The 144,179-nt window shown below is 37.0% G+C and overlaps 8 protein-coding genes and 2 pseudogenes across 12 annotated transcripts; 5 read left to right on the top strand and 5 right to left on the bottom strand.

Annotated features, from left to right (window-relative positions):
* Positions 1-9,698: 9,698 nt before the first annotated feature.
* LOC306882185 (gamma-aminobutyric acid receptor subunit beta-1-like) lies at positions 9,699-32,962 on the top strand (the record flags this gene model as incomplete). The annotated part of the gene is made up of 9 exons (XM_079436658.1): positions 9,699-9,802; positions 10,144-10,235; positions 10,368-10,435; positions 21,493-21,713; positions 24,575-24,657; positions 29,907-30,041; positions 30,850-31,002; positions 31,144-31,394; positions 32,615-32,962. 9 exons carry the CDS (start codon positions 9,699-9,701, stop codon positions 32,960-32,962), a joined length of 1,455 nt encoding a protein of 484 aa, XP_079292784.1.
* Positions 32,963-33,544: 582 nt separating this feature from the next.
* LOC306882591 (COMM domain-containing protein 8-like) lies at positions 33,545-39,143 on the bottom strand. Its single transcript, XM_079437310.1, has 5 exons — positions 38,869-39,143; positions 37,557-37,712; positions 37,287-37,439; positions 37,012-37,167; positions 33,545-36,294 (listed from the first exon to the last, which is right to left on the bottom strand). The coding sequence occupies exons 1-5, from the start codon at positions 38,962-38,964 to the stop codon at positions 36,274-36,276; spliced, it is 582 nt and encodes a 193-aa protein (XP_079293436.1). The 5' UTR covers positions 38,965-39,143; the 3' UTR covers positions 33,545-36,273.
* A 320-nt stretch (positions 39,144-39,463) lies between these two features.
* Positions 39,464-65,972, top strand: LOC306882123 (phospholipid-transporting ATPase VD-like). 2 transcript variants are annotated; one of them, XM_079436603.1, is made up of 23 exons: positions 39,464-39,643; positions 41,753-42,116; positions 42,227-42,421; positions 48,675-48,879; positions 49,432-49,517; positions 49,736-49,842; positions 49,938-50,069; positions 50,175-50,287; positions 50,738-50,990; positions 51,971-52,188; positions 52,360-52,536; positions 53,525-54,158; positions 56,436-56,533; positions 56,657-56,783; positions 56,876-57,060; positions 59,105-59,372; positions 59,463-59,539; positions 59,773-59,898; positions 59,996-60,196; positions 60,302-60,382; positions 60,486-60,590; positions 61,921-62,108; positions 64,650-65,972. In XM_079436603.1, exons 2-23 carry the CDS (start codon positions 41,827-41,829, stop codon positions 64,876-64,878), a joined length of 4,095 nt encoding a protein of 1,364 aa, XP_079292729.1. In that variant the 5' UTR covers positions 39,464-39,643; positions 41,753-41,826; the 3' UTR covers positions 64,879-65,972. The 2 variants fall into 2 exon arrangements, with proteins under 2 accessions (XP_079292729.1, XP_079292730.1); XM_079436604.1 differs by lacking the exons at positions 60,486-60,590; positions 61,921-62,108; positions 64,650-65,972 and having other exon boundaries at positions 60,280-60,313.
* A 9,469-nt stretch (positions 65,973-75,441) lies between these two features.
* Positions 75,442-82,101, top strand: LOC306882859 (dual adapter for phosphotyrosine and 3-phosphotyrosine and 3-phosphoinositide-like). Its single transcript, XM_079437826.1, has 9 exons — positions 75,442-75,647; positions 77,400-77,522; positions 78,760-78,893; positions 78,984-79,114; positions 79,200-79,247; positions 79,390-79,452; positions 79,537-79,622; positions 80,614-80,701; positions 80,909-82,101. Exons 1-9 carry the CDS (start codon positions 75,589-75,591, stop codon positions 80,930-80,932), a joined length of 756 nt encoding a protein of 251 aa, XP_079293952.1. The 5' UTR covers positions 75,442-75,588; the 3' UTR covers positions 80,933-82,101.
* LOC306882860 (ragulator complex protein LAMTOR3) lies at positions 82,095-83,393 on the bottom strand. The gene is made up of 7 exons (XM_079437827.1): positions 83,301-83,393; positions 83,087-83,132; positions 82,970-83,004; positions 82,827-82,885; positions 82,607-82,740; positions 82,444-82,507; positions 82,095-82,351 (listed from the first exon to the last, which is right to left on the bottom strand). The coding sequence occupies exons 2-7, from the start codon at positions 83,099-83,101 to the stop codon at positions 82,278-82,280; spliced, it is 381 nt and encodes a 126-aa protein (XP_079293953.1). The 5' UTR covers positions 83,102-83,132; positions 83,301-83,393; the 3' UTR covers positions 82,095-82,277.
* A 2,267-nt stretch (positions 83,394-85,660) lies between these two features.
* On the top strand, positions 85,661-88,352 carry LOC306882168 (visual pigment-like receptor peropsin; the record flags this gene model as incomplete). The annotated part of the gene is made up of 7 exons (XM_079436644.1): positions 85,661-85,781; positions 86,150-86,340; positions 86,754-86,853; positions 86,977-87,130; positions 87,303-87,465; positions 87,971-88,149; positions 88,247-88,352. 7 exons carry the CDS (start codon positions 85,661-85,663, stop codon positions 88,350-88,352), a joined length of 1,014 nt encoding a protein of 337 aa, XP_079292770.1.
* Positions 88,353-89,093: 741 nt separating this feature from the next.
* LOC306882393 (glutamyl aminopeptidase-like) lies at positions 89,094-103,544 on the bottom strand. The gene is made up of 21 exons (XM_079436987.1): positions 103,302-103,544; positions 102,487-103,157; positions 100,102-100,243; positions 99,754-99,885; positions 99,510-99,630; positions 99,190-99,344; positions 98,153-98,266; positions 97,897-98,031; positions 97,739-97,804; positions 97,573-97,638; positions 95,390-95,550; positions 93,390-93,469; positions 93,144-93,280; positions 91,668-91,723; positions 91,340-91,490; positions 91,068-91,141; positions 90,636-90,740; positions 90,378-90,551; positions 89,584-89,724; positions 89,420-89,501; positions 89,094-89,315 (listed from the first exon to the last, which is right to left on the bottom strand). The coding sequence occupies exons 2-21, from the start codon at positions 103,149-103,151 to the stop codon at positions 89,130-89,132; spliced, it is 2,943 nt and encodes a 980-aa protein (XP_079293113.1). The 5' UTR covers positions 103,152-103,157; positions 103,302-103,544; the 3' UTR covers positions 89,094-89,129.
* A 2,121-nt stretch (positions 103,545-105,665) lies between these two features.
* On the bottom strand, positions 105,666-109,107 carry LOC306882167 (leucine-rich repeat, immunoglobulin-like domain and transmembrane domain-containing protein 3; annotated as a pseudogene). Its single transcript has 4 exons — positions 109,103-109,107; positions 108,545-108,999; positions 107,172-107,477; positions 105,666-106,078 (listed from the first exon to the last, which is right to left on the bottom strand). The product of its transcript is annotated as a leucine-rich repeat, immunoglobulin-like domain and transmembrane domain-containing protein 3 (transcript).
* Positions 109,108-110,909: 1,802 nt separating this feature from the next.
* Positions 110,910-124,630, top strand: LOC306882039 (methionine aminopeptidase 1-like). 2 transcript variants are annotated; one of them, XR_013785207.1, is made up of 12 exons: positions 110,910-111,235; positions 113,236-113,287; positions 113,438-113,547; positions 113,666-113,726; positions 118,906-118,997; positions 119,331-119,414; positions 119,965-120,103; positions 120,879-121,010; positions 121,206-121,349; positions 122,022-122,087; positions 122,244-122,407; positions 123,585-124,630. XR_013785207.1 is itself a non-coding variant. In XM_079436471.1 (11 exons), the coding sequence occupies exons 1-11, from the start codon at positions 111,122-111,124 to the stop codon at positions 123,749-123,751; spliced, it is 1,161 nt and encodes a 386-aa protein (XP_079292597.1). In that variant the 5' UTR covers positions 110,910-111,121; the 3' UTR covers positions 123,752-124,630. The 2 variants fall into 2 exon arrangements, 1 of the variants encoding a protein (XP_079292597.1); XM_079436471.1 differs by lacking the exon at positions 122,244-122,407.
* An 11,687-nt stretch (positions 124,631-136,317) lies between these two features.
* On the bottom strand, positions 136,318-142,361 carry LOC306882166 (alcohol dehydrogenase 1-like; annotated as a pseudogene). Its single transcript, XR_013785906.1, has 9 exons — positions 142,327-142,361; positions 141,420-141,521; positions 141,194-141,335; positions 140,900-140,987; positions 140,207-140,410; positions 136,916-137,011; positions 136,667-136,799; positions 136,428-136,566; positions 136,318-136,348 (listed from the first exon to the last, which is right to left on the bottom strand). The product of XR_013785906.1 is annotated as an alcohol dehydrogenase 1-like (transcript).
* Positions 142,362-144,179: the final 1,818 nt, after the last annotated feature.

The raw sequence follows: 144,179 nt of genomic DNA, 5'->3' as shown, positions 1-144,179 counted from the left end.
CTTACTCACAGAAAGGGAAAGGTGAGCAAAGGGGTAGTTGGTTGTTTGGTCAGATAAACCTGAAGAGAGTGAAATGCCGCGACACACATTAATATGGCAAGCACAGTGTGAACTCTTACACGCACACTTTAAACATTTGTTCCCCTGCTCATTGTCCCAAGAGAGCTATGTAGTGGATAAGAGGCACAGATGGCCACTGTCAGGACTGCTGATAAAGTGAAACGTCAAGAAGTGTTTCTCATCAAACACACACACACACACACACACACACAAACACAACATTTTCTGATGCTATGGAGTTCACACTAGATTATCAACGCCAGTGTACAGTTACTGTACATTGGGCAATAGGGCATATAAATATATAGCTATATCTAGACCTTATTAGAGAAAGAGATAAAGCCTAAAAAGAGCAAATGTTGGGGTAAATTGTGAAAGCATTTCCATATTGCACCCCCCAGGCTAAAGAAGGAAATCCATATGCACATACACAGATAAAGACAAGAAATGTGCACACACATACTAAACATGCATATATCAACACATCAAACATAATCAACATACAGCATATTCATAATATTTTTTGGTAAAGTCACTCAAGTGAAAGACTAGATTCACATCACATCAGATTATAAAAACAGGCCAGAGGGCTACGTGATTCATACTAGACTCACAATACTTAGTACTATGTCAAGACATGAATCATTTACTAGATTAATTTCTTACATTTTCCATCATTCTTGCTTTTTTTTTTTTTTTTTGTTACATATTTCAGTTCGACTCTTAGATTTGTTTTATTCATACATATAAATATTAAATTCATACAAGTAATGGTTTTTTATTATAGACCTTTAATCAGGATAGACAATTATTTGAATGCACTGTACTTATCCCTCACAGCCTCATTTTCAGTCCTGTCAAAAATGAAATATGCCGTTACCCTAAGGTCTATTGACAAATGGAGAAAGAAAATTGATTGGCAAAAGGATAAAGAATTTGGTTAATGTTTTATGTTTATTTATTTAAATGAATACTATTGAAAAGTTGTGAAATTAATACATTATTTTATTGCTATATTGAACTAACCCTTTAATTTTTAATTTAATAAACAATTAAATAAAACTACTTAAATACATCTATTCATTTATTATTTGAAAAGCCATTTATTTTACTTACTAAAAAATTGATAATTGATTGCATCATTTTATTTTCAAATGGCACTCCTATAATCTTTCATATTAGTCAGCTGACTGTGTGAGAGAAATGGATGTATCTGAACCCCGCTGATGGATGAGTGGAGTCAAGGATTCTTCTATAGATAGAAGTGGTGCCCATTTGTGGTGAGCCATTTTGAAGCCATCAGCCTAAATAAATGATGGCTTGATGACAGAGGAGTGTGGAGCTGATAAAGATTTCAGCTGAAAATCCACAGTTCTTTTGAAAGTGGGAGAGTGAGAGAGAAGATAACTAGCATGCATTCACATGCATCTTCATCAAGACAGTTTAATCAACAGTTTCCTCAGGATGTAATTTTATACACGTCTCTCTAAATCTGATTCTAAAGCGGATATGAAGGGCTCATCTTGCATTACTCTACTTTTAGCAAACAAACAACTTTAATCATTACTTCTGTTTATTGCCGTCTCAAACGGATTTTGAATTCCACAGTGGCAAAGCACTGCAAAGTCCAATAATCTAGTGCATCTGACTCCTAACAGGAGAGGACTGTAGAGCGTCAGAGCTGAAATTTGGAAGGGAGCTCTGAATTTCAATGGTCTCTGATTCACCATGAAGATCTGAGAGTGAGAAGTACACTGATTCTTCAGTACTGAAACAAAATTGACTAAAAAATATCTAGGATGAACCTCTCCAACCTTTTCAGAATTTTTAACATGTGTTTAAGTGCAGTTTTCTGGAGTTTTTACACAATGCGTGTTTTCCCTTGCCTGTCGCTCAGTATAGTTAAAAAAATAGTTGGTTGAGTGAACAATTCAATGACTCACTCATAAAGACACTGGCTATGTCTGAAATCACTCAATGAGTAGATACTTCTTTTGAATAATTACTTTATGACTGTTAAAGTACATTCTATATAGGGTGAATGAGTGTAGTATGAATATAATTCGGACATACATTGATCATTGCATCACTTTATTGGCATTCAGAGCTCCTCTCCCTTGGCCTCATGGGATCGTAAAGTGTCTATCAGATGTGCTCCAGAATTTCCATAAGATTTGGGAATCTCAGATTTATGCGTGTAATGAGGCAAAATGTTCATCTGCTCCACCACTGGAATGTGCATGCTTACACGGCACACTTATAAAAACAGGCTCTCTCTCAGATGCAAGTGGGTTGTACATGTAAGTGGTTTGTCTTGTGTGTTCTTGTAGAGGTGTGGCTCCAGCGTTTTGGCCTGACACAGTCCCAGATGCTCTCATGTCTTATTCATGTACCATTTGGTCTTGAATGATGCTTGACTTAAGTGTCTTACAGCAGCCTCAACTTTGCCTGTGTGTGCCTGTGTATGACATCACTTTTTAATCTCACAGGGTGATTTTTCTACCCAAAATGCGGAAACCATGAGTAGTTAGAACAACTTTGTCTGAACATCTTGCATTTTGTGCCTCAGGGTCATCAGCTGAAGTACTTCTTTTCAGAAGCTTTCTTGAACTCCATCCCATCTGCCCTCAAGCTCTCCAGTTTCGCCTCGCCATATTTCTACTTGTGCTTTTATCTTTGTAAAAGGACACAAAACCAAAAACACTCAAATGACTGAAAATACAGTATACACACAGTCAGGAACATTGGGTTACAGAATTGGGTGGATGCTGGGAGTGCAGTGGCTCATAGGTCAGTAAATCTACTGCACTTATGGCATTTGGAATTGTTTAGTGTTCCTCTTTTTCTCTTTGTTCCTCTCGCCACCCCTCTTTCCATCACTCAGATTGAAATAGAAGTAGTGAAGACCTTTTCCATCCACCCTTAAAGTACACAGTGCTATTCAACACGGACACCCTAACAGCACAAATTGACAACAGAGATTTATCTAAGCATCACTGGAACCTTTTCTCTAGCACACACTCATGCACACACACATGCTTGTTCGCAGTGGTGAAAAAATGTGTGAATTACATCATGTCTGATGATCAAAATGGCCTGTGCAAAACACACATAAAAGAGACATAAAAGTGTGAGTGTCAGTGAGGATACGTTTCATTTGTCAGTTCATTAATATTGAGTAAAGCTAATGTCACTCTCCTTCAAGCTTAAACTATAAGATTAACTAAACAAGACATTTCTAAAGCTTCCAGAAGCCAGAAAGCTTCCTTTCAAGATGTACGCAATGATTTTGCCTTCATAAAGAAGTTTTACACAGAGAATTAGGGGTATTTTTCCAAAAATGTTTAAAATGTTGTTTACATGACATGAATCCAGTTAAAACACTCATAAAAGTGGTCCATACGACACACAAGCAATATGTCTTCTAAAGCTAGTAATGGGGAAAATGAAGCTTTTCGAAACTCTGAATCATTTGAATCAATTGCTTCGCAACAAGATACTGTTTCAAAGGGCTTGACGCACCACATGCTGTTCAGAACAGTGCAAATGCAACAAAAACTCAAACCAATCACATGTCAATAATTATCAGGTTACAACGGTTAGCGGCTCACTGGAGAGAAAATTAGCAATAATTTGTGTAAGAGCAATTTGTTTCTTCCACAAATGTATGATTTGAGTCCACTTTTATGATTCTTATAATGCATGCGTCTTTCAAGCTTGAATGTGCATGGTCTTCATTGTAAAGTGCATGGTCTTCACATTTTCTCCTATTGTGTTCAAAGAAAGGAGACTCAAATGTGTTTGAAATGACACAGTGGTGAGTAAATGATGGCAAAATTGACTCACAACATATTAATGGCTTTAAGGAGTAATGTACTTTAATTTACAAGTGACACAAGAGTAAAAAACTAAACACGTAATGCATTATTATTATTATTTTGGCTTAGATATGCAGTTTCGTTGCCCTTTGTATGATGTGTCCTTTATGTTTTATTTTTTTTGGATGTAACCCAACAAGGCAATATGGCAGCCGTCCCATCTGACTAACAACCTGTGGGATCCAGGTCTATATTGCAATAGTCGTCAGTTCATTCTGACCAAGACAGTTGAATAATTATGCTGGTGTATTTAGAGCGGTGAGAACAAGGTAGTGTGTTGCATGAATGATTTCATATTATGTGGCAAGTAATTCATCTTGACTAAGAGTCTCATTTACTTACAATTCACTATTAAGAATGATAAAGCATGCACTCTGATCCTCTATTTGTAGATGGAGATGTTTGACTGAGGGTAAAAAACAGTTTCTATTAAAAACAGGCACAACTATCAATCTGAAGCTTTGGGGAAAGATTGCAAGCACTCATTTGCCATCCCAAATAATGGTTGATTTCCATTTGTTCCAGTCAGGGCACAATTTAATCATATCACATCTATTATTCAAAACATTTTTTGATGTTGGATAACAGCAGCAGTATTAGTGGCATCATACAGATTCATGATTTATGCATGTGCATGCATGTATCTTTATGCGTGTAATAATGGTTTGAAATAGGGTCAGACAACCCCTAAACAGACCACTGGCACTGTCGCCATAGCAACAGCCAGTTCTGCCATCCCCCTGAACTGTTGCCAACAATCTGATGTCTTTCATAAGACACACAAACACGACACATGTCCTTTAAACTCAACAGGGGAGGTCTAGAATGATGGACAGCACATCCTAACCTCGGTCCAGGCCCTACAAAGTCGGTCACAGGGGGGTCTGTGTAGTCATCTATTCAAGCAACACAGGCTTCTGAGGCTAAACATGTACTGAACAGCCAGAGGCCTAATGCCCATACCCCACCCACTGGGTCTTTATACAGAGTGAATGCCTGAAGAGCTTGGTGCTCCGTATGAGAACAGACCTATAACACAAAAACAAGTCTATTTGACAACTGCGTTGCATTTTAAAGGAACATTCTTGACCATTTTTTCTGTTTGTTACAGTTAAAATGACAGCTCTGTCCACATTTACTTACCCTGATTGCACTGCAAACCCACATGGCTTGCTTTAACAAAATATATTTTGAAATAAAAACTTCATTTTTGTCCTTAAGTAAATGATGACAGAACTATTCCCTATATAGCCCAAGTAAGATAAAACTAGTAAAAATGATCGTGTTTAGAGATTTACCAGCGTTAAAATTAGCCCTGTCTTGTAATCTTCTAAATTTCTCGTCTGTGGCATGTTTAGCTAAAGCATTAAGCACAGCTGAGTACACAATTATTTTATAATCTTTCTAAGCTCAACATTCTGCTTATGCATATGAGTACACTACATGGCCAAAAGTGTGTGGACACCCACTTACGGGTTTGACTATTTCAGCTATGCTATACCACTATGCTCTCAAACTCTATTTTAAGTAGACAAACAATGTTTTAACACTTTTCAGTCTTTGTCAGGTAGATCGAAAGGGTCGAAGCTTTGTTTCTCTATTATTAAAGTTTATGTAATTCCGGAGATGTCATCTGGTACAGAAATGGATACTCGGAGACCAGCAATATTGACTTTTTCTCTGTTGTTCAGTCGGTGTACAAGTAGATTGTGACGGTTGGTGGTATTTGTCCCACCTCTCCTTCACTGTGGTACTGTTGCAAACGTGTGTCGAAGACTGACACGGAAGAGAAGTTTTCTTTGTTCTTTTCTGACGCTCTTCCTGGTTGATTTGTTTTTTTTAAGCACCCGATCTGACGTTTTGTGCTCACATATCTTGTTTTGTTTCAGCTATTCCCATTATTATTGACAGGTACATAGAATAAAGCATACAGCCATACAATCCCCTTTGACAAAAGTCAATAGAATGTGGCATACCAGAGTTTGACGTTCAAGGTACACTGTCCTTGGATGCCAAAGAAAGATAGCCTGCACAAAGCCCACACCTGAACCTTACTGAACACCTCATTCAAATGTCAAAATCAAACACCACCAAATTCAAATGTTGACTGATGCTCGTGTCTGTATGGGAGCAAATGCACACAGCCATGTAACAATATCTTCCAAGGAGAGTGGAAACTGTTAAGAAAACAAAGGGAGGTCCAACTATAGTTGGCTATGTATTGTAAGAGTAAAATAATGAAAAAAAGAAGAAAAAGAAGAGGTAAACAAATGTAAATATATAGGCCTATTAAATATAAACAGAAAATGCTAATACAGAAATCTTAAAATATCTCTAATTCTGTAAATTCGTTTATTTGAACAAACCAGCCATGGTGCTATGGTTACAACAGTGAGCATAAATATTTTGCTTCTAGATATTAAGTATTTTTGATTTTGCAACTCATTGTCCACAGTGTTTTTTTTAATACTATCTCCTCCTCTTAGTCTTCGCATCAGTCTCAATCATTTTTTTGTGTGTGTGTTTTTAAATTGTGCAACAGTTTCCAAGTCATTATTTAGTTAGTAGCGCCCCCTAGTGAAACCACTGCTGCATTACAATAATGCAAGCTGGGGCTCCTAGGCAAGTATAGGTCTCTGCAGCAAAGTAATGGGAGTTACCAGATCGGAGCGTTTTTAGACCATGTGTCCTGATTGGCTGACGTCATAGTGATGGTAGGTTTAGGGGTGGGGTTAGGTAAGGGGGATCATTTTGTTTGTATGATTGAGAAACTCCCAGCAGTTTGAAAACACCCACAAATTCAGAAACGCCCTCTTTTACTCTGCAGAGACCTCAATCTCCTCCTAGGGCTCAAGCCTTCAGCATTACCGCTATCATCCGGATCATATCGGAAGTACTTTGCTCCTGCAAAATACCTCTCTCTCCTTGTTGTGTATTGATTGTATAATGCATATAAAAACAAATTTGTCAGGTTATTAGATTATATGATTTGTTATATGCACAAATTGTCAGACCTGCTTGGTTTATCATCCATTTTTGATTAAAAACCTGCCAATGAAAGTGCCATGAAAACTTACACTGACCTTGGTGTGAACCTTTATCTTTGTTATAGTGTGAATCCTCCAGTGATACCTGCAACACAACAGCCTACTGAAAGCCAATGAGGAGAAATAGCAGGTAAATGATGAGGATGGTATTTTTCACTCACTCGCTCACAGGGTGCCGTTATATTTGCAGTCTGTGGTTTTCACAGTATGAGAGCCACTTCTCAGTAAGGTGTGATGGACGCACACTGTGAAGAGTAGGAGGTGAATGTGACTCAGTATACTATTGATTCTTTGCTCTTGTTTGGGTTGATGTGATGTCTATGTGTGTGCATTCAGATGGTGTGGCTGCTCATTCATCATTTATTTATTTTTGGTGTGTCTAAGTACACCACAACTAATTTAGATTGAATTTGAGTCACTCTTTTCACACATCACACATGCTGACTATATATTTTTCTCTAATTGCTAGCTTTTTGTGAGGTATCAGATGTATTGGATTGTCCTGCACAGTAAGTGCCAGCGGTACAAAAAGCTGGGTGGCAACGTTTCTGGTTTGTCTGAATCAAAATATTGCTGAAATTATTAATTGGCAGTTGGAGTTGGAGTTGAGGCCCGTTGAACACCAAGAAAGATAACTATAAAAATAACTATAACGATAACTTTTATTGGCATCCAAACCAATGCACAGTAATATTCTGTTTATTATAAGCACTCTGTAGTTTTGTCCTCTGCCACTTTAAATGCTTAAGTACTTTAAAACAGAATGGATTCTGATTGACTGTCAATGGTTTTATCGTTCATCAGCTGGAAAAAAAAAATAGTTCTGAAAGCACTTCCAACAATGTTATTCCTCTGTGTCATTACCGTTATAGTTGAGGTGTTGACTCTGCTATTCTTTTACATTTAAAATAATTAATGAGATCCAAATAAATTACAAACGGAACATGCATGGATGAACAGTTCACAATCGGATGCATTTAGAAAACAAATTGGGTGAATTTCTATTTCATGCCACTCAGGTTACTCTGTGACAGCGGTTCTCAGCCAGATTAGCTTCGAGACCAAGATCTTGCCACGAGCCTACAAAGCACCAACATTTTTTAAAATCTGTATGGCTTTGAAATCTTGGGCATTTCTGAACATTTTATTGCAGCTTGATCAAACTGAGCTCCTGTTCTGTACTGCTTCGCTTCAGTGACCTCTTACACAGATCCTTCTATGTTCCAAGACCTAATTCCCATCCGGCCTGAACTTTATGCACTTGAGGATTTAAAGATCCCAAAAACCTACTTTCCTATATGCCTCTTCATCATGGTATCTCATCAGCTCAGCTCAAAACGGTCTTTTCTAAAGGCACTTTACAAAGTCTATTCACTAGTTTACACCATGGCTGAGCATCCAGGCATACTGCTTAATGTCCAGTGGGGATGAAAATACAGCAGCCTGCCATCGTGTCTCAAACTCTTTGCTCCACTAAACAATAAATCTTCTTCCCAAAGGCCCAGACGTGCAGTTTAGTTCCTGTCAGGCAAAGGAGATGATCTGACAGCAGTGTAGTTATTTATATTGTAATTTAGCAGACACTTTCGACTTGCAAGTTTAAGTTTTAGGGGAAAGAAGCATGAAGGTCCACCCCTAAAACTGAGGGTTAATTTTAGGGGTGGACTTTCATGCTTTTTTGTCAATTGTTGTCAATGTGACCTACAATTGACAGCGTGTTAAAAGTTTTCATGATATCTTGTTTTTCTGATTCTTTGTTCTTGTTGTTCTGTTCAAAGATGTGAATGAAAATGACAGAATCTTAATGAGAGACTATAAAACCTAATTTGCCACAGTGTTACACTGCATTAAACACTTCAACTGAAACCTAAAGGATGCTAAAACAGTACACCATTTCACATTATATTTTAAAGAAGGTGTTTGAAACCAGCATTACTACCATTGCTAAAGAAAACACGTTTGTGTGTAAATGGACTTTTGGTGTCATATTTTAATAGATAACAGATGAAAATACTCTAATAGCTAATTAGTTATTTTGGCTGCATTTTGAACAGAATATCGCAATAGCTATACTTCAAACGCACAGTTGGCATTTCTTTCCTTACATCAGCGGTCACGCGCCCTGTCCATTGCTGCACATTAATTATTCCCACGGTCTCCAGATATTAATGCGTTTTTTCGCGGTGCCCGCTGTTTTAATGCGTTTTCCGAGTTTCTAACAAATAATTCACAATGTCTCGGGTGCGTGATGCACCGCAAATTGAAAGATGCCGCGAAAGAGCTTTTGAGTCAGGTGCACACACCTCCTCCAGCAAACACTACGCACTCAGCTCTGTCTGCCTCAGACTGAATCGTTTTATGCGCACGGAAGGGATAGGCGCATAATCTCAACGCGACAGCACGTTCAGCTTCTCGGAATTAACAAGGAAGACACGCGAAGGACTGCCATCCATGAGCTGTCGTGTCAAGTGACCCGCTGGCGATGGGATCTGACCGGCATACTGATCCGCTCCGCCAGCAGAGTCAGCAGCACCGGAGAGCGCGACAGACGCAAGAACGCCTCGCGCGCCACTTTGGTTTTCGTTAGAGTTGCTCTCTTTTTTTGCATTTGTAGTATTTTGATGTTGGTCTCGTCGTCGCGCATGCGTTGCTGTGTAGCTGAATTTTCTGGAGCGCTTCTTCAGACTAAGTTTGGATTGCTGCTTCTCAGTCGATGATGAGAGGGATGCTGATCGCTCGGGATCACTGGCGCGCGGGGATCTTGTGTCTCCTTGTGCTCCTGGCTTTGACGGTGGGTCGTAGTCCGACAGCGCACAGGTAAGACATAACCTGCTTGTGTGTTATCAGTCTGCCTGCATTCTCTGCGGAGCCATGTTAAACCAGCCTAAGATGGTTTGCTGGGCTTAGCTGGTCTCCCAGCCTATTGGCTGGTTTCAGAGAGGTTTGGGTACTTTTCAGACGGTCAGGCTGAAAGCCAGATGAGCATGAGCATAGCTAGGCTGAGGAACTAGCTAGACCAGCTTGGCCAGGCTAGTAGACTAGCTAAGACCAGGTTGGCCAGCCTAGAAGACAGTTTAAACCGTCACTGTTCTTGCTATTCTTCAAGTCCTGGTTTCTTTGAGTCACAGTTTCTCAAGTATCACACTACTCTTCCACAGTGTAAACGAACCAAGCAACATGTCATATGTCAAAGTCACTGTGGATAAACTACTCAAAGGCTACGACATCCGTCTCAGGCCTGACTTCGGAGGTAAAGGCATTATATTGATTTAAAACACTTTTCCGTTCTCACTGATGGATGTGACCATTTTGATGGATCATTGACAGGATTGACTGTCATCAGGCCATGTTGGAGAGATTGTGGTGTCTGTTTGCTTTGCAGGTCCTCCGGTTGATGTTGGTATGAGTATTGACATCGCCAGTATCGACATGGTGTCGGAAGTGAACATGGTGAGTCTACAGGCTACTCTGATTGTTTAATAGATGGTGGGCTATTAAGGAAGGGGACATCTCTGTCAACACAACCTATTAAGGCAGCAGTGATGAATAAAGTGGGAGAATATACTAGAGTCTGCTGTTCAGGAAAGAGCTACAGGCTACTCTTTTCTCTCCTGCTCACATACACAAGCACAGCTGACTGTGAGATTAGAGAGACATTGTGTTCATTTTGCATTATGATTGTTTTGGCATTGGAATTGAACTGACATAAGCCTTTACTCTGACTCAGCATAGAAGGACAAAATAAGCAATTTTGTAAGGAACATGCACACAAGACCCCATATATGCACATCCACAGGTTGGAGTAGGTTGATGCTAAAACACAACAGTGATTTTAATGCCACTCTGAAATAGAAGTAAAGATGATTTTGATGAAGATGATCATGATGGTCAATGGTTTGTAGGATGTGTTAGCTTAAATTTATTGGCCCATGTCCAATGAGTATGCTGTATACTGTATAGAGCAGCATTTCTCAACCTTTTTGACTTCTTTGCATTCCCCCCATTGTCCAACACAATATTCAAAGGACACAATATTTAAAGAATCTTCTAAGAGCAAAGCAAATTACTGTACGATCACAAACAAGCAGAGCCGATGAAAATCAAGTGTGGGTAATCTACTATCAACACAGGTGCAAAATGGGTTAAGACATTTTTTAGGGGTGTTAAATAATGGTGCAAATATGAGTAAACTGACTACTGTAAATCTTGCGGCATTCATTTAACCTTGCTGGATTCATTTAAATACTCTCCTCCCATAAATTTTGTATCTGAAAGAGAAACTTGTACAAATGCATATGCAATAAGGTTAGCGTTTTCATTGCTAATGTTTCATTGCATGTCTTTAGATTTTAACAGCAAAAGATGGTTTGCGCTGGCACAATCTGTTAGTTAATATGTCCCAAGGAGTGTTGATAAAAAATAATTAACCACAAGACTCCATAAGAGCAAAGATTCTACTTTGGTGTGCTCTTCAATTAAAAAAAAAAAATATTGAGGGCAAAAATAAATAATTTTTTTCAATGTACATATTGATTTCTTTGTGAATTAATTTTTAATATAGTGTGATTAATTAATTCCTGTGACCTCTTTGGGAGTTCTGAAGGCCCCTAATGGGCCCCAGTCCCCTGTTTGAGAACAACTGCAGAGGAAAAGTGAGCTCTCTTTTTTCTGCCATACGATTGCCCTGAACTGGAGATTAATGCAGATAATTTTTTTTTCAAAATGATAAGAGAGTAGTAAGAATAAAACGTGTTCTGAAATAAACTTCAGTTGTATCCACTCTGATGGCACTCTGGGGGTTTTCTAGGATACATCAGGTCTAAGGTTGAGGTTGGCACTTTTGTTATGACAAGGTGTCATTTTGGCCACACTGGAAAAAGCTTTTTTTGTGAATTTTGAATAGTGGGCTTGAACAAAAGCCATTTCTGTAGTGGTTTGTCATACATTAATTATTTTAGCAAGTGGGAGGCCTTTCGGGGAGGATACATGATGGCGGGAGTTAGTGAGGCGCAGCAGAAAGATACTTAGCATTTGCAGCAGCTGCTTCAGGACTCACTGTGTCTAGAAAGTCTGTTTCTATAGAAATATACATTTAAATAAAATCTAAAATGGTTAGATTAAATGTAAAGTATATAGAAATACTACCTGGAGCAGTTTATGTCAGTTGTGGCCAAGTCAGGGCACAAGAAACCGTCCCAAACGTTATTGTGGAGTTTGAAATGAATGATGAGTTATGAATTATTATGTAGAGTTGATTACATTCACTGTTGAAAGGGTGTATCTTAAAGTGTTCTTATGCTCTGTTTTGAAGTTCTTTATCTCATCAGTTTCTCGTGATTGCTTTTCATACCGGTCAAGGGTGAATTTCACAAGAATGAATTTAGATGTTTTTGAATGTAATGTGAACAAAAGTCAGGTTTAGTGAGGCAGTTGTTGTCATTTTTGTGGAGTATCTGCAGAGACTAACATTAAAAAGGTGTAGCTTTCAACAATTTGATGTGATTTTAGGGAGACAGGCTGAAAAAAAGTGATTCAAAATAAGATTCAGCATCTTAATGGTTATATTATTTAAACATAAATACATCTACAAAACAATTTTAAAGGTTCAGTCAGGTAGAAATAGAAATTTCAGGTTAACACTTTTCCAGTGTACCAGATTAATTTTTCATTTACCATTTCACTTACTGATTAATGGTTGAAATTACATATATTTTCAGCTATTGGATAATTGGGCCTACCTCATTTTAAAATCTAGATTACCTTTCGTGTTCTGCTCACTTAAACTGTAGAAACACTACTAGTTCAGTAATACTATTTCTTTCTGAATATTATAATTCGATGCCCTTATTTATTTTTAATTGTAAGAGAATATGCATAGAAATTTAATAATAACAGTGATTTATTGGTTATCATCCTTTAAATGAAAATAGATATCAGTTAATTGCTGTCGGACAGAATTTTAATATCAGTGCATCCCTAGTGCTTTTAGAAAATCAGATATTGAACACTATTTGCCTCACTGCGAACTCTCTCATCCCATTTTCTCCTGTTTGTTTGAAGACACACATACACTTCGACATGATTTTCATAACACTTTCGACAATATCGACAGATGTTTTCTTTTTCTTTGCTTTTTATAGCGCAGAAAATCACAGGTTCAGAGAGCACTGCACTCCTTATCACAACAACAGAAAGGTGATTTGGCGGAGAAGTGAGAAAAAGCCAATTTAGAAACTGCGTTAAACTAAAAGATTATCTACTGCAGCTCCCATAAGAATATTGCAGAAGGTCAGCTGTTCTCAGTGCTGTCATAGCTTCATAGCCAGGTCTTGTACGCTCTTGCATTGATTATTAATGTACACTGCTGGTTACTTCGGTTTCCCTCGCTCACCACGTCGTGACTGCAGTGTGAGGATGCATGTTAGGTTTGCAGTAAAAGATGCTCGATGTGAGAAGTGGACTCTTGGCTGCAGTGTGATGCTGGTGTTTTTATTAACAGCTGGTGTGGACTTCAGCAAAATAGACTTCACTTTTACTTTCTCTGTTCACATTCTAGGACTTATTGTAAATGATTAATCAGTGAATTATATTCAAAGAAAAAATGATTATTACAACAAATATAATAGGTTCATCTTTCCTTTTCTGACGTCACTTAGACCATGCAAGCTAATGCTCAGCTAAGAAAAATATGTTCTTCTAAGAACATTTTGCTAACATTCTCATTAAGTTATGAAAATTTTATTTCTGAATGTTTTAAAAATGTTTGTTTTTTTCTTGGTTAATTGAATGTTATAGAAAACATCAGGATTAGTTCACTTCCAGAATAAAATTTGTCTGATCATTTACTCACCCCCATGTCACACAAGATGTTTCTTTCTGTCTTCACTCGTTTTTGAGGAAAACAATTCAGGATTTTTCTCCATTTAGTGGACTTTAATGGTCGCTAATGGGTTAAAGGTCCAAAATGCAGTTTCAGTGCAGCTTCAAAGGGCTCTACACGATCCCAGCCGAGGAATAAGGGTCTTATCTAGCGAAATGATTGGTCATTTTCTAAAAAGAATAAAAATGTATACTTTTTAACAAATGCTGGTCTTGCTCTAGCTCTGCTATGCACATCTGCAACTTGTAGGGTGAAAAACTCCATCTCATTTTCTCTTCCATCTTGGACATCATTGTTTTGCCTTTTTTTTGTTAAGGACGCTTGGCTTCCTTTGCATATTCGCTTTGTAAACACTGTGTCGGTACTTCTGTTACGCATGATCTTTCCAACATGACTACGTAATGCGTGAAGTCGAGCAAGACAAGCATTTGTGGTTAAAAAGTATGTAAATTTGTATTTTTTAAAGAAAATGACTAGATTGTTTCACTAGATAAGACCTTTTTTCCTCGGCTGGGATCACGTAGAGCCCTTTGAAGCTGCGACTGAAGAAAGAAAGACATGAGCATCTTGGATGATATGGAGGTGAGTAAATTATCAGGAAATTTTTATTCAGGAAGTGAACTAATCCTTTAAGGGAATGTGAAAGTTTGTTGACATTATGAGAAATGTAATGTTTCATTTAGATGTTCAAAAGTTTGAGGTTGATGAGATTTTTTTAAAGAAATGATACTTTTATTTAGCAAGGATGCATTGAATCAACTGAAAGGGACAGTAAAGACTTTTACATAGTTACAAAAGATTTCTGATTTAAATAAATGATGTTCTTTTATTAAATTGCATCAAGATGGCGCCGAGTATGGCTGCTGTGGTGTGGAACGCTCCCGTACTTTTGTTGTTTTTGTTTGTTTGTTCTGTGTTTAGTCATTTTCCTACTGTCAGTTTTACCAGAGACGAACTACTGGACATAAGGCAACACACACCGGACAATTTTTTTCCGGTTTTTGATTATTCAGACGCTTTGTTGGATGTTTTGGTCGGAGGGGCAGCGGTCCTAGTCAAACGCGCGCTCAGACGGAAAAGAGGGAAGCGCGCCGGCGCGCTGGTTAAACTCCGCGAACGCGGCTTCCGAACTGCGCTCCCAAGCATTCATCTAGCGAATCTCCGATCCCTTCCTAACAAAATGGATGAACTACTTCTCCTCACCCACACAAATAAGGACTTTACAAACTCTGCTGCATTGTGCTTCACTGAAACCTGGCTGAGTGAAAACATCCCGGATAACATGCTTCATTTGCCTGGATATCAGCTGTTCAGATCAGACCGCATCACGGAGCTAACGGGGAAAACGAGAGGTGGTGGACTATGTTTCTACATAAATGAAGGTTGGTGTTCAGATGTAACAACTCTGAAGAAGATGTGTTCTCCTAATTTGGAGGCCTTCTTCATAAACTGTAAGCCGTTCTATTCACCCCGAGAGTTTTCATCCTTCATTCTCGTGAATGTGTACGTGCCTCCTGACGCGTGCGTGAGCGCCGCGATGCAACAGCTGGCTGAACAAATATCTGAAACAGAGCAAAGGTACCCGGACTCTTTTTTAATCATTCTTGGAGATTTTAATAAAGCAAATCTCTCCCGCGAACTGCCAAAATACAGACAGCACGTTACATGTCCCACCAGAGACATAAATATATTGGATCATTGTTACACAATAATTAAAGATGCATATCACTCTGTCCCACGGGCAGCTCTGGGGCTCTCTGATCACTGTTTGGTTCATCTCATACCGACCTATAGGCAAAAACTCAAATCTTCGAAGCCTGTATTAAGAACCGTTAAGAGATGGACAAATGAAGCAGAGCAAGATTTAAAAGCTTGTTTTGACCTCACTGATTGGACTGTTTTTGAAGCCGCTGCCACCGATCTGGATGAACTCACAGAGACTGTAACATCATATATCAGTTTCTGTGAGGATATATGCATCCCCACCAGGACATTCTTATCATTCAATAATGATAAACCGTGGTTTACTGGGAAACTCAAACAGCTTCGTCAGGCCAAAGAGGACGCTTACAGAAGTGGGGATAAAATCTTGTATAACCAGGCCAGGAACAGACTAACAAAGGAGATCAGAGTGGCTAAAAAGAACTACTCTGAGAAGTTGAAAAAAGAACTTTCAGCCAACGATCCGGCGTCGGTATGGACTGGTCTGAGGAACATCACCATGTACAAGACACCACCCCCACAGTCTGTGGAGAATCAACAACTGGCTGACGATCTCAATGTGTTTTACTGCCGATTTGAAAAGGCCAGATTGACACCCAGCACCCGCTCTGATCTGCACTTCACACATTCACCTTCCCCCCCTGCAACCCCCCTTACTCCCTCCCCCACCATTCTACCTGCGTTTAAAGTCTGTGTAGAGGATGTGAACCGGGTCTTCAGAAAACAGAAATCTAGGAAAGCTTCAGGACCAGACGGTATTTCACCTGCCTGTCTAAAAGTCTGTGCTGACCAACTGGCCCCCATCTTTACACAAATCTTCAACAGATCTCTGGAGCTGTGTGAAGTTCCCCGCTGCTTCAAACGCTCCACCATCATTCCCGTCCCCAAAAAGCCCAAAATCACTGGACTTAATGACTACAGACCTGTCGCACTCACGTCTGTGGTCATGAAGTCACTTGAGAGACTGGTCCTGGCCTACCTGAAGGACATCACTAGACCCTTGCTGGATCCTCTTCAGTTTGCCTATAGAGCAAACAGGTCTGTGGATGACGCTGTCAATATGGGACTGCATTACATCCTGCAACACCTCGACAAACCTGGGAATTATGCAAGGATCTTATTTGTGGACTTCAGCTCGGCCTTCAATACCATCATACCTGACCTTCTCTCAGACAAACTGAGACAGCTCTCTGTGCCCTCCTCCATCTGTCAGTGGATCACCAGCTTCCTGACAGACAGGCAGCAGCTAGTGAGGCTGGGCAAACTCACATCCAGGACTCTCACCATCAGCACTGGCGCCCCTCAGGGTTGCGTTCTCTCCCCACTGCTCTTCTCCCTCTACACGAATGACTGCACATCAAAGGACCCCTCTGTCAAGCTCCTGAAGTTTGCGGACGACACTACAGTCATCGGCCTCATCAAGGATGGTGACGAGTCTGCTTACAGACAGGAAGTTGAGCAGCTGGCTGTCTGGTGCAGTCTTAACAACCTGGAGCTGAACACGCTCAAAACTGTGGAGATGATAGTGGACTTCAGGAGAAACCCCCCTGCTCTCCCCCCACTCACCATCATGAACAGCACTGTGACTTCAGTAGAGTCATTCAGATTCCTGGGCACCACCATCTCCCAGGACCTGAAGTGGGACAATCACATTGACTCTATTGCGAAAAAGGCCCAGCAGAGGCTGTATTTCCTCCGCCAGCTAAGGAAGTTCAACCTGCCTCAGGAGCTGCTGAAACAGTTCTACTCTGCAATCATCGAGTCTGTCCTATGTTCTTCTATAACTGTTTGGTTTGGTTCAGCTACCAAAACAGACATCAGAAGACTACAACGGACAGTTAGGACTGCTGAGAGAATTATCGGTGCCCCTCTGCCCAGCCTCCAAGAACTTTACACCTCCAGAGTGAGGAAAAGGGCTAAGAAAGTCACTCTGGACCCCTCACACCCAGCTCACTCTCTCTTTGTACTGTTGCCCTCTGGCCGGCGCTACAGATCACTGAGCACCAGAACAGCCAGACACAAGAACAGTTTTTTCCCCCAGGCCGTATCCCACCTGAACAACACATAACACACCCCGGTACTGTACATCTGTAAATAACCCATCAAACCTTCATCTGCACATAGGACACATGCACATTCACAGTTCTGTCTATGGTCATGTCTCTTTTCTGTATATTTTTATTTTTATTACTATTGTTATTCTTAATTATTGTATATTCTCTTCATTAGTGTTCTTTATCACCTTAATTATATGTTGTCTGCACTATGTTTGTACTTTCTGTACTGGAAGCTTATAACACCAAGACAAATTCCTTGTGTGTGCAAACACACTTGGCAATAAAGCTCTTTCTGATTCTGATTCTGATTCTGATTCTGATTCTTTTAAACTTTCTATTTATCTAAGAAGACTGATAAAAAATAACAACTTCCACAATAAAAAATATTAAGCAGCACAACTGTTTTCAACACTGATAATAAGAAATGTTTCTTCAGCAGCAAATCAGCATATTAGAATGATTTCTGAAGGATCGTGTGACACTGAAAACTGGAGTAATGACTGATAAAAATTCAGCTTTGCATCACAGGAATAAATAAAATTTACATCATTATTAAAATGTGTTAAAATAGAAACATTTTAAATTGTAATAATATTTAAAGGTAATACTGTTTGTTCTGTATTTGTGATCAAATAAAGGCAGTTTGGTGAACATAGGAGACTCCTTTCAAAAACATAAAAAAATCTTACCCACCCAATCTTTTGAATGGTAGTGTATGTCATAAGTATTATTCAGTGATGTGAAAAGAAGAAAGTATGATAGATACTATTATTCCTAACGTCAAATGTGGGCAAATCTGCATGTATCATCTTGTCCCTCCTGAAGGATCCCAAAGTTCTTGTCACTTTATTATATTTAACAAGATCTCAGTCATCTTAGTAGCATTTCCAAATTTCAGTTTAAGGTTCATGGATTCATGCAGTACATCGTCTCAGAATGAAAATGTTTTCAGGACACCCCCCACCCCCAAAGGCATGTCATGAAGTGATTGCATAGGCAGTTTTAAATCTGCAAACTGTGCTGGATGATGTGCGTGTGCTATGTGAGAAGAATCTTAACAGAGACTTTGCAGTACAGAGGGATGAGGAGCAGTAGTGCTGGGACCGGACCTACCTGCACCCCTTTAGGGCAACTGAATCTGAAGTGCTTTTAGTACATCACACATATGGAGAATACTAATTCATCAAAATTATTTTCGTTTTTAATTGTCACTGCTGTTCCTTTTATGTGTTTAATGAAAGATGTTGCGTATTCCCAGGGTTAATATTGATAGGATCAAATTTTACTGCATTGCAGTAAACAACGCCTTGTGCTAAACTGTTACTACCCTAAAACACAAGAACATATATCTAGATCTATACTGCACTATTCAAATGCTTATAAAAAAGGAAAATGAGAGAAATTAAATTGCTTGAAAATCATTTATTCAGTTGGGTATAATGTATTCTCAATATTGAATTTTTAATCAGCAGGACAGATAGTCTCTTTAATTTGTTGTGTTATATTTTTACACAGTTTGTATTTTAAACTGTGGGGAAATAAATTGCACACAGCATTCAGCACCGATTTCATGCTTTTCAGTTGAACCTAGAACAGCGGGAGATGGAACTGTCCTGTTTTGATCACAGCGATAATGTTAACATGGACAGGAACTTAGGAAGAAAATAGGGTCAAAAATACATTTTTCATGATTGGTTCTAAATCTCCACTGTATGATTATTAGATGTGATATGGCTACAACAGTAAATGCTGCTTCTCACAAACTCAGTCTCTGCATGCGTTGGGACTTTAACGTTCATTTGGGAACTTTGTTTACATTTGCGTAATTTTCAACATTTCTACTTGAAATATTGGGGGGTTGAACGTTAGAAAGTGAAGAATTAAAGACAAACATGTTTTATATCTTGCAGAGTAGAATAAAATAGTTACAATTATCAAATATTTGTTGTTTACTTTGCATGTCACATGAACATAAACCATCATCAGCTGTGAATATGCAAATTTGATGTCAAATTAATAAAATCTTAACTTAAAATCTAATTTTTGAGTAAATATTTTGCATCTGACAAAAATTTGAGGAACCTCTGGTCTACAGTAATTAGTTCTCATTTAATGCAGTCAGAAGTTATTGTAATCTTTTTTTTTTTTCCTATAGCAGTGTTGGTTTTTAAAGATGCATAAAGTTGATTCTGGACTGTTTATCTCCGTAAGTTTTATCTGCCTCTCAGTCTAAAACATGTCTTAAAACAGACACCGACAGATGCTGTGATTGTTTTATAGAAGCTTGTAAGTGTCTGTGAGAGACAGGGAGAATCCACTCTGTCTGTTTAACCTTCACTCTCATTTATCATGTTGGTTTAATGGGATCTCAACTTAATTTGTTCCACCACTTATTCAGCTGAGAAATGTGGCGACTGGGAGATGGAGTTTAAGCAGAAGCCTCTGTGCAAATGGCTGCGTTTTTCAGCCTAACCTTTGACCTTACAGTTAGTCCCAACGCATTTGGGGTCTTAAGAGACTCTTTCCTTTTCACAGCAAACCTAAATGAAGTGCACAGTAATGTAAGTGCAATTACTGAGAGCAGAGCAGTGTCTGAAATATGGATGTACTGTTGGAATGGGATCTCATTTAGTTTCATTTAAGTTGGTGATTTCACAGACTTGATTAACTTGACCTCAAAGCAATGATAAATGCAATACAGATTTATGTTATTGTGGAGCATGAAGCACCAGGGCCACGCAGTTGTTATAATTGTGTTGTTTGTTTCTGCAAAGGAGAGCTTGTCATCTTGGATGATGCTTTGTGTTTTTACACATCTGGAGGCAGTGGCTGTGTGACCTTCAGCTGAGAAAAACTGGGTTAGCGAGGTCTCGGCTGAGGGGAAGGGAAGCTTAGCCTCAAGGTGGTTGACATCCCCTTAGATATGTCAGAAAAGGATGCAGATGTCCACCCTGAGATTACAAATGCAGATGAAATGGGGAACGAGATGCACAGCATTGATACGTTTTAGTTTGTGACGTATATACTTTGTTTGCATATGCTAATAAGCATGCACATGTTTTCACTCTTAAAACCACTGGAAACCCACACAATTTTCATTCAGCATTTTTATTTTTGTATGTACTGTACATACTTTTGCACATTTTTGACTCTAAAGTAACACTTAGTCATAAAAATGAATTTATTGCATTAGATTCACAACCCGTTAAATTAAGTGAACTGCAAACAAAACAAGCAACACAAGCTTTTCTCAGAACAATGAATGATTTTGCAAGTTATTTTAATTTTTGTATGCTGTATTTGAGCAATTTTAAAGCTGTGATTTACAGAATAGCTGGTAATTAGCATTCGTTGCATGGTTTGCTTTATGTAACATAAAACATGTTGTTCCATGTATAAATAATTGATAGAAATGAATAATTTTAGATTGAATTCATTTAATTTTGAATTCAGTCGTAGATGGGTTTGTTGTTCACAATATAAATATTGTTTTGCTTTGTTTATGCTATTTCCTTGTTATGTGTCCGACTTGAATGCATGACTTCTTGTAATAATGAATGCCAGACTTGGAGGTCCGAGTTTTCCATGTATCCTTAAAGGAAGGGATGCACTTGACAACCAGAAAGAGTCTGAATACATTTTGTCTTCATTTTGAACTGTAAATTTAACATTTTATCATTTGAAACCAAATATGTTTTATTTGAAATATGTGCTTATGCTGTCTTTCTTTGCAGTAAATGCCACTTGTTTTTATATATTGAATCTAATGCAGTGACAATATGGCATTAATGTGAAGTGTCCGATATTTTGGAATTGATGAAATGAACAGTTTTTTGTGTGTTTTTCAGGACTATACCATCACCATGTATTTCCAGCAGTCTTGGCGCGATAAGCGCCTGTCCTACACAGGGATTCCTCTCAATCTTACTTTGGATAACCGAGTGGCTGATCAACTCTGGGTGCCTGATACTTACTTTATAAATGACAAGAAATCTTTTGTCCATGGGGTCACAGTGAAGAACCGCATGATTCGTCTGCATCCTGATGGGACTGTGCTCTACGGCCTCAGGTCAGTAAATTTGTGTTTGTGCATCTTTTTTAATATATTTTTTTGTCACTTCTTCTTTGTCTCATGCATTAGATTAATGTTTGGATCTTTTGTGTGTGTGCATCTTTACATTTATCTCTGTCTGCATGTGTATGCTGTATTTTTAGCTGACCCTATTCCCTTGGCTGTCCTGATGGTGCATTTTTCGATTTTAAAGCCCAGTGAGATGTGTATCCTGTCTCAGTCAGGGAATATAGGTTCTGTTTACCAAAGAAAGATGAGTCTGTCTTTGTCCTGGTTGAACCAGGCTATTCTATTAACATCCTATTCATCTCAATGGCAGTTGCTTGGCTGATGTGGAAGCCTTCTGGAAGAACACAATTTGAAATTTTACATCTTTGCTCATGGAACCACAAATCTTTATTTTTTTATTTTTTTTGTCTAAAGGCTGGCATACACTACATGATTTTGCCCCGATTTTCCTCCAGTTTACAGTTTAAATAAATCAACGCTAGTCAGAGCCAGTCTGCAGATAAGAGTTGACAGAATTCATAGAAAATCATGTAGTGTATGATGGTCACAGACTCATTTTTCAGCTTCAGACTTTGATTCCATCCAGTCAGAAGATTCCAAACATGTTTGATATTTTCTGCTGATTTTAGAACACATATTGTTTTCATTTGTCATGCATCTCTTAGCAACAGGGCACATATTTCTGCATGAGTTTTTTGTGATCGAAACAACTTTAAAGTCTGGTAGTGTATGATCCTCAGTCGTTTAGTGTATGATGGCTAGTTTTTCCTCTGTGACTATTACAAAGTCGGTAGGTGTATGATGCCCAGTGTTTTAAATTCTTTTTTGATTTTAAAAGTTGCGGAGTGTATTCCAGCGTTAAGATAGATGTCAGCAATTAGCAGAGCAAAGTTTGAATCTGGACCCTGGATTGGACCAAGGAAGCAAATAATTTTTCATAAATAGTTATAAATAAATTTGTAAGAGAAAAGAAAATGTAAATCATGAGTAAACTATATGTTCTATTGTGCAAAAGTTTGGGTGTATTAATGATTTTGAAAGAGTCAGAAAATATAGTAAAAACAATATTACATTAATATTGTTAAATATTATTATTTACTGTTTTCTTTATATTTTAAAATGTAATTTATTCCTGATGGCAAAGCTAAATTTTCAGTAGTCATTACTTAAGTCTTCAGTGTCACATCATCCTTCAGAAATCATTCTAATATTCTGATTTGAGGCTTAAGAAATATTGTTATCAATGTTGAAAACAGTTGTGCTATTCAATATTTTTGTGGAAACCATGATAATTGTTTTCAAGATGAATAAAAGATAAAACAGAAAAAATAGGAATCTTTTGTAACTTCATAATTCTTTACTTACGCTTTTTGATCAGTTTAATGTTTAATCAGTTTAATTGCTGAATAAAAGTATTAACGTCTTTGTAAAAAATCAGATAGATAGATAGATAGATAGATAGATAGATAGATAGATATAATATTAAACACAAAGTTTCTCTACATTTTGTTAGATTTATGCTAAAAATAAGAAAAACATTTTTGAAGAAAAATAAATAAGATTTAATATCTTATGCAATTTTGCTTCTCAAGCTTCTATTACCGCGACTTAAAAAGAAAAAAAATTTAAAAGTGTATCAGTTCTGGTATGTTAAAAAAACTCTCTAGAAAAGAATTAACTTTCAGTAGTCACTGCTAAAAATGCCAAAACATAAAATATTGATTAATTACTAAATCCTTATTAAATATTGATTAATTCAAGTCAAGATTCATGTCTTTCAGCAGAGGGAAAGCTGCTTTTCCTACATAGTACAGAGTTAGATATGCAGGTTTTGTCTGGCCGATATTCCCTCTCTCTCCTTCTTGCTCAATACTGTATAATTTATATCTAATGTACTATGCCTGAGGGGTATGGACATGCGCTGCTCTATAGAAGTGTGCACCTATGAGTGTGTTTATAAATATATGTGATAACTGCTTAGATAACCATCTCTGTGCCCCTCAGAAAAACAATACAGTAAAATAAGGTAAAAATTAAGTGTGTTTTGTAGGGGTGGAAAGGTAACGTATATTTATTTCATTTAACAAATGTGTGTTTGTTAGGAAAAAGTGCTTTATACCAAAACTCATCCAGGACTGCAGATTGAAGAAGTAGTTCCATCATAAGTTGTCTAAAAGTGCAGCAGTCACGCACTGAAAGGCCACCGCGTGTGTGTTTCCGTGTTAATTAAAGCTCCGCATAATTAAGATCCAGCCAGAGGCATTTCAAAGAGGGGCTGCAGACATGACTGAGACGACGTTAAGGCAATTACACAGGAGAGAAATAAAGAGGGATGAAACACGAGAATGGTATAAGGAACGCAGTGTTTCTGCAGTGATGTTTATCCAGCAGCTTGTGAGAGAACTTTTTAATGACATGTGAATAAATGATAAGCAAATATTAGTGCGTATTATCGGCCAAGTACTTGCATCTATTTCTCTTAACGCTAGTTGATTGGAAGATGATTACATTTATTATTTTGTTAAATGAAGAAGTACACGTGCTTGTCAAATCCATATTAGTTCAGCATGAATTAAAGTTCTGCAAAGCTTTGCTGAGCAGCCAGTGCTTTGAATATAAATCTCATTACAGGTGGAAGCAGGTGGCTGTAACATCATCTGCTCTGAAATGTACAGCTTAAATGTTTCACTTGCCTCCTCTGACATCTGGACAGATTTCACACTTTATAAAAAAAAAATGGAAGTATGTTTGATTAGTCGGACCCACACTTACTGTTACTGTAGATCCAGTAAGCAACTGCATGATTATAATAGTATTGTGTTGTGTTGTTTTTCACCTCATATCTGTAGGATAACTACCACAGCTGCTTGTATGATGGATTTGCGAAGATACCCGCTGGATGAGCAGAACTGCACGCTGGAGATTGAAAGTTGTAAGTGCTGTTTGTGGTTTAACCTTTAACAACCATGAATCAGTTGGCTTAATTGCAGTTTATCAAACAGTCACGGCCAAAAATATCGGCACCCTTGGTAAATATGATCAAAGAAGGCTGTAAAAATGTATCTGCATTGTTAATCCGTTTGATCTTTTATTTAAAAAATTCACAAAAATCAAACCTTTCATTGCATAATAAGAATTTAAAATGGGGGGAAATATCATTATGAAATAAATGTTTCTCTAACAGGTTCAGGTCAGAGGACTGGAATGGCCATAGCAGAAGCTTGGTTTTGTGCCCAGTGACCCATTTTTGTGTTGTTTTTAAGGTTTGTTTTTGGATTATTGTCCGGTTGGAAGATCCAAATGTGGCCCATTATAAGATTTCTAAAAGAGTCAGTCACTTATTGATTTTTTATCTGTTGGCATTTGATAGAATCCATGATGTCATGTGTCTAAACAAGATGTCCAGGACCTCCAGCAGAAATATAGGCCCACAACATTAAAAATACAGCAGTATATTTCATTGTACACATGGGGTACGTTTTATCCATGTGTTCACCAAACCCATCTTGAGTGTTTGCTGTTAAAAAGCTCATTTTTTAGTTTCATCTGACCATAGAAGCCAGTCCCATTTGAAGTTCCAGTCGTGTCTGATAACTGAATATGCTGGAGATTGTTTTTGGATGAGTTAGGAGAATTTTTCTTGAAACCCTCCCAAACAACATGTGGTGATGTAGGTCCTGTTTGATAATTTTTTTTTTAAGGTTTCCCGAGACTCAACTATTTTCTGCAATTCTCCAGCTGTGGTCCTTGGAGAGTCTTTAGCCACTCAAACTCTCCTTCTCACCATCTATTAGGACGATATAGACACACGTCCTCTTCCAGGAAGTTTCGTAACATTTTATGTTGATTGGAAATTCTTAATTATTGCCCTGATGGTGGAAATGGGAATTTTCACTGCTCTAGCTCTTTTCTTAAAGCCACTTCACTAATTTGTGAAGGTCAATTATCTTTTGCTGTACATCAGAAATACATTCTTTGGTTTTTCTCATTGTGATGGATGATTAAGGGAATTTGGGCTTTGTTTTCCCTCCTATTTATATTTCTGTGAAACAGGAAGCCATGGCTGGATAATTTCATGTTCATAATCACCCTGGAGTGATCAAAATTGTGAATATGAATGGGAATATACTTCAGAGATATTTTACTCATAAGAATTTCAAGGGGTGCCAATAATTGTGTCCCAACGTGTATTAGAGAAAAACAATTATTTAATAATGATATTTCCCCCCATTTTAAATTCTTTTTATCCAATGATAGGTTCGATTTTTGTGAATTTTTAAAATAAAAGATCAAAAGAATTAACAATGCAGATTAATTTTCACAGCCTTCTTTGATCATATTTACCAAGGGTGCCAATAATTTTGCCCATGACTGTATGTGACCCTGGACCACAAAACCAGTCATAGGGTCAAGTTTTTGAAATGGAGATTTATACATCATCTGAAAGCTGAATAAATAACCTTTCCATTGATGTATGGTTTGTTAGGACAATATTTGGCTGAGATACAACTATTTGAAAATCTGATGGTGTAAAAAAATCTAAATATTGAAAAAAATCGCCTTTAAAGTTGTCCAAATGAAGTCCTTAGCAATGTATATTACTAATCAAAATACATTTTTGATATATTTATGGTAGGACATTTACAAAATATCTTCATTGAACATGATATTTGGCATAATAAAAAAATCAATAATTTTGACCCATATGATGGATTGTTGGCTATTGCTACAAATATACCCGTGCTACTTATAACTGTTTTTTTGGTCCAGGGTCACATATATCAGTATTAACTGAGGAAAAACCCTATATGAAAATTATTCAAATTCATTATAGTTTTATACCTGATGAAAACATGGCATTGACAAAAAGCGGCTTTTGAATAAGTATTTTGTTTAGTTCCATAGTTCCAAGGAACATTTACAAACAGAGTCGCAAAGTAGTGTGGTTGGATCTACAGCTCTGTGACCTGTGATTAGAAGTATAGTTTCTAGTTAGTACGATGTGGATGTAGATCATGCTCTTGAGCAAAATAAGCAAGATAACATGCTGTACAATCTATTTCTTTCATATTCACAAATTTAATTTTGAATCTTTTAGTTTGTCATGAGCATGAAAGCTTTGTTTTCGAAGAGTGTGCCTGGGCAGATATGTTCTACTAACCCGAGGGAACCCTCTGTATGACATAAGAGGAAACTGCGATTGAATCAAACATCTGAAAATAAAGCAAAACAACAGAGAACAAAAATAGCAATTTAGTCTTCTAATGCCATGTTCATTATTTACAGCAATAATCTGACACTGATTAGATCTCATTTTGCAGATGTTATTACTCCACTACTTGTGTGACATCAACAAGAGCTTTACAGTATATTGTTGAACCAATGTGGTTCAACAATATACTTTTGTGTGACCAGACCTGGGTAGATTACTTACAAATTGTAGTCTGTTACTGATTATACATTACATGATGAAAAGTGTAGTCAGTTTTATTAAACTTGTTTTATTAAAAAAAGAGAAACAATCCTTTTAAAAAATGTATTTCTTTCTGTCTGCCTTTGAGAATATGGTATGACAGTAGAAAGGACATTTTTTTAAATGTTGGGAGAAATAATAAATTATGAATAATTGACTGCCATTGGGTGAATATGTAATCATGTAAACCATAAGAGAATTTTAAAATGTAATATACTCTAATTGCAAATACTTAATTTTTGGAATCTGATTGTGTAATCCAGATTACATGTAATCAGTTACTACAGTTTGTGAAACAGTCGTGACTAGTTAATTTTTCCAAAGATGCATTGTACTATGGTGGTTAAGCAGTGAATTACACCCGTTGTATGGGAAACACACCCCAGGGCAGGCTTGGGGGGCATTCACACAGGACATGTTGTTGTATTGTATCTGCTTTTTTTAAATTGTGTACATGCAGCTTTTGCATCACATCTTTTTCAGCGTCTAATGCATTTTTAAGACACATGCGTCTTAAGCCTTGAGTGTTTCCTGCAGTCTGTTACTTGTGATCCGACTTGCTGTTCTTAACAATATGAACATATTCTATATGAATGGCATCACCTCTGAAGAGGTAAATATAGTAATTCAAGCTTGTATTGCTCCTTAGGTAGGAAAATTGCCTCTTACATTTTTCACATTATTCTTTTAATTAACTGTACTAAAAATACTGTATATACCGTATAGAATGAATGCAGAAAAACTTTTTATACAACACACAACTAATAAATCCTACATCCTACCAACAAGATTACTGAAAGTATTACATAAAGATGCTGAAATTTCTTTATTGCATGCAATTGCAAGCAACAGTTGCATGATAATGCAGCAAAAATACTGGTGCAATCAGTTGTGTAATCATAATGCATTTAAGCATCATCTCATTTATCATGAAAAACACCTGCAGAGAATCTGGCTGTGCTGACTAATCTCTCTGTTTCATCTTTCTTAGTCTCTGCGACTGTCTTACTCTGTAACTCTTTCTTTTTGCTCTTTTTCATCTCCTCTACTCCATCTCTTTTGCACTTTGTCTCTCTCGGTGTGACAGACAGTGTTTGTAATTGGGTGTCTGCTCTGTTGGGCAGACAGCTGTAGCCCTGTGAGGCTGCTGTCATGTCAGAGCTCTGAGATGCATATCACAGCATGAAGGATAAACCAAAACATCACAGGAGACATAAACCATGTCACTTTCACATGGTAGACATAAACCATGCCACCTTCACCACATACACATCATCCATGGGACAAGACAAAATCAGACTTACTGTAATGTAGATAAAAATACTTTCCACAAGTAGGGTGTTCTTACAGAGATAGTTCACCCAACAGTGAAAATTCTGTCATTTACTCACCCTCATGTTGTTTAAAAAAAACTTACTTTCTTCTGAGGAACATAAAATATTTATTGGTAACACTTTATAATAACGTCCAGTTATAAGTCATTTATAAGTGATTAGTTAATGATTAACTAATCATTTACAAAACATTCATAAGAGATTAATAAGTGATATGCTAACAATTTGTGTATGTTTTGTTAATTCATTTAAAAGTCATTTACAAGTAATTAGCTAATGATGAACTAATCATTTACAAATCATAACTATACATTCACAAATGATTAAGTATATGCTAACAATTTATAAATATGTCATAAGTTATCTTTAAATATAGCATCATGAAATAATCAAACAGATCCTTAATGGTTAATAGTTACTAGTTAATATATTATTAATCACTTATAGATCATTGAAATGTCAACATTGTACTATTATCTCAATAAACATTATAAATCATTTACAAAGCTTTCTGCATCCCCTAATCTAAAGTGTAAACTACTCATCAGTTGTAAATGTTTTACAAACCTTCCAGGTTACAGGTTGTTCGTGAATATATATATATATATATTTACGCACACACGACTGGAAACCATAAAGTTTGTAAAACATTTACAACTGATGATTAGTTTACACTTTAGATTAGGGGATGCAGAAAGCTTTGTAAATGATTTATAATGTTTCACGTAACAGGGTTTAATGCAAAATGTGGAACAGCTAAATATTATGGTTTTGTTAGCTGACGTAATATTTAAATACAGTATTTTTACTATAAGTGATTTGAATATCAATTTAGATTATGCAACAATACAACACTGTTATTTTGGTACAGTTAACAGGCTAACAATCATTTTGAGACAGTCATGGGACACCCTATTTGTAGAAAACAGCGACAATTAATCAAACATCACAAATTTGGCATACAATTTTAGATTCAAACATTAAAGAGGAGAGGATTTCAAATGTCAGAAAAAATTCAGAGAGCATTGCAGAGTGGGATGAGTAGACCTTCATGAAGATTATCGCTGTACTTCAGTCACTCAGGACTCTAGGCTGATGTTTCTTTTGATTGAACTTAATGAAGAACAGGGAGAATTGACTATCACAAGACTTCATCCTCAAATTAAGTTTAATGTTCTGCAGTACTGTGCTCTCCTGGAGATAAGCGCAGAGTCTGAAGGGACAATCTTGTCGGTTAGACCTAGACCAGACCTCTCACATGCTGATTTACACCACTGACAACACTGTGGGAATGTGAGAGAGGCAGCTTTTCCCAAGCTGTTTTGTGACTATATGTGTATTTCTGAATGTGTCTGTCCTTCTTTTGTCTCTCAGATGGCTACACCACAGATGACATTGAGTTCTACTGGCAGGGAGGAAGTTCAGTGACGGGGGTGGACAACATTGAGCTGCCGCAATTCTCTATTATTGATTATAAAACACTGTCTACGAAAGCGGTGTTTGCCACAGGTACAGTGCGCTCCCTCCATGTTCATGAGATGAATAGACTTTCTTTCGAGATGAGTCAGCCCTCCTCTGACCTTCAGAACCACTATATGCCAAGATTACCTTCGGTTCACGTCAGTTCAAAAATCAGTCTTTCAAATGAAGTTGTTTTTTATTTGTAAGCACAGCAAAATTATATGTGTGTAGTTGTAAAGACATGATGCAGTTTGCTGATACATAAAGTCTGGTCCAATATGCAGCTTGTTCTTGCCAAGACCCACCCAGTTAGACAGGAATCTGACATATTAAACGACCAACCACAATGTATACTGTGTATACCATCAGTAAGATTTTTTTTAACAAAATTAATTTTTTATTCAGCAAGGATACATTAAAATTGATCAAAAGTGACAGAAAAGACAATATTATAAATGTTTCCTGTTTTAAATCAATGCTGTTCTTTTTAACATTCTATTCATTAAAGAATCGTGAAAAAAAGATATCCTTGTTTGCATAAAAATATTAAGCATCAAATCAGCATATCGTATTGATTTCTGAAGGATCATGTGACTTTAAAGACTAGAGTATCGGCTGCTAAAAAGTTCAGCTTTGGCATCACAGGAATAAATTTCATTTGAAAATATATTCAAATAGTAAGCAGTTTCTTTAAATAGTAATGATATTTCACAATATTACTGTATTTTCAATCAAATAAATGCCTTGTTGAGTGTAAGAGATACATTAAAACATCTTACTGACTCTTTGAATGCTAGTGCACTGTAAAGTTTCTCATCTGAATGTGTTTTTGTGTACTTTCATTTCTCACTTTCAGGGTCATATCCTCGTTTGTCTCTCAGTTTTAAACTGAAGAGAAACATTGGATATTTCATCTTGCAGACCTACATGCCCTCAACATTGATCACCATCCTGTCTTGGGTCTCTTTCTGGATCAATTATGATGCTTCCGCTGCACGAGTTGCGCTAGGTGTGTGTTTGTATGAGGACACTTTTGTAGCACTTTCTCTTCACCTCACTTTTTCCAATACTTCTTACTGTAAATTTACTTTTGATGTAAACCAGTTTCTAAATAAGCTTTTTCAAACATTGTAATACTGACTCTCTTTAGGAATCACCACCGTTCTGACTATGACCACAATCAACACTCATCTTAGGGAGACTTTACCTAAGATCCCTTATGTGAAGGCCATAGACATCTATCTGATGGGCTGCTTTGTCTTTGTGTTCCTGGCCTTGCTCGAGTATGCCTTCGTCAACTACATATTCTTCGGCCGTGGTCCACATTTGCAGAAGAAAGTGGCAGAAAAAGCTGCAAAAAGCAACAATGAAAAGAGTCGCTTAGAGAGTAACAAAGTTCAGGTGGGTCTATGCATTGATCCAATACTCCGTATCGGTATTGGCTTTGATACTGGCATTTTCTGCCGGATTGGGTATCGGTCAGACGAGACCAATCCAAATAAGAAATTCTGCATATACTATTGTTAAGCCCCACGAAAAAATAAAAAACTTTATAAAGCACCATAAAGTTCTTGTGCATTATATTCCAAGTGTTCTAAAGCTGTTCCATAGTTCAATGTTAGGTACAGATGAATATTTAAGTCAAGTTCACATAAACTCTTCTCTCCGCTGCGGCTATCTGTCATCCTCCATTCAGCATTCAAACTTTGTGTCGTGTTTGGTTATGACAGTCAAAACAAAACTGTCCAAGAGTGCACAGTAACTGAAGTTTAAAACTGTTAAAAGAAAAGGCTCAGTAAACTATCACACACATACTATGCATCAGTATCTCCTCTCTGTGCTTTGAACCCTTCTACGCAGAGTGCTTTGACTCCGTGTTGCTTCAAGCGCAACATTCTGCGCATGGGATGCACATAAGCAATTTGTGCCGCTCTGTATCGAGCGTTTCATATTATAATACTTTTGCGCAATGAAAAGATTAATAGCCTTTCTCATTCTATCCTATCAGAAGTTGCTGCCTCCATTACTGTGCTATACATTTAAAAGAAATGTCTTTTAATTTATAGTATATATTTATAAATATATTTACTTGTTTTTCATGAATGCATTTTACAACAATACAAAGAGCAATGTAACATTTTACCAGATTTATTCCTACACTTATTCACTTATATTTGTTACCCACTAAATATTGTTATTACACTAAATGTTTAGATTTTATAAAATTATTATGCGCTGATTTTTCTAGAATAACTTTTGCTGCCGAATTATCCACTAACCTAGTTTATAATAGTATTTTTGTCATAGATTTTGATTATATATTTTTAATTTGTTATTTTTCTTTAAAATGAAGTTGTCTATATTTAGTAGATTGTGTTTAACACACAAAACACTGATGTATAGAAATTCTACATTGATTATAAAAACAGTATGATATATATGATCAGATCAATTCTGGAAAAATGGTATCGGTGCATCCCTAGGTGGGTCTTGTACTTCATGTACTTCAAAGTGCACCAATTAATTTTTTAATTACACCGTAAACAATTATTTTTCAAAGTTTTTGTTAGTTTTGTGTATAAACCTTTTACCTCTTTTCATTGCTCTTTTTTCCATTAAAGGTTGATGTCCATGGACACATTCCCCTGACAAACCTTGACCTGCGCTTTAGCGGGGCAGAGATGTTAGGTGCTCTTGGGGACCCGAGGAACACCATGTTCTCTTATGATAGTGCCAGCATCCAATACCGTAAGCCCCTTACAGGTCGGGACCTCTACAGCCGGCCCACTGCCTCTGTTGAGAGGCCAATGGCACGAAAAAAGAGTCGTCTTAGGAGGCGAGCCGCTCAGCTAAAGGTGAAGATTCCAAACCTGACAGATGTAAACGCCATCGACAAGTGGTCACGTGTCATCTTTCCCATCACCTTCACCTTCTTCAACTTGGTATACTGGTTGTATTATGTCCACTAGGGAGCAACACTAGCTCGACCCAGCCATTCACACATCAGGTCAGGCTCTCTCACCCTCTGACTGTCAGTCAGACAGGAGGAGGAGGTGCATTCTGTAGGTAGCACTTCTCTGTAAATTATTAAACTATAAAGAATATATCATATAAATCTATGTTATAATTTTTAAATAAGACAAAATAACTTAAAATATCTACCCAACTTTTAAAGCTGTTTATTGTAGATTATATCACAAATATTAGTTTAGAATTGTCAGATTTTTACACTTTGCTTCTGTAGGATCAGTTTCACTGACTGCAGACTGTACAGCTTCACAGTGGGGAGAACAAGGCTTTTCTTTAGAGACGACTGACCTGCAGCTGTAGACAGGCTTAAATCTTTAAAACAGCATTTGGAAGTTGTTTTCATCATCCGTCTTGCATATATTGGAGGACTGAAGGTCTTGAAGGGATGTTCTTGGTTTATTACAACCTCTATTGACAACATTTGTGGTATAAATTTCAATACAACAGAAAATAATTTTAACTAATCCCTCAGGTTTTATAATAACTGAAATTGGGAAAAGAATCACAAATGATTTTTGTCTGGTACTTTTATACACATTAGATTTTATTAAAGATTTATCCCTTTGTTTTACAACAATGCAAGCATTTGGGTATTTTTTAGAAAACCAATAGTTACTTAGTATAGTGAACTTGTTTCTGTTTGAGAGCAATATGACCCTGGCAAAAGATTAGGAAGATTAGTAAAAGTTCTGAAGTGTCAGCCTAATTCTACTTGGTATTTGTGGTATTAGTATTTAAATGTGGTTACAGTAAGACACTTACAATGAAAGTACATGTGCCAGACAATTGAAATAATAATACCACATAAGTTATTCATATTGGCATGACATGCTCGTAAATATGGACAATATGCTCATGGATACCTGAAATTGATGTAACAGTTGTACTCTGCTTACATGGCGCAAGCTCCACCGGCAAGAATACATGTGCAGTCTCATATACTTTTATAGTTACTGAAGATAAATTCATTTACCTCCAATAGTAATTTTATTAAAAACCTGGAACATTCCTTTAAAATCAAGACCTTCTGCCCCAGTTTAGACACTTCACATACTCACTGTAGATTAAACCTGTTTGTCTTAGTAAGACTTTAGCAGCTCTGCTACCAAGAAATGGGCAAAAGACCTCATCATTTGGGCAACACTATTTATAGGGCTTGGTGAAGACTACACTTCAAAAATATTATCTGTCTATATGTAACACACTTGTTCTCTATTATCAAATGTAGTCAGCCTGCCAGGAACGGATGTCCTTACATCAGCATGACGACACATGATGACAAGCAGGATATGAGTTTAAAGTCCTCACAGTATGTAAATTTGTACATTAAAACATATCAGGTATTGAAAGATGATGTCATCATGTTTTTCTCTACTTTTTCTTATAAACCAACAAATCCTGCATATTTCCTTCATAGCAGCAGTTTAATTTTATACTGTAAAGCCCAATATATAAAATCCAGAATCATTAGCAAGAGGTTAAAAGACAAAACTGTTTCAGGAAAGTGATATATTAGTTTCTATTCAGTATTTGGCTCCGCATTCCTAACATTATTGCAATGGAAATGTAGCTATGATGTTTTATATGAGCATTGTTTTAGGGATGTAGTTATAACTATTTATATAGGAAGTGACTTCACAGTATTTACCTTACACATTTGCATTTTGCTTTAAACTGTGCTATTCACTGTGAGGTATATATTATCCAAGCTCACCAAAATGGCTAAAAATTAGATTTTTCTCCTTTATGGCTGAACTTGTGCCTTTTCAGAAAAAAAAAACATGTATTTTACAGGGTTTAACATGCAAAAGCAGAGTAGAAATATTCTGAATAGATTTCCACTTTTCTATAGAACAAATATTACTTAAGGGTGCCACACATACTCAAAATTAAAGGTACTTTCAAGGGCTTTTCCAGTGCCCTGCATTAATATTCAGTATAATATTAGAAATAATATTAAAATGCATTTGGCCTGTAAATAAATTGCTTGTATTGCAACACTCTTTTTGTTTCAGTGACAATCTGACTGGGACTTGCAGCTCAGTTTATTGTCCAGGAGTGAATTAACTTTACGAAATTCTCCATTAATGCTAATCAAAGACTGGCAGTGTAAAAACAAAGCATATTCACACGCTCCAGCCAGAATCAGCATGAATACACAAACACGTACACATAATAGGGAAGTTATATTTAATTTTTAATAGGCCATCTATCATGGTGTTTTGGCTTGAAATGCCTACAACAGCAAATGCCAAAAAAAGGAAAAAGTATTTTTAAAAACAGTGTCCTATTATCGGTGTATGATTTCTGTAATTGCACTCATGCTATCGGCCAGTGCACTTTCGTGCAGATGTGGAGTGTGTTGAAGGAGAATTTACTGTCACTAAATGAGACAGGGTGTTTGTATTTGAGTTCATGTATTTAAGCCTAGGACTGCAACCACAGTTGTTCTTAAGGATACTTTATTTTAAATCATAGACATTTTGAATGAATTCAAATAAAATATCTCACCAAGCATAATGTGAAGAGCTGATTTTTGTACTCGATTGCTTTGTTGTTGCATTACCACATGGCATTGGTGTTTTTGTGAGCTGGGAAGTCTAATAATAAATGATGGACACTGAATTAACTGGGAAATAAATAAAAAATGGGTTTATTGTTCTCATAAACCAATCACCCTTGGCTCTTCAGGGAATGGACCTATTAAGATGATCTGACAGTAATGAGGACAAAATTCCATTCATACAACACACTTGATTTAATCCACTTCAACATGTGCACACCAAACCTATTTATCAGGATTACAAGTGAGTTGTGTCACATGATCTTGTGAAAAAGTCTGGGGGTTTCTGCTTTTTTTCTGCCTATTAGTCATCATGTTGTGAAATCTGAAGTGTCAGCCTAATTCTACTTGGTATTTGTGGTATTAGTATTTAAATGTGGGTTTAATTTAATGGAAAACAAAGCAAGATCAGTGGCATTTAGATTTTCATGGTACAAAATACTCCGCTTCAAAAAGACCCTGCTACCATTATTTAGGCAACCTCAAGTCAACTGTGGTCCATACTGATGGAGATTGAACAATAATATTCAGTCCTTCGTGAACACCTCAGGTATAGACACCGACAGGTTCCCGGTTCTGTCCGTAAAGTTTCCATTTGCCCACATGCAGGCATTGTCTCATAATACAGACCTTAGATATCCTCTCTATGAAAGTATGATGGCACAGAACCATATTTGGTTGGTATCTTCATTTCAACTGCAAAACAACCTAGAATAGGACACATAATGCCAGGAGAGTTAAGTGTAGGTGCCACTATTGTATATTTATTACAGGCCATTACCTTTCAACATTTCACCGGATTAAAAACTCAACTCCAGTCCTTTAATTAACATCTTGTGAAGCAAAAAGCTGTGTGTTTGTAATAAAGAAATCCATCATTAAGGTGCTTTTAATTTCAAGCTATTGGCTTCCAGCCAAAATACAAGTCTATATCCATAAACCATAATAATGCTTCCTCCAGTGAAAAAGTCCATCCCCTGTTGTCTTTTCACATCAAAATCTACCAATATATTTGCTTTGAACTACTTTTGCCTATAAACAATGCTTGATCTGTGCATATTAGTCTCCTGATTCAGACTTTTTCACTGAAGTAAGCAATAATATGGATGGAGGACTGCATCAAAAGCAATGGTTTGAAGATGAAAAATGGTTTAATGATGGATTAGTTGCTTACAAACACACAGATTTTCACAGATGGAAGACTAGAGATTACTTATGAATTATTGTGATGTTTTATCAGCTGTTTGAACCCTTGTTCTAACGGCACCCATTCACTGGTGCGTGGAGGATCTACTGGTGAGCAAGTGATGTAATGTGAAATTTCTCCGAATCTGTTTTGATTAACAAACAAACTGATCTACACCTTGGATGGCCTGAGGGTGAGTAAATATTAATTTATGGGTGAACTGTTCCTTGAAGCATTACCTTATTAGCAGCCTCTAGTGCACTGATGAGAGTTTGCAGCTCCTCTTTGTTCATTTCTATATTCACCAATCTCTGAATTCCATTCTCCTTCAGGTCCAGACTGAGATTTATCAGAGGAGTATTTAAAGCTGACAGCTTGTCGCTGGACAATGCCAGCTAGAGTAAGACAGAAGGAAAGAGAAGAGGAAGTAGGAAAGCAACCAACAAATGGAAAAATCAATAGATGATCTTATCACTATGATTAATACATGTGTGTATATATGTGTTTGGTGCACCTTTAACTGCCAGTTGAAGTCCTGAAGCTGTGTGCTTGAGATGCCATTGGTTCTGTCCACCAAAGTATGTCTGATCTCATCAAACCTGGAGCGCACACACTGGAGAACAGCCTCAGCATGTGCCGTGTCCAAATCACTCAGCAGCTCCTGGATCTTCAGACGTGTGCAAAATAATCAGTCATGTTTAGTCAACCACTAAATCTGCTTGAACACTGACATGATTCTGTACACAGACATGTTTATTATGTCTGGTCATATTCATCCACTTGCCTCTTTATCTGAACAGCCTCTTCCTACAGCAAAGCGGATAAAAGAGGAGAGAGTGTTCATTAAGTCCACCCATTCTGTCAGACTCCATCGTTCACCGTAATCTGTTCGCCTCGGACCACTTCGGCTGCACACCCCATCCACCACTCTGTGTATGAGCTGACAATACAAAAAGGAGCTGAAGTATGTGAGGTGTAGGCCAAGTATGGTAGTCCATACTTGGAATTTGTCCTCTGCGTTCATCCCATCCAAGTGCTCACACACAGCAATAAGTAGTGAACACACACCCGGAGCAGTGGGCAAACTTTTGCTGTGGAACCCAGGAGCAATTTGGAGCTCGGTGCCTCGCTCAAGGGCACCTCAGTTGTGGGTAATGAGGGTGGAAAAGAGTGCTGTTCATTCACCTACTTTGGTTAGAGAGTCAGACTAGTAACCTTAAAGTCATGGGTTTGAGTCTCAGTAAAGGCAGGAAACCTTCAACACCCACAATCAGCTTGACACCACACTCATTAATGACAAAATTATGGTTGTGTGTTCACTACTCACTGCTGTGTGTGTGTGTGTGTGTGTGTGTGCGCACTTGGATGGGTGAAATGCAGAGCACAAATACTATACCATACTTGGTCACCATACTTGGCTACCCGTCACGCCACTTTCAGTGTTGTACAGTATGAAATGATTTTTGCCAATTTTTGATTTGTTATTGTCAAAGAAAATATTAAGTCATATATACTACTAACTGTATTGTAGGTTTGGTAATGTACAATATGGCTAAAAGTTTTGTTGAAACTCATATTGAATTGTAAATGCTAATAATTGCATATAATTTATTTTCTTGAGTAAACATACAATTAAAAAAATAAAATTTGGCCACAATTTCTATTACTTAATGTGGCATGCATTAGGGCCGACGCATATTTCAAAACTTTATATTTTTTCATGCAGCCTAGTACCCAAGAACGTAATACATTAACTTGGGTCTGCTTTTAACATTTCAAGAATCTTTTGCAAATTTGCCGCAATTTTAAAGCACATATATCTTTGTGTGTGTAAAAATATGACTTCAAGCTGTTTTTTAAGGTAAATAATCCACAAGTCCGAAATGAACTATACATCTAAATAACAGTATCTGGTTTAAATTTAAATTTGTTTCCACCAATTAGACAGTTTAAATCAAACATCAATTTCATGAGTAAAACGCAATATTATTACGAGCAGCACGTGCTACTGACCTGAGAACCGAAGGACTGCATCTATTTGTGCATATGTATTATTTGCTAAATAGTATTATGTGTAGGAAACTGCTCTTACTTACTTTAGGACATTCTTCAGATGGTAGTTTTTCGAGAAATTTGATCATAATGCTATCAGTCGTCTTCCTCGGCGTGAAAGATGTCAGCTGATCGAACATCACGTGACTTCATCTTCTGTCGCGCTGCAGATATAAGATACATATCTATGTTTATTAATGAAACATTTTACATATTAATTACATTTACGCGTTATAGTCTTAACTATTTCAATATCGTCATATTTACAGAACTTAAAACAAAAAACACCCGGAAGTAGTCGTTCATACAATTTCATAATAAAAGTTTTAAATTATAATTTAACAGTAAACATTTGAAATTAGATCCAGATTGAAAATAAATTAATTTTTACACAATTTAACTAAAACTTTTCAAAAAAACAGATTTTGTACAAACTTTTCCCATATCTTAAAGCAAAATGACTAAATTTTGTCTTAGTTACAAGATGTACTATTCAGAAATGATATATTTTACTTAAAATCCTTTGGAAATGCTGGTAGTTAATTACGGTTATATACATTTTACGTACAAATAAAAATAATTCTGTTTTATTTCGATTGCCAAAGCGTGATAATAAGTGTTGCGCAAAGAGAAACTAGTAGCTCCTGCGGGTGATGATCAGCATCCTCTCGCGCGAGGCGAGCTCATGCAGGGGAAAAGTTCTCCGATGTAGGTCACTGTAAGCCATATAACTTAACGGGTAAATATAATAATTGAAAAGCTGATGCGTGATTTGTCCAGGAGCTTACTCTGAAATGTGGTCAAGTGCATGACTCGACGGTAAGTTTAAGGCTTTGTTATCTTAAATATGCTTTGGCCGCTGCCTTGTTTCCCATCCAGGCGCCTCAGTCTTTTGGGTCCTTTAAGAAGTGCATGCACATACTGGGCTATAAAGACATAAACATTTTATGGTTTTACACTCTTTTTGACCTGCATTCACTTGAGGTCACATGTACATCTATTGTGCACGCATTATATGTGTCTGTGAATGTGTTTCCGGATGTTTGAAAACGAGCTTTTCTCTTTTTAAAACCAAAATTGAAAGCATATTTTCATCACGATCTTTTTTTTCGTCTTATGAGTAGCACGTGCTTCACTGCTGTACGCATGTTAAATAGTAATATTATTATTGTAAGACAAACACGAATGATTATGAACGAATGATTATGAAAACAACATCAGCTTGTATGACATTTAATAATGCAGGTATTGCACACTGTATTATTAATTAATCAATAGCGACCTGAGCTTTATTTTATTTTTATTTATTTTTTGCCGACACTAATTTATCACTGTGAATAAATTAAATACAAAACTTTTCTGTTTTACGAATTGTTTTAATTCATATAATATAATAATATTGTTTTTCTGTTAAAATCTGTTTATTTTGAAAAGCTTATGCCCAGGTTAAGTTGTGACAACTGACCCCACATGCGTGTAACATGTTCTCATTTGATGAGTAATGAATGTGTAATTAGTGGCGTGTCCTCTCACAGGCCTGTGAGAGTTTCTAATAGTGTTTTGCCAGTTTAACATTAAACCATATAAAGCCTGCAGTGTTAGATTTTAACATAAATTTCTAAGGCCCCAAATAATCAGCGTGATGAAACTTTGTTGGAAAAAAACCTGTTTGACACAACTTTCTACATGCTTTCAGTTCAGTTTCAATGACAGTTCATACTCTTTTAGTATGTGAAAGGTTGTGGTGCAAGTGTCTTTTTTTACAGTGAAATCTTTAATTACTTTAGGTTTCAACTTAGGTTTACTTGATTATACATAACATTTTTTTAGAAAAATCATCTTAATAGGGCATAATGGATAGAGAGTTGGACTTGTAACCTGAAGGTCGGTGGTTGGAGTCTCAGGTTTGGCAGGGATTGTAGGTGGGGGAGTGAATAACCAACACTTTCTCCACCCTCAATACCACGACTGAGGTGAGACCCTTGAGCAAGGCACCAAAATCCCCAACTGCTCCCCGGGCGCCGCAGCATTGGCTGCCCACTGCTCCGGGTGTATGTTCACTACTGTGTGTACACTTGGATGGGTTAAATGCAGAGCACAAATTCAGAGTATGGGTCACCATACTTGGCCACACACCACTTCCCATTCCCCTTTTCCTTTCCCTTAAAATGCAAGCTTTTGAGAAACATTTGTTTGTACATCTCACAGTCATTATTATATTTTTCTCCCCACAATTAAAACTGCAGAAACTGCACAAATCTAAGCATTTAAATATCATCTCACTGAGGACATATTATTTGGACATAGAGCGACAACTGATATTCATGTACATTATTGCAAGTACTCAGCTATACTATTACAAAGTTCTCATCATTTTACATTACAAGAATTCAAAATTTCTTCTTACTTGTAGGCCATGTAAATAACAGGGAAAAAAAATATATATATATTTTTTTTTACTTAATATGTTAAGCTTTACAGGGTTGAAGAATGCTTTTTTACATTTATTTGTTTGGTTGTTCTTATTTTGTTTAGAAAACAAGTTAAATAAAATGTATCAATGGTTACCTGTTATCTGCATAATGTTTTTTTTATATAGCTGTTTTTGTTTTAAGGAGACATGTTTCTCCTTCCTCATTTAAAGGTCACGTCACTCTTGCAGTATGTCTGCCACAGAGTGAAACCTCTTGTATTTTGGTCTATGCAAAATATAAGAGAGTTTATTTGAAACTAGTCAAACACTTCTTCCTCTTCCCTTGTTATAGGGAAGTATGAGGTTAACTTGTAAATGGTATTAGCTGCAGGCACAACTTCTATGTTTTGCTTTGTCACAAGTTCAACAGGATTCAAAAAGAGAAGAAATGGCAGGTTGCAAGTAATTTACTGTACGGATTTATATTAATTTTGTACATGTGTTTATGTGTTCAGGAGGAAGTCTGTTTATAGCGTACACGGGGATTTCGCCATTTTGTCTCCTTTGGCTCCAGGATCTCTTCGTCCTCATGGAGCAACTCTACTGGGTTCGTCACAGATGTCTGCAGCTGATATCTACAGACAGGAGAAGGGGCTGGTACTCTCCTCCTTCATCACTTCCTGCTAAGAGTAGTCTGGACACTCAGGACCCCCTGGTTCAGCGGTTCACTGGAAAGAGAAGAGTGGTGGTGTCACGATGTAGTCCACACGAAGCGGAGTACCACAGCTTCTCTAAGGGCTTTCAAGACAACAGCATCCGGACCACCAAGTACACCCTCATCAGCTTCATCCCCATGAATCTGTTCCAGCAGTTTCACAGGTCAGATATTGAGCTGAATATATCATGTATTGTCTAAATGATTTGATGGCGTGTTATTTTTTATTTATTTATTTTTGCGAGTTACTAACACATTTGGTTTCTGACAATAGAGCAGCAAATCTGTACTTCCTGTTCTTGGTGTTGCTGAATTGGGTCCCAGTGGTGGAAGCATTTCAGAAGGAGATTACCATGATCCCACTAGCGGTGGTGCTCACAGTCATTGCCTTCAAAGACGCCATGGAGGACTACAGACGTTACCGCTATGACAAGAAAATTAACAACACACTGACACATGTCTACAGCGGGTCAGTATGTGTTCATCCCTGTCTATATGATGTGGTCGATTATAAGACTTTCATGATCATGTGACACTGTTTCTGTTTCTGTGTGGGTGTTTTGTGTGAGTTTTGTAACTTCCTTTCTTGTCTGATTTGAGGAATACAAATAGTGACTTTTATTTGGTTATTTCTCTGTATTTTCCCTATATTGCATTATGTCCTGTTTCATGGTAAATGTCTTGTGAGGGTAGCTTGTGTTCTACCAGGCGGATGAATAACTATTAGGCCCATAGAATGATACAGATTGCAAGACCACTGTTTGTTGTCTTTTCACATTGCAATTAAAAATGACTATTTTACTGATGGATAAAAGTAACACAATGCGGTCTGGCATGCAAAGGCTCCATGAAAATTGTTACAAAGTGATTTATAATTTGTTAAAATATTTAACACTGTGAGACCACTCAGCCATCAGTGATTTTTTGTTTTTTCATTTTGTTACTTTGACCACAATCCATTCAAAAGAAAGTGATGAGGCTATTTGGAAGTTTTATTCAGTGTTATTTATACATTATAACAGCATTTATTCATATTTTAAATTGGCATTTATTTTTATATTTTCAGTTTTCGTTATAATTATAGTTTTAGTAATTTGATGTTGTTTTGTAATGTTTGTCATTATCTTTTTATATTTTTATTAAGACTTAATTATTTAAAATTTTTGTTTTACCTTCAATAATTTCAGTATTTTAACTTATTTAATTCCAGTTAGTTACCGAGGTGACATTTGTAATTTTGTAAAGTTTTCCACAAGTACATTTTATTTTTTTGGAAATGAGCTTTATCATGAAAAAATATGTGTGCGTGTGTGTGTGTGTGTGTGTGTGCATATATATATATATAGCTGCAGCAACTTTGAGTTACAGGCTTGTGGGCAACAGTTCATTTATCCTATTCTTAATCTGTCACTGTTCTTTGAGCCTTTGGCTTTGGATAAAATGCAATGGCTTCCGCTTTGTTCTGCATCTTGTGACAGTGGCATATTAAAAGAGTCATACCATGAGGAACAAATTTTCCTTCATCTTTTGAAATAAATGACTTCATTATACTCCTAAAACATGCTGTAACTTTTAGCCGAAATTTCCCCACCAGCTTTAAAGACCTTTATTTAAGCTGAGCTGTAAAAGTGGCTTGTCTTTTTTTTTTTTTTTATATGATCAAAGAAGGCTGTGAAAATTAATCTGCATTGTTAATCCTTTTGATCTTTTATTTAAAAAAAAATCACAAAAAGCTAACCTTTCATTGGATAATAACAATTTAAAATGGGGGGAAATCTCATTATGAAATAAAGGTTTTTCTCAAATACACGTTGGACAAAATTATTGGCACCCCTAGAAATTCTTATGAGTAAAATATTTCAGAAGTATATTCCCATTCATATTCACAATTTTGAGCACTCCAGGGTGATTATGAACATGAAATTATCCAGCCATGGCTTCCTGCTTCACAGAAATATAAATAGGAGGGAAAACAAAGCCCAAATTCCCTTAATCATCCATCACAATGAGAAAAACCAAAAAATATATATTTCTGATGTGCAGCAAAAGATAATTGAGCTTCACAAATTAGTGAAGTGGCTTTAAGAAAAGAGCTAGAGCAGTGAAAATTCCCATTTCCACCATCAGGGCAATAATTAAGAAAAGATTAAACTAAAAAATTAGCTTTTTAACAGCAAACACTCAAGATGGGTTTGGTGAACACAGGGATAAAAAGTACCCCATGTGTACAATGAAATATACTGCTGTATTTTTGATGCTGTGGGCCTATATTTCTGCTGGAGGTCCTGGACATCTTGTTTAGACACATGGCATCATGGATTCTATCAAATACCAACAGATAAAAAATCAATAAGTGACTGACTCTGTTAAAAATCTTATAATGGGCCATGTTTGGATCTTCCAACCGGACAATAATCCAAACACAAACCTCAAAAACAACACAAAAATGGGTCACTGAGCACAAAACCAAGCTTCTGCTATGGCCATTCCATTCCTCTGACCTGAACCCTGTAGAAAATGAGTGAGGTGAACTGAAGAGAAAAAGCACCGTCATGGAGTTGGGAATCTAAAGGATCTAGAGTGATTCTGGATGAAGGAATGGTCTCTGATCTCTTGTCAGGTGTTCTCTAACCTCATCAGGCATTATAGGAGAACATTTAGAGCTGTTAAACTGGCAAATGGAGGTTTCAAAAAGTATTGAATAAAAGGGTGCCGTTAATTGTGGCCAATGTGTATTAGAGAAAAACATTTATTTTATAATGATATTTCCCCATTTTAAATTCTTATTATCCAGTGAAAGGTTAGATTTTTTTGAATTTTTTTAAATAAAAGATCAAAAGGATTAACAATGCAGGTTAATTTTCACAGCCTTCTTTGATCATATTTACCAAGGGTGCCGATATTTTTGGCCATAACTGTATGACCATCCATGTACATGTCACTTGCGTCTATCCAGTCTCTCCAAAAATCTAACCCATCAAGTAACGATTATAAAAGACAGATGGTAAGCACCAGAAAAGCATAAAAATGTAAAGAAATTTGGATCATAGTGTTGTTCCTGGCCCGGTGTATCACCTGCATATCCTTTAGAAGGATCCCAGTGTTAGAAAGCCCTAAGTTTAGCTTAACTGCTGTCTTTGGCTTCTTGACTTTGTCACTTGTTTTCATCACTTTCGCTTTCTTTTCTGTGCACTGGTTTGCTAAACTGAACAGCCAGAGTGATCTCTCTCACCACAGGCTCAGACACCAATTCAACGTGCTAAAACTGGCCAGCACCGCTGTATTTTTTTTTTTTTTTTGCCATAAACGTGGAACTCCTCACTGTTACTATCATTAAAAAGTGTTGACTTGACACAGATTCACTAACCAAACACTGCACCATCTAGATGAGAAGTTAATTTCCAAGAAATAGCATTGCATAATTTCCATATTGTGCAAAACTTCCTTCTAGGCTCACAAGGATTTTAGCCATTAAAATGAATGATTTTCCTTTGTTATTTCTTCAGTCTTCCGTGTAAAGACATTAGCTGATAAGCGGTCTATTTCTAAAACAATGCTTCAGTATTTCCTTGAAGGGATATTTTAATGAACTCTAGTGTCTTGATGTGAAACTTCAAATGTAGTTGTAAAAGTGCCACCCCCTATAGCCAGTGCTCATTTCTTGTAACAAGTCACAGCACACTTTTCTTTCCCTTCATCTATGTTTGACTATAGCTGTAAAACACTAAAAAAATCTTATGTCTACAACATGCAAATAAAAAATAGCCTTGATAAAGGAATGCTTGTAATTGCATCCAGTCCTCATTAAGCTTTATAGTAATAATTATAATAATCTTGACTTCAAAAGTCCAGAGCTCCTTAGATGATGAATAACTTTTATTGTTGTACTTGATAATAACTCTGTCCGAGATAAACGTCACACTGCAAACAGGTTGCATATTTACCAGCCCTCAGTTTTCCCTGTCTAAAAACTGTCTTCTGAGTCATAAAAAGCTCTACGTCTATTTTGTTTATGATGCCTGGGAGTGTTTCCTGGATAAGGAGCTGCCCCGGTCTATATGTTGTAGATTATTACAGGTTTCTGAGCCACACGCACTACTGTTTTGACAAGCATTACGCTTCTCAGGTGTCAGATATTGCTTGTATTGTTCTTGGCTGGGACGAAATCAGAGACATGAATTTGACTAGTGATGGTGAGACCTGTTGGACATGCTTGGCATAGAGAATCTGCCTAAATTGGCTGGACCATTCTTAAAGACTGAGCGGAAGAGTCCGGCTTCAATGATTCAGCAGCTGGAGCAAGATCAAGGAGGTGGCATGGCAAAAGGTCTGACCAAAAACAGAAGGGCTGTCATGCCAAGTTGGACTGAACATGAAGAAATAAAGGAATTACAGCAGTCGTACAGCAGGAATAAGGTCCGGACGACCAAGTACACCTTCCTGTCTTTCATTCCCAAGAATCTTTTCGAGCAACTTCATCGTTTTGCCAATGTATACTTCGTCTTTTTGGGCGCATTGAACTTTGTGCCTATTGTAAATGCCTTCCAGCCAGAGATCTCGATCATTCCTATTGTCTTCGTGATGTCCATTACTGCTGTTAAAGACCTTTGGGAGGACCAGCGTCGGAAGAAGTCTGACCAAAAGGTCAATAACCGCTTATGTGATGTTTATGACAGGTAAACATATGAAACTTTCTGAATGTCAGAATCAAAATACACATAACACACACTGTCTATAGGTGGATACGTCATTTCGTACTTTAACCATATGTGGTATGGCAGCTGATACCTGCTGTGGATTATAATCAGTGTATTATAGCATAGCACATATGTGTTCAGTATATACATGCATTTTTGTTCTTCAAAAGCATGTTTACTATGTAGTTAAGGTTTTATTTAACCTAACTGTGAGGTGACTTGCCCCAGATATTTCACTTTTGACAGTTTCTTGAACCCAAAACCGGCTTGTTCCTCAGACAGTCAGAGGTGTGGCTTCATAACTTCATTGGATGTGTTAGATCCAATAAATTTGTGTTTTTCCAAATACAGTCATTTGGATTTGCATGGTAAAGTGACGCAGCTACAATGTTGCTTTGCATTTCCAATCTTCCAAGCTTCTGTGTCTATTTCCAATCTGTATCCTGTGCTGTAACCCATGTGCGTCATTTTTTTTTTATTAGTGTATCTGTTAGTTAATGGTTAGCTTGACGTATAGTTATTATCGAACTGTTTGTCTTTATAATTTGAGCGAATATCTCTGATCAGAGGTTTGTTCTTTGTATCACGTGTGTGTGTGTGTGTGTGTATGTGTGAGAACAATGGCATATTTTTACAGATAATTGATTCATAGACTGCATAGTGTGATTTTTTTCAGAATCGACAAAAGCTTATAAGGTAACACTTTAATATAGGGACCAATTCTCACTATTAACTAGTTGCGTATTAACATGATTATTATTAACATATTGGCTGTTTATTTGTACATATAAAGCACTTATTCTGCATGACCATATTCTACATCCCTAATCCTACCCAATACCAACTACCTTACTAACTATTAATAAGCAGGCAAGTAGGAGTTTATAGAGGCAAAAGCAAGAATTGGACTTTAAAATAAAGTGTGACTGCTTATAAATATGCAAATGCTGTCATTGAATTGATGATGTATTTTTAAAGGGTTATGGGTGTATTCGTAGCATGTTGCTACTATATACAGTGTAAAGTCAACTGTCTGTAAATAGCAGGTATGAAGACACTGTTTATATTTTGCCTTCTCGCACTAAAGACCTGACAAATATTGTACCAAAATGTTGAATTATCCAACATTTGGCTGTAGCTAAACTGTTAATGCTGCTGAGTTTAAAAAGGCTCCCTTGTGATTGTCTTGCCGCAGGGGGTCATATTAGTTTTCCTGTTATGGAGCTGTTGCCGTGGGTGACAATGAAGCCTCGTGTTTGCTTGATTACTATGGCATTGAGGCTGGTGTGTTTAGTTCAGTAGGCATAAAGCAGTAATGCTTCAATCTGTGTGTTGTGCTTTAATCATATGGCACATCAATGCACAGAAACAAAGCATCATTGGAAATGTATATACTTATATGTTTTTGTCTTGCGGGATGGTGCAGGTATATACTGAATGCTTTGTTTCACAATGGTTCTGCAAATATTCAGTTATACCACCTGTAAGACTGGTTTTGAGTGTCATCAATACTGTGAGGGCTGTTTTAACTAATAATAGACACATTTATACACGGCTCTTAGGAAGACAGTATTCTGATAGATCAGTCTGCAGTCAAATATTTTTGTTTAATGAGCACTAAATAGTAAATTTGCTTTTGTTGTTCCTGGCAACCAACAAATAGTTTTTGCCTTTCGTGATCATCTTGTATAATAAAAAGAATTCAACATTAGGATTAAGCAGAATTATGTTCAGGCAGACAGTCATTATCACAGATTAAACCTGATCAGGAATTTACATAACCACATTTCTATATATATGTAACATAACCGTGCATAAAACATGGTCATTATTAATTAATATTTTGGAAAAAAAATTGAACTGTGCCTTTTTTTCTTTCTTTCTTTTTACAGAGACTTGCTTATGTGATTATCTTATTTATTGTCTCAAATACTGACAATGAAATCAACATTTGAATCCTGTTGTTTATCCAATTTTAATAGTGAACCCAAGAAAAGAGTATGTGTGTGTGTGTTTGTGTTGAAGGAAGCAGAAGCGGTATGTGGAGCGGCGTTGGGCAGAGGTGTGTGTCGGTGATCTGGTCCGTCTCTGCTGTAATGAGATCATTCCTGCTGACATGGTGCTGCTGCACTCGTCTGATGCTAACGGAGTGTGTCACATTGAGACCGCCAACCTGGATGGAGAAACCAACCTCAAACAAAGGCAGGTGGTCCGTGACCTGCCACAGCAGGTGAGTGGCCAGTCTATCCATTTCATTTTCATCTTCATCACTATTGTCTTTTTTTCCCCTCCATATATTTATGAGGTGAAATAGGTTTTGCTAAAAAAGGGTCAGTGTTTTTTGTGTTAAAATCTATTAAGTTATTTAAAAGAAAAAAAAAAGTTTATATAGACAATGACTTTAATTTACATCATCTATGATTCTGTGTTTCTGAATTTTTGAATTCTGAACGATGCCCGGTGAAGGTCACGTGACTGAAACGTTTTATGAATTGCAAGCAATAGCAGTGTGCGGAATTCATTTATTATTGTTGGACTGTATGCTTTTCTTTTTAACTGCGCATTAAATTTTATGATTTACTTGGAGTTGTGGTGATATTTAACTTATATTTTGAATTTGTGAATTAAAATAAATGTTCTTGAGGCATCTTTCTTCATTATGAAGAAAAATGTCTTGTGAAATGCTGAAAGTCTGTACTTTGTTAAATGATTTTTCATAAAATCTTTATTGAAAACCCTCTTTGAACAGTATGTTTAAAAACGTGATGTGATCTTCCTTTAGGATTCTGAATTTGTTCCAGAAAACTACAGCAGTCACATTGAGTGTGAAAATCCCAACAATGACTTGAGACGGTTCAGAGGCTTCATGTGAGTAAAGCAGTAAACTTCTGTAAATGATAAACGAAAGGCTGGAGGCTCTTTTTTTGAATGAAAATGGTAGTGACTTCCAGCTGTGGCTGTTTTCATGGCAAGAAATAGTATGGCTGAATTATATCATGTTTTTACATTTTTTGCTAAAAACTGTAACTTAACTATATTAAACATCTCTTCAAAAGAATTAGCTGAGACTTTGTTTTTGTGCACAGGGAGCATCCTGGTAAAGTGCGGGTTGGACTCCACAATGAAAACCTGCTCCTGAGGAGCTGCACTGTGAGGAACACAGAGACTGTGATTGGCATTGTGGTCTATGCAGGTCAGTTTCACTTCTTCGCACTTCAGATATGACAAAACCATTGTCTCATAAAGAGCTCGATTGAACACTAAAAATGTTTGTGTGTGTGTGTTCAGGTCATGAGACAAAAGCAATGCAGAATAACAGTGGGCCACGCTACAAACGAAGTAAACTGGAGCGCAGACTCAATATGGACGTCCTCTGGTGTGTCGCTTTACTGTTGCTCATGTGCGTTATTGCTGCTGTAGGTTAGTATTACGGTCATTGACATACTTGTGACAGGATTTAAACTTTTAAGTACTAAGTTAATGTTGTTTTTGTGGGTTTAGTGAAAATGTGATTGTGATCTACAGGTCATGGTTTTTGGTTGAGTGGACTACAGAATCCCATTTATATGATCCCTGATGACACGCACCCTGCTCTCGCTGCCTTTTACATGTTCTGGACTATGATCATTGTTCTGCAGGTGAGTGATAGTGAGCGGAAACATTTGATATCTACACAAACACATACATGTACCGGTCAAAAGGTTGGAATAAGGTCTCTTTTGTTCACCAAGGCTGTGTTTATGTAATTAAATATACAGAAAAGAAACAGTAATATTGTGAAATGTGTTTGCATTTTTAAACTGTTTTCTATTTCAATTTATATTACAATGCCATTTATTTCTGTCTTGGCAATGCTGAATTTGCGTTGGAAAAAAAAATCTTGGTATTGTATGATGGTTTTCACATAATTATTAAGCAGCAAAAGCTGTTTTCAACATTGATAATAACAAAAAAAGGTTTCTTAAGCAGCATACTAGAATGATTTCTGAAGGACCATGTGACACTAAAGACTGGAGTAATGAAGCTGATTAAAGTAAATACCTAAAATATCTGACATTGCGGTGCTACTCATTTTCTCTTTGTTGCAGGTACTGATTCCCATCTCCCTCTATGTGTCGATAGAGATTGTGAAGTTGGGACAGATTTATTTTATTCAGAATGATTTGGATCTGTATAACCCAGTACTGGACACAGGAGTGCAGTGCAGAGCGTTGAACATCACAGAAGATCTTGGACAGATCCAGTACCTGTTCTCTGACAAGACGGGAACCCTCACAGAGAACCGCATGCTGTTCCGCCGCTGCACTGTTGCAGGAACTGAGTACCCACACCATGAGAACAGTCAGTTTACTTCACAACAGCCTTCAAAATAAACCAGATTGGCATGCCATTCATAAGGATACGAGTTGAAACTTTCAATTGAAATGTTAAATTGATTGACTGGCTTACTTTTGATCTCAATAGTGGTTAAAAATACAGTTGATTTATGGCCTTAAGAGATTTTACATTTACATTTAGTCATTTAGCAGACACTTTTATCCAAAGTGACTTACAAATGAGGACAATGGAAGCAATCAAAATCAACAAAAAAGCAATGATATGCAAGTGCAATGACAAGTCTCAGTTAGCCTAACGCAGTACACATAGCGAGGTTTTTATTTTTATTATATTATAAATAAAAAGAAAAGAGAGCAAGCTCGTGTTAGATGCCTTTTTTTGCTTTTTGTTAATTTTATAATAAATAAAAAGAAAACAAATAGATAGAATACAAAAAGAATAGAGAAGCTAGTGTTAGTTTTTTGGTTTTTTTTTTTTTTAAAGAAAACAAGCAGTTAGTAAATGCTAGTCTAAAAGGGGCAAGTTTTTTTAAAGAATAGAATTAGAATAGAGAGTGCTAGAGTTCTACATTTATTTTACAAAAATGTTCTTTAAAGTTGTCAAACATAACATGCTTATGGTAACTTAACATATTCATAAACTGATGAAAATTGGCCTTATGTTAAACCATTTAAATAAAATTTTAACCCCCACATTAATCCTTAAAATATTAAAATTGTTCCGTTTTGAATAAAATTATTTAGTTTTGACTTTATATTATCTATCTTACTACCTTTTACTAGCTACTATTACTAATTAACTTTACCATTTATCAAAGTATAAATGGGTATTTATTCAGTTTGAGCTACCTTCATGATATTTAGGGTGTTTGAAACAGTCCCTCTTAATAACTTGTGCTGTTTATATAAGATATTGATTGTGTTATAATGATTGAACGTTGGATAGTCCCCTGCTTTTGATCATGTTTACTTGTTACTCTTCAGCGATTTTTCTGGAACAGTATGAGGAGCAGGGCTGTGGCGATGCAGATCACTCTCTCACCCTGAGGTCACGCACTAGCAGGAAGTCACTGAGCTGTAAATCGCTCAGCTGCAACCGGAGTTCAGTATCCCTCAATACCCTCACTGCAGAGTCTGACACACACTCAGTCCACCACGACACACTCCGCAGACACACACCCGGAGCCTTCAGTGGCACCATGGTGAGACAATAACAGACTTATCTTTAATATTTACTGTACATGTGTATTTTTCCATGACTTTATTACTTTATTGCCCGTATTAGTTATCTATTCATTTTCTACAGTAACACACACCTCAAGTATTTATTGTCACGGATATGACGTTGTGTCATTTTGTCAATTGTCATCTAGGAGTGTGCTGTCGTTCCAGACCCTCAGCTTCAGGCGAAGCTGAACAAACTGTCTTCACCCATGCATCCCCCTCTCCGACAGCAAGCTGCTGAAATCTCTCACATACTCGACTTCTTTCTCGCCCTCACTGTCTGCAACACTGTAGTAGTTTCCTCACCCACTCAGCCAAGACATGTGGTATGAATTATTTTTAATAATACAGTGATGCTTTAATTGGTATTTTTACAGACTTCTGTGCAATTAAACTACAAGTTTGCATGGTAAAACCCTCTCAGGAAAGCTTCTTTCAATTCATTCATAAAGCTCTGGTGCTACAGGCTGTGACACTTTCAGGTGACATCACAAGTGTCATGTATTGCCATCATTTTGTTTTTGTTTTTAACAAGTGTTCTGATACAAGCATTTTATATGGAAAAAAAATTGTATGAATTGTATGAACTGAATGTGTGGTCACTTAGCAAAATTTCGGTAAGGAGGCAAATTGAGGGCAAAAGAGATGCATTACAGAAAAGCAGATCCATTGTCTATTGTCAATAGTGTAGGGATGCATGAAGTACCACTCACAATAAAGTCACTTTCAAACCAAGCAGTTTTATAGTCAACACTGCAAATCTGCATGTCCAACCACTGTGTGGGGAAATCTTTTGCTCTCATTTCAAATTCCAGTTCACGTGGATTTGAAATGACTACATTTCTCCCGTGCTAACTGATAAAACAGCGGTAAATGTGACCATACTTTTAAAATGTCCAGTTATTTGTTTGTTTTTTACTATGTTTTACTATTAAGCATTTCATTCACAATAAATATGCTGTAAAAAATGATTAAATATGCAGGGGAAACCGAGTGGTTTTCCTTTTATTAGAATCACAATTAAATTTGCAGAACAATCTGATGTAGATTCTCAAAATTTCAATATTTATCTTAATCTGTGCCAGTTTTTAATGGATGTTTCACTGAACATTATTCATTGGATGTCACCTTGCAGGAATAGACTGGCCTTAGCAAGTGGGCCAATCAGTTTTTAGGCTGGCAGTCAAACTGAATTAAACTTGAAACAGTTCGGTCTTGGCAGAAATTAAATTACTATCTTTTCTTATTGCTGTGTTTTGTGGGCATTTATATGTATTGTGTATATGTGATTTTAATATTAATTTGTAATATCAGGTTCAGATGCCCATAGTTCGCACACCCCTGCGCTCTCTAGAGGACATGAAGGCTATGTTTCAGAAGCTGAGTCTGCCTCGCTTTCCCTCATCGCCTAGTCAAAATACAGACACTCCTCTCAGCCTAACCAAGAAACTCTTCACCCGGGGTCGTTCGGCTTCTTACTTCCCTAACAACAGCCCGCAAACACTCATCACAACCCTACAGTCACCCAACACACCCTCTGGCACCACTTCAAACACCCCAACCACCCCTGTCACTCCAGCGCTGTCCAGTGGGGTGTGGAGCAAGGAAGTGGACGACATAAAGAAGGTCAAAGATAACTCTGCTGATGAGTCAGGGAGCGATGATGAAGATGAGGCAGAAGAGTTGCTGTACGAGGCGGAGAGCCCGGATGAGGCGGCATTGGTGCAAGCAGCGAAAGCCTATGGGTGTATTCTGCTGGGCCGGTCCCCAGAGCAAATCCTTGTGGCTCTTCCAGGCACTGGACCGCTCTCCATCCCGCTGCTTCATGTACTGCCATTTCATTCTGCCCGCAAGAGGATGTCTGTGGTGGTGCGCCATCCGCTCACTGGAGAGGTGGTCGTTTACACTAAAGGAGCTGATAATGTCATTATGGAGCTGGCTGAAGCAGGTATGTGAGATGACGTCTTTTAACGTTTATTAAGGTTGGTTCACACTGTCCCAAACAATGCAATTGCTTTAGAGATTGTACAGTCAGTTTTTGGACTTAGTTAATTGATAAACACAACATTCTTAAAGCAAGATAGATTTACTTCAAAAGCAAAATGACATAACAATTTTAAAATTAAAGGAATAGTTTATCCAAAAATTTATCCACAACATGAGGGTAAATAAATTATTACAAATTTCATTTTTTTGGAAAAACTATCGCTTTAAACTTTAAAATTCATTAAAGGGTAACTAAAACAACTTTTTTGAGTAAATGATCTGTAGGACTGTGTCTTTATTAGTGCTGTGCATTGATTCGAGTAAATGTTTTGACATTTGGTTATAAAGTGTTTTAATTCTACAATATATGGTGTAGTAACGTCGGAGTGCTGCCCTCTTCAGGTTGAACGGGGGCTACTGCAGTTGAATTGTGTTTTTTTTAAATGCTTTGATTCAATGCCACAAGAACAAGAGGTATTACACATTCACATAATCAAATTAACATTAGCTGCCAGAGAGACAGAAAAAAGAAAGAGAAAAAATAAAGGAAGAAAATTACATGTTTTCAATGCTTTTTTGTTTGTTCCAAGAATTACATATAATTTAAAGTCATTTATAAAATGTGCAAAATTTGGTTTACATTGAGCCCACTTCTTCTTATGTATATGGAATTTTTCTAACAAAATAAACAAATGTATAATATGTTGTTCTTTACAATTCAAATATTAATTTTCTGTATAAAAAAGTACATCAAACATTCAAATTTCTATCATACACTCCATTTTTCTCTTAATATAGAATTCCAAATCCTTCCAAAATAATCTTGAGTAAATACAATGGAAAAAAAGATGCAAAATAGTTTATTTTTCTTGACCACAGAATTCACAGAGAAGTTGAATTTTCCTATTGGATGTTGTATACCCACCCCTGTGACGTATGATGGCACTTACTAACCACGCCCCTACACAAGCTCACCTCGTCCCCTCTGTCTCCGCTGGGCTCTGCCCACTTTTCCAGCATTTTTCAAATATTGCCAGAGTGGGTGGAGTTAGGCTCTGACCAGGGGTTTAGTTACCCTTTAAGTGATCATTTACTCACCCTCAAGTTGTTCCAAACTAGTATGAATTTCTTTTGTGGAATGTAAGAGAAGAAATTTTGAAGAATATGGGTAACCATCAAGCAGTTGCTTGTCTCCACTGACTTTCTAGTATGTATGGAAAAATATACTACAGAAGTCAATGGGGACCAGAAACTGCAGAAAAAATCAATTAATACAGGTTTTGAACAACTTGAGGGTGAGTAAATGATGACAGAATTAATTTTTTTACTGAACTATCCCTGTGGAAGTTTGTTGTTAATAATAATTAATTATTAAGGTACTATTTTTCTTTCCCCTATTGCAGATATTTTTGTAACATCTCATATTACTTCTGCGTAGACATTAAGGATTTAAAAAGGCATCTTTCTGTTGGTTCAAATGAGTGAAGTACCCTAAGGGTGCGGTCAAATTTAACCATTGTTCACCAAAATGCAGTTCAAAAGTTCAATCTCAAAAGGAATCTGCGCAATTGGAAATTCTTTGCCTATGAAATTTAATCAAAGTGTCTGCAATGTGACCGTGCCTTGAGACCTCTGAAAAGAATCAAATGTTAAAACGACTGAGTCATGATCCCCTCAAGTGTGTGAAGTACTGTATGTTTAGTAGATTACAGACAGAACCGAGTGTTGCCGTTTCAGTTTGCAAACTGTGAATTTATATAAATTATATTATAGTCTTTGAAAGTTTAAGAATCACACAGGTCCATAATGTCATTTTGTTTTAATTTCAGTAAAAGGGATAGGAAAAAATGAAAATTTGCTGTTAATTTACTCGCCCTGAGGCCATCTGAGATGTAGGTGACTGTCTTAAGTAGAACATTAAAGATGATGGTCCCTGGTGATTCATAATATGCAAGTCAATGGGTGCCGTCACTTTGCCAGTCAGATACAGGGAAAACAGATACAGGAAAACCAAATTAATACATGTGCCTCCTGATGATATCTTATGAATTAAAACGATCAGTCTGTGCAAAAACTAAAAATTTTTTACAACATTATTACCTGGAATTCATAGCCTTAGGCAATTGAGTGTTTAATTGTGCAGCCCTTAATGTTGTAATTTGGATGCTTGTTGTCACAGCAGTGTTGAACCCTATAAACCCATGTCTTTGTTTTGACTGTGTGTGGATGTGGGGTGCAGATGAAGATGGTTTCTCTAGGGAAAACATGGAACGGACGCAGAGACACCTGGACCAGTATGCAAGAGAGGGACTGCGCACTCTCTGTGTTGCAAAAAAAGTAAGTCTTTATCTCTCACTTCCCTTATTTGCGACATTTATTACCTTCTATTTGTACACAGCACTGAGCTGCCTCTGCATGGAGGTTGAGTCTTGAAACAAATTGTCGGCATATGATTGACAGGTATTGGAAGAGCAGGAATACAAAGCCTGGCTGAAGAGACACGAGTATGCAGAAACTAGCATTGAAAACAGAGAAGAGCTTCTGCTCGAATCTGCCGAGAGACTGGAAGCTAATCTCAGATTACTGGGTGAGATGCTAAAACAGTGAAAACAAAAGTAAATTGTCTGGAAATTTTATTTTGTGTTGGTTGTCGTAGCCTAATTGTGTCTTGGCTTCCAGGGGCGACAGGTATAGTAGACCGCCTGCAGGAAGAAGTGCCTGAGACCATTGAGGCTCTGCAAGAAGCTGGGATTAAAGTATGGGTCCTCACTGGGGACAAACAAGAGACGGCTATTAATATTGCTTTTGCTTGCAAACTCCTCAGACCTACAGACCACATATTGATGGCCAATTGTGATAGCAAGGTAAGTAGACGTGGTGGAGGAAGGAGAGTGAAGATAATATAAGACAATGGACAGAAGATAAAAGACAATATACTCCCTGATAGTGCTGGCCATTCAATGCAGCTGTTGACGATAGTGGTCTGTTTACAACCGACAATAAAAAACTAAATAAAACTTTTAGTTGCCAGATGTGGCTAGACATCTCAAAAAATGTGGCAAGCTGCGTCTGTTTTCATGTCAAGCTCAATGTTTCCTTGTTTATATCTTAATAAAATATTTGAGCCTATATTGATTCTCTTACTATTTTCGAAGGTTCCTATATTATAGTAGGCTAAATAAGTGTCCACGTAACATCAGATATTAAAAATCAAATTATTCATGTATCCACGCCCTCATTGTGTGTGCCTGTTCTAATCTGTGTACGGGATGAATTTAGATTCATTAACACTCGATCATTGTAGCCATATAGACCTGCATAACTATTGAATATTAAATCACTCAGAGATGGAAATCTGTGCAATTTAATTGGTCAGATTTAATAACAGCTGTTTTAATAAACAAAAACATTTAAAATAGGCCTATGTGCAAAAAAATAATAATAAAATATTGTTAATTAATTAAAGGTTAATTAAATAAAGGTTTAAACTACAGTGAATTATCATCATTTGCTAAGTTTGTGCTTATCCACCGATCCTAAAATAATGAATATGGACAAAGAATAATATACAAATAGGCCTATACAAAATAGACAATGTACAAAATAGCAAAAAGCACAATATATAATATAGACAATTATGTATGTACAGTTATGCACATATCATAACTGTATATTATATATTGTGTTTTTTGCTATTTTGTACATTGTCTATATTGTATATTAGTATATTTTTGTTTTTATTATCTGTCTTGTCTTGTCGCTGTCATTCTGTTGCACTGTGGAGCTTCCGTCACTAAAACAAATTCCTCGTATGTGTAGACATACCTGGCCAGTAAAGCTCATTCTGATTCTGATTCTGATTACAAAACAGCTAAATCTCAAATAGTGGATCATTTTTATCAACATCGCCCAGCTAAAACTGCTCAATGACTACTTTGTGTAGCCTACTGTTCCCCAGACTTAATTTGTGAGCCGCTCATATTACACAGCTCTGTTCTGCCTGAACAAAGTACTCAGAGATGCCACCACCAAGCGTTTGAAAGGAACTTAATCTTAATTCGTCATAAATAAAAAAATAAAAAACACACATTTGTTAATTAATTCTAACTGAAATCACTGTTGTTAGCACTTAATATTTATATAGTACAGCCAAACAGCGTAGATCATTCATAAAACCAATAAGCTCTGCTGTATTATAAAGCAATGAAATTGGGGGTGGGCGGAGCGACACGTGTCGCCCCGCCCCATCGTCCAGGGTGCACTCTGGGGTTACTCCAAAAATCTGAGGGGGCACGTGGGCTTGACGCCTCCGATACACGCCGTTTACATTCCTTATCTTAATCCTAATCTAATTGTGAGATAACAATTGTACATATAAATGTATAAATTTAAATGATTTATCAAGTATTTAAATATTTTTTTCTGTAAATGTAATATTTTGTGTATAATATGTAGTAAGCTAAACCACACTAGACTGTAAAATTGCAAAATAAGTTTTTTCTCTTCATATTAGACTATCTGTTCTTGTTTCCTAAACATCTACATATTACTGTAGCTCAAACAGTAGAGCATGATGCTAAGAGTGGCAAGATTATAGGTTTGATTCTCAGGGAATTTGTGAACTAATAAAAAAAAAAAAAGTGCACTTCAATGTAAGTCGTTTTGCATAAAAGCTTCTGCCAAATGTAAAAAACTAGGTGGATCAGAAAGACTTTTTCTGTCTCTTCTGGTTTTTGTGATTCCCGTTAATTTGCACGTGTAATTAATCCAATTAAAACCAACCTAGAAAAATATAACAAAAACAAAGGCAGAGACACCCATAAGTTAACACATATGTCTTTTATGTTGAAATGTGTGTATTTATAACTGGAATCTAAATTACTTTTCTGTGTGTGTTTTATCCCTCAGGAGACATGTGAGGCTCGAGTTCATGAGTTACAACATGAGATCAGAGAGGTCACAAAGGAAGGCGTATCTGAAGATGATAGCTCTGACTGTGTGTTGGTCATTGACGGCCGTACGCTGGACTACGCTCTGCAGAAGGAGCTACAGGGGTCGTTCATGGAGCTCACATGCTGCTGTCGCTCAGTCATATGCTGCAGATCCACTCCTCTGCAGAAGAGCCAAGTGGTGCGGCTCGTCAGAGACAAGCTGAAGGTCATGACCCTGGCTATAGGTAAGGGCAGTGAAAGGTCTGATGAAAGTGTATGTTTGAATGTCAGTGCAGAATGTTGTTCAAACTGAAATGTGTGTTGCTTATATTCAGGTGATGGAGCCAATGATGTCAGTATGATTCAAATGGCAGATGTTGGCATCGGCATCTCAGGCCAGGAGGGCATGCAGGTACAGTACAAGCAGAAACTATGGTTGGGCAAATTTCAGCAATTAAGAATTTACTACCTTGGCTTGCAATTAATCAGGGTGAATTAATCTGGATAAAACTGGACTGACAACATTTCACGGGCTGTTCAGTTGGAAAAATATTATTTTTGTATTTATTTTTCACCTCCAATTTCTCTTTATAGTTAAAACCTTGTAGTTCATCTGATAAAACAGATTCTCTTTTCCATATATAGGCGGTGATGTCCAGTGACTTTGCTATCTCAAGATTTAAGTTCCTGAGAAAGCTCATTTTGGTGCACGGTCATTGGTGTTATGCTCGTTTGGCTAACATGATCCTCTATTTCTTCTACAAGAATGTGGTGAGTAATACACACATTTACACAGTTCCTCATGCAGCCTTATCTTCTGAATCAGTGTGGTCCTGACTTGTTCCTCTTCTTTTCTCTTCTCATGTAGATGTACGTGAACCTTTTGTTCTGGTACCAGTTTTTCTGTGGATTTTCAGGCAGCACAATGACCAACTCATGGGTTTTAATCTTCTTCAACCTACTCTTCACTTCCGTCCCTCCAATCATATTCGGCGTGCTGGACAAAGATGTGTCCGGTGAGATCATTCTAGACCTGCCTGATCTCTACAAGTCTGGACAAAACTCGCAGGTGGACATCCTGTCTCACACTCCATTCCATTGTGTTTGCAGTGTGTTGTACATGTTATGAACATAGTGATGGCTTATGTGTAGTTATGTGATGCTTGATTTTCAGGCCTATCTTCCGTCAACATTCTGGATGAATATTCTCGATGCGTTTTACCAAAGCCTAGTGTGTTTCTTCATACCTTACTTTGTAAGTCATTCTAAAATTCACTTCACTTTACTGAGTATAATAATGTTTAATTGTCAGAGTAGTGCTCACATTTAACAATTTATATTGTTTTTTTGTTTTGAAGGCATATGCAGGGTCTGATATAGGGGTATTTACCTTTGGCTCTCCAATCAATGGCTCCGCTCTCCTCATCATCCTCCTGCATCAGCTCATAGAGAGTCGCACAGTGGTGAGCCAATCACAGTTACTCAGTGCTATTTTGTTTCTCATCTATAATGCTGTGCGATATTTAAAGTAAAAGCACAAACCGTTTTTTGGCATTATTTACTAAAGACTTGCAGGTGTGCACGAAAAGCTGTGGACACAGTTATTTTTGCACCTGACCTTATGGAATATGCATTTGTAGGAGTTTCCTTTTCAGACGCAACATTTCTGGGAGGAGAGTATTAAAATGAATGACGCAAAGCGATTTACTAACGTTTGTTCTTGTCAAATTACTGGTATTTGCCCCATTATTTAAATGTGTCTCAAAGCAGGCGCTAATTTGCTCTGCTCTTGGTAGATTGCGCTTGTCATTATGGAAATGATCTGGCTGCGTCTGTATTCTTTAATTCACAAAACTGTACATTAAAGATCACATATCATTTGATTGGCTGTATACATGATGTCACATCATCATTTAGTGCAGACAGACAAATTGCAACAACAACAAAAACACCACAGTAATGAGTTATTCTTGTCACAAAATGTGCATACCATCAGTGGCGGCTCATGGGTTTTAAAACAGGAGGCACACTGATTGGTCTGGGGATCCTTGCCGATTAATATTATTAACGTATTTGCTTAACCATTTTAAAATGGCTTTTTGGTTGCTTTTAGTCAGAAAACGTAAAGAAAAGGACTCATACAGCGCTGAAAGTGAATGCTTGATGCTGACTGGCTATTTTTTTTTAACAACAGAGGCATGAAAGCTCAGCGCTCCCCCAGTCTCCCCCTCAGTAGCCCCTCACTGCAGAACAAAGATCCAGGGGGCGGGGTTGGATCCACATCTAGGGGGTGGAGATTGGTAGGTTTAGGGGTGGAGATGGGTGGGTTTAGGGATCAAGGAGTGGAGACGGGTAGGTTCAGGTATATGGAAGGTGGGAGGAGTTGGATCTAGATCCAACCACGCCCCCTGGATCTTGTGTTCTGCAGTGAGGACCATCTCCTCCCCCTCCCCTTCTCTATCACTTATCAGTTGTAATTACATCAGCATATTCGGCACATTCACGTTTCGCGATAGAAAAGTGGAGCTTTCCAACTTCAGTAGCATTCTATGATATTACAGCTGTGAAATTACAAACAAAAAATACACATTTTGAGTCATGAACTGAAATTAATTGTGAATTTTATTAACATTAAATCGTCGTCCTCCTCCCATTTTCACCTCAAAATTTTGCCTCTCCCGACGAGCCACCACTGCATACCATACCAGGATATTTAATGTCTTTATTTATGGGTAACTGCCTCTGTATCTTTTGCTAATGCTGGTCTTATGTTTTTTTTGTTTGTTTTTTCAGACATGGATACATACTGCATTGCTGCTCTTCAGTGCCTTGTTCTATTATGCCTTTGTTCTGTTGTTCAGCCTTGCGTGTGTGACATGCAATTCTCCCACAAACCCCTTGGGCATTGAGACAAAAATGATGTCAGAGCCGCTTTACTACCTAGTATGTGGACTTACCACAGTCCTGGCCCTGCTACCTAGGTATTACATGCATATCTGAATCAGCTCATTTACCTACCAGTCACAGAAACGGACTGTAACACTGACTACTTTTAAATAATAATATGATTATTATTAAGACGTTTACATGTCACAAGCGAACCTCTTCACTTCCGTTTACATGCAATTATTCTGATTAGTCACAAAGACACATGGTTATTTCACCGCCATTATTTGCACACCCAACACCAGAATCAAATTGAAAAATGTACTAGAGATGTGCTAGAAGTTTGCCCTATGCTGCACCCCTTTCTTCTCATCGCTTCATTTAGCGATTCTTAGTGAAGGGAAAACTTTAGAACAATGTCAGTGAGTTCATTCATGAAATGTAAACAACACATAGCATCTGTGTACATCCAAGAATATGCTCACTTTAGTCAGTGCAGTAATAATGTAATTAAGGTGTTCATATGCCTGTTTATTAGGGCTCAAGCCACTAAGGCGCAGGGCCCTATTGTTTTTCTAAGGATTATTATTATTATTATTATTATTAGGGCCCAAGCCAGTAAGGCTTTTTTTATTAAATTTTTTTCTCGACTATCCAGGGCTTTTGGGGGGCCTTAATGAGGTCAAAAACGTTGCTTAAAAAACTTCATCAGAATAATGTCACAACACTGTTGAGGGAATATTGATTCTAAAATACTGTTGCCATGGCACCGTGTCAAACTTCAATATTCTTTTCCGGTGATTTTGAGGCAGAATTTCATGAAACTCAACACACATATCAGTATTAATGATAGTGAGGCATTCAATAGCGCAACCTTTTGACAAAACTTGGGGGGTTGGTGTTAGCTACAGTCACCAAACTTGGTACATACATTGTTGTCATCAAGCCGGACAACTTTTTAATTTACACTCATAAGCTACGACCAACAGGAAGTCGGCTATTTTTGCTTGAATGTCAAAATCATGGGAAATCAGGCTGTGAATTAATGCATACTCCTCAGAGGAGAATTATACTATACAAACCAAACTTTGTCTACATGATGCCAAAACATTGAGGAACTTAAATTGCGAACAGATTTTGGATATCTTGAACAGTGTTGCCGTGGCAATTTATTAAATTAACAGTTTTTCACAGTCTTGATGGTTTGGATTAACCCTTTAATTCCTGTATCCCTTAAAACCAGACTGTCAGAGGATTACTGTAAATGCATGTGCTCGCTGTACACCGTTTTCTTGATGCCCTGGGGTGGCAGTTGCACTGATGGCTTGAGCCCGCCATCACTGCTTGCAGCTATATTTATTCAAATTGGCGTACGCCACATCATTTAATGTGATTATGGTTTCAACAATTATGAGCTTAATCGCATTAGTTTGATCGAAGTATTATGTTTATGTGAAGTAAAGTTTAATTGCGATATTGCCAAAATCCCATTATAATCGCATTATGAGGGTGTATGTAAATGTAGCGCTGTTTCAAAATCCAGTGACCTGACTACCAAGTTGGCATGTTAAAGGCTGGAATACCCTACATGACTTTTAAAATCCGAACAGATTTTAGGCATCATACACTTGCTGATTCTTTACATGGCTATAGAAAAAAACTGGGCATCAAACACTTAATAAATGTATGTGCTGCATGTTTCCGAGTGAAGCATGGCACTGTTTTCAGACGTGAGCATATCATGATCTGCCAGTGTTTGTAGGGTTCTCAGAGTGGCTACATATGTGCATCTGCTCTGAGTTTGGGTGACTTCAGAGGGATAGTTCACCCAGAAATGAAAATTCTGTCATTAATTACTCACCCTCATGTCGTTCCAAACCCGTAAGACCTTCGTTAACATGTGCCAACCATCTTTCCATAATTCTAATGAGAAGTGCTTATCAATATAACCTTTAAGGTCATAGTGAGGTCACAGTGAAGGAAAGAACCTACATGTACAATATAGCTAAAGAAGCAACATTAGCAACATTATTTACACTGTTATTTAAGAACTGTTATTGAAATCCATGACTAACTAGTTTTCAGTTGTTTCCAATTCAAGTAGATAGGATCTATCAGGGTTGGGCCGATAGCCATCGTCAATCGCCGATGGCTGATAGATATCACGATGTTGAGCCAGTGTCCTGACATTTTATCCTACCCGTCAGATTTTCCTACCGGGGCTTACTGCGCATGCGCACATCAATATTTCGTCCTTTTTCTCACGCTGAACAACAATATTTAATGCATCTGTATTACTGTAAGGGATAGGTTTAGGGTTGTGGTAGGTGTAGAGTTTAATAAAACACAATCTAATAGGTAGAAAAAATTATTTATTGTTGGTTTCTGGTAGCTGTATCCCACCGCGAATATAACACATAATTACTGTATTTGCATTACTGTAAGGGTAGGCTTGTGGTAGGTGTAGACATAAATAAATCATAATTTAACAGGTAGCATTTTTCGTTATCGAATTGTACTACCTACTGTTTTAATGGGAGGTAGGAAAATCTGACAGTGTAGCACAAATGGACAGAACATTTTATCTTGTCATGATGGTACGGTGTAATTAACTCTTGGCTCTTTCTGTATCACAGGATCCTGTGTCGTGCCTTTTGTAACACTATCTGTCCATCTGACCTGGTGAGAGCACAGAAAATGGAGAGACTCTCAGCACAAGACTATTTCATGAGTTTACGGCAGTGGAAGGAGAACAAAGCTGCTCAAAGACAGTCCTCCAGACACGTCCCTCAGAACCTCAGCGTGAATGCTGACATGCCCCATTTAACAGACTGTATCGCTGAAGCAGGCACTGTTCTCTCATGACCAATAAGGAAGTTGCCCTTGATCATATAAACATGATCATTAGTTCAAATAGTGACCATATATTCTTGCACTTTAATGATCGGCAGATACTCTGACCAGTCAGGAATCAGATCTGGCTTTTCTCTGCCCAGTAAGTGTTTTCACAGTGATGTACAGTACCTGGGCTCTGTGGAGCTTACAGATGAACTGCATCGCAAACTCATTCCAGTCCAGTGATCGTAGAATAGAGTTGGAGTCTGGCTGTTGTAGACAAAAGATATTCAGAGAATTGTTTACATTTCACAAGGCTGTGCCTGTGACTTTTTTAATTACACATGCACTCCAGAATTACGCAAGAACCTTAGAGTTGTGAGGATGAATTGTGGGTTAGGACATGGCTAGTGTTTGCCAACAGTGTGGCTTCTTTGCTCCTACTTCAATGCAATACTCCATTTTTGGCTATTGAGGGTAAAAATATCAGAACTTGTACTTGCATAGACTTTGAGAAAATGAGCTTGCACACTTCCCATAACAGTAACTTGTGTAACTAACACAAATTCCAACAGTCATGTTTATTCTAGCAAATAGAAAATTACGGATCTTACTCTTTGAGACTATAAGAATGATCAGATTAAATGATTTTTTCTGGTAACCTCTTAATGATTAGGAGAAGCATGTCTGTTTGATACTATATCTGATCATGGAGAAGTTCAATAGCATGAGGCCTTTACATTAAATGAACTTTCCCTGCTCAGGAATAAAATGAGGTGAACATAAACAGGAGCTAATGTATTTGTGACCCGAGGTCCTTAATATCCATTTGTGTGTTCAATCTGATAGTGAACATGCTGACTGCATGCATTACAAATGGACAAGTCCAGTATTTCATGATGAATGCTAGATTGCTTTTTATACTTCAATGCAATTTTATTTTCATTGCGAAAGTGAATGCTTGAATTTTGAAAATGTGAATTAATTATCCAGAATGATCATCTCAGATGATTTTGAGTCATTGACTAGAAAACATTATTTATAGTCATTATTTTACATCTTATATGTGAGCCATTTGTAATATTTGTAAATTTGCAATAAAGTACTCAAAACGTTAAAACTTCACTACTGCTTGAATATGAACGTATACATAACAGGTATAACCAACAGAGGAAAGATGTCCAGACTGCAAAACAAAAGTCTTTGTCAACCACTATAGTTGTATAACTCTTATATATCTATACAGGTCCTTTTCAAACAATTAGCATATTGTGATAAAGTTCATTATTTTCTGTAATGTACTGAGAAACATTAGACTTTCATATATTTTAGATTCATTACAACACAACTGAAGTAGTTCAAGCCTTTTATTGTTTTAATATTGATGATTTTGGCATACAGCTCATGAAAACCCAAAATTCCTATCTCAAAAAATTAGCATATTTCATCCGACCAATAAAAGAAAAGTGTTTTTAATACAAAAAAAAAATCAACCTTCAAATAATTATGTTCAGTTATGCACTCAATACTTGGTCGGGAATCCTTTTGCAGAAATGACTGCTTCAATGCGGCGTGGCATGGAGGCAATCAGCCTGTGGCACTGCTGAGGTGTTATGGAGGCCCAGGATGCTTCGATAGCGGCCTTAAGCTCATCCAGAGTGTTGGGTCTTGCGTCTCTCAACTTTCTCTTCACAATATCCCACAGATTCTCTATGGGGTTCAGGTCAGGAGAGTTGGCAGGCCAATTGAGCACAGTAATACCATGGTCAGTAAACCATTTACCAGTGGTTTTGGCACTGTGAGCAGGTGCCAGGTCGTGCTGAAAAATGAAATCTTCATCTCCATAAAGCTTTTCAGCAGATGGAAGCATGAAGTGCTCCAAAATCTCCTGATAGCTAGCTGCATTGACCCTGCCCTTGATAAAACACAGTGGACCAACACCAGCATCACTGACTGTGGGTACTTGACACTGGACTTCAGGCATTTTGGCATTTCCCTCTCCCCAGTCTTCCTCCAGACTCTGGCACATTGATTTCCGAATGACATGCAAAATTTGCGTTCATCCGAAAAAAGTACTTTGGACCACTGAGCAACAGTCCAGTGCTGCTTCTCTGTAGCCCAGGTCAGGCGCTTCTGCCGCTGTTTCTGGTTCAAAAGTGGCTTGACCTGGGGAATGCGGCACCTGTAGCCCATTTCCTGCACACGCCTGTACACGGTGGCTCTGGATGTTTCTACTCCAGACTCAGTCCACTGCTTCCGCAGGTCCCCCAAGGTCTGGAATCGGTCCTTCTCCACAATCTTCCTCAGGGTCCGGTCACCTCTTCTCGTTGTGCTGCGTTTTCTGCCACACTTTTTCCTTCCCACAGACTTCCCACTGAGGTGCCTTGATACAGCACTCTGGGAACAGCCTATTCGTTCAGAAATTTCTTTCTGTGTCTTACCCTCTTGCTTGAGGGTGTCAATGATGGCCTTCTGGACAGCAGTCAGGTCGGCAGTCTTACCCATGATTGCGGTTTTGAGTAATGAACCAGGCTGGGAGTTTTTAAAAGCCTCAGGAATCTTTTGCAGGTGTTTAGAGTTAATTAGTTGATTCAGATGATTAGGTTAATAGCTCGTTTAGAGAACCTTTTCATGATATGCTAATTTTTTGAGATAGGAATTTTGGGTTTTCCTGAGCTGTATGCCAAAATCATCAATATTAAAACAATAAAAGGCTTGAACTACTTCAGTTGTGTTGTAATTAATCTAAAATATATGAAAGTCTAATGTTTATCAGTACATTACAGAAAATAATTAACTTTATCACAATATGCTAATTTTTTGAAAAGGACCTGTATATATATATATCTTATATATATTTCCTGGGGACTTAAATGTAAAAATTTCAGATGAATTCACCCATATTAATTTTTACTACTGTCAGCAGTCGTTTTGAGTCACAAAATGGATCGGTTACTACAAAGTACTTCCAACTGATCGGAGCAGATCGCTACGCAGAATCAACGGGGAAATCGCGTGGCGGCGGGACGTGCTTTTACATCAATGAAAGGTGATGTACAGATGTAACTCTTCATTAACTGCAAGCCGTTCTATTCTCGTGAGTGTCTACAATCCACCGCAAGCGAACGCGAGATCAGCTTTACAGAAACTCGATGATCTGATCACAGACACAGAACAACAACACCCAGACTCTGTTTTAATCATTCTCTGGGACTTTAATAAAGCAAATCTCTCCCACAAACTGCCAAAATACAGACAGCACATCACATGTCCCACCAGAGACAGTAATATATTGGATCACTGTTACACAGCGATAAAGGACGCATATCACTCTGTCCCACGAGCAGCTTTAGGACTCTCTGATCACTGTTTGGTTAATCTCATACTGACCTACAGGCAGAAATTTAAATCTGCAAAACCTGTATTAAGAACTGTTAAATATGGACTAATGAAACAGAGTGGGATTTACAAGCCTGTTTCTCTCTCACTGATTGGACTGTTTTTGAAGGTACTGCCACCGATCTGGACGAGCTCACAGAGACTAACATCTTATATCAGTTTCTGTGAGGATATGTGCATTCCTACCAAGACTCATCTAACTTTCAACAATGACAATACATAGTTCACTGCAAAACACAGACAGTGACGTCAGGCCAAAGAAGTTGCTTACAGAAAGGGGGATAAAGTCTTGTATAAACAGGCCAAATCCACACTGAAAAAGGAGATCAGAGTGGCAAAGAGGAATTATTCTGGCAAGCTAAGGAAAAAATTATCTTCCAGTGATTCTGCTTCAGTGTGGAAAGGTATGAAAGATATCACCAGTTACAAGACACCATCCCCCAGCACTTTGGATAATCAACATCTGGCAGACGACTACATGTTTGAAAAAACACCCCACACCTGCCCTTAACACCTCTCCACACATTCATTCACACCTCCAGCAACCCCCCTCTCCCCCACACCTGCAATTCAGATCAGTGAAGATGATGTGCGCCAGGTCTTCAAAAAGAACAAAAGAAGGAAACCACCAGGTCCAGATGGTGTGTCACCAACCTGCCTAAAAACCTGTGCTGACCAGCTGGCCCCCATCTTCACACAGATCTTCAACAGATCACTGGAGCTGTGCGAAGTCCCACCATGCTTCAAATACTCCACCATCATCCCCATCCCAAAGAAACCCAAAATTACTGGACTTAATGAATACAGACCTGTGGCTCTAACGTCTGTGGCCATGATATCATTTGAAAGACTGGTTTTGGCTTATCTGAAGGCCTCCACTGGACCCTTACAGACCCTCTGCAGTTTGCCTACAGAGCAAACAGGTCTGTGGATGATGTAGTCAACATGGGACTGCACTTCATCCTGCAGCCTCTGTACAGACCAGGGACTTATATGAGGATCCTGTTCGTAGACTTCAGCTCCGCTTTTAACACTATCATCCCGGACACCCTTCAGAATAAACTGAAACAGCACTCCATACCCACCACCGTCTGTCAGTGGATCACCAGCTTCCTGACAGACAGGCAGCATCTAGTGAAGCTGGGAAAATTCTCATCCAGCACCCGCACCATCAGCACTGGAGCTCCTCAGGGCTGCGTTCTCTCCCCACTGCTCTTCTCCCTCTACACCAACAACTGCACATCTAAAGACCCCTCTGTCAGGTTTGCAGACGACACCACACTGATCGGCCTCATCCAGGACGGTGACGAGTCTGCTTACAGACAGGAGGTTAAGGAGCTGGCTGTCTGATGCAGTCTTAACAACCTGGAGCTTAACACGCTCAAAACTGTGGAAGGAGGCCATCGAGGTTGTCCCTCCTCTCGACAGAGAGTCCGGGTTCTATAGCTGATACGTCATCGTTCCGAAGAAGGATGGGGGGGTTGCGTCCAATTCTAGATCTGTGATTGTTGAACCGCTCAGTCATGAGACTCAAGTTCAAGATGCTTATTATCAAGCAAGTCGTGTCTCAAATCAGGTCCGAGGACTGATTTGTGACTATAGATCTGAAAGATGCTTACTTCCATAGTCAAGTCAAGTCACCTTTATTTATATAGCACTTTTAACAATACAAATTGTGTCAAAGCAACTGCACAATATCAAAATAGAAAAATAGTGTGTCGATGTAAAATGACAAGATTAAACACTCAATTTTCAGTTAAAGGCATTTCATTATTGAATTCAGTGATGGCATCGTCCAGCTCAGTTCAGTTCTAATAGTCTCTGTGCAATCAAGTCGACGATATCGCTGGAAATGAAGTGTCCCCAACTAAGCAAGCCAGAGGCGACAGGAACCAAAACTCCACTGGTGACAGAATGGAGAAAAAAACCTTGGGAGAAACCAGGCTCAGTTGGGGGGCCAGTTCTCCTCTGGCCAAACGAACCAGCAGTTCAATTACAACTGCTGCAAAGTCGGATTGTAAAGGCTCAACTGGTTCCCGATGGCTGTCTAGGTGACCGGGTCCTCACTAGGGATCTGTCTCTGGGGCTCATCTAGGTGTCCTGGTCTCCGCTGACGTTCAGGGCTGTTCTGATCTGGATACGGACTGGATCTGGTGACTGCAGTGACCTCAGAATAAGAAAGAAACAGACTAATATTAGCATAGATGTCAATCTTCTTAAGATGTAACAAGTACAGTGTGTGTTATGGAAAGTGCTCCCTGTTCCGGTTGACCTAATTAATGCAACCTAACAATCCTTTAACGGATTTGAATATTAGAAGCGTATTAGTGTGTTATGTGTACGCCAGTTTAATGAGATGGGTCTTTAATCTAGATTTAAACTGACATAGTGTGTCTGCCATATATCCATCCTTCCTCAACACAGGAAGTTCCTAAGGTTTGCTTTCGGGGGCAAAGCGTACCAATATTCTTCAGTTCGGTCTAGCACGCTCACCCTGCACTTTGGCGAAGTGTTTGGATGCTGCTCTGGCTCCCCTGCGACTCCAGGGCATCCGCATCCTAAATTACATCGCCGATTGGTTGATTCTAGCTCAATCAGAGCAGGAAGCAATTCGCCATCAAGATGTCATTCTCGCTCACATGAAAGACTTGGGGCTAAGACTAAACGCAAAGAAAAGTGTGCTTCCTCCAGTACAGAGGACCACTTATCTGGGCGTGGTGTGAGATTCGACCACAATGCAGGCACGTCTGTCTCCTGCTCGTATCGAGTCGATTCTTGCAAGAGTCAAGAGAGTGAGAGAAGGCCAGTCACTCACTGTGAAGCATTTTCAGAAACTGTTGGGTCTGATGGCAGCTGCGTCCAACGTGATAACTTTTGGCCTGCTGTACATGAGACCCTTTCAGTGGTGGCTCAGGACCACAGGGTTTTCCCTGAGGGGCAACCCGTTTCGCATGATCAAGGTCACGCGGCGATGCTTACGTACCTTAGACATGTGGAAGAAACCATGGTTCCTGTCACAAGGCCCCGTGTTGGGAGCTCCGTGTCATCGTGAAACGCTAACAACGAATGCCTCCCTCATGGGCTGGGGAGCGGTCATGAATGGTCGCTCCCCAGTGGTCAGCATTTTCTCCCAGATCTGAGAGGCCATCATGTGCTAGTTCGCACAGACAATACGTTGGTGGTCTCTTATATCAACCACCAGGGGGTCTGCGCTCGCGCCCCCTGTACAGGCTGGCATGCCAGATCCTTCTGTGGGCCCAGTGGAAATTGCTCTCCCTGAGGGCAGTGTACATCCCTGGGTACCTCAATCAGGGAGTAGACATCCTGTTGAGACAGGGGCTGAGGCCCGGGGAATGGATGCTCCACACCGAGGTGATGGAGCAGATTTGAAAGAAGTTCGGTGGAGCCCAAGTGGACTTGTTTGCGTCTCGAAAGACCTCACAATGTCCCCTCTGGTTCTCTCTGACTCATACAGCTCCACTGGTGCTGGATGCCATGGTACAGATGTGGCCAAGGCTTCGTCTGTACGCCTTCCTCCTGATTGCTCTACTCCCAGGAGTTCTGGAGAGAGTTTGCCAGGACGGGGTTCGTCTCTTGTTAGTAGCCCATACTGGCCGGGCCGCCCATGGTTTGCGGACCTGGTAGCCCTTCTAGAAGACTCTCCATGGGAGATTCCCGTCTGGCAGGATGTCCTCTCACAGGCAGGGGCACCATTTTTCACCCCCACCCAGAGTTGTGGAAGCTGTGGGTGTGGCCCCTGAGGGGGCTCAACCCATAGCATCCGGTCTCTCAACCGAGGTTGTTGAGACCATCCTCCAGTCCAGAGCTCCCTCTATGAGAAAATCGTACGCTGCTAAATGGCAACTGTTCACGTCCTGGTGTCACAGCCGTCAGCTGGACCCAGTAGTTCGCCCTCTCGGGTCAGTGTTGAAATTTCTGCAAGACAGATTTGCCTCAGGGTTATCCTCCTCCACGTTGAATGTCTACATGGCCGCTATTGCTGCTCACCATGCCCCTGTGGGCGAGCAGTCTCTAGGGAGGAACCCGTTAGTAACACGATTTCTCTGGGGTACCAGGAGGCTGAGGCCTCCGGTACGCCCAAGATTGCCTACTTGGGATTTGGCTGTGGTTCTAGAGGCCCTTTCTAAAGCTCCGTTTGAACCCCTGGAAGAGGTTCCTTTGAGATCTCTTACAGTCAAGACTGTATTTCTTTTAGCCATCTCTTCCTTGAAGAGAGTCGGTGATCTGTAGGCCCTGTCAGTGGCCCCATCATGTCTCGAGTTTGCGCCTGGTATGGCGAGAGCATTTCTGTACCCCAGGCCAGGGTATGTCCCGCAGGTGCCCTCAGTTGTTCCATGGCCAGTTGTTCTTCAGGCATTCTGTCCACCTCCCTTTCGGGATTCTGACCAGGAAAAAGCTGCCCTGTGGAGAAAGTCGGACCAACTCTTTGTGTGCTACGGTCCTTATAAGAAGGGTCTTCCTGCTAACAAGCAGACCCTCAGCAGTTGGATAGTGGCTGCTATTACCACTGCATACAAGTCTTCAGATCTCCCCTCACCTCTGGGGGTCAGGACTCATTCTACTAGAGGTATGGAGGCCTCCAAGACCTTTTCCTCTGGTGTATCTATGCACAATATTTGTAACGCTGCGGGATGGTCCACCCCTCTGACCTTTGTCAGGTTTTACAGCCTCAACCTTAATGCCACTCCTGGCTCCTCAGTCCTCTCAGACTAACTGTGCCATTCCACACTAGGCAGGGATTTGTCAGTATGGTGGCATGGGCTTTGTGGTTACATTGTATGTAACCATGGTTCCCCAAGGGAACGAGACTCTGCGTTGTATGCCATACTTCATGCATCCCTGTGAGCGCTTCCTTCACATGAAGCTGCCACTGTCTCCACCACATGTGCTTTTATACTTCCTGGTCGCTATGTCATAGAGCCCTGCACGGGCCTCAAATTTAGGCCCTAGCCCGGCCCTGGCCCGAGACGCTCAGGCCCTAGCCCGGCCCACCTCCGACAGCTCATCAGAATTACCGGCCAAGTCCTACCGAGCCCGTCTTTTTTTCCCTCTTCTCCTAAAACAGTTTATACTACTGTTTCGGCTATTAAAATAGTTCAGTTTTGTATGTAATGGCAAAATTATTATATTTCGTTTTGTTTTTTTATTAAGTTAATTTAGAAAAACGTTTGGAGCATTTTTGTTCGTTAAATAGACTATAAGTTTTTGTTTTTTTAAAATAACGACCAAGAGGCCAGCTGCATGACCTGATCATAGCCTATGTTTGATCAATTAAGCCTTCTCATATCATCACGACTTGCCTAAAATAAAATCTATAGATAAAACAGTTCAAGCATATAACAATGTTTAAACGTTAAACCTGCGCTATAATAATAATGTGCGCTAGCCTATATAGTTTGTGCGGAGAGTGGAAGCTAAAGCGCGCTCTGCAGGACATGGAGACACCAGGTTTGGATTTTTTTTCAGTGGAAACAAATTAAAATAGACTACGCAGTCATTTTTTTTTTTTTTTTTTGATAAAGGTAAGAGTAATAGCCTACATCATTCGGACCTGTAAAGGGTCTACTTGTATTTGTGTGCACTCACAATACGAACAAAAGGTAGTTCTTTTATAAAACAAAGAAAACAAACATGATGTGCTTTCTGCGGTCTTTAACAGGAGCGCTTCACAAAAATGAACCGAAGCTGAGCGAATACATGCCTCACAGACATGATAAATGTATCTATAGAAAGCTTTAAATTATCACTTAACGAAATAAAAAAAATTGAAAACAAAAACTCTTTTATTATAATTTCAATCATAATCAATAAAGACGCATTTCTCTCTAAAGGCGCGTCTAATGAGGAGACGGCGAGTCAGGATCAGTAACTTCATCCTTGAGACACAGACTCAGAAAACATTAGTTTATTAGTAAATTCAAATATCTCCTTACTATTTCCCACAGATACATTCATGGTTATGTTTGCTGGGGTTTTGCAGCAAGCTTTAGCCTATTGCATGCATTTGAATGCAGAACTATTCAGCTGTGCTGAAGTCACTTGCGCACCTGCTGCTGCTGCTGCGGGACACTAAACACCATCGAGCTGCTCTCAGTCGCGGCACGGTCTCCTGTTGTTTCCACCAGCGCGGCAATTTGTTTTATCACTAATCGATAGACGTCTACAATATAAAAATAAGGAGAAACCCAAAACAGGCCCGATGCCCGGCCCGCCTCTGAACTATGACGTGGAAATTGGCCCGGGCCGAAATGCAGGGCTCTACTATGTCATCTCCGCCGGTGACGTCAGCCGGGATTCCCTTGGACGGATTACACACGTGTTTCAGAGCATGGCAGCACAGGGGCATTCCCAAAGCATTCTGATGCAGGGTCTCGTTCCCTCACGAGCTGAAGAGTTGAATCAGGTGTGTTAGATAAGGGAGACAAACAAAAGGTGCAGGGCAGGGGGTTCTCCGAGACAGGTAGCATTTACTCATTCAGGACACATTATTAATTCTGTTTTTGGCATTGTCAACATTTTTATATACGTTCTACTAATATGCATTTTCTTTTTTAAATATTTATTTGATGAATTTTGAATACATATTGTGTAAAGTACGCTAAGTGTGCATTTAATCATTAGTTAGCTTAGGTAGGTGCAGGTGCACACACATTCCTACTATCAATCTGAATTATTTTATAAGGATTGCACTCTGTGACGAATTGTTCGTTATGTTCCTCATTAGCAAATGACTTTGGATAAAAGCATCTGCTAAATGAATAAATGTAAATATAACAGCTGTGACGAGAAAAACTGGTTCACCGTATCAGCGCGCAGCGTCCAAAAGCTGATTGATTTGTTGCATATGTCAGATAGTTTGCCCTCTAGCGGAAGAATACCTATTAATTATTATGCTTCATGAAATCACGGTCTAATTATATGATTTGTTCTAGACTATTGTGTCCTTATATTCTAACCGTCGTGCCTAACACCTTCAACCATAATGACTATATTCACAACACGTACGTTATTGCCTAATTATTTTAACGAGTTTTGTGACGAGTTAAATTTGTTTGGACATGCTGGAACTGGTTTAACTGTGGCCAGTCTTTTATGACTAGAACTAGTGCAACTCAGCATATGGTTCCCTAAATGAATACGCCATTCATCTGTCTTCTGTGGGCGGATCTATCTGACTTCCCTGTGCTGTCGCTTTCGATTGTAGCGTAATTAGCAGCTGTACGAGCGCAACGGTGTTACTTCGACCTGACAGACTGACTGAGGGACTGACAGCGATCCAGCGACGCACTGGAACCTGCTCCAGACACTGCAGACCACACCATGAGTGTCAGCTCAACACGGAGCAGCGGGGAAGACATCGACGAGCTGGAGGCAGTCAGGTCAGGTGAACCAACCCTCTGTTTAATTTTTGACTTACTTGGACCTTTCTAAACGCATATTCACAACTCATGAAATAATAATAGGCTATCCTATACCAGAGAGAAAGCACATAAACTCACTTAAGCGCAATAACCATACACTTTTTTATTATTATTTTAAACTCCCCTAAATTAATTTGTGGATTAATCTCCGATCCTCTTTTATGTTTCTTGACCTACATTTCTGTGAAAATAGTTTATCACATTGTTTTCACAGTGTTATACGCAAATGTTAAAATGAAAACAAATAGGTTAAGAAACAACAACAACAACAAGTTTATGAAAAGCAAAATCTTTTCTGGTTAGTACCGTTGTTTATTTGAATTGTAGCTACACCTGTTTGTTGTTGAATAGCGTCGTCAGCGAAAGAATGAGGAAATAGCCTACTTCTATCAATTTACTCATCTATTGTGGATGAAAGGGTTGGAGCAAACTGATTGCTCATTCACTGTTAAACTTGTTAAAATTAAACTTTGTGTGTGTTAAAAGCAACATAGCAAAACAAACATAAAGCATTATTTTTCAGTGTAGCCTACATTATAATTTTATATTAATTAAACAAAGGCTTTTTACAAAATCCCACAAATCCCAACATGCCAGGGTTATATTTCACCCCAAAAGAAGCCTGTTTTAGGACCAATAATTTCATTCATTCATTCGTTTGCTTGTTTGCATTGTGACATTATTTTCATAACCCGTAAGCAAATTCACCTCAATAATGCGCGTGGATGTTTTACATTCGACTCTCAAAGGATTGTTCAAACAGTCATGAGAATCATTAGGTTTTACAACAAATATCGGTAACCCTTTACAATAAGTTGTCAATTGTTAACATTAGTAAATGTATTAACCAACATGAACGAACAATGATCAACACATTTATTACAGTATTTATTAATCTTTGTTAATGTTAGTTAATAAAAACACAGTCGTTCATAGTTCATTAGTTCATGTTAATTCAAAGTGCATTAACTAATGTTAACAAACACAACTTGAGATTTTAATAATGCATTAGTAAATGCTGAAATTAACACTAAGATTAATAAATCTACTGTAGAAGTATTGTTCAGTCTTAGTTCACATTAACTAATGTAGTTAACTAATGTTAACTAATGAACCTTATTGTAAAGTGGTACCCAAATATTAGAACGTGCATGTAGACCTATATAGTTGACAATTTTAATAGCTTAATTTATTTAATTTATTTTGCATTACAATAAAATTTACCCCACAACATTATGCTAAGGACATTACTTGATATGTAGGCATAATAATGGACAAACACACAATATCAATATACCAGCATACTGGAAGAACAGCAAATATGTCACTACATTATGTAATTAAACAGAACAATACAGCCTGCAGGTTCTTGTATCTAGATCGCTGTTCTGTAATATCAGTCTATTAAACAGAAAAGCATGGTATTGTGTACAACTTTCTTGAAATACATGACAATCCTAAATGGATTTCCATTTAAGTAAAATATGCAAATGACGTGTCAGCTTTTTTTTATTGCTGCAGTGATGGGTTATCGTTGTTTTAAGAGTAATCACTCCTGTGCATCAATATATGATATGCATATCCATTCTGTTTAACCCAGATTCCCATTTCCAAAAAAGCTGTCTGGTAACTGTGGATGTTGCCAGTCAATGGATATCAATATACAACTTGGCTTGGTGTTCAACTGCCCCATTCTGTTTCTCTCTGTAGCTGGTATCATTATGATTTGTCCCGGCATGCAGCTGAAGCTCTTCTCCTTTCGAATGGGGTGGATGGGAATTTTTTACTCAGAAACAGCAACAAAGGACCTGACTGCTTTGCTTTGTCTGTCCGGTAAGAAATGTCCACTTCGTACAAAAGTTTATAAGTAATTTGTGGTCCACCCAGCTGAATCACTTTGATATTAAAGTGCAGTATGCTCAGACACAAACAGTCTTGAATATTTTCCTTGTGTGCACAGCAAATGTGTGCTTAGGACAATAGACATGGTAATAAGTTAATTTAAAGACATGTAATAAGTAAAGACATGGTAGACTTCCTTACTATTTTAAAACTTCTCATAGTACTTTGCAGGTAGGCCTGTCTCTTTTTTTTTTTGTTGTTACAGTTTTCTATTTAAAAATATTTTATAATGTAATTCATTCATGTGATAGCGAAGCTGAATTTTCAGCATCATTACTCCAGTCTTCAGTGTCACATGATCCTTCAGAAATCATTTTAATACACTGATTTGTAGCTCAATAAACATTTCGTATTGTTATCAGTGTTGAGACTAGTTGCCCTGCTTTATATTTTTGTAAATACGTGTTTTTCAGGATTCTTTGGTGAATAGAAAGTTTAAAAGAACAGCATCTATTTAAAATAGAAAAGTTTTGAACATTATAAATACCTTTACTGTCACTTTTGATCAATTTATTGCATCCTTGCTGAATAAAAATATTAATTTCTTTAAAAAAATCTTAATGACCCCAAACATTTGAATGGTAGTGTATATATACAGTATACCTGTATACATATTTAATACCCGAAGTGAACTTATCTGACCTTTAAGTTATTTGCAGCAACAGTCATTCTAAAATGAGTTTTCCTCTGACCTTTTATTAAGCAAGCAAGTTAAAAAGTTAAACGATGAACCAATATGGGTTTTGTTAGTCCTCTTATTTTTCCATTTCTCTTATTTTCTGTGGTTATTTAGATTACTTAAGGTTTTTCAGTTCCCCTTTTCAATGTATCAGCTGTAAACCTCACTTTGGCTTGTGTCTTTAAAGTAAAGCTACTTATTCTGACTCCTACTGAAATATATAAATAAGAATCTGATTCACACAAGCCATAAGGCAGTAACCTGCCTGGTTACTGTGACTCTGACTGATGCTTAAATGCCTGGTTATTTGGCGCCTTGTTTATAGTGTGTGACCTTGTAGAAATAATTAACTGCCTATTTCAATACAAACTAGGTGTGGTATCGATTTTATACACCGGTTCTATAAACAAGTTAACAATGAACAATAATGAGTTCAGACAGCAAAACAACCCTTCCTCCCTGCCTTTTTCCATCTCCAAACTTCTTCAGAGCAAAGGATTCAGTGAAACACTTTCATGTCCGGCGGCAGTTTGGCAAATATTCCTTTGGCTTCAATGAATTTCCTTCACTTCAGGATTTTTGCAGTCACCTTGCCAATCAGCCCCTGCTAGGCAGTGAGACAGGTGAGCTATGCACTTTTCATTTAGTTCACAAACTGCTTTTCAGCACTTCTCTGGCACAATGACCCTGTTTCCTGTTTCACTATAACCAAGGAAACCTGATAGTGCTGCGGTTCCCATACCCACGGCAGGTGGAAGAACCATCCATTTATGAGACGGTGTGTGTGCACACGGCCATGCAGACAGGCCGGCATGAAAACGACCTAGTGCCTAATACTCCTGCAGTAAGTCAAAATGACAATATAAAGACCTACATGCATACACACATATTTTAAAGAGTAAAGTTGAAAGTCTTTATGTTGTCAACAGCTTGGCACTAAAGAGGGTTATCTGGTTAAACAAGGAGCGATCATCAAGGTATGGTTACACAGGTTACTATATCGATATTGACTAATTAAAAAAATTTCAGTTTCAAGCTAATAAGGTAAACTGGTTCTAGAGCAAACCTAGACCTAGTTTTGTTGGCTGATGGTTTCATCTTTATTTATTTTCTGGGCAGAACTGGAAGCAGAGATGGTTCACACTGAATAGATATGAACTTAAATATTTTAAAGAGAAAATGGTAGGTCTGTGTATTTTGTAATTTTACATTTATAATTAGATAATTAAAGTTGATTCTTTATCTCACACAAAGTTGTCTCCTTAGTTTGTAGAGCCAGTACGAACCCTGGATCTGACGGAGTGCTCTGCTGTGCAGTTTGATTACAGTCAGGAGAGGGTTAATTGCTTCTGGTGAGAGATTTATAATATGGTCGTAATTCGTGAAACCTAAATTTATTTTTCTTTTTGGCACAATTCACAATTTGAGATGATCAACTTCCTAAAATTGAGACTGTAATTACAGTTACAATACTTTATCCTGTTGGCTGCAGGGATATTTTAGTATCATTGATATACAGTTGTACTTTTTGTTTATATTTTTATATTTGATTAAATTTGTTCGTATATTTTCAGTTTTAGTAATTTTGTTGTTTTTGTAATTCATTTTATTAGTTCTTTAATATATCTATTTTTTAATCATGTTTTTTTTAAGTTATTTTAGTACTTTAAATGAAAATGAAATAAAAAAGTTTACATTTATAATTTGTATTTCAAGTAATGAACATTTTTTATGGTTTTATTTGTAGTTAACGATCATAACCCTGGTTTACTGCTGTACTTCAAATTCAGAAATGTATGCCATTTCTGAATGGCACTTTTTTATATGACAAGGGTGGCTACAGTTAAAAATGTAACTCACAATAGAGATGCTTAAAATGTTTCATTTAATTACAAAAGCAAAGTTAAAAAAGTAAGACCCTTTTCTGTTGTACTAGACTAGATGTCCTGTTGTTTTTACATCTGAAACTTCTGCAATTGGCCAACCATAAAATTACTGGCTATTTTTGGCAACTGAGAACGAGCTGGTATATCTGCAGCATTCAAGTGTCTGACAGCTTACAGTTCCTGTGAGCTAAAGCATGAATTAAAATTCACATTGTCTGTGTACATAGGATGTAATTACAATTTTATATCAAAATCCTAATATTATGTTGTTAATATCTATTATGTGTCTGATATTTTCCTACTTGTAAGTGATTCTCAGTAATGAGGAAGTGTAGTCAGAAACTCCTATACATGGACTTCCTCCTACCCACACATTTTCCAATGCATGCTCAATTTCAGCATTTTACTTCACAATACAACTTAAGATTTATTTATTTTTTTGTTGTCTTTTCTATAGTCTGGTGTTCCCCGAGAGGACGTTTTATTTGTGTGCAAAATCTGGTGCCGAGGCAGATGAATGGATTAAAATACTACGATGGAAACTGGTAAGAGGAACCAATGTTAACCATGAAAGGACAGTCATTATGAATAATCAATGTACAGAATAGTTAACAAGTCAAATATAATGTATCATTTCTTAGTTCCAGTGGAAATAAATTAATCTGACCCCACTTTACCAGTCTAATCATACAACAAATATATTTGTCTCTCTGTTGTCCTTATCTCTAATGATGACTACCCTGCATTTCCAGTCACAGATAAAGAAAGGACGATGATGTTCAACATGAAGAGGAGTAGTAGCGGAGCAAATGCGAGCTGTGTGCAGTTATATATTATATATACAGAGGATTCATTAACTGCATCTGATGCTCTGTGATCTTGGCATCATGGTTGTACAACTAATCGCACCTAAAATATCTTTTGGGCAATGAATAACACAAGTTTTTACATCTAAGAGAAGCACAGTCCCAAGGCACCATGTTATTGTGCTTTATAAAGGTATCTGGAGGCGGTGCACTACCAGTGCTGAGATTATAATTGACAAGTTTGTTTTTTCCCATATTGTGTTAAGCTTTCAGTTCTTCTCATTCTCCAACCCAAGTTAAACAGTGTGTCTGCTTTTAAACATATGTACGTTCCCTCTTATGTACGCTTTCAGTTTTGTTTGTTGAATCCTTTGGAAACTTTTCCCAGAATAGAGAGCTGCTGTAATTACATATTTTTGTAGGCTAACCTGGAAGCTAGAATCCCCCTGGTTCCCTCGACAAAAACCCAACAGGAATTTTCCATTAGCTTTTGGATTTGTTGTTATTATTTAGTCATTAATAAACACAATGTATGGATTTTAAAGATGAAATATAATCACTGGAAATAAAAAGCCAAATGTATGCTATAAACAAACATCACCACTACTAAGCTTCTGACAACCCTTTCGGTCTTTATTTAAAAAATATTTTAGAATATCTAACAGGAGTGGAATTATATACTACATGACGAGGCTGTGAATACAGACCAGTGATTAGACGAGTTTACCTGTTTGGCTTAATGACATTTAATATCCCCCTACAACCTTTGTAGACCAAAACGTGAAAATATAAAAAAAAATAAAACCAACCACAAACCTTATTTCAAGCGCTTAACCAAAAACCCACTCAGAAAACCCACTGACTTCAGGATGATGGAACTGAAAGTGCTAAAATGCTAACTTGTAACTGGGTTTTAGGCTACAAAAATACTTAATTCCTGCAGCACTCTGTAGATCAGCATTTATAATAAAGTGATAAATTCCAAGTATAAAAAGCAATTATACTTCTAATGTGATGTGTTAACTAAAAATGAACACTTGTGTTGTTTAGAAACATGTACATAGTACCCGTTTTCAATCCAAGATGCCCCTTTTGTAAAAATGTATTAAAAAAGTCAATAAATTAATTTTTTGTAAACCAAAGCTTTAGACAAATTTATTAATTAGGAGACAAACAGGAGGAGGTTACATTCATAAAAGACATACAGCATCAAGACCATCCAACATTATGTATGTACATATGTGTTTGTATGAACTAGAACATCAGACTCTCTTATCTTCATCCAAATGTCTGAAGGAGCTCAGATGAATAACTGCTAAGCTACTTCCACCACCTGCCGCAGTTCTTCAATCAAAGGAACTAGTTCCTTCTCAAGACTGAAGATCAATCCTAAATATGAAAAAATATTGATCCCTCAATTGTTATAACGAACATACAATTAAAGCATCTCAGTGGTTTTTGTACTACCTGTGGAGACTCACCTGTGTTGGCATTACTACTTGCGATGAAACTTATGACTAAGGGTAATCGATTAAATTGTACAATCTGTCAAGGAAATACATAACAGGACATATTAATACCAGAAATCGAGAAACCTTAACAAGCAGTAAGTCAAATATACTTTGATTAGAGTAAAGAAATTACCTGGTATGTGTTATAGTAACAAATGATGCTCTTATTTTTGGACAAGCCCAGCTTGCTGCCCTGGTCAGTTGCCAGAGCAAAGGTAGAGAGGAACGCCGGCCGCAGTGCATATTCTGGAGCATTGTCATTGGCAACTAAAAGGGAAAAGAAGCAAAATCTCAGATAATGCTTCTTCAATAGATATATAAACAGACCTGGAAGTCAGAGGTGATGCGGTTACCTTTGATTACAGGGACTCCGTCTCTATCTGTCACCACTATTGCATGAAGTCCTTCAACACTGACGATGGAAAAATATGATTAATTATTACTCCGAATGCAAAATGAAGCAAACTTGTGTAAAATACAAGACAAACCTTTTTACCTTGGCAGTTGTTTATACAAATAACTCCTCAGATTCTGTAATAATAATTAAATCAAACGCATTGCAACATTTCCAAGAAAAAAAACACTAAAGCAAATACATTACAACTATACTCACATCTGCCATATTCATTAGATTGACTATGTAGGTCGCCTGCTAAACCCTGCAGTAAAAACAGTAAACAATGACGAGAAAATGACACGAAATACTAACATTAGCATCTCATTGTCGCGTTTGACAGCAACGTCTTGCTTTACTACTAACATTAATAAACTAATACATTGTTATAAATTGAGGAAACGTTTGTTAAAATCATAATACGCAAAATTACCTTCAATTTAACCCAGTTTTATAAGAAGTTCCTCACTTGTTTATGTTCGCTCATAACATGACAGATAACTAGCCTTTTCCGGGTAACTTACGTAATATCCGTTCAAACGTCACGTCCAAGAAGAGTGCGTGCAAACAAGGCCATCTAGTGGATAATGTGGAAGTTGCTGTTTATGTCAAATGAGGTATTTGGGGTTTTGTTTATTTGGCCATTTAAGCTTTGAATTTTATTTCAAAATGAATAACATTAGATTCTCTGGAAAAAAAAAAAGTCTTTAAAAAATCTTGGGGAGTAACTAGTTACATGTAACGGAATTACGTAATTTAATTACAAAATAAAAGTAATTGTAATCAGTTACAGTTACTGAGAAGTTTTTTTAAATTAAATTACTTATGAAAATGTTAAGGATTACAAAGGGGTTACATCTGATTTTTTTCACACACACTCCCACATAAAGATTTAATTGATTTCTTTCATAAATTGCAGTGACTGCTCTAAAATATGAAACAGCAATGTTTCAGGAGTTTATAACATGCTTATTCGATAACTCTTTTATTTCCTATATGGGTTTCTGTATAGCTATAGCTGCTTCATTTTTTAAAGATTAACAGTTTTTTTTCCAAGGCATTGTTAGATTCCAGTGTTTCCTGTCACAGCTCTGCAAAGATTTGATTCAGAAAACAATATCATAGCTAATAAAATATTTCTTGTTATGATTTTAAATATGTTTTTAACCTCAGAATGATCTCAAAGTAAGTCTGATTTTGTGATGGCTGTGCTTCAAAGGGGACATTGATCTTCCACAAGTTGGTATGATTCTTTAGGGTCAGATTTGGATCACTGTGTTTTCTGAAGTTCACAGTCAACGCAGCCATCTATCAGGAAATTTTAGAGCACTTCATGCTTCCATAAAGCTTGTCAGCAGAAGGAGATGCTGATTTCATTTTCCAGCAGGACTTGGCACCTGCCCACACTGCCAAAGGTACCAAAAGCTGGTTGAATGACCATGGTGTTACTGTGCTTGATTGGCCAGCAAACTCGCCTGACCTGAACCCCATAGACAATCTTGGGGTATTGAGGACGATGAGAGACACCAGACCCAACAATGCAGATGACCTGAAGGCCGCTATCAAAGCAACCTGGGCTTCCATTACAGCTGAGCAGTGCCACAGGCTGATTGCCTCCATGCCACGCCGCATTGATGCAGTAATTCATGCAAAAGGAGGCCCAACCAAGTATTGAGTGCATAGAAATGAACATATTTTTCAGAAGCCTGACATTTCTGTTTAAAATATTCTTTTTTATTGATCTTATGTAATATTCTAAATTTCTGAGACACTGAATTTTGGATTTTCATTATCTGTAAGCCATAATCATCAAAATTTCAAGAAATAAAGGCTTGAAATATTTCCCTCTGTGTAATGAATCTATATACTATATGGGTTTCACTTTCTGAAATGAGTGACAAAAAATATTCACCTTTTTCACGATATTCTTTATTTTTTTAGATGTACCTGTAGGTAATGACACTGTCTGCAAATGCATTAAACCCATAGAATATAATGTAGTGATGTAGTGATCTTCGCGGATGTGAACGCTAAACCCCACCTACTTTGATTTGATTGGTCAGTTCAACTATTTTGACATTGACAAGCGCTTTAGCCCGCTGAGGCAGAGCAGAGTGAAAATGTTACTTTTAAAGCTTTTTTGTCATCCTAACAAGAGCGCTGCGTAATGGAGGACAGCAGATCGGGGGGACTTTAACAGACTAAAACAGAGAAAAATATGATGATCAAAAATGAATGAGAAAAATGTACTTATTAATAGGCCACTCATGGTTAAGAGCTCCACTTCATTTTAAACAAGCTGTTTAATCCAAACTTGACATTCTTGAAATAATAAAAATGCTGTAAAATGTGTTACATTTATCTTTATTACACACAATCCTGGTTCCTGGGGTGTCAAACGTTTTTAGATGCTCATCAGCTAAACGTTTGAACTGCTGAATTTTGCTTATCAATATTTTATTGCACTTTTCTTGTTTCAAAAAGTGAAATATGTTAATGACATGCACTCCACGTTCCAAGAAAGCTTTTCTGTTGCATGGAATGAAAAGCTTTCATGTGAGGATTAGTACAGAAACAAGGGTTTCTTCAGAAAACATGATTAGAGAACATAATCCAGGCCCATGCTTTTCCATCCCTTCATTCCCACAATAACCTTCTACATCCCCTAAGCGCACACACACAGTTTCATGATCTGCTTCTAGGTATGAAGAGGGGGAGTCTGGACTTCAAATTCTTTCAAGCCCCATGATTTTGTTTTGAACAGATGTGAATGTTAGCCTGAGTGGTATGATTATGTGTGACAAAGAGATGGCATCTGGATTCCTGAATGCTTCTGCTGAGACCGTATATGGTGGAAAGAGCGCCTTCACACAAAGTGAACACAATATTGTCGCTGCATACCTCATAACCGCAGGTAAAGAGCCGTGTGTGTGTGTGTGTACTTAGTGTTTTGATGTTAGCAGTTAGCTATAAATGTACTGACACTTAAAAATAACTAATTTAGTTATCAAGTTTTTGAGGTGGCATCTAAGAGTTCAGTAAGCCAAATGTCTTTGAGGCCCATGATTAGATTCAGCACAATGTTTTTAGGCATTCCTTGAAATTGACATTTACAGATTCAGCCAAGCGTGTGAGGTAACCAGCAGGGGTATGTGTGTGTAAAATGGAAAACTGAAAACAGGAAATGTTTTAAATGGATGTGAAATATGTATGAGAAAACGTCTGTGTGTGTTCACAGATGTCTTAACTTCCTGTTCTCCTTGTCTTTCTCTCTGGTGGCAGGAGTTGTCAGTCTGTCTAGTAACATTGTGGTGATGCTGATGTTTGTGAAATTCAGAGAGTTGCGTACTGCCACGAATGCTATAATTATCAATCTGGCTTTCACTGACATTGGCGTAGCCGGTATTGGTTACCCCATGTCAGCAGCCTCAGACCTGCACGGGAGCTGGAAATTTGGTTACACAGGCTGCCAGGTGTGCATAAACCAACACAAAAATAAACACAAAGTCATTCTGATTGTACAATTAAGCAATGTTGTGATATAATCATCGCTAAAGTGCATTTTTGGGGGTCAATGATGAGTAAGAGTGGTCAAACAAAACTTTCTTAGTCCTGTAATATTCTTATAACTGTACTATTTACTCCAGTGTCATCTGGTGTTATGTAAAGTATATTTAGGCCTAAATATTTTAAGTTTTTTTTTTTCAAATATTTTTCCATTTTTTCTAAGAAATAACAAAAGATACCACTAACAGTGCTAGATATTAAATATATTTGGGACCCATTTTCATTAAAATTATTATTTTATTACAATTTAGTTGTTTTTGCCTAAATCTGCTACTTTTGTACATGTAAACAATAACAGAACTTGTTGCCTCTTTTATAGATCTATGCTGCCTTGAATATATTCTTCGGAATGGCTAGTATTGGACTGCTCACTGTGGTTGCCATTGACCGATACCTCACCATATGTCGACCTGACATAGGTATGCTATCTATACAACTACCTGAATGAAATATAAACCACTAAGACTGTCATTTGTGTTTAATTCTTTACTCAAAGACGGGCCAAATGCGTTAGGAAATCTATTAATGAGTGTTTGTTACAGGACAGAAGATGACAACTCTATCATACACGCTTCTAATTGTGGCTGCTTGGCTGAATGCTGTGTTTTGGTCATCTATGCCTATCGTTGGTTGGGCAGGATATGCTCCCGACCCCACAGGAGCCACCTGCACCATCAACTGGAGGAACAATGACACGTGAGTCAAGAATGATATTACAGGCTGTACAGACCCTTTTTATTAGTTTAACACTCTTTTATCAGTTTTACCACTCTCAGTTTTACCATTCTCTACCATCTCTCTTCCAGAGATTGTGAATTTTAAAAGTGGAGTAGGGATTACAAGTGGGACTAATCCTGTTTGATTTCAGGTCTTTTGTGTCATACACAATGACTGTGGTCACTGTCAACTTTATCATTCCTCTGGCGGTCATGTTCTACTGTTACTACAACGTCTCAGTTACTGTGAAGAGATACAAAGCCAGTAACTGCCTAGACAACATGGATTGGTCAGATCAGATGGACGTTACCAAGGTAGTACCAGCAGTATTATTTTATTTTAGTTTAGTTTAGAAATATGACCATTAACTGAAATAAAGCTGAAATAAAAAAAATTATACAAATTGTGTGAAAAATAAACTTAAACTTGAAAAATAAGTAAAGAAAAAAAAGAAAAAAAAAACGAATAAATAAATAAATAATAATAATAATAATAAAATTAGAAACGCTGATTTTAGTACTTCAACTAAATAAATCAAGTTGAAGTACTAAACTTAGAGCAAAACAAATTAAAACGAAAATAAGTACAATAAATATAAATTAAAGCAAAAATATAAATTAAAGCTATAAAAAAATTTAAATGTCAAAAGTACATAACAAAAATGACCAAACAAACTGAAATCGAAATGAAAACTGAAAATATCATTAAAAACTTAATTACAAATATTAATAGAATAATATAGTACTAAAATAACACTGCTTGCCAGGTTTTGTGTGCTCTCCGGTTCAGTTTGACCTGAATGCTCCTTTATTTTTACAGATGTCCATTATAATGATAGTGATGTTCCTGGCTGCCTGGTCTCCATATTCAATTGTTTGTTTGTGGGCATCATTTGGTGACCCCAAACAGATTCCAGCTCCAATGGCTATAATTGCCCCACTCTTTGCCAAGTCCTCCACCTTTTACAATCCTTGCATCTATGTCGTCGCCAACAAGAAGTAAGGCCTCCGTGTCCCATTTTTGTTGTGATATGCCACTTTCTTTCCTTTTCTTTTTTTTTTTTTTTTACTAATAAGTTATATTTGTTGATTGCAGGTTCAGGAGAGCCATCATTGGAATGTTACGATGTCAAACACGGCAGAGAATCACTATTAGCAACCAGCTTCCAATGACAGCATCAACTGCACCACTTAACCCCTAAATGATAAGACGACCAGATATTTAAACATTCATAAAACATCAGCGCTGGACGCTTCTTTTCCAATGTTTAAACACCGCTAGGACTCAATTACTTTGAAGTTTCATACAAATGCAAAGTGTCCTTATACCATGAATGTCCTTCCTGCAACTGACATTGACTTCCTTTGACCTTGCTACTCAGTATCTAGTCTGATAGTATTTAGTCTGATGCTTGTTACGCTGTTATCAGTCTACTACCAATCCTGTGAATTTGCTGTTGTTGATACTGTATTTACGTATAATGTTTTCATTTGAATAAAAACAATTCCACTATGATTTATCTTAAAGATTTCTATAGTTTATAAAAGGCTGGAAGACACTACACGTCTTCAATCAGAACAGGCATCACACACTTGCTGACTTTGTAAATGGTTACAGAGAAAAACTGGGCATCATACAATGACAAATGACAAACAACAAACTCCTGCAGAAACATAATGATAAATGAAAATATTGTCTCAAAATATCAAACACGTTTGACATCTTAAGAGTGAACGGAATCAAAGTCTGAAGTGAAAAAAATCTGTGCATGTCATATACTACATAATATTCAGTGAAATCTCTCATCTCTACTGCCCAAAATATGCAAACTGGCTCTGACTTTCAAAACTTGTCCAAATTGAGGCAAAAATCTGTGCAAATGCAGTTATGTGGTGTATTCCAGCCCTTAGTCTTTTACAAAAAAACAAAAAAACAATATTTTGAGAACATTCTTTTATTTAAGTGCCTGAAAAATGTGTCATAACACATGTGAAGAATGTAAGCATGTTTCATCCTCCAGCACCACATTGTTATCCAGCCAGAACTTGATCTCATCCAGGTTCTGATTCCTCCATTCGATATTGTTCTTCACAGTCTCTATTGCCTGTTTCCTGGGCATCTCACCTGCTCCTGCATTCGGGTGAAGTGCAAAAAAGTGCTCCATCTAAAAAGAGACCAACATATGTTCAAGTTAAAATACTGTACACAAAAGCAATTTACAAAGGCAAAAGCAAGTAGTAAGTTCCGAACACAGCATTTGTTTCTCACCTTCCACAGCTGTATATCAGTGTTGAATGTACTAGAAATTCTGGAGGGCAGGCGGCCCAAGTTTCTGTCATTAACGGTATATCTAAAACAGACATGACATCATATATACCATTGTTATTCTCAAAGGGAAGGCTGATTTTCTTTCAACTGTTAGATGAACTAACCTGTTCACTAGGTAATCCCAGTTGAGCGTGACCCAGTCCCAGGCCATGGTTTTGCCGTGTGGGTTTTGAGATACATACTGCACTAAAGTAAAAACATCTTGACTCCTCACAACGCTTTCATTTTTAGCAGCTTCAAGCAACCTGTTACAAAAGCAAGACATTTGAATAAATGAATAATTGAATGCTAGTTTTCTTCAACAAAGAGGTCAAAGTGATTATCATTATTCATTTAGCAGACCCTTTTATCCAAAGCAACTACAAATAGTAGTGTACGCATGCTAAATGTCAAAGGAGGAGCAGAAATAAATGATTTTTAATTTGTATTTTTATACATTTGCAAATAATAAGGCTATTAGTTAGTCAAATGTTCTTGTTAGTGAGAGCATCTGAAGCAGTATCAGTATCTCAAGACAAGTCTTTTCTTTTGTATTGTGATGTATATCTGACAATAATGAATTATAAAAAAAGAAAAATCTATATATCATGCAGAAGAAAGGAAGGATGTGGAAAGTTGTTTTTATCCATGTTGTTGATTGGATTTTGAGAATCTGAGCTTGCCATCAATTATGGATGGACAGGTTTTAAGTGGACTAAATGATTGGACACATCTGGCAAACAGAAGAAGTCAAAAGACTTATGACATTTTGATTAAACATCACAAGGTCAAAAAAAGAAAAAAAAGAAAGAATCATATTCATGGATGATTCACTCACATTATATCATGCATTTAGAAAATAGATAGGGTGAACTGTTATTTCAATCCGACAACTCTGCTCTGGGAAGAGGGAGTTTACCTATGAAGCAGAGTGATGTTGTTTACTGAAGCCAGGCCGTAGAGCAGCTTGTCTTTCTCCTGGGCAAGAGTGGCAGAGACGTACTTGCGGAACATGATTTCCCAGCTCTGGACTGATCCTGACTTCTTCATTCCATATCGGTACACCAGCAGCCGTAAATTGACAGGCACACTGCTGCTCCCCAATCAGATAAAGATCCTCTTTAATACACACATTATGATTGGACCACTGGAGGTATTTATGTATGAATGTAGTTACCTAATTGTTCCAGCGATCCATTTATTGAAAATGTCATTGGCTTGGTTGAGAGCTTCCTGGTCATCCATCTGACATGCAATGTCCAAAACGGTCTCTCTCAGTAGCCTGTACATGAAAAAACAAAGAAATAGAAATATTAAAAATAACAATAATAAAAATACTACAATATTCAAGTTTTCCATTCAACTTTTTAATCAAATTGTTATGATTTTTTTTTTTTTTTTTATTAAATTAATAGAGAATCCAAAATAGAAGAATGTTTAGTGGGCACACACATGCAAACCATTCAGCACATGTATGTGTGTATATATATGCAACATTTTAAAACTGAGGTAGCTGGTTTACAAGAATGATAAATTCAAGTATTCAAGATAAATTCTTGGCCTGCTGTTGGAAAGCCTTTTTAGTTATTTCTGCAAAAAAAATTCTCACCGCTCTGTTTGTGACCCCTCATCAGTCCACCCATGCTCTTTGGATATTTTCTGCACTTGGTCACGGAAGAATTTCTAAACAGAGATGATGTTAAACAGACCATTTGAGTAACAAAAACGATAAAATAGGAACTTCTTGCTAACATTTATATAAAGAATATCAGCTATAAATCTCACACTGGGAATAAGGTCACATTTTAACATTGCACATGATTTTTCATAAAATTGATTATTTTCATGCATTAAGGTATATTGAATACTTTGGGATCCAACCTGGAATCTGCAGTACAGCTGTTTATCATCAGCCAACATGTCTCTCACATAGGAGATAGAAGTAGATACTCTGTCCCACACAATATACTCAGTTTCATTGGCCAGATATCTTGTTAAGTTGAAGGCATGTCCATAATCGACAATATCTGCCCTGTTAATGCAAAACAAAAGGCAGCGCTTTAAGCATGACGTCATCATCTTTAGTTTATGACCTCCACTATAACCATAAAAAGCTGTGCTATGAAAAATATGTTTTTTTTTGTCTGTCATCAAGTCAAGATTGAAACCATAAGCTTTCTGCAGCTGGAAGATGTTTGTACTAACTCACCGTCCAAATGCAAATACATCATCAATGTAGCTGCTTCGGTCAGTTGCATCATACGCCTAAAAAAGATAAACATTGTGTGGATTATTATGTTTTATTACACAGCTCTTTGCAATACTTGATCCAGATTGGTCAATTTCTTATCTTTTTTTTGTGATCAAATATTTATTCTTAATTGGTCAATCTCGATATTACTCCATCATCCATGGTAACTACCATTTAATTCAAACCCCAAATGTAATTAGCACCATCCCATATCCAATTCTGTAACGTTCCAGTATATCTTTTAATATATTGCATCTGCATCTTTATATCTGTTTTTCACAGCAGAATACATGAAGCACTGGCGTAAAGCAAGAAAGGCGATTCAATGATTCAACAGTGATTTCAATGGAAGCAAACAGTACGGAGGCTCTGGCTCTGCACACAGGAAAGATTATAAAATATTAGTGCTTAGTACATTTACAACCAAATCAGAGTACAGGCAGTTTTAGCTTAAAAAAAAAAGAATTTAATCAATAATTATGAATTACAAAATTATAATAGTGTATTTGAAAAAAGAAAAAAAAAAAGTTAGCTGATGATAACTGGCTAGCTAACTAGCTACCTGATGCTAACTTGAGGTAATTTTTAAATATAAAGTCCAAATATTTTTATTCAACCAAACAGTTAGAATTAATTTGATAGAAAAACAAAGGATTTTATGTTCAGAACAGAATAACTACAGTAATTGCCCATTGCCCCCTGGGGGCGTTTTACCCCACACACTATGTTTGAGAAAAAAATTATGTAATTCTTAAAATATAATTATATTTTTGTTTAATAATACGTACTCTCTGTCTACAGGCCCTGCTGTTCTCAATATAACTGTGATGTTCTACAAAACAACAAGCTTTCAAACTCTTTTTTTCTTACTGCTGAAAATGAGATCCGTTTTCTCTCCAGTACATCACCAGTGTAAGCTTCATGGTGAAAACTTCTACATCACTCTTGTCAACGTAGTCCATAGTTACAATAAAAATGTATCTAGACTTTATCTTGTGGTTATTTTGGGAAAAACAGGGGCTTTTCCCCCACTCTACCCTAATAGATAATAGGAATATACAATAAGATCTATAATAATGTACAGTGGGGCAAATAAGTATTTGATACACTGCCGATTTTTCAAGTTTTCCCACTTACAAAGAATGGAGAGATCTGTAATTTTCATCGTAGGTACACCTCAACTGTGAGAGACAGAATATTTTAAAAAATCCAGAAAATCACATTGTATGATTTTTAAATAATTAACAATGAAATGAAAATGACAGATCTCTCCATTCTTTGTAAGTGGGAAAACTTGAAAAATCGGCAGTGTATCAAATACTTATTTGCCCCACTGTTTATCTGGTCATTATCATTGTAATGAGCTTCTTTTCTTTTGGTGGCTACAGTTCTGTTACTTAGTTCTGACAGAGAAATTAATATGAATAATAATACCTGATGATTTACAGAGAGTTGCTCGGCAATAGCGCTCCACACATGGTCATGGTGATTTACTCGGTAAAAGCCCATGTGGTCTTTGTTGACCTTGATGAGACCATCGGTAGCAGGGGAGTATCCATCAATTACTATCTCTAATTACACACAGGCCAGTGACAGAAATTACACAGCAGAATATCTCAATTAAAGCAACCTATTCCTCAATGCCAAAAAAAAGAAGAAAAATCTGAGCATCTTGCTCACCTGTTTCTCCCTTGTCAAACTGGACAGAGGCGTTTTTGGAGTCAAGTGTGCTCCATTTCACAGGAATGGTCCATTTGTAGCTATGGGACAAGAGTTAAAACATCTGAGAGAACTAAATACAAATCAGAGTTCAGTTCATTACCTCTGAAGAATAATCAGGGGAATTATTTTTTGTGATCATGCTGTAGAGCTTAGTAGGGTTAGATAAAGGATACCAGAGCAGTGCTTTTCAACTGGTTGGTAGTGAGTGAAAGATGGGTCTCAGATCAGTTCGGATTGCAGACAGTGAGGATAAACCAACCATATAATTGTGAAGAATTCAGAAAGCAAAATTAATGGACTTATCTACTTTTAAAAAGGAGGACAAAAGCACTTTCCGTTTTTTGTTCTTGACGTCAAAGGCTGTGCATTTGATTAAACAGTATTTTGGTGCAAATTCACCTGTCACTTGGCAGTATGGCTAATACAATATTTGGTCCAATATATGCATTTTCCTAATGTGTGCATGTCATGTTAATTTTTGCAAAATGTTGGGCCTATTTGGTTCATGGTAAAATTACTGATTTTCAGTGTTTGTTTCCATTAGGGCTGCAACGTGCCATTATAAATTATACATATTTCTATTTCTAATGATTATTTTGATAATCAATTAGTTGGCCGATTATTATTATTATTATTTTATTAATCAATTAATCGGATAAAAAAGCCCAATTTTCTTTTCTTTTCTTTTTTTTTATTGACAAAAAACACTTCCGCATTCTGCCCAATGTCCTTCAAACAAACGTGCCAACTGAATGCTATGAAAAAAACATACAGTGCTTAACAATTTATTAGACCACCTGTCATAATAAAGAGAAAACACAAATATTTTAGGAATCTGTCAAAAAAATGTTTAAATATAAAAATGTTATTTATTGGGAAAATAGTATTTATTCACATAATAACAAAAACGGCCTCCTATGTCTTTCATAACAGCTTGCATTCTTGCTGGTAATGTTTATGTACTTTTTGACTGTAATTGGATATCTGGAAAAAAAACACTATAAAGAGCTTGACTTTTTTCTGCCTTTCTTTCATAGATAACAGCAATAATTATATTATAGTATTAGAAATAGCCTACTGTTACTAAAGAGCTTATGCATATTGAAGGACTAACAATACAGAAAGCTAAAAAAATTATTTGTTTAAAACCTTACATAAATTTGTTTTAATAAATTTGTTAAGCACTGTATATAGGCTAGTGAATATAGCCTAGTTTAGTCGTCTTTACTGTCGTTTCTTTATCCTTTAAAAGGCGCCTATGAAGCGTCTGATATTTATATTCAGAAAATTACACGGTTATCCCTTTTACAGTTCCTACTCATAAAATACGTGCACTACATGTTGACTTTTAAACCTTAATTTAATGTAAAACAACAGATATTTCAGCACAACGAATGTTTTTGTGCTGAATATTAATTGTCTCCCTCTCTACTGTGTTCCATCTGTCTGACGCGAGGGCACGCGCTCATTCAGTAAAAATTAAAACTTAACACAGACTGTCAGGACGGGTCTTTAAGCAAAAATTGAAATGCTCGTGTGAATATGTGACATTTACAGATAAGGATATAACCGTAAACTGAAAGTGTTTGCACTGAGGATGCACACACATCTGTCAAAGCGCATGACAGGGCAATGCTAATGCATTAAGTTAGCTTAAAGCTTAAAATAAAGAATTCTCATGTTTTGGGCAGCTTGGATCACGTAGGCCTTCTCCCGAAGCATCTCATTCTGTTTCCTCCACTATTTTTATTTGCATTTTGTCCATAGAAATGCAAGTGCTGTAATTTGAAGTGACCGCCCGAAGTTGGACATGCACTTTGGACAGACCCGACTAAGTTAATCGATTATGAGAATCGCTGTCTATGATTTTCATTATCGATAATAATAGATTTTATCGATTAGTTGTTGCAGCCCTAGTTTTCATTGACATTTTCATTGCGTGGCACAATCAGGCTCACCCCAGGGGAGAGCTGGGCTGGCTGGGGTCAGCATTGGGGTCCAGGAGAAACCTGGTCTGGCTGAGTTTAGCTTCAGTGTCTGTGCTGGTCAGAGTCAGCACGGGATAACCCATCTGCTTGGTCCATGTGTCCATAATGTCTGCCACAGATAACTTGCTCTCCTATGACCCAAGAGAGATGTATATTGCCAGTTAAACTTTAGAATATTTAAGATTTTTAAAAATGCTTTTGAAAGAAATCTCTTGTGCTCACAAAGGCTACATTTATTTGATTACATTACAGTAAAAAGAGGAATATTGTAAAATATATTTTTGTACACTATTGTTTAAAAGTTTGGGGTAATGTGATTATTTACAGAAATTAATGAAAAAGGAATTAATACTTTTATTCAGCAAGGAAGTAGAAAGTTGATCAAAAGTGACAGTAAAAATATAATGTTGCAAAAAATTATCTTTCAAATAAATCCTGTTCTTTTGAACTTTATATTCATGAAAGCTCTGGATACAAAATAATACAGAGCAAAAACTGTTTTCAACATTTAAAAAAATAGGTTACACTTTATTTCGATAGTCCAGTTTAGACATTCAACTAACCATAAGTAACTTTGTAACTACGTGTCAACTACATGTCTACTAACTCTCAGTAGGGTAGGTTTAGGGTTAGTAGAATAAGTTGACATACTTGCAAAGTTTCTCATAGTCAGTATGTTGTATGTTGTGGACCCATCATAATAAAGTGTTAGAAGATATTAAAGGTGCCATAGATGATTGTCTTCAGAAACATTTTTTGTTATTCTGGTTGAAAGTCTCTTCACATCCCGATAGCAATAATTAAGTTAAGTGGTCTAAATGTATTTATCTGTATTTATATATTCTGTGGAAGGGGTAGGACCAAGAAATGTTCGCCCAATCAAAATGCTTGGTCCGAGCATTTTAATTGGCTGTCCTACCTGCCTGTCAACGTATGTATTTGCATAACTCTGCGCACCCTGTTCGCGCAGACAGGATACATCATCAGCGCGTTCACGCACGCTGTGCAGACAGAGCAAGAATGGCAGGCAAACATCAACAACCCGATCTTCCTTCCTGGTATTTTAGTACTTTTACTAACTGTGCTTCAAGTTTTCGAATGACACATGATGTAGCCCAGCGGTTCCCAATTCCAGTTCTCGTGCCCTCCGCTATGCATATTTTGCATGTCTTGCTTAGTTAACATACCTGATTCAGATAACCAGCTCGTTAGAAGAGAGCTACGTACATGAACTGTATTCCGATTGACATGCTCCCTACACAGTGTTCATTGCTCCCTATTCCCTGAGGAGGGAAAATCCCTTGAAGTTTATTTCACTTCTGAACATTCATTCACGGATTGCACTGCGCAGCGTCCTCACACACAGATAAAACTTACTAGAGAAGTGTGAAGTGTGACATCATATATCTCTGTAAATAAATAAAATGTAAATTCATGTCTCGCACAATTTAATGCCCTTTTTATGGAACATATACACTCGCTTTGAACTGGAATCAAACTGGAATAATCGCGGGGCACTTATGACTTATGGTCGAACAGAACAACCGTCGGATGTGATAAGATATACATATGAAATGTGCAGAGCGGGGAGTGCATGAGGACTGTAATTGGAAACTGTTGATGTAGCCTATTGTAGTAATTTAATGTTGTATCTGGTATTCTGCTCTTTGAGCGTATGTGCGTTCAGGGGGCGTGGCTTTGGATGGCGATTGCAGGGAGGGTGGGACATTCGCTTTCAGCGCTATCAGGCTAAAGTTAGCATTTTCCGAGATCTCCTACTGCACCTTTAAGCAGACAGTCTACTAATACGCTAATGACTGCCAGTTGACATGTAGTTGCAAAGTTGCTTACTGTTAGCAGAATGTCTAAAGTGGACTATCGAAATAAAGTGTTACCAAAAAATAATAAGAACCATTATTATTAATGGAGCAACAATAATAACAATTGTAAAAATAATAACAAAAATAAAAATTGTGCACCAAATCAGCATATTAGAATGATTTCTGAAGGATCATCTGACGCCGAAGACTGGAGTAATGGCTGCTAAAAAATTCAGCTTTAATAATAAAAAAATTAAAAAATATTTAATACATTATTGATCAAACCTGGACAAAACATTAAAATGCCAATGTATGGTCAATAAAGATATTTACATCAGTCAAGGCTTTCCAAAAGTCTGCAGTCTTTGCATTCTGGAATGGGTAGCTTTTTAGATATCGCTGTGGTAAAAAAAGAAAGGGGTCTTATTTTCACAGCATCACATTTAATATATAACTTTGGAGTCATTGGAAAATATATGTAAAAGGCAAGGCGTCTTACTCGACATCCATCCCTAAATGTTTCACGGCCAAGCAAGTCCTCCAGCATTCGTAAAATAGAAGCGCCCTACAATAGAATGAATTTACAGTTATCAATTCATAGCCAATAGAGTTGACAGATTAACAACACTAGGTTAAGCATCACTGACTTAACCATACCTTGTTATATGAGATTGCATCAAACACAGATGTGATCTCAGCAGGGCTGGACACATCCACGATAATAGGATGGGACGAGAGAAGAGCATCATCAACCATGACAGGAAATACATCATTAATAAGCATAATGTCCCGCTGAAAACACACAAGGTCATAACTGGCATAAACATGACATCCAGCCTCAATGTAACTGAATGGTTTGAGGGAGATATTGCCTATTAAGGAATATATTTGAATGATTCAGGCATGTGCTCACCATTCCCCAGTCAGACTCAGCTTGTTCCACTCCCACATACTCAAAAAAGCTGGCAAAGCCCTCGTTCAACCACAGGTCGTCCCACCAGTCCATAGTCACAATATTTCCAAACCACTGCAAATTAAAGACAAAACAGTTCTTTAAACGGTAGACCCCAAATACCTCATGCTTATTCAGCCCTATACTGTTTCGGCATATTGTTCCTTTCATAAAATGTGTTAATTCTAGGATTTTTTTTTAAATAAAGACATTTTGTCAGACATTTGTAGCAAAGAATTTAATGCATACAGTATAATAATATAATTATAATTTGACCATAATAAAATATATATATTTAAATATAATACATAAAAGAATTCAATACATGAACTATGTAACGAAAGTTGGCAGCATCAGCAGCAAATACTTTGAGTGAATGTCTTTACAAATTATCAAAGCAGTTACAAATGATCTAATTACATCATGATTTTAGACCATCTATAAAAGTTTTCTACAGTTCTGTTTTATCATCATATAATATTTTTAGCCCTGTGTAATTTCGGATTGTTTTTTTGGATTCAAACTTTGTCCAACAACCTTGGACCTAGTCATAAAAAGATAATCTTATCAGTGTGCAATGTGACTGCAGTCATTATCCCAAAAAACATCACTGTATTGGATGCTTCTGAAAGAGTGTAATATTTAACTGTGTGATAATAACCTTTATGGTAATCATATTTTTCTGTGTCGGCCTTGTTATTGTAAATGGATCTGATAAATTCACCCTCCTTGATTGAACATGCAGTTACAGGAAACAGTAAAATGAGATGCATGCTCAGCACAGGGTGTTCTGCCAATTTGTTTCTGACGTGTGACTGATGATGTACTGTAAACTCGATTGTCCTCGCTCTGCGTAGTGCTCTGGATAGAGCACCTGGCACTGCTGCATGCTATGAATGATATCTAAGCTGCAGTCTCGATATAGTACAAAAGATTAAAAAATCTAGAGTCATAACTTTTCCTCTTTCACTAATCAGGTATGTGATAGAGTTAGTAACCTGGTGAACAAGCTCATGTGCAATGACACTGGCCACTCGCTGTTTGTTGATGGCGGAGGACTCGTTCTCATCGAACAGCAGGTTGGTTTCTCTGTAAGTGATCAAGCCCCAGTTCTCCATCGCTCCTGTCCCAAAGTCTGGGATTGCTATCTTATCTGCAACAGAGACAGAATATATGTACTTTCATCACAATAATCATTGCATAGATGGACAAGATATGAATGAGTTGATAAGATTTTAAGTCTTTTTATGAGAGCATGTGTACAGCTGTTTCAAATTGTATAAGGGTCAATGACAAATAAGAGTGTCTTCTAATTTACCAAGTTTCTCTATAGAATATTCCATGTCAAAATACTCCTCAAAGTAATCAAATATTTTCTTGGTGACATTTGCTGCATATTCAGTGGTTGAGATCTGCAAAGGCTGAGCATAGATCCGCAACTGTCAGGAGGGAGAGACGGAGATGAATAATGAAAATCCATAGAGGTTTAATTATACTGATTGTCAGGAACTATTTCAGCAAATTTTGGATTCAGTAGAACAAACATTGAAAAAAGTGCTTACTGGAATATTTCTTTTTGAGGTCCGCTCCACATAGTGGAACTGATGAACCGCAAAACATACCAGATAGGTACTCATCTTTACTGACTTTTTAAAGGATGTTTTTGTCTTTTGGTCCGAAATTTTTTCTGTGTTCTGTGAAAGAGAATTTTAAGAGTTAACATCTATCAACTGAATAGAATGCAAGCATATGAATGCAGCCAGACCTCATTTACCACAGCTGTAAGTAAAACCACACATAACACATAACATACAAGCAGACTGAAGGTTTAAGGCTTGGTTTAAAAGTTTAAGCTACACTTTGAAACCTTAAATAATTGTTTTGAAGGCTCAAGCAACAGGGGAACATACCTCCACAGGCATGTTGGACAGAGCTTCATAAGCACTGTCATGGGTAATGGAAATTGTGTAGGTGGCCTTTTTGTTGGGCTCATCAAAACAGGGAAAAGATTTACGAGCGTCTGTGGGTTCATGGTCTGTTGCAGCGATTTTCCTGTAAAAGATCAGAGAGGGGTTCATAAAACTCAACTGGTTAACGTTTACCTCAGTAACCTCATGTGGGGAATGACCAACCACATATTCATTAACATCTAATCAAGTTTGATGACAACTAAATTAAACTCACTGTCAGTTGTATGTGTGCAACAAAATTGATTTTGGTGGCCTCTGAAATTTTGCCCAAAACAAAGTCTAATGTAATTTTAAAAATTACATTGATAAACAGAATCTATTCCGATGTGGTGTGAGTCATAGTTCTTGCAATTCATCATGGATAATAAAGACTCCTTTGTTAACCATATATAATATTGTGCACTTGTTTAGCTTTTAGTAACAGAGCTTAAAACCATGTTACTTCATGAATAAATAAGCTTTAGCAGATGTAAATCTCTCATTCTTGGCACCTCTCAGCTTTCGTTCCAAGAAATGAGGGTACATGTCAGTTCAGCACATTAGTTAAAATTTCACACCATTCCCAAATCAGATAATATATAATGACCCCATCAATGGCTTGTATCCCACATCAACAAAAATATTACATCCTAGGGAGTGCGTTTGAATATGCTGCATAAGAATCAGTTGCACTTAGAGAAATAAAAGGGAACAGCTTGGCAATACTCAAGCTCTGAAAATAAACGTAGAAGCATAGCATTGTTAAATACTTAACATTGTAATCTCATTGGGATTTTACCCCAGTTTGATATCTCCCTCAGAGACTATAATTCATTTCTCTGTGGAGCAGAGGTCTCAGATCATCTTATTCAAACTGTGGGCTACATTCAGATATTCATGTCCTGTGTAATCTGTTCTCTGTCAAATCAGAGGAGCAAAGCATTAATGCTTTGAAAATTGAGATAAAAAGACTGAGGCAAGACATTTCTGGGACATGTTGTAATATGGTAAAAGGTCATTTGCATTAGAGAGTTCTGACTGTTGAAGCCAAACATCAAGTACATTTTGGGAAGTTTATCCTCTGATACATTAATTTGGTTAATATCTGAAATTATCAGTGCAATCGTAAAAGGTCACTTGTAGTTCAGATAGATCATGTCTACTAGTCATAGCGGTCAACATATTTGTAACCAGGCCAGGTCACCTAAAGTTTAGGGCAACAAAGTTTTGTAGTACAAGAGTGATGATTGTCCTGATAAAGAGTTTACTATTTGGTGTTGCCTGATGGCACTGAAATGGTAAAGGATGGGAAGCTCTGGAACTGTAACAAACTTACCTGAGTGCCCAGTTAAACTAGAAAAAAACAGTGCATCTCATCAGATTGTCTCTATTAAACACTGGGCAGGGTTGTAAAATAATGTAATAATGGTAATGTATTACTATACGCATGATTCATTTGTGGAATTTGTAACTTACTTGAGTGGTACTAAAACCAATAACTATAATAATTGTTTTATATTGAGGAAATTATATTTTTTGTCTTCTTAAAATTTCATTTAGACCTTCAAAATGCCAACCATTTTTGCACATCATGACAACCTAAATGTGTCCTCATTTTGTCAGTTTTACTGAGCTTTCAATTATGGTCAAATGATACTAACTTTTATAGGCAATGACATCCATTTCAGTGTAAACTATATTTTGAAATAATGTTGATCAATCAGCTTAAAGAAGAAACATTGGACAAAGACAAACTTGACTCAAAGATCATTTTATAAATAACTACACTACTGAGCAAAATTTGGGGTCTGTAAAATTCTTTTGTTGTTTTTAAGAACTTACTTCAATTTTTATTAATTTAATGCATCCATATTGAATAAAACTATTAAAGACATTTATAATACCCACAAAAATATTAAGCAACACAACATTTTCAACACTGATAATATTAAGAAATGTTTTTTGAGCATCAAATCAACTTATGATTTCTGAAGGATCATGTGACACTGGTCTGGAGTAATGATGCTTTGCCATGACAGGAATAAAACTTGAAATATATTAAAATAGAAACAGTATTTTAAAGTCAAATAATATATCAATATTATGTTTTTACTGTATTTTTGATCAAATAAATGCCTTGGTAAGCATAAGAGACTTATTTAAAAAATCTAACCAAATGGTAAACTTATTATAAAATGTCAACGCTTTTTTTATAGTTCAGTAAATTGTGACAGTACACATAATTTCAAGTATAATTTCTCAGTACTTTTCACACCTCTGATTGTGCAAAATTACTAATTACATCATAAAAATACATTTCTACAATATAGATGTCTTGACGCTTACTTGGTAACTTCATTCTCCTGATACGTGGTCCTGTAGAAACCGACCAGAGAGCCGTTGAGCCAGCCCTGGAAGTGTAGAGTGAGGACGTAGTGCTCGTCTGGGCCAGTGACACTCAGCTGCTCGGCCGCCTCCACCACCACATACTCCTGTGGCTTGTGCTCAAAGCATTCCTTCACCCGGACAGAGGTCAAGCCAGATGGGCCACTGCGCTGTAGAGAGGGCACCACGGTGACAAAAGTCTCTCGGATGTGGAGCCACAGGTGCTGACTGGGCTGTGTCAGGTTCAGATGGATGGACACGCTCCCGGTGTAGATGTCTGTGTGGAGGTCGGGCTCCAGGTGCAGGTCATAATGGAAGGGTACCATGTAGTCAGGTAAGCGGAAGTTGTTCCAGCCACCGTTTGTGTTGTTGGATGCTTTACAGGGACCCCGGTCATCTGGCGGCATTGTAGGTAATGGTGTTGTGGGTAATGGTGTTGTGGGTAATGGTGTTGTGGGTAATGGTGTTGGTTTTGGTTCCTCTTTGGATGAGGAGGTCTTCTGGCTCAAACCAACTCCGAGCCCCACAGCAACACCTGTCACGATGACGACGGCACAGATAATGGCAGCATGCTTGCCTCGGATAAAGTACCGCTTTTCCTTCTTTTCAAACTCCAGGCTTTCCATGGCGAGCTGTCAAACGCAGAGAGTCAGAATGTGTACAAACACTCAAAGTTCAGAAAGTCACAACACTCTCTCCCTGTGAACCCAGACACACACACGCAAACACACACACACACACACACACACACACACACACACACACTCTATCCTTACACTTCCTTTTGCCTCCAAAGAGAGAAAACAGCCGTGTCTGGATTCCCAAATGTGTGGACATATGCAGACCCACACACACTCATGCAGGGCAGCCTGTGGGAGGCACAGAGGTTAAAGCAGGAGTTAAGTTTCACCACAGTCCAAAACAATTGCTCTGATCTCTTTAAGGTCACGGCCACAAGGTTGTCAAAACATCTACGCTGGGAGGTGATCCTTAAGCTGCAGTGTGGCAAGTCCTCACTCACCAAATCTCATGCTGACAGCAGTGATACATAGGGGATAGGGGTTCAATTTGTACCGCCCTTCAGTTAAACATAAATCAAAATATGTTAATCAGCAGTCAAAGAGGAATGATCACAAACAAGCATCAGAGAGAGAAGCGTGGGGGAGGGAGGCATAGGAAAGCAGAGTAAAAATGGAAGGAGTTATTATGAGGAGAGGAACGGGCTTATGGGAGAGATCTGGGGAATGTAACGAAACTGTCGCAGTTATAAGTGGCTAAAGAAATTATATCCTGGACTGAAACTTTAAATTATGGACAATTTTGTCAGACATTAAAGGCTACAGCAGCTTTAAGTGGAGCTTTAATCACAACATTTTACTTTTAAAGTGACAAATTTTGTGATCAGAGACCTTGAATTGAGAGACCTTTAGATCACATTTCCTTCCTCAATGCAGTTTTATTTATTCAAAACAACTAGTTATAGCCTAATAGATGTTTGATTTAAAAGTACTCTGTAAAAAAATATTTAAATAAAATAAAGATTTATTGGAGTATTGTCTTTCTATACTTCACAATTTTATGTTTAATTCAATTTGTCACTTGTCATTTCTTTCTAAGTATTTGTGAAATTTACTAGCAATTCCGGAGTAAAATTAGTTTCAAAGTAAATCCTATATCCATCTGGTGTGTATACAGCTTTTTTTCAGTGTATGAAGGGCCAAAAATCAAACTTAATTGCAGAGTATAATGTTTCATTATCCAACCATTTTTTATTCAAATTTATATATATTACAATAAAATTCACTTCTCCACATTTCAAAGCACACACACACACAACAATAAAACATAAATTAGAAATAATAATATGCATCTATGACATGATTTTTCCCCCTTTCTGTTATAGGGCATGTCAGGCCAATACAAAGAGCATCACAGGTCAACTTTGGCATCTGTTCTTTAGAATAATCTGCCCTAAAATCTGTGACTCTCATCTAAAGCACATGGATAAAAAAACTAACCAGAATAACTTACTGCATGTCTTTATTGAATCCACTTCAATGTGTGAATTTTACATCGAAGTGGATTCAGTAAATTTAAAGTATAAATTTGGATAATTATGTTTTGGTAATTTGAGCTAGATGTTACTATTTGGTGTAATGACAATGTGAGATTGAGATGCCTTTTCTAAAAAACCATCACAAAAACTGACTATTGCAATTGTGCTTAGTGTTTTTGGGCTGCTTAGGGCAAATTCTTAATAAACCCACAGAGTTTCTCATCATGAATATGGTGTAATGTTTTACAGGAGTAATCAGAATTTTTTTTTAATAGGAGGGCTGCAATTTAGATATGAACGACTCTATTAAATCAGTTATCATCAACTTATTAGTTATCATATTCATAAATCATTTGTTATCATCAGTTTGTGCTAAACCTTTATGGTAAATGTACAATAATAAGGAGTGGTAACAATAGTACTGTAAATGTTTTATCTGGGTGTATGATGAAAGAAAGACGGGAAGCTGTTACAGCTCTAAAGATGAATAATCGCTCACTGAATTTCATCACCCTATTTGACTCCCTATAAACGCCCTAGCACTAGCAGAAGAAATTATTACTATCATTTTGGCCCTTACTGTGACACTCAGTGTGTTAATCAACAGCTGCTGTTCACTTGGATTTATCAGGCATATATGGCCAGCCACACATTACAAAAGATTTGGTATTAGTATTTTATTTAGTATTTTTTATAAAGCATTAATTTTCTGTAATACGTGAAGTAGCCTATATCAATACTGTATATGGGTGACAATAGGTCATCTATAAGCCTAATACTGTTGTACTGTATGTGACTTTTATTAGACTACTGATATGACTATGGTTCATGTGAGGGAAAATCTATTTTAACACTTTTCAAAAGTACAATTTCAGTTCACTAGCTCTTTTTGTCCTGAAGTGTCTTTAGCTCATAGCTGCCATCTGGTGGTCATAGCTGAGTAAATAATAAAAAAACAACCTCTCATTTGAGGAAATATACACAAGGTTATGGTCATTCATATGAAAAAAGAAACTTCCTGAAAATATACATACATAATTTGAATGTGTCAGGTGTGAACTGACATGGAAACATGAGGTTTTTGTCATCTGTGCAGTGGATTTTCAGAAGCGATCAAAAAGTGTCTCTGTGGCAGGTTCTGTACAGCTGTCTGGTCTCTTTTCATGTGGTCTCTGCTGGCTTTGGGGATTTTCATGACTCTCTTTGGAGGGGAGAGTGGTCTAGTCATGTTTAGAGGCAACAAAGAAGGTATTGCCTTAGATTTCTGGTTGGGTTTCCTCTTTGTATTGTTTGATTTTGCAGCTGTTTGCTGTTGGTCAGAGTTTTTGGAGTCTGCATATTCTGCCATTACCCCGACCACATTCAGACTGACAATGGCCTCTGATATCCCTGCCATGTTTTGTGCTCTGCACCGGTACTCCCCTGCATCGCTATACGATATTCCATTCAGACTGACTGCTGACCAGCGGATTCCCACACGTGGAGACTCTTGTACATCTGCAGGCAGTGAAGTGATCATGTGATCAGACATTAAATCAAATGAATGAAGATAACACTTACTTATGTGACAGTTTACTAGCTCATAAATTTGTAAAACATTTGCACCAGTATGCTTTGTAAGATAACATTTAAACACAAATGTTTAAAAGCAAGTACACTACAACTAAAAAGTTAATTATTTTAAGTGTGCAAAGTTCTAATGGTAACTTACAGCCAGAAAGTTTTCTGGGCAATCTTTCAGTGTCCATGCTGCTTTGCATCTGCTTACAACAACCTTACAATAAAGGAGCATATACACTGGAGACCAGAATTCTGAGATTATCAGTGAAATTATCAGTAATTTACTCATTTAATTTTTTATTATTTTTTTGTATAAATATCAGCATAACAATTTAGTGAAAAGTTTAACTGAAAAATGTACATATTTTAGAAGGTATTTCACATTTGAAGTCTTTAAGTCTTTTTAATAAAATAAGAAACGTGATATATACAGAAAGAGACAACATTGTGTATTGTGGTATTATTTATATACTATTATACAGTAGTATTTACTATAATTACATAGTACTATTTACTATAGTACTATTATACTACTATTATTACAGTAGCTTTTATTTTATATTTTCAGTTTTTTTAATGACAGTAATTTTGTTATATGCTTTTGTCATTTTTAAAATATTTTAATTAGCTTTATATTTATTTCAGCTTTAGTTTAGTAACTTAAATTTGATTTAAAATAAGTTGTCAAAGCAACATTTCAAAATTTTCTAAAGGTTTTTAAGTTTTTCCATCTAATATTTATATTTTATTTCAGCTATATTTCAATGAACAAAAAAATTATAAAATTAAAAAAAAAAAATATTGAACAATAATTAAATAAAATTTGAATTATTATATTTTCAGTTTTAATTTTAATTTTGGAAATTTTGTTATGTGCTTTTGTTATTTAATTAGTTTCTATATGTTTCTAATTATACTTTATTCAGTTAGTTGACAAAGCAACATTTCAATTTTTTTTATAATAATTTTAGTTAACAATAACAATGCTGGTGTGTATGAAAATATGCCACATGAGTATATAAGAAGATACCTTGTTTATAAATGTTGGGTATGGCAGATTTGATCCACGCAAGTGTTGGGGTTGTGTGTCCTGTAGCTTCACAGTGAAGTAGGACATTGCTACCCAGTAGAGCTGTGATCTTGGTGGCAGAGGTCACTACATAGGGCCTGCGGCAGCGAGTGAGCTCCACGCTCTGAAAGGGAACTCCAGCAAGATCCGGTGGTTCACTACAGGTCAGGAAGCGATCCAATAGGACCAGAGAAGTTTCTGGGGCTTTACTGATGTCAAGCAACGTGGAAAGCCTACAGTCACACACCCAAGGGTTGTCCTGAAGACCTGTTGAAGGGATGAAATGGGTGAGAGAGGGTGATGACACATTGAGTCTAAAGGGGTGTGCACTGATTACATAACCTGTTCTCTCCAGAATGACTGGACTAATCAGAGTACAGGGCTTTGGTTTCCACTGGAGGAACGCAGTAAACCATCAAAAGGCTGAAGACTCTCAGATCGCACTTAGATATCACATATGTGTCTGTGTGAACCAGTCAGGTTGGGTAAATATTTAATTGCCATGAGACATTAATGACTTAATTTGGTTTCACAGACTTTAGCAGTGTCTGTGTGCATGTGTGTGGAACAATTTGTCTAGCAGTTTAGTGAGAGCCAGTCGGGATGTGTTTACTGGATTGTTATGTGCTAAAAATATTTTCTTATTTATCTCGGCTCACTAAAACAGCAGGATCCAAATGTCAGAAACACAGAAAATCTGAGATTCCAATTTTAATTTAAAAGGATAGTTTTTACCCCCAAACTGTATGATTTATTTTCTTTTGTGAATCAAAGAAGATATTTTGAGAAGGAAGAGGGGTTTTGTCCACACGTTAGAAGTCAGTGGTCACAGAAACTGTTCAGTTACCAACATTCTTTGAAATATCTTCATGTTCTGAAGAAGAAAGCAAGTCAGGCAACTTTGGAATGACATGAGGATGAGTAAATAATGACAAAATTTTCATTTTTGGGTGAACTATCCCTTTAAACATAGGTTTAAGGATATCGGAAACGTACAAAAAAATTGTTTAAAATGAAAATCTGTTTAAATTAAGAATAAGATACAACCGCACACCTAAATTTGAATGTTGTTTAAAAAACATTTTTAATTATTAAAGTATTATACTAATAATATGAGTTTTGTAAAAAAAAAAAAAAATTTTTATTGATTAAAGAAAAAAAACATGTCTTACTAGAGATAAACCTTTGAACCCCACTATATATTTACACTACTTCATATTGTTGCCAGCACCATATGCTATATGTAGATCACTGATAGATCACTGTGATTTCTTCATTCATCTTATAGTCATCATCCTACAGCCTAACAAATGATCTACAGTGTGGAGTTTCACCTAAAACCACTGAACGCTGGGTCTAAGTGCTGTCACTGAACGGCCAGAGAGCAGTCAAATCGTTGGGCAGGGTGCTCAGCCTGTTGCTCGAGAGGTCCAGGTAAGTCACATTGGCAAGGTAACGTGCAGCCAGGGGTGGGATTCGTGCCAGGCGGTTATTGTGCAGTCCAAGTGTTCGGAGGCGGGGCACGTCCATGAGTCCCCCCCAGGGGAAGGAGGACAGGAGGTTCCCATCCAATCGTAACTCATGAAGGAAAGACAGGTTTGTGAAACTCCTTGGATGAAGAACAGTGATGGGGTTGTATGTAAGCCACAAATAAATCAGTTCTGGCATGGCAGAGAAAGCACCTCTGAAGATCCTGGAAACAGAGGTGCGCTCTAGACGAAACTTGACTGCATCACTTGGCAGATCTACTGGAATGGCAGTCAAGGCTGCGTTTTTACAGAGCACAGTACTAAAGAAAGCACAGGTTTAATGTTAATACCCATTGCATTGTTATGTACAAATAGAAAAGTTAAAAATAGAGCCCAATGTACTGTTAATATAAAGGAACTTACTGCATTGATTTTTTTCACAGGCGTTTTATCAATATTTTGAATTATACATTGCATTGTGTTGGGTTTTAGTGTTGAAGGAAATGTCTATAATCTTAACAGAAAAAGGTACTGCTGCCAGAAATTATGTTTTTCTACTGATTATTTCTTACAGTATAGAATCAAATCAAGTTACATTCATTTAGAATTTTATATAGTACAGATTGTTTCAAAGCAGCTTCACATTAACAAGACAATTAGTGTTAATATTTGAAAATTCATTATGTAACAATTTCAGCTGCAAAAGCAGCTCTACATAACATAATAGTGGCATTATTCATCTAAATTCAGTTCAACAACTGTATCAATGTTAAGACAAACACTAAAAGGATTAGTTCAGATTACTGTGGTGAGGAGCAGATCAAAACCTACAGTCGGTGTAGTAAAGAGAAACATGCCCTGGTATATAGCCTGATGCTTTCCAATAATAATAATAGAAGTACAATGGAAGACTAAATCAATATGTGTATCTATAGGGCAGGGTGGCTGATAATGCTTAAACAATTCACTGATACAGTAGCAAATTGGATATAGCTACACAAAATTTCAATACACTTGCAAGGCAATGCAAACTTCACAATGCAAGTTTGCACATCTATCACTTTGATTGCAGTTGCATTAATTACTCCCTCTTTAATTATTAATATATCGTTTTCTCTCATGAATGGAAGTGGAAGCAGGGAAATTTGTATAATTTGGCCTGTAGCTAGTGATGGGCCCTTTTGAAAGTCTGCTCTATGAAGCTTCAAAACATGATTATTTTGTTTTTAATCAGTGGTTTGGAGCTTGTTTCAAACCTGTGTCAAACCACACGATTCTTGAAAACTGGTCTTTGTTACATCATAATGTACAGAATGTTGGTTTCAAAACATTTCAAAATTCTGTCTTGGATTGACTATTCAAATTTTACTAAAAAAGATCCCCAAACTTTTGTATCAGTCAAAACCTGTGCTTTCTGGTGAATCTTTTGAAAGCAGACCCTTTCAGATCAAATTTATAATTAATTTATTACTGTTTCTTGCAAAATTCTAGATTCATAATTGTACATTTCAAAGAAAACTCATTTTATTTTACAGAAAGATATGATGTAGGCTATATTGAATTCTTTAAGGAACTCTGACAACTTAAATGCCTCTAAAACCAATCTATGGTGTAACAAAATATAATAGAATTTGCCACTAGATTGCATTGATCCACTAAACGAGTGTCTAATGATTTAACTGATCTCGGGTCGGGGTCAGTCTTATAATGTTTTATAAAGTTATATTTTTAAAAATAATTAATTATACGGCTGATGTCTGTATAATACAGTGTGTGTATTATACACATCATACATAATTCGAAAAGGGGAATGCTGTTATGTAAATATAATTGTAAATGTAAATGCCAAGCCCTGCTTATAACACAATGCCATCACTATAGTCTACACGTTAATAAAACAAAACTAATTTTACAGAACCTTGATATTTAATTATATTTCATTATTTGTGGCCTAAATTACATTTAATAGATTACAATTTCATGAAAACATGGTTTGTGAAAGCTGTCGTTTGCGTTTTCGTTGGTTGCAGGACTGCTCGGAGCTGGGTTTCTCTCACTATGGGGTGTGGGAAGTGAAAACCCCGGAGTGGAGGCACGGCGGCGTGATTACAGAGCGCTTTCAGCGGATTGAAGCACTCTCTCAGCCGCTCCGTTCCACTTACATACAGAGCTCCACTCCGGCTTTCGGTCTGCGTTGCTTGGTAACTACCTTGATGCTTTGGTTTCTTGTAGAACTATTTTCGTTTGCCCAGAAGAAATAGTCGAACTAAATTTCCAGTCTGCTCAATAATTGTGGCAGCAATAAAGTAAATTAAATAAATAGATAAATAAATACTCCATCTTGCCATGATTCACAAGGTGGTGTTGGAGTCCCTCCCTCTGCTCTCAGATGACTGCAGGCAGCAGCTCTCTCTCTCTCTCTGACCGATAGCAGCAAGAAGCATGGCGGCGGTGGAGACACGGGAGTGCGAGACGGAAGGCTGCTGCAGCGAAGCTAAGCTCCAGTGTCCCACCTGCATCAAACTCGGAATTCAAGGCTCATACTTTTGCTCTCAGGTGAAGCTCTGACACTTAGCTTTAAGAAACAAGCGAAGCGCTCGGGCTTTCTCGCTCATGTCACGCTGCCGGCCTACTAGACTGATCTCAGCGTTAGCTAGCTAAGTTAGCTGCCTCACATCACAAACAGGCATTTTAAACCCTACTTCGAGCTTTGACGTTTACATCAACGTTTTGTGCGTGATGATTTTCATTACGACAGATTTGTCTAAGATGTGCAACCATAAACACGGAGTGGAAATGTAATTTGCGTGCTGTTTCTTTGCTCAGCGTGCTTTAAATGACTTCAGCTCAACGTGGCTCGCGTGCTCACTTGTCAAATCATCACATCAACCCTTTAGGTGTTTTATTTCCAATTTCTAAAGATTTAGGACAAAAGGATGCATAAATCGGTGCAACCTGTAAAGAAATGTAGATCTAACCCTACCTCTTTTCATTCTAGTATGATTTTGCTAGGCACTCCTAGCCTGGGCTGTGTCTGAAACCCTAGTGAGCTGCCTATCTAGACAGCATTGTGGGCATCATAGGTGTCACTTGTCCATGATGTTGAAAAAGGCTGTCTAGGTTGGCAGCTCTCTGGGTTTTGAGACACAGTGTAGAAGTGCCTAGAAAATTGAAATGTCTACATGGACCGCATTTTTGGCATCATATAGGTTTTTGAGACATGCTCAAAAATGTTGTCTAGGTAGACAGCTCATTACAATTTGAGCCCTCTCCCAGGACTCTAGCACCTGTTGCAGGGCAGATCTGCTGTCCTGCTTGCTGAGTTGAGAGGCTGATATGATGACAGGGTGCTGCCAAGCCAAATATATCTGATTTGACATTTCCACCAATTCCATCTGATTCCAAATTTCACCCTAATTAGATGAGTCTCTGTAACTCGCCCTCATGTAATTCTAAACCTGTATGCATTTCTCTCTTCTATGGAACACTTCTATGTTTCATGCATTTCATACATTGTAAGTCAATTGTGTTCAATGTATTTTGGCCCCCGATATTCTTGAGAATATCATGTTTTATGTTCCACAGATGAAAGAAAGTCACACATGACAATTTTTTTATATTTGAGCGAGCTATACGTGTGATAACATAAAATGGTTCAGAGGTTTGTGATGTATTATATGTGAAATTCCTTGTAATTGTGCTAAAGTATACGCTTTCAAGTATGTTTATGTACTTCCTATTTAAATAGGAAGCTGGACATATCAAAAGGTTTCTGTCTTTTTTGTAAAATAACCAATAACCATTAGTTTACATTACAATTGTGAACCTTGATTTTTTGCTTATTTTTTGTTAAGTAGAATTTTTGCATTTGTTGCAAGATCATCACTTGTCATCAAAATATTTGGAAGCAAGTGTTACATTATTAAAATTAAATGTTATATTAAGAATTAAAATGAAGTATTAGTAGATGCTAAAATATACACTATGTTCAAAAGTTTGGGGTTGGTAAGAGTTTTTAATATTTTTGGAGAAGTATCTTATGCTCACCAAGGCTATATATTTGATCAAAAATAGAATAAACGCAGTAATTTTATTAAGAAATGTTTTCTCTTTTATATTATATGTTAAAATATAATTTATTCCTGTGATGGCAAAGTTAAATTTTCATTAGTCGTTACTTCAGTGTCACATGATTCTTCATTATAATATGCTGATTTACTGCTCAAAACATTTAATATTATCAGTTAAAAATGGTTGTGCTGCTTAATATTTTTGTGTGTCTCTTTTCAGGATTCTTTGAATAGAAAGTTCAAAAGAACAGTGTTTATTTGAAATATAAATCTTTGTAACATTATTAATGTAATTATTGTCTCTTGTCCCAGTTGAGTGCATCCTTGTTGCGTCAAAGTAATATTTTCATTCAGAAAACTTTTGAACAGTAGTGTAATTTTGTACACTAACATATAAATGCCTCAGATCTAACAGACATTACGTTTTATGGGCTCTTTAAGAATTTACGCTGTGTGAGTAATAACTTTAGTTTTGTATGTTTTCAGGAATGTTTCAAAGGCAGCTGGGCCACCCACAAACTGCTCCACAAAAAAGCAAGTATGTGTGTTTTATTCACTTTCAGTGTTGACTGATGTTCAGTTCTGCATTTGCATTTTGTATGTGTAATACAAATCATGTCTTTTGTATGTGTAATACAAATCATGTCTTGCATAATGCCATCATTAATTTCTGGCTTTTCATTTGCAGAGGAGGACAAAATAAATGATGAGGGAAAGAACTGTGTGGAGAAAGAAATCAACACAGACCCTTGGCCCGGGTACAGATACACTGGTAAACTGCGACCCCACTATCCACTGGTAAGGACGCATGATCATTGACAGCATGATAATTACAGCACACATACATTATCATAGAACAAAACAAATGTATGCATTCAAACGTTTAATTTCGTCTGTTTTTCTTGGTTGTTTTCAGACTCCCATGCGGCTCGTTCCTAGCAACATCCAGAGACCAGACTATGCAGATCATCCTTTGGGTAAGATTGCAAATCCCTTCGCACATAATTTGGACCTCATTATGTAAATTATGCACTGCAAAATTAAGATCAACCTCTATAATCTGGACTAGCTTTCTTGCTCCATACCCTTCATCTGAGGCATTGCACTTTTCTAACAGACTGCCCTTCATTATTACGCCTGTGTGAAGTTTAAACTTTTGACCCTTGAAACAGCCCACTGACATACAAGCTTTTAAACTAATGGCCTCCATCTCATCAGCTGAAGTGCCGTTCGATTTTTAAATGGAGGAGTGTTTGCTGCAGTAGTGCATGTCTGACCAGATTAACCACAGTTTCATGTAAATGTGCATCAAGATGTGCAAGAATAACCTCTGTTTACAGAAAACTCTAACTTTGTTTTTTGTTTGGTATCTCGTTGGTGCATCTGTATCATCATTATTTGGAGTTGAATGTTCTCATAATCATCTGATTATGAAAGAAGGCCCAAATGCTTTATGGTGTGTTTCAGTTTAGTTGATCTTATTTTATTTATTTGTTTAGTTAGTTGGATACGCATCATGACTGAAAGTTTTTGTGGTCCTTATCTTGTCTGAATCAAGCAAATGAAACCTTTAAGAATAAAAAAACAGCAATATTTTGAAATAACTTTCTTTTTTTTTTTTAAGTAGTGCTGGGCAACAATAAAAAATTTATTAATTTTAACGAGTAATCGCATTTTGCAGAATTCAATAATGAATTCAAAAGTAGTGTATTTAAAAAAAAGTAGTGCACTTTTTCATTTAGAAGTACTGCTATATGAACAAAAGTGCAATAACATTTGGTTTGCAAACATTTTAAACAAATAAGGTGCTTTTTTTTACAGCAGTTTTACTTTTACATAGAAGCAGTTAAACTTCAAACTTAAACATTAATGTAATAATTAAATATAAAACCAAAGCTATTTGCCACTGCCAGGGCATCAAAGTTTTTATAGAAAATATTTTATAATTTGTTATAGAAAATCAAGTTATGCTCAGAGTCCAGAGTCTCGATCATAACATTATAACGTGCGCCTTCTGAGTAGAGACCTGCACTATCGTGGGACCTGACGCAGCAGAGCGCAACATGGTTTGTCTGTATGTTTATTCAGAACCAGTGAGCAACAGGCTGTCAAAATAATATTAATAGCCTAATAAAACTGCGTTAATGTGCGATAAAATAATTGTCGGCGTTAATTAATGCGTTAACGTGATAATAACGTGTTAATTTGCCCAGCCCTAATTTTAATATATGTTAAAAAATAATTTATTCCTTTGATTTAAAGTTGAATTTTCAGCAGCCATTACTCCAGTCACATGATTCCTCAGAAATCGCATAAATCATTCTAATATGATGATTTGCTACTCAATCAATTATTATGATCAATATAAAAAACATTAAAGGGGTCATATAATGCTACATGCACTTTTACAAGTTATTTGAACTGAAATGTGTGTTAGCTGTGTGTGTACACTAGGGGTCGACCGATTATCGGCGCCGATATTTAGCATTTTTATGATTATTGGTATCAGTCATTTTCAAAACCGATGTGTCGATAAAATTTATTTAATTTTGAAATGCGCTATTTGGCTCTGATGCAGCCTGTCGGAACTCACCACTCTGTGGCCTAGAGCAGTCTCCGCCCATCTGATTTGTTGGGAGTCATGAGTCCGACCAATCAACGTGGAACGACCATGGTCTCTCACTCTCACACCGAAAGCGCTTGCTAACTGGAGCTGCTTCATCACGCATCAGTTGTCTCTCAAAGGCAGCAGCAGACGTTGCTCAAGTTGCAATAAATCACAGTCCAATACACTGGCAAAACACCTCAATATTATCTATTTATGGTTTCCGCGATGGGGGAAACACAGAGGAATCGCAGAATCCAGTCATATAAATGGAGTCACGGAATTTGTCAAAGTTTGGATGAATTAATCAAAAGTAGGTCATTACACTTAAATCGGCTCACGATATGGACTATCTGTAAACATTAAGCCGCAAAAAGACTATTTAAATATGAATTCTGCATGTTCTGCGTGTCTCTGTATATGTCGTGCGGTCCTGATTACCACACAAACACACACTGAAGTGTGTGACGCTCGCGGTGTTTTCAGCATCTGCCGTCTCACTAAATGAGGGCATAAATACATGAACAACATCCCCAGAACTGCTCTGAGAGTTACTTCATGAGCATTTGACCGTTTCATTTGAGTAAAACGATCGTCATATCATACATAGGCTATAGAAACTTAAGAGGTCCTCATGGCAACAATTATTACAACTTTTGTTAAAAATAATAATCACACAATACGCGACTTCTTCAATGTTTTAATTTTAATAGTAAACCCATTTGTTTGCCAAAAAATAGTTAAACTCTCATTTGATTAAAAGATAAATGAAATGAATGTTTTATGCCTTCATTTGCACTGAAGTGTAAATTAAAACTAATGGAAATTACTGTCACATAGGCCAAGATTAAGATACTGTCACATAGCCCAAGATTAGGATGACAAAAATTGTGACATTTCAATAGGCTACTGAACCAAGTGTGCCTATAACAGGCTATTAGTGTTATAGTTTCATTAAAATAGTTGCGGTCTTCTTCGCAACTTCTACAATGGAGCTATGAAGACAATTAAATTATTTACACTTATTATATACATTGTGCTTTTTTAAATGAATCAATTGATGAATGCGGCTAAAGTAAACAGTCCCTCAGAGAGCAGTTCGGAAGAGAGGGGCGTGGTCAGCAGAGCTCATTAACATTTAAAGGAGAATGACACAATACCGCTTGCTCTGATGAGCTGTTTTTGACATGGTAAAAAGGTGTTTTTTACACTACCAATGAAAAATTTTAACCAAACTATGTTACAGACTTTTCTTTAAGACCCTAAAGACTAATATCAACTTGTGGAAAATGGGCATTATATGACCCCTTTAACGCTTAATTTTGTGGAAACAGTGATACTTTTTTTTTTCTCTAACATTGTAAATGTCTTTATTGTCATTTTACTTTAATGCATCTTTACTTAAAAAAATCTTACTGACTACAAACTTTAAACATTAGTGTATATTTTTTTTTTTTTTTTTTTTAAGACATCTGTGAACTGTGAAAAATGTGAAGCTCTTAGAGAAGGTAATATTTATTGCAATGAAATGCGTACATGTTTAATTGTGACCTTAAGTGTCCGAATACTTTTTGGGGGCCCTGTAAATGATACTCATGATCATGATGGAAGGATATTTCAAATGATAATACACACGTCTTTCTATAGAAGAGAGATTACACAAACACTTTCTTATAGTATAGAAACATCTCTCATGAATCACTGTTTTGTGAATAAATGCTTATTTGTCCTTCATTAACGGATGCTGCAGAGTCTACCCGTAAGTAACCATTATGGTGGTGATTAGTTGCTTTTAGGCTCCTGTAGTTAGAGCCTTTCATTCCTTTGTTATTAGCGCATCCTTGAGTCTCTGGCCCCCGGCTTTCTAACAGTAGAAAAGTAATGCATTGAAAAAGCCTAATGTCTTCAAAAGCATCCAATGGTTAGGTCAGGAGTGTATGCGTATCTTTAGGATTTCTTTGTGAGAGCGTGTGATGGTCCTGAAGTCACCTTATACACATTTCCATTTACCTCCGTGTGTGTGTTGGGGGTGGGCTGCTGCAGTGTGTGTCTGAAGCTCTTCTCTCGCTCTCTGCAGCTGCAGAGGTTGGGTTGTTGGCAGGTACGAAGTCCCGCCGCTTCCCATGTGTGTCCGGCCAGTGATGTCCTCTTGTTTAACAGTATTACAGGGAGCAGTTTGCTCCGTAGTGGGTGTATGAGTGTATTTGTGTGTGCAAGAGTGTGTCTGTGTAGCATGGCTCTGTCTGTTTCTGCATGGCTGATGTCGTTGATCAGCTGGGGCTAGAGGTGGGTAATATGACCATTGTTGTATTGGTATCAATAGTTATTTTTGTTGGGAATTCAATGGAGAATGGTTAAATTTGGTTTACGTTACTTCCCTTATTTTTATTTATTTATAAATTTTTTTGCACATCCTGCTCTGTCTTTTTGCATTACTCTGAATTCCTTTGTTGCTTTCATGTAACTAAAGCAGTTGTGCCAATTTATAGCAAGGCATATGTATCCACCTCGGTGCAAATGGTACAAAAATTAAGATATTTTGATGTTTTGGAATGATTACCAAGGCGGCATTTATTAAATACAGTAAAAAACAAAACAAAACAAAAAAACCCCCAGCAAAAAACAGCAATATTGTTAAATACTATAATCATTTAAAATAACTGTTTTCTGTTTGAATGTTTTAAAATGTCAGTCATTACTGTGATGCAGTTGAATTTTCAGCATCATTGCTCCAGTCTTCAGTGTCACATGATCCTTCTGAAATAATTCTAATATACTAATTTGCTGCTCAATTTACTATTTTCAATATTTAAAACCGTTTGTGCCACCTTATAATTTTAAGGAAACTGTGATAAATGTTTTCAGGAATCTTTGACACAAAGTTCAAGAGAACAGCATTTATTTGAATTAGAAATATTTTGTAATATAAATAACTTTACGGTCTCTTTTGATTAATTTCTCAAAATCTTACCACAGATTTTTCAGTGGTAGTGCATGATGTTTTCCACAAAAATATTAAGCATCAAAAACGTTTTCAGCATTGATAATAATAAGAAATGTTTCTTAAGAAGCAAATCCGCATATTAAAATGATTTCAGAAGGATCATGTGACACTGAAGGCTGGAGTAATGATGCTGAAAAATTCAGCTCAGGAATAAATTACATTGTATAATATAATAGACAATAAGTCTCTTATAATGAGGGTATGAGTCTTATTTCAGTAACATAAATCTTGCTTCACTACCACGCGATATATAGAGTCATATCGCCCATCCCTAGCAGGAACTGTCTGTGATTACGTCATTGCCAAACTGTCATGTCCCAGACCTCACCGGATCAGCGACCGTGTGCGTGTGTGTTTTTATCTGTAAGAAGTGGTTGTGTTGTCTTCATTAGCTGACTGGAGACCGTGCTGTTGAGATTCTGTTGTGGTTAAGGTCAGTAGGCAGAGCTAGTCCGTATATCTGAGTGATATTAAGATGCTTTTGTGGGTAGATGGGTATCTGTGTATTTTACTGCTCACCAATTCACCAATTCATCACTGCTTGCAGGAATGTCAGAGTCAGAGCAGACCATGAAAGGGACGTCTCAGATTAAGATCCTCAATGCTGAAGAGATTGAGGGCATGATAGTTGTCTGCAAGGTAAACCAACATCATAACGTCACACATGATCGCTTTGTATAAAGAATAATAACTGAAATGCAACAGTTGAAATTTTGGCTTTTGCAAGAGCCATGGAGAGCCATTTTCTGCCTCTGTTTGAGCGCTAATTGCTCTGCCACCAGTTTCTAATTTCAGATTTTAGTTAAGAGAACCCCAGAAAAAACACTTGGTTACTCAAGATAAATTCACAATTTATGCAAATATGCAGAAAAATTGTCTATTAAGATGACGGCCTGTCAAGTCTATCATGAGCACAAGTACATGAAAGACATTTGAATTGGTAAATATAAAGACAATGTTTGTTTCCTTCAGCTGGCTCGAGAAGTCCTTGACATTGCTGCCATGATGGTGAAACCTGGTGTGACTACGGAGGAGATCGACCATGCGGTGCATTTGGTAAAATTTCACCATCTTTTTTCTTTTTCTAATCTAAATTTTACAAAGTAGTAGTCTGATCAGAGCAGAACGTTTAAATACAGGTTATCTAAGGGAAATGTGAAATTGCTTATGCATTCAGATGAAATATAATTTTTTTTTATTTGTTCTAAATCAATGGTTCTCAGCCTCTTTTTTATAGTAAAAATAAAAACTCAAAAATATGTTGCCAGTTTAAAATTGCACATCTTTGTTTTAGCAATTTTAGGCATTTTAATTAAGATTATGTTAGTATAACTAATTTTAAATAATTTTGGAGTCCTCTTGGAAATTTGCCGAGGCCTCCTAGTGGACCCCTGGTTGAGAACCACTGCTGTAAATGTTTCCAGAGTTTCCTTCTGGAAAAATACAGAACTTTTTACAGTTGTTTAACAGCTATTTTTGACAGTATGCATAATAAACACTTTGATCTTTTTTATTGTTTATTCTACTGTCGTTGTCATTTGAGGAGGACAGCCTGTATGAATGTTGATGCTAATGCCAAACTATTTTTCCATATTTGTTGGTTAAGGCATGCACAGCAAGGAACTGTTACCCCTCACCTCTGAACTACTACAACTTTCCCAAGTCCTGCTGCACATCTGTCAATGAAGTCATCTGTCATGGAATCCCTGACCGCCGTCCCCTCCAGGAGGGGGACATACTGAATAGTATGTATCAACATACATTTGAACATGTAGTATATGAATACATCTTACTTGCTTTACTTTATGGGAGATCTGATTTTTGCACTCGAGGGCTGTTTTAAAGGGGTAGAATCACCCTCCCTCTAAACTGACATTGTATTTCATATTTCAATTTGTCCAGATGTCAGATAAACATTCACTGGAGATTCAAGATTTGTGCGTGACTGATTTTTCCACATGCTCACATTTCCGTGAATGCATTGGCTTGTTCTTGCAGAACTCTGTCCAGACTGATGTTTTTTCCTTCTGCTCATATTAAGTCCCACTGTCAAAATGCCATGTTTTTTCTTGTTAATGCCATAATAGATAAGTAAACTAAACAAATGACCAGTGACATGTAGATCTCTTTATTCCTAGCTATATGTTTTGTCATTGATTACCTTAATTTAAATATTACAGGCTACAGCACAGAGAACAGCTTCTATTTACATTTAATGCCAAATTTACACTGAACAGACCTTATACTGAAGGCAGTATCCATAGCCAGATGGAATCTGCAGCTTTTTTTTTGCTTTCTTTGCAGAGAGTGTGAAAGCCTGTGGAATGGATTTCTGTTAAATGCAGAGTACTTTGCTCATAATAGGAGCTGAAAGCATAATCATATAATTTTGTGTCAGATTGTGTAGTTTTCTACAGAGGTCTGTGTAACATATGCAGAAAAAAATCTTCAGATTAAAGTAAATTGCACTAAATGTTACATGTTCACTTGGCCAATCATATGTTACTTTTTACCCTGCAGTCGACATAACAGTTTACCACAATGGTTACCATGGAGATTTGAATGAAACCTTTTTTGTGGGTGAAGTGGATGAGGGAGTCAAGAGATTGGTTCAGACCACTTACGAATGTCTTATGCAAGCCATTGACTCTGGTGAGTATGAAAGCACATTCAAACAACACTAACAATTCAACAGACCCCATGTTATGCGAGTTTGACATTTGGCCTTCATGATATAGTACAGTATTTTTGTCTGATGTGATGTGCATTAATGACCTTTAGAGGGCAGACTTACACAGAGGGTTATGTGTTGTGATATGAAGAAGCTTGTTTCTGTCTTGTGTCTAGTGAAGCCTGGTATCCGCTATCGTGAGCTGGGAAACATCATCCAGAAACACGCGCAGGCTAACGGTTTCTCTGTGGTACGGAGCTACTGTGGCCACGGCATTCACAAACTGTTCCACACGGCACCAAACGTACCGCATTATGCTAGTGAGTAACATCTTGTCAAAAAAACACAGTCTTAATGATACAAGCATTGCACACTGTGATGTAATCGAAACTGCAGAGAGTGCAAACACTCATAAATAGGGATGTAACGATTAACCACGAGCCGGTTGAAAATTTATTCAAATATGTGACGATTCAAATTGGTTGAGATGCTAAACAAATCGCGATTCAATTAGGGGTAGGAGTTTATATGAATGTTTGTCTTTAGAAAAGTTTACATGGTATTTTTTCTTTTCATCTTGCCTCTGTATAATTCATAGTAAAGTTCATAAGTGCAGCGATGCTTTGTTTACAGCGGAAACCAAGGAAATGCTTTAAGCATCACCTGCTGGCAGAGAGTGAATCTGCGTCTCATTCAGCTTGTCTGCTGTTTCTGTTTCATGCAGATATTTTTTATTTTTATAGTTTTGTATAATAATATAATTGTATAGTTTCACAAAACTGAAGTCAGACCATTCTGTTTTTATTATTTGTCTTAAGAAACGTGCAGCATTTTGTCCAAGCAATAATAAAAGGACACATTTAATTTATAATTTGTCTTAAATCTCATTTTGCTAAAAATAATAATAATCGTGAATTGAATCGTGAGTTGAGTGAATCGCTACATCCCTACTCATAAAGCTTGAACTGTCCTTATTCTATGTATTTTTACAGAGAATAAAGCAGTAGGAGTGATGAAACCTGGCCATGTGTTTACTATTGAGCCCATGATCTGTGAAGGTGAGAGACAAATTTAAAAAATAGTTTTCTTAGCTATCCTAATTGTGCACTTGTTGTTTAGAATAATTTTTTCTTTAAAAAAAAAAACAAAATAGGGCTGTCAGAGTTAATGCATTCAAACGTGATTGGTTGGTTAATTTACACTACCCCTTAAAGGTGCAGTGTGTAGATTTTAGCGGCATCTAGCGGTTGAGGTTGCAAATTGCATCCAACGGCTCAGTCCCCTGCTCACCCTCCCTTTAGAGAAGCTACGGTGACCGATACAGGGCTAAGATGCCATCATCTGAGACCGCAGAGAGCAATGAGGTTTCTTTACAAAGGTAAATTATAATAAATTAAGGAATTATATTTACTTAATTATTCAATAAACCAATGTCATTGCGAATATTACAGTTACTTCATCATTGTGTGAGTGTTTTTACGCAAGAACAGCATAGTGACGAAACGCGCTCTGTAGAGCAGTTTGTCCGTTTAGGGCTACTGTAGAAACATGATGGCAACTTCATTGTAAGGGGACCCGCTGTGTATGTAGATAGAAATAGCTTATTCCAAGGTAATAAAAACATAAAGGTTCATTATGTAAGGTCTTTATACTCCTCTGAAAATGTAGTTATGTATATTATATTGCATTTCTGTCTATAGATCATCCTAAATATTACATAGTGCTCCTTTAAAGGTTTGGGGCAGGGGCGTCAAACTCAGTTCCTGGAGGGCCGCAGCCCTGCAGAGCTTTGTTACAACCCACATACCATGTAGTTTTCAAATAAGCCTGAAGGACTTGATAAGTTGGATCAGGTGTGTTTAATTAGGGTTGAATCTAAACTCTGCAGGGCTGTGGCCCTCCAGGCACTGAGTTTGACACCCCTGCTTTGGGGTTAGTAAGATTTTTATTTTGCAAGAAATAATTACTTTTATTCAGCAAGGACAAATTTATCAGAAGTGCAATTTCAATTTTATATAAATACTGTTCTTTTTAACTTTCTATTCATTGAAGAGTCCTGAAAACAAATGTCTAATTGTTTCTCAAAAATATTAAGCCACTCAACTGTTTTCAATATTGATAAGAATTGTATCTTGAGCTGCAAATCAGCATATTAGTATGATTTCTCAAGGATCATGTGACACAGAGGACTGAAGTAATGATGCTTAAAATTCAGCTTTGCATCACAGGAATAAATTGCATTTTAAAATACATTCAAATTAAAAAACTGTTATTTTATATATAGTAAGAATATTTTGCAATTGTTTTTACTGTTTTTCTGTTAAAATAAATACAGCCTAGGTGAGAACAGGAGACTTATTTTAAAAACTATAATAAATCATAATTTTACTTTTGTGAACGCACAGTGTTCCTGTGTATCATGCACACAAACTGCTCAACCTGACAATTGCACATGCAGATTTCTTCTTTTAACATACTGTTAACTAAAAATTTGAGTCCCGATGTGATTAAATATTGTAATCAATTGCTTATTTAAGAGACTTTGCTCTGTGCAGGTGGCTGGCAGGATGAGACGTGGCCAGATGGTTGGACTGCAGTCACTCGTGACGGTAAACGCTCAGCCCAGTTTGAGCACACGCTCCTCGTGACAGAGACAGGCTGTGAAATCCTCACGCGTCGTCTGGAGGATAATGGCCGTGCTCACTTCCTGTCCCAAATGTAGAATGATGGGGTCATATCAGCCCTATTCTGCAGTGGAGGATACAACAGCTCCGCCCCATATCACCAATCAGCCAATCACACAGTGGTTCTCTGTTGGGCAGGAGAAGATTGGCCACGTGGCCGTGACAGTGGATTTGGGCAGGAGATGGAGATTTGTTAACTTCTGAATGTGTCACCTGACAGTCACATTAATCAGCTTGGATTTGAGTAAATTCAAAGGCACTGGCCTTTAACCTGGTTACAGTGCCGCCACACTCTGTCTTCACAGCAGAGGTATCTGTGTGAGTGGTTTAGCGTGTGCACACCTGTGTGTTTGAGAGAGTGTGTCAGCTGTGTGAGGTCTGCTGTCTCTGTCTGCTTCAGTGTGTTTGTATGCCTGGCTCGTTGCAGTGTACCATATTTGTTTTGTTGGGGTTCGAGATACAACGAGTGTATGTGATAAAACACTGGAGTCTCTCCAAATCTTATTAAATCATGATTGATATATAAAAACTCTTTACAGCTGAAAGAGTGCCTCGTAACGTTATTGAACATTGTACAAATGTTTTTCATGAACCTCTACCAGCGTTCATAAGGTCCAATTAAATCGATCTTGTTGATAGTGACTGTGTCTATGAACATCTAGGAAACATTAGGTTAAGTACAATGGTTTAATTATATTTTGCCTGTTTGATGGCCTTTCTGAAATGTCCTTTTACTGCAGTCATCCTTAGTCAATGAAAAGATGATTTTTGTTTGTCTTTGGTTGTTTAATGCCACTTAAAGAGCAATGTGAAAGTCTGAAAAGCAGTTGCAGGCCTCCTTGTCTGTTTGACGCATCTCTTGAAAACAGTTTCAGTGTTTCAGTATTCAAGCTGAATTAAAGTATATTTTCTCCTTTATTTTGTGTTTTTTGTGTACAACAAATGCCAAACATCTGTCATCACAAAAGAATGAAATTTCAGCAATGACTTATGAAAGCAGCTGAAAAGATCATACAAGGGATTCATCTGTATTGAATTATTGTTGCTTTTTGGTAAACAATCTAAATTTTAGACAGGCAGAAGATTAATTCCATCACTTCAGTTCTTTCTACACCTTTCAGAAATAGTTACAGTACTTTAAACTAGTATCGAATGTGTCTGCGGTAAGTCTGAGCAATCTGTTCCCATCTGATTGTCTGAAACTGTGGCGTAGAAGTTGAGTGGAGATGACTCAATTCTCATTTGGATATAGTGAGGATGCATCGAATGCTGTAAGATAGAGAAAAAAAAAAAGTTAGAACTTTTTTCCTTATTGGATTAACCCGAGATGCAAAAATAAAAAGTGAGAAATGTACCATTGTCCAGTTTTCATGAGGTTGACGGCATCATTGATCTGCTCCAGAACCATTTTGTGAGTTATGAACTCGTCAAAGTAAATACATGCATGCACTTTCTACATATGTGTCAGTTGAGGCTTACCGATACTTCAGTGTTGCCTACACACTCTATTGAGAAATCCACTCCTCCATTGGTCATTTCTGCCAGTACTTCAGAGATGGGTTTATTATATGCCTTTGGATTCAGAAAATCAGTGGCACCAAAGACCTCTGCCTTCTCAAACTTCTGCTCATTAATATCCACAGCAAAGATGCGGGAGGCTCCAGCGTTTTTACAGCCCATGACTGCAGCCAGACCTACAGCACCCAGTCCAAACACTGCACACACTGATGAGCCTGGTGTGACCTTCACACAAACGCAAATCAATTACTAGTGTAAAGTACCTTAATATTCACCTTACTGTTCAAGCCACAACTATTTGAACTCTTAAGATGTAAACTAAAGTGTAAACTCACACTTAAAAATGTATTAATTACCTTCAATAAGTGACATCTGCACTTTTTGTCATTTTTTCTCCATTAAAAATTATAGTCGCAACATATGCTCTTCAACCATTTGCATGCAGTACAGACAATATCAGTTTGTTGAAATATAAAGAGCTTGAATAGTGAAATTACGAGAAGGTTTTGAAAATCTTGTTTAGCAATGACACCGTATTCTTTATTGTTGACAAAATTGTTATTTCTGTAATGCAACATAGAAACATCACAGATGGGCAATTTAGAATCTTGTTACAACCCGAATTCTGGAAATGTTGGGACGCGTTTTTTTTTTTTATTACTTTTTGAATAAAATGAAAAGAATTTCAAATCCAAAGCCAATATTTTATTCAAAATAGAACATAGAGAACATAAATGTTCAAACTGAGAAATTTTACAATTTTATGCACAAAATTAGCTCATTTCAAATTTGATGCCTGCCACAGGTCTCAAAATAGTTAGGACGGGGTCATGTTTACCATGGTGTAGCATCTCCTCTACTTTTCAAAACAGTTTGAAGACGTCTGGGCATCCAGGTTGTGAGTTTCTGGAGTTTTGGTGTTGGAATTTGGTCCCATTCTTGCCTGATATAGGTTTCCAGCTGCTGAAGAGTTTGTGGTCTTCTTTGACGTATTTTTCATTTAGTGATGCGCCAAATGTTCTCTATAGGTGAAAGATCTGGACTGCAGGCAGGCCAATTCAGCACCCGGACTCCTCTACTACAAAGCCATGCTGTTGTAATAGCTGCAGTATGTGGTTTTGTATTGTCCTGCTGAAATACACAAGGCCTTCCCTGAAATAGACGTCGTAAAAATATAAATATGACTGTTGTTTCTACTTGTGAGATAGAAAAAGGTAGGGCTTTAGCTCTTCAGGTGGAAATAATGGGCTTGTTGTTTGTTTTCATTAATATATATGCCCCACATAATGGATCAGAGAGAATAAGGTTTTTTAGGAAAGTGAATGATAGCTTAAAAGTATTTGATAAGGATGCAGTTTTGGTTTTAGGCGGTGATTGCAATTGCGCTTTAGAGATAGGAACGGAGAGGAACAAGCAATATTATTAGGGATTATGATCTAATTGATGTTTGGAGAGAACATCATCCAATGGCAAGACAGTATACATGGGTAAAAGTTTCTAGTTTTCATATTAGTTCAGCAAGGCTGGATAGGTTTTATATTAGTAGAAGTAAGAATAATAGTGTTAAAAAATCTGTTATTTCCCCAAATAGTTTTACGGACCATCATTTGTGTTCATTTGAATTACGTTTTAAAAAATCTAAAAGTTTTAGTTTTTATTAACATGTTAAAATTCAATTATTGCATGATGTAAAATTTTGTGAGAGTGTTATATTATTGTGGAATAAATGGAAAGGGAAAAAAAATCATTATGAAAATATTGTACAATGGTGGGATGTGGGAAAAACCCAAATAAGAATGTTTTGCCAAAATTAAACTGCTCACACTAATAGTTTGATTAAAAAGACAATTAGAGAACTTGAGAGAGATATTGAACAACTTGAAATAAATGAAGTTAACAATAATTTAACAGATGTGTAAACATGTTGGAAAAAAGAAAGAAATCCGAACTCTTCTCCATGAAAATGCAAAAGGAGCTTTAATTAGAATAATTTAATTTAATTAGAGCTTTCTTTATTGAAGGATATGAATGCTCCTAGTTCATTTTTTTATTATTTGGAAAAGAAAGAGATGGAAAAAAAACAGATTTTACATCTGAAACATATTAATGGAACTTTGACATCTGATCCAAAAGAAATGAGGATGATTGCAATGGATTTTTATAAGGAATTGTTTGGAGAACAAAAGTGTGATGTCTTAAGTATGGATTTTTTATTTAAAGATCTACCTAAATTGATTACTGAACAACAAAAGGAGTTGGACTCTGAAATAATGATACATGAAGTGTCAAAAGCAGTTCAGCAACTTTCTTTTGCTAAAGCCCTTGGTATTGATGGACTTCCGGCAGACTTTTATAAACATTTTTGGAATGTGATTAAGGAAGATATGTTGGAGGTTTTCAAAGAGTCTTTTGAAAAGAAGGAATTGCCAACTAGTTGTAAAAGAGCTGTACTTTCGTTACTGCCTAAGAAACGTGATCTTGGTCTTTTAAAAAATTGGAGACCAGTGGCATTATTATGTACAGACTATAACATTTTTGCGAAGTGTTTTTCTAATAGATTAAAAAAATATCTTGGGTCTTTGATAGAAAGGAATCAGACTTATTGTATACCAAATATAACTATAATGGATAACCTCTTTCTTTTAAGAGATGTAATTGATTTGGCATACATGGATAATATAAATTTAGGTATATTTTCTATCGATCAAGAAAAAGCTTTTGATAGAGTTGATCATTTTTATTTGTTTAGTACTCTTAAAGCTTTTGGAATTGGAGATTCTTTTTTATCAGGTATAAAACTTTTATATACTGGGGCATCTGTTATGTTAAAGGTGGGAGGTGGGCTTAGTCAGACAGTTTTAATGTATAGAGGAATAAGGCAGGGATGTCCTTTGTCAGGACAATGTTTTTCTTTGGCAATCGAACCCCTACTTTGTCAATTGAGGAAAAATCTACAAGGTTTTGCAGTTAAAGGTTTTGAAAATAGGCTTATAAAAGTATCTGCTTATGCAGATGATATCACTGTTTTTATAAAAAATAAAAGTGATGTTGAAGCATTAAAAGAAAGCCTAAATGTTTATGAAAAGGTCTCATCTGCAAGGGTCAACTGGAACAAAAGTGAAGGTTTCATAATGGGGAATTGGCAAGAGGAACCTCCTCCAATACTACTGGAGTTAAATGGGGTAAAGAAGGGTTAAAGTTTTTAGGGGTATATTTAGGGAAGGAATTCATAAATGTTTTTGGTCTGGATACCACTGGACAAAGGCTGCTGTGCTCTTCAGTGAAGGTGGACATGGATTAATGGATATACAAAGTCGAATTATGACCTTCAGAAGCGGTGCAATGAGTGTTGTATTCTGGGCAATCTATGTGGACTGACACAGCTTGTGCTTTGTTACAAAAAGTGGACATTTTTAAATATGATAAACAGTTGTTCTTAATAAGACTGATGGACATTGATTTGAGTGGTACCTCATCTTATTATCAGTCGGTTTTAAAAGCATGGAGATCAATTTTCAAAGTGGAGAGAAGTTCTTCAGATTGGATACGACATGAACCTCTTTTTAATCAATCAGAACCCTCTGATTGAAGTCAAGGAACTAAGTCTGAGGAGTTTAAGATCTGTAATGGCAAAAGCTGGTTGCACTAAACTATCTGAATGGCAACAAATGGAAAAGTCCTGAGGAGATGTGTTGCCTGCAGGCATCAAGTCTGTAAGGTTCATGAAGATAATATTAAATGTAATTTTTTAGTTTTTACCTTCTGCATTAAGACAATTTCAAGAAGACAATGAGCTGATTTTAAAGGACAATGATGAAAATGATGATTTTCCAGAGTTAAAGATTTCTGCAGCTATTGAAGAAAAACCAGAAAAGGACTCAATTCTTGATTTTAGAACTCCACAAATGACAACATTTGAAGAAATATCCAAGAAAGCAATCTATGTAACATGCGTGAAAGTGATTTATTACTCCTCTCTAAAGAAAGTAAAGGAGTCAAAATGGACAGATATATTTGGGGCAGAATCTTCCCCTAAGGGATGTTGGAGGTCTCTATATAAACCTCCCATTGAGAAACGGACTGCAGATCTCCAGTGGAGAGTTATTCACTGGGCAATAGCCACAAATAAACATGTGGCACATTTTGATTCCAATGTGGTAAAGGAATGTGTATTTTGCAATGCCGAGGAGTCAATAGATCATTTGTTTTTATATTGTTTTATATTAAGAAGAATATTTCAGACTTTGGAAGTTTGGTTAAGAAGATTAGGAGAAGTGTTTAGTCCAGTGAATTTCATATTTGGTCTTAAATATGTTGCTGCAAAGAAGACAATAATGTCTTTGATAAACTTTATAGTGGGTGAAGCAAAGTTAGCAATATGGTTGACAAGAAAGAGGAAATTAAAAGGTGAATGTTCAGTGGAATTGATGTTTAAAGCTCTAATAACTGCAAGAATTAGAGCAGAATTTGCTTTTTCTAAAATGACAAATAACTTAATGGTTTTTAATTAAATTTGAGGAGTTGAAAAAATGTTGTGTGCTGTTGATGAAGAGGAAAATTGAATAATTCTTGTGTAATTTCTGAATTTAAAGTTGTTGTTTTTTGTTTGTTTGTTTTAGTTTTTTGGAGGAAAATGTGTAAATGTTTTCTTTTTATCTAAAAAGAGAAAAAAAGGAAAAAATGATTTAAAATTGTTAAGAAAAACTGTTAATAAAGGAGTGTAAAAAAAATAATCTCTCTCTCTCTCTCTCTCTCTCTCTCTCACACACAAACACACACACACACACACACAAATATGATCTAAAACTTAACTTATGAATGTAAAGATATAGACATAACCTGACATGTTTAACTGCAGATTGTTACTCTATTGTCTGAATTTGATTTTATGAGAATTGGTCTCTATTGATCTCTATTGTATTTATTGTTTAATCAATTGACACATCTTGTTCATAAGAGATATTCAGAGTTATGAGAAGTATAACTTTGATTATGAAGTTATTCAGAAGCATATTTTTTTAATAATTAAAAAATGCCTTCACAGTTGTGAATTGTATCTTTAAATAAAACATTTAACAAGTAATTAATTCATCCTTTCTATTATCCAAACCTCTTTGTCCTTAGTATGTTAATGATGTGAGTGAGTGCAGGTTATTAGGGTCATGTGAGCTGGATCCTAGTCCAGCATCCTGAGCCACAGGCAGGGAAGCTCCCTCCTGGATGAATGGCCAGTCCATCACAAGGCTCACTCATTTTTTGGAAAGTCATATTTTGAAAGCGGTTTATTTTAGATCGAAAGTGACAATTATAAAGGATGCACCACATAAAATGTATGTACATATTTAAGTTTGACTCGTTATTGTTATGTGCTTGCTTTAAACATGCTGTAGGCTAAGTAAAAACTGTCTCAACTCACCCTGCTCTCCCCTATAATTTGTCGAAACAGATACAGGCTATAGATTAATAGAAAAAAAATAGAAATCAGTTATTTGCAACAATTATTAAAATTTATTTGTAAAAAATAATGACTTTCAAATCTCGCAATTCTCTCTCTGTATATTGCTATTTTTTGCTGTGGTGAAAGTTAAACTGCACCACTGCAATTTTTTGATAAAAACACAGTATCATGACTTTACATACTAGGCATGTCCAGATGTCAGACAAAACTCTGCTAACAAGTCCAAGTTGAACTCAAAAGTTGGCAGCTCTGGTGTAGGCCTACAGTATGTTTGTCTGATGTGATGCACACTAATGATCTTTAGAGGGCACACTCACACAGTTGTGATTTGAAGAAGCTTGTTTCTGTCTTGTGTCTAGTGAAGCCTGGTATCCGCTATCGTGAGCTGGGAAACATCATCCAGAAACACGCGCAGGCTAACGGTTTCTCTGTGGTACGGAGCTACTGTGGCCACGGCATTCACAAACTGTTCCACACGGCACCAAACGTACCGCATTATGCTAGTGAGTAACATCTTGTCAAAAAAACACAGTCTTAATGATACAAGCATTGCACACTGTGATGTAATCGAAACTAACGGTAACGGTAAGGCTAACGGTTTCTCTGTGGTACGGAGCCAGTGGCGGTTCTAGACCATTTCAACTGGGGGGGCCAGGTGTACTGTTAGAGCGGCCAGTTACATTTAGACCTTATTGTTGTCATATCATTTTCTGCACTGCAGGCATTAACAGGCAAAATACCATGGATATAATCCATGGATATCAATACCATGGATATAATCATTCATATATTCAGTTAAACACTACAAACTGACAAGATAGTAGCACTATTATTTACATTTTATTAACTGTAAATTGAAGTTATTTCCTGTAAAGACTGATTGTAAATGTGATACATTTAGCAGTTTTTTATATCAGAACAATATTTAAACCCAAGCTATTTCTACATTTCTACAGACACATATTTTCGTCATAGTTTAGGCTGCCATTTTCCATTAATTAATACAATAAATATTTTTCTGTCTTGAGAAATCCATACACACTGATGCAATATTTTGTCTGTCTGCTTGATCAGATAGTAACAATGTCTAAACATAGCATTTTTTAATGACAGTTGACATTTTACTGTTATACAGGCTAATATTACACAGCTGAAAAATCCACAACCTTACCATGGACAAATCCATTTCTTGAAAGTTTATCAAATTGCAAAAAGTGCTGTTCTTCCTCTGTATTATGTCTTGTTTTCAAGCGCAAATATCCAAAGATTCTTAAATCAAGATACATTAAGAAGCAAAATGACTAAAATTCCTTGTTTTCTGAGAAACTAAGAAAAATTACGTGAGTTTATGATTAAAAAAGAACAAATATCTGCCAAATAGGCTCAGAAACCCCTGACAGATATTTTTTTGTTTTTCTTTGTTTTTGTTTTTTTTGAGCAAATTCCCTTCGTTTTGTTCAATTTCTCAGAAAACAAGACTTCAACTATCTTCATTTTGCATCTCAAGTAAATGTTTTTAAGGAAATTCAGATATTTGTATTGGAAAACATGACAAAAACACTGCCAGCCTTTTTCTCCCAGTGCATGCAACATTTAATGCCATGACTATGAATTTAAGACTTTCTGCTCCGGTTTAACAACTTTATAAGACCTTAAGTTATGGAAGGGCAATTTAAATCTGTTTTTAATACAACATGACTTTGTTGCTTCAAAAGACTTAAAATAAATCAGTTAAGTTACATGGATTAATTTCTCACTAACCTTGTGTCCTTTGGTGTTTGGGGGAAGAAAGAAAGCCATACAGCTTTGGAACAACATTAGAATTTTCATTTATGGTCAAACTACTTCTGCATCCGTATGTTACTGCAAATATTAGAGTTAAATGTGTGTTAAATGTGAGTTAAATATTAGAGTTAAACGGAGCTACTGTGGCCACGGCATTCACAAACTGTTCCACACGGCACCAAACGTACCGCATTATGCTAGTGAGTAACATCTTGTCAAAAAAACACAGTCTTAATGATACAAGCATTGCACCCTGTGATGTAATCAAAACTGCAGAGAGTGCAAAGACTCATAAAGCTTGTACAGTACTGTCCTTGTTTTATGTATTTCTACAGAGAATAAAGTAACAGCAATGGCCGGTCTAGAAATTATGTGGTGAAAAAGAGGTAACATGAGGACTACGAGGGTTGGCAAAACAAGTGTCTGTGATATAGTTCTTGTGGATTTTTGACCTGACATCAATTTCCATGAATATGTGACCACCAGTGTTGGGAAGGTTACTTTAGAAATGTAATAGGTTACAGTACAAGTTACCCTACTTAAAATGTAATTATTGTAACTTTTCAATTACTTTATTAATGTAACTGATTACATTTACTTTTTGATTACTTTTCTAAATTGCTAATGTTTTCAACTGTTAATCATTTTCAAGCATGTAAACTAGCAGAGGCAGTACTCAACACTGATTACTGTCACACTTTCAAAATCCTTCATCACTTGAATTAAGATTATATTTTAATTTTAAAGTAGACATTGGATGCAAAATTCACTTTTACATGGTGTTTGCATATAAATGTATCTTAGCAGTGTGTGGACACAACCACCCTACAATGATAAAAATCCATTCACTCCTTTTTTTTAATCCCCCCAAATCCTAAACAGTTTCAATTATCAAGCCGTTTTGATTTTCTGAGCAGTATGATGCTCAGAAATGCAGGTGTTTTGTAGAAGAACATAAGAATCTTAATTTTCTCCCGATATCAGAGCCACTGAGAACTCTGTGCATTAGTTTAGTCTTTAATGGTAATACACCTAAATTCGTTTATATCTGCACAAATAATTTTACTCCAAACTGCTTTCTGAACGAGGGACAATACGTGATCCTGCTGCACCTCCAGAAGAAGGTCATTGCACACTAAGTCAGAAATTTTCATATGCGTTTTTTCGTATTCGTAATCCTAAAAATTTGTCACGCGCAGAAACCTTGCACACTGAGTCCGATGCATATTAATTAATCATTTGCGAAACTAGCCTACTAAATGGAGTCTGAGGATGGTTTTGTTGTCCTCTCGCTTCTTAAAAAGAAAAAAAGAAAAGAAATATTGGGTCCATCCAATCCTAAAATATAGAGAGGATGGAGAGTTCCTCCTCCTTATTAAGGAGCAGCGGGATTATCACAGGCAATTCAAAGTTTACTTCAGGATGTCAGTGGCTCAGTTTGATGCTTTGCTAGCGATACTAGAGCCGCATATTAAAAAGAAGACCACCAATTTCTGTAAACTCAGCGTGCAAGGATCTATATACAGTGCTTTGTGCTGCGAGATGAAGTGGATGAATTTGACAATCCCATTCTGAATTTTGGTGTTTGCTTACGGTGGCTCTGAACTGTCAAAACACCTCTCAAAATGCTTGCTACGGATGCGAAAAACGGAATAAATCAAACCCGATCCAAATTTTTTTATGACGGATGAAAATTTCAGAGGCAGTGTGTACACGTGATTGACGTGAGGTTGTATTTATTTTTCAACGTGCAAACATTTCGGACGAAAATTTCGGACTCAGTGTGCAATGACCTTAAGTCTGACACTTTATATTTTTTATGATTATTTGCAAATCGCATTTGCTCTTCCACGGAAGAGAGGGGCGGATGAGCAGAGCTCATTAGCATTTAAAGGGACATGCCCCAAAATGAGTTGCTGTGAACAGAGCAAAGTAAAAAGGGAGTTGTTTTACACGACCACTGAGGAATTTTAACCAAAGTATGTTGCAGACCATTCATGAAGACCCTAAAGAATCATACCAACTTGTGGAAGATCAATGTCCCCTTTGAAGCACAGCCATCACAAAATCAGGCTTACTTTGAGATCATTCTGAGGTTAAAAACATATTTAAAATCATAACAAGAAATATTTTATTAGCTATGATATTGTTTTTTGAATCAAATCTTTGCATAGCTGTGACAGGAAACACTGGAATCTAACAATGCCTTGGAAAAAAACTGTTAATCTTTAAAAAATTAAGCAGCTATAGCTATACAGAAACCCATATAGGAAATAAAAGAGTTATTGAATAAGCATGTTATAAACTCCTGAAACATTGCTGTTTCATATTTTAGAGCAGTCACTGCAATTTATGAAAGAAATCAATTAAATCTGTATGTGGGAGTGTGTGTGAAAAAAATCAGATGTAACCCCCTTTGTAATCCTTAACATTTTCATAAGTAACTGTAATTTAATTACAATTTTTTTTTCTCAGTAACTGTAATTGATTACAATTACTTTTATTTTGTAATTAAATTATGTAATTCCGTTACATGGAACTAGTTACTCCCCAACACTGGTGACCACAAAGTAGCTAATCAGCTTACTGTTTAGAAATATGAAACATGTCGGCTGTGTGTGTAAAGTCTGCTGTCTTGGTCTGCTTCATTGTGTTTGTATTCCTGGCTCGTTGCAGTGTACCGTGTTTGTTTGGTACAAACTCTCCAAATCTTATCAAATCAAGATTGATATATGAAAAGTCTTCACAGCTAAGAGTGCCTTGTAACGTTATTGAACATTGTACAAATGTTTTTCATGAACTTCTACCAGCGTTTATAAGGTTCAATTAAATTGATCTTGTTTGAGAGAGAATGTGTCTGTGAACACCTAAGGGAAACATTACAAATGGTTTAATTATTTTCTGATCATTGCAACTTAAAGAGAAATGCGAAAGCCTGATAAGTTGTAGACGCTGTCAGTGGTGCTCTTTGTTGGTTTAATGCATCTCATGAAATAAATGCAATGTTTTTTACAGTTTGCAAGCTTAATTAAAGTATATTTTCTTCTTTATTTTGGCCTATTGGGCCTATTTTCTGCAGTCATCCAAGAGGTTCAGCTGTACTGAATTATGTTGGCTGCTTTTCACATCATTTATCTTTTAGCCAGACAGACCTGGAGTAAAAGATTCATACCTTTAGTTTTATCTACAGCTTTCAGAAATAGTTTCAGCATTTTAAACTGGCATTGAATATGTCTGCATTAGGGCTGAGATTCTGTTTCCATCGGTTCATCTTAAACATTTTTTAGAAGAGTCTGGAAAAACGGTTTCTGCAAGTTGAGACCGAATTAAACGGCAAAGACAGACAGATATGAAGAAAGCATTTGAGAAAGACATTATGTAAAGTATTTAGCGTGTTTATCAGTGTTTGGTTTCAAGCTGCAGGGTGCAGCTGCATATTTTCTGGTGCTTCCCAACATTCCCATGATGGTTATGTAAGCAAGACAAATGCTGGAGAGTCTGGCTCAGAGGAAAGAAATAAACTATGTTGACGGCATCATAAATTTGTTATACAAAACTACTTGAAATGATTTACATGCTTGTTTCTCTTTTTATTTGGCGCAGATTTTCTTCCAAAACGTTTCCGAAGCATTTTGCCATGCACACGAATAGAACCGTTTTGTGATGTTAAACATCAACGGTTTACATGCACTTGTGAATCACTTAATAAAGCAGAGGGCTGGGATGCTATTAAGAGGATACCTGAATGCACCCAGCTGTTACTCAAATACTGCAAAGATGGGCGAAGTGAATAAGCTGAATATAACTGGCCTAGAAACTAGTTGGGTGAGGACGATTTGCTTCTCATTTGGATATATTCAGGATGCATCGAATGCTGTAAGACAGGAAACAAAAATTAGGACTTTTCTACAATATTAACCTCAAATACAGAAAGATGCGAGTGACAAATGTACCAGTCTCCAGTCTTCATGAGGTTGGTGGCATCGTTGACCTGCTCCAGACTCATTTTGTGGGTTATGAACTCGTCAAGCTTTATTTTGCCGGTCATGTAGTCGCAAACCAGGTTTGGAACAGAGTCCTTGCTTTTAAAACATTATATACATAACCAGAAATTAATGTACTGTATGCATAAGCATGTACTCAACTTCCTTCTCTGAAAGCCATAGAAAGCATTAACTGACAGCTAGATTACCTCCAAACAGAGATCCTTTCCAGGTTTTCCCAGATATGAGCTGAATTGGCTTTGCAGAGACTTCCTTCACATCAGTCCAGCCAACCAAAACACTCACACCCCAACCTTTAACACAAGACTCCAGCGCAGCCCTCTGATGCAGCCGGTCAAAGATGCATTGATTCACACACACATTTCAAGTACTGAAAGCTTATAAATGAGTTAGTAAATAAATGCACTTTTCACAAATGTGTCAGACACAGGTCATACCATTACTTCAGTGTTGCCCACACACTCAAGCGAGAAATCCACTCCTCCATTGGTCATTTCTGCCAGTACTTCAGAGATGGGTTTATTATACAGGTCCTTCTCAAAAAATTAGCATATTGTGATAAAGTTCATTATTTTCTGTAATGTACTGATAAACATTAGACTTTCATATATTTTAGATTCATTACAACACAACTGAAAAAAAGTCGTGACGTATTGTCAAGTATGGTGACCCATACTCGAAATTGGTGCTCTGCCTTTAACCCATCCAAGTGCACACACACAGCAGTGAGTAGTGAACAAATCCACACACACACACACACACACACACACACACACACACACACACCGTGAACACACACCCGGAGCAGTGGGCAGCCATGCTGCGGCGCCCGGGGAGCAGTTGGGGGTTCGGTGCCTTGCTCAAGGGCACCTCAGTCGTGGTATTGAGGGTGGAGAGAGCGCTGGACGTTCCCTCCCCCCACCTACAATTCCTGCCGGCCGGGGGCTCGAACTCGCAACCTTTCGATTACGAGTCCGACTCTCTAACCATTAGGCCACGACTTCCTTCAAGTAGTTCAAGCCTTTTATTGTTTTAATATTGATGATTTTGGCATACAGCTCATGAAAACCCAAAATTCCTATCTCAAAAAATTAGCATATTTCATCCGACCAATAAAAGAAAAGTGTTTTTAATACAAAAAAAGTCAACCTTCAAATAATTATGTTCAGTTATGCACTCAATACTTGGTCGGGAATCCTTTTGCAGAAATGACTGCTTCAATGCGGCGTGGCATGGAGGCAATCAGCCTGTGGCACTGCTGAGGTGTTATGGAGGCCCAGGATGCTTCGATAGCGGCCTTAAGCTCATCCAGAGTGTTGGGTCTTGCGTCTCTCAACTTTCTCTTCACAATATCCCACAGATTCTCTATGGGGTTCAGGTCAGGAGAGTTGGCAGGCCAATTGAGCACAGTAATACCATGATCAGTAAACCATTTACCAGTGGTTTTGGCACTGTGAGCAGGTGCCAGGTCGTGCTGAAAAATGAAATCTTCATCTCCATAAAGCTTTTCAGCAGATGAAAGCATGAAGTGCTCCAAAATCTCCTGATAGCTAGCTGCATTGACCCTGCCCTTGATAAAACACAGTGGACCAACACCAGCATCACTGACTGTGGGTACTTGACACTGGACTTCAGGCATTTTGGCATTTCCCTCTCCCCAGTCTTCCTCCAGACTCTGGCACCTTGATTTCCGAATGACATGCAAAATTTGCTTTCATCCGAAAAAAGTACTTTGGACCACTGAGCAACAGTCCAGTGCTGCTTCTCTGTAGCCCAGGTCAGGCGCTTCTGCCGCTGTTTCTGGTTCAAAAGTGGCTTGACCTGGGGAATGCGGCACCTGTAGCCCATTTCCTGCACACGCCTGTACACGGTGGCTCTGGATGTTTCTACTCCAGACTCAGTCCACTGCTTCCGCAGGTCCCCCAAGGTCTGGAATCGGTCCTTCTCCACAATCTTCCTCAGGGTCCGGTCACCTCTTCTCGTTGTGCTGCGTTTTCTGCCACACTTTTTCCTTCCCACAGACTTCCCACTGAGGTGCCTTGATACAGCACTCTGGGAACAGCCTATTCGTTCAGAAATTTCTTTCTGTGTCTTACCCTCTTGCTTGAGGGTGTCAATGATAGCCTTCTGGACAGCAGTCAGGTTGGCAGTCTTACCCATGATTGCGGTTTTGAGTAATGAACCAGGCTGGGAGTTTTTAAAAGCCTCAGGAATCTTTTGCAGGTGTTTAGAGTTAATTAGTTGATTCAGATGATTAGGTTAATAGCTCGTTTAGAGAACCTTTTCATGATATGCTAATTTTTTGAGATAGGAATTTTGGGTTTTCATGAGCTGTATGCCAAAATCATCAATATTAAAACAATAAAAGGCTTGAACTACTTCAGTTGTGTTGTAATGCATCTAAAATATATGAAAGTCTAATGTTTATCAGTACATTACAGAAAATAATTAACTTTATCACAATGTGCTAATTTTTTGAGAAGGACCTGTATATATATATATATATATATATATATATATATATATTAGTGCTGTCAAACGATTAATCGCATCCAAAATAAAAGTTTTTGTTTACATAATATATGTGTGTATTCTGTGTATATTTATAAAGTATGTATAAATACAAACACATGCATGTATATATTTAAGACAAATATGTTATGTTTATATATTAAATATATTTATATATAATATAAAATATAAGAATATGAATATATAAATGTATAAATGCAAATATTTTCAAAATAAGTATTGTATGTGTGTGTATTTATATATACATAATAAATATACACAGTACACATACATACATAATGTAAACAAAAACTTTTATTTTGGATGTGATTAATCGTGATTAATCGTTTGACAGCACTAATATATATATGCGAGCACACACACACACACACACACACACACACACACACACACACACACACAAAGTGTCCAAATCCTTTTATATAACAGTATAACTGTTAGTTCAAATCCTCAAATCTAATTGGTAGTTCCAACTGTGCTTTTTTCTTGTGAGGCTTAATCAATGTAATTAATGTAATTTCTTACTCTTGAATATAATGGTTGATTTTCTGAAATGGAACAGCTTCAATAACATGAGTCCATAAAATGTGATCTACCGAGGCCACCGCCTTTGAAATGAGACACTTATAATGGGCAATGAGAAACTTCTATAAATGAGCCATTGAATTATTCACTCAACCAAATAGTTTGAACACTGATTCATTCTATAGCACACTGGAGTTTGCGAGTGTCTGGGGGTTAGTGAGTGAACTGCAGGGGGGTTGAGAGTTAATAATAAGCTAATAATTTATTAAATCAATTAAAATAATGATTAAAACAATCAAAATAAAACACTTACTAAAAGAAAAGTATATTTTATTTGTTTACCTGCATGTCTTGTCATCAGAGCACTGTGGATATTGGAATGTGTTGTTAAATTACTGAAATACGAAAGTCTAAAGTAAATATTTTAATCTTGTGTTACAAATGTTAGTTATTCAGTATTAACTTCTTGTTTATTTATCGGTTGTATAGCACAGCTGAGATAAATATTTAGCCTTTAATTTTGTCACATTTTTTTCTTAAAGTGTCCTTGTGCTCTCTTTTTGATTCAAAAAATTTTGATTCAACATTTTGTTATATGAAGCAAAAACATTCCTTCAAGGGTGGCTTGAGTGTCCAGATACTTCTGGAGTGCACACAACATCTATACACACCCCAGCTGTGTTGACAGCAGCTCCATAACGCCGCAGCTGAGCAGACACACTCGCTCGAGTGGGGCATCATCATGAATCTTGGCCACAGCAATCTGGTTGATGACAGTGTACTCAGAGAAGGTACTGGTGCCCATGAACTGCAGAATAGGCAGACCACGGCAGGTAAAACGTGTTGTAGGATCAGACATAATGTCATGATATTTACTTGTCCGGCCAGAAAAAAAGATACATTCCCAAAAAGCAAGTGGAGGAAATATGTGACCCTGGACCACAAAACCAGTCTAATTTATATATATATATATATATATATATATATATATATATATATATATCAAGCTGAATATATACACAACTATTTGGAAATCTGGAATCTGAGGGTGCAAAAAATCTAAATATTGAAAAAATCACCTTTAAAGTTGTCCAAATAAAGTCCTTAAAAAGTCCTTTGCATATTACTAATCAAAAATTAAGTTTTTATATATTTACGGTAAGAAATTTACAAAATATCTTCATGGAACATGATCTTTACTTAATATCCTAATGATTTTTGGCATAAAAGAAAAATTGATCATTTTGACCCATACAATGTATTGTTGTCTATTGCTACAAATATACCCGTGCTACTTAAGAGTGGTTTTGTGGTCCAGGGTCACATATAATGTGAAAAGTTTTTTTGTTGTTTGCTTTTCTTACCAGTTGCGGTCACACAGGTTTGTTTTTGGACACTTGCAGAACCTGCATTCTCCACACTGAGAGAGGAAGAGTGGAATGACCTTATCACCTGTTCACCAGAATACATAGACTTAGTTTTTACGTAGTGTTTCATACATGAACAAATCAGTTAGGTAACCAGACAACAAGATTCTTGAAAAGATTCAATTCAGAAGACATGAGGGGGAGCAATTTATGATGGAATTTTTGTTTTTGAGTGAACTATCCCTTTAAAGACTTGGAGATGTGTATGAATATGTAGTTTTATTTCATGACCTGGTTTGAAATCAGTGACTCCAGGTCCCACACTCTCCACCAAACCGGCACCCTCATGTCCCAGGACAGTGGGAAAACCCCACTTGTCCTTCCCTTCAAACAGGTGGTAAAGGTCGATGTGACAAACACCTGTAGCTACAACCTTGAAAACAGGAGAAAAACCTGTTAAGCGATAACGGTTAACAATATCAATGCGATTTGACAACTTTCATGGGACATTTCCGACCTTAATTCGTATTTCTCCCTCCTGAGGTGGGGCGACTTCTATTTCCTCCATCATCAGGGGCACATTGGGCTCCCAGCCAACAGCAGCCCGACATTTGATCACCTTCAGCACACAGAATAACTTTGTTCAGTATGTTTTATAGATATTTAATTGTTGACTACAGATTTACATGTTTATATAACCGCTGTGCTTGAGCAGTTGCATGATCTACGGTCTCTAACCGTAGTTAGAGGTCGTCCAGCTGTTTGGCTTAAGGCAATGGAAACATTAAACATCTGTTTTTAGAGCCACATATATCAGTGATTTCACAATCATAGGTAAATATTAACCCAATGAAATTGCCAGAGGACTTTTATTTTATTTTTTGTAGTTGTAGCATAGTTTAATAGTTTCCATTTGGCAGTAAACTGGCAGAATGACCAATAAAAACAACAGAAAAAAAGTTTAAAAAAATCTTACAATTGTCACTTTATTTTTACATGACATGTACACTTCTTTATATTGTCTTTGTATATATTATGTAGCCTTTATATACACAGTAATCCTTTATATGTTGCATTATAATTAGAAATGCAGCAAGTCAATTGTGCATTGCAATAATTACATATACACAAGCTATCACATATGATACAAGACATAGTTTTTGGCTTATATTTTTTTAAGCATAAATTATACTGGATGGCTTAAAGCATTCATAACATTCTTATGAGAGTCTCATTAAAATGTCAGCATTATATTGCTCAGATAGAATCTTATTTTTAAGATGTCTTTGCACTATAAACTGTTCCTCATCAATAGATCAACTGAAATAAGCTTAAATGTATAAAGGGACTGGAGTCGTATAAAAAATGCATTAACTGCTCTGTATAGCACAAATGAAAAGAGACCAAAAGACAAGTTTACGAACCTTTCCTGCAGTGGCCATTTCCCAATGTGGTCGTATTGCTGAGATGAATGCAAAGAGAGGCAGAGATTCTTTGGTGCTGGTTTTTATACTCTGGTATTTAGTGAATGAAGCAATCTCCCTCCTCTCTCTCTTTCCTTTACTGAAATAAGACTGCAACTTATTAATATAGTAAATATATATTAAGGATTCCGTATTTTAAGCATGTATGTCTTCTTCACATCTTACTTTGGGTTAAACAGGAAATATATTCAAAGATACTGATGTTCTAAATTTACTTAAGACAATATTGGTAACCCCTTGCCAGGGCTGCATTCCCCGAAAGCATTTTTTAATGTAGATCATAGATATGATTATGATCTATAGGCTTACAGTGGTTTTGGGAAACACAACCCAGGTGAATCTGATGTAATTCTGTGGCAATAATTGAACTGTATAACAAAACAATATTTAAAACAATGATAGTTTTTATTATGATTACCCAGATTTAAAGTTCAATTACATTGCAGAATGATTTAAAATATAAATTCTTTCAAAATAAATTAATCAATCAAAGTCCTAACAAACCATCACCACCCAAAAATACAGCATTGTGGCATACAGAAAATGATATGTTGGTTGAAATAATATTATGGCACAGAAGATGCTAATTAACATTGAAAAGAAACAAAAACATAAAAGCGAAGTTTTGGCATTGTATCCGCCATTATGAATCATGAATTGGAGTAGTACATACCAAATAAAGCTTTTAAATCAGTACCAAAAATATTCATAATCAAACATGATTTTCATGAATATGAGGTGATGTCATCTTGCAAAGATATTCACAGTTACATAAAGAGCAGCTTAATCTTGCTTAAAAAAGTTAAGAGTTGGTTCAATAACTGTAATAATGTAATCATTCATAAAGAAAACACTTAGGTGCAATAAAAACAGACCTTTTCATACTTCTAATCCTGAATATGGGTCATACAACACATTCTACTGTAGCAAAATTTGCATACTAAATATTTCCCTGTTATGAAATAATCCTTTGATTTCATCGATACTGATATTGCAACATGAATCTTTGAAAAGAACAGACAACATGAGCAGATTACAGTAAAATCAACATAATAAAAATACCAAATAGGAATTTGCAGCACATAATATAGGTCTTTTATCATAAAAGGTTTGATTTTAATACAGTTTCTTCCTCTGCTAAGACTATTAGAGCATTTTATTTAATTCATACTTTCAATCTCAGCAGCCCCAAAACATTCGCATGCAGTAGTATTTCAAGTTTTAACACGATGATTATTATTCCCTGGTATATTTCCCAAGACATGTTTATGGAAAACGAGGAAGGTTGCCGTCTAGTGCAATTATGTGGAGAATGCAAGACTGACACCTAGGCGAATAAAGGTAATACATTCAACAACTGTAATGTCCGTATAACTGATATGTACAGCTGTCATTAGAATCTGGTTAACCTTTGATAGTCAGCATATGAATATGCACCCATTTTGTCAATGCAAATATTGAAGGGAAGCATGCTTTTCACAAGTACCTTTCACAGCTAACACAGTTCACATAGACCAGAGGAATCATTTCAGTAATTAAAGTAAATCCTCTGATTATCTTCATTAACTCACCCTCTTAACGTACCCACATAAAAAGAAGGCAAATAACACAGACCCAAATATAAGGATCGGGTAAAACTTTCAAATGACATTCACGAAGCTCATCTTTTATAGAAAGGAGTCTCTCCTCTTTTTCACTGGTACTGGCTATGGGTGGAAAATGAACCTTCGTGTGTCTGTCTATATTCATGTCTGTTATTTCTGGATATAAATGATAACAATGCATAGAGTTCC

The sequence above is a fragment of the Barbus barbus genome (genome assembly GCF_936440315.1).
Source record: "Barbus barbus genome assembly, chromosome: 16".
In the NCBI taxonomy this organism is placed as follows: Eukaryota; Metazoa; Chordata; class Actinopteri; order Cypriniformes; family Cyprinidae; genus Barbus; species Barbus barbus.
Note: the sequence above shows the minus strand (reverse complement) of the source record. Positions and strands in the feature narration are given on the sequence as shown.

What these genes read in the sequence shown, in the direction of transcription:
- LOC306882591 (XM_079437310.1), bottom strand. Translation starts at nt 38,964, where the DNA reads ATGTTCGATCAGCTGACATCTTTCACGCCGAGGAAGACGACTGATAGC. An exon ending in CATCTGAAGAATGTCCTAAA is followed by an intron (nt 37,713 to 38,868) that starts GTAAGTAAGAGC and finishes TTGTATTGTCAG; the next exon opens with CTCATACACAGAGTGGTGGA. An exon ending in ACTTCAACTGGCAGTTAAAG is followed by an intron (nt 37,168 to 37,286) that starts GTGCACCAAACA and finishes GTCTTACTCTAG; the next exon opens with CTGGCATTGTCCAGCGACAA.
- LOC306882123 (XM_079436603.1), top strand. Translation starts at nt 41,827, where the DNA reads ATGGAGCAACTCTACTGGGTTCGTCACAGATGTCTGCAGCTGATATCT. An exon ending in CTGTTCCAGCAGTTTCACAG is followed by an intron (nt 42,117 to 42,226) that starts GTCAGATATTGA and finishes TTCTGACAATAG; the next exon opens with AGCAGCAAATCTGTACTTCC. An exon ending in CAGGCCAGGAGGGCATGCAG is followed by an intron (nt 59,540 to 59,772) that starts GTACAGTACAAG and finishes TTCCATATATAG; the next exon opens with GCGGTGATGTCCAGTGACTT.
- LOC306882859 (XM_079437826.1), top strand. Translation starts at nt 75,589, where the DNA reads ATGAGTGTCAGCTCAACACGGAGCAGCGGGGAAGACATCGACGAGCTG. An exon ending in TGCTTTGCTTTGTCTGTCCG is followed by an intron (nt 77,523 to 78,759) that starts GTAAGAAATGTC and finishes AAACTTCTTCAG; the next exon opens with AGCAAAGGATTCAGTGAAAC. An exon ending in TAGTGCCTAATACTCCTGCA is followed by an intron (nt 79,115 to 79,199) that starts GTAAGTCAAAAT and finishes TGTTGTCAACAG; the next exon opens with CTTGGCACTAAAGAGGGTTA.
- LOC306882860 (XM_079437827.1), bottom strand. An exon ending in CGGAGTCCCTGTAATCAAAG is followed by an intron (nt 82,741 to 82,826) that starts GTAACCGCATCA and finishes TTTCCCTTTTAG; the next exon opens with TTGCCAATGACAATGCTCCA. An exon ending in AAGTAGTAATGCCAACACAG is followed by an intron (nt 82,352 to 82,443) that starts GTGAGTCTCCAC and finishes TTTCATATTTAG; the next exon opens with GATTGATCTTCAGTCTTGAG.
- LOC306882393 (XM_079436987.1), bottom strand. Translation starts at nt 103,151, where the DNA reads ATGGAAAGCCTGGAGTTTGAAAAGAAGGAAAAGCGGTACTTTATCCGA. An exon ending in CACATGAGCTTGTTCACCAG is followed by an intron (nt 98,267 to 99,189) that starts GTTACTAACTCT and finishes TTTAATTTGCAG; the next exon opens with TGGTTTGGAAATATTGTGAC. An exon ending in CTGAGTCTGACTGGGGAATG is followed by an intron (nt 98,032 to 98,152) that starts GTGAGCACATGC and finishes GTGTGTTTTCAG; the next exon opens with CGGGACATTATGCTTATTAA.
- LOC306882039 (XM_079436471.1), top strand. Translation starts at nt 111,122, where the DNA reads ATGGCGGCGGTGGAGACACGGGAGTGCGAGACGGAAGGCTGCTGCAGC. An exon ending in TCGACCATGCGGTGCATTTG is followed by an intron (nt 119,415 to 119,964) that starts GTAAAATTTCAC and finishes TTGTTGGTTAAG; the next exon opens with GCATGCACAGCAAGGAACTG. An exon ending in TGAGCCCATGATCTGTGAAG is followed by an intron (nt 122,088 to 123,584) that starts GTGAGAGACAAA and finishes TGCTCTGTGCAG; the next exon opens with GTGGCTGGCAGGATGAGACG.